Source organism: Cyanistes caeruleus, chromosome 2 (assembly GCF_971803275.1).
Source record: "Cyanistes caeruleus chromosome 2, bCyaCae1.hap1.1, whole genome shotgun sequence".
NCBI lineage: Eukaryota > Metazoa > Chordata > Aves > Passeriformes > Paridae > Cyanistes > Cyanistes caeruleus.
Window position 1 is genome coordinate 62,951,771 of NC_141702.1, and position 121,896 is coordinate 63,073,666.

Below are 121,896 nucleotides of genomic sequence, written 5' to 3' on the forward strand. Positions count from 1 at the left end.
CACATAGGCAGGAGCATAACCACACCATTGCAGTGCTACCATTAAAATGCAAACAAGATGTTTCCAGCTGTAATCAGTAAATAAATTCACCAGCAATATAGAAAAAAAAAAAAAGAGAAAAAGAAACTAACAAAAAAATCAGCTTTCTTATTCTCATCTTTGTTACATTTAGCAAGGTAGTTAAGGTCCATTTTCATGTGGTAAAACTATCAGATGTGTCTAATTAACATTCTTACTGAAAGTATGATTCAATATATCTTGAAAACAACGTCTTAAGTTGATAGAACACCTATTGGTAAATCAAAAAATTACAGGCGTGTAAATGAGCACTGAAGCTGTTCCTTTTGCTACACTTCCAATACAATCAGCTATATCTGTGTCATTTCTTTAAAAGGTCTATGTAATAGATACACCAACTGCAATGCCATAAACCTCTGTGAGTGACCCATTTTAGCTCTTTGCTGTCCTTACTATTACAAGGTTTTCATAGTTGCCTTCCACATCATTGTCTTCCACATCTGTCATTTATTTGCAAATTACTATACTACGTCCTCCCCAGTCTTCAAAAATTTCTTAATAGACTGAAAAGAGACAATTTACTAAAACCTCCTCACAGTCATGTTTTGTGGCTCACTGATCATGGTGTTTTCCCTCTTCCAGGCTCTCTGACTAGTCCATGCCTTTCTTAAAGCTCAGGTGTGGAAACTGTGCTCAATTTGCAGCCCCACCAACACCAAGGAGGATCATTTCAAACCTGCTGCACACCAGGGATCTGGTTAATGAAAACAAGGTAGCAGTAGGGCATGTAGGCTCATATTCACATGTGATACTCCTCACAGCCTTTCAGAGGAAACTGCTACCCAACCAGATAGTCCTACTTTATATTTGGGCACCTGATTATTCCTAACCAGGATTTCTCCCTTATGGGGTAAAGGGAATTTCTTTCTGGAGAAAGCATCAGGGCCAAAGTCTGTCAGTTTGCCACGAGTTGTCCACATGGAATGGGCACAGAAAACAGAACAAAAACAGGTGGAGTCATGTATAAGGTTTACTCTGTTCTTTGTGAACTTTTCATTGGGATCTACTGCCAATATCATCAAAAATGAGAAGCTATAAACTACCACAGACATGTATCAGGGATTAGGCAGGCACATAATGAGGTAGGATTTGGCCAAAAAGTCTAAATTAAAATGCAAAGTTGTTCATCAAAAATTAAGAAACCTAGTCTTTCCACATTCCAAGAGTTAACCAGAGACTATTTATGGATCATTTATAAAATGATATTTGCCTTGGTAAATTCACTCTTATTGGGGATCACATGCACAACTTGAAGTCAAGACTTACACAAGAGGTAATGGCAAAGTAGCTCCTTTATATGAACTTCATATGCTAACGATTTGCCATAGAAAAGTTAAAATATACCCATTAAACAAGAAACATTTACTTAAAGATGTTTAATGAACATGGCTCTCTGATAACATTTTCAAATGTATCCACACCACAAATACAAAAAAAGGAAGAAAACTATGTTATTTTTAAAAGATCAAACAAAATCAGCATCAGTTTAATTAGACACAAACTATGATAATTTCCACCAAGAAATGCAAGAGCTAATAGTTCTGAGGCACAAACCCATTCATTCTCTATTTCATTTCCTAAGAATGGACCTAGGATGATCTGGCTAAACCTCTCCTGGTCAGTGCTGGGACAGCTTGCCCACAAAAACAGTTTCTTCTTCACCATCACTGTGACGCAGTAGTACTGCTCCCACTGGGTGAAAGGACTTCCTTAAACATAACAGTGTCTAAGGCTTTTCTGAAACCTACTGAACTTTTGGCTTCTCCTGATGCCTCAAGTCTGGAATCACCAAGATGTGGGCACCACACTGAGCATAATTTTTTCCATGGCAATTGCCACAGATTTGTGTGGAAATAACTGCACGAAGCAGTGATTGGCTAGCCCACTAACAGCTGCACCTGCAAAAACCCAATTTGTTTTCATAACCATGGTAACCACATATGCATGGAATCACTTTTATTTTTTTAACAAGGCTTGTAAGGGTGTTTTGTGGAGGGAAGCCCTCCCTATGTAGCGATACATCTAACCAGACTGGCAAACAGGAGATCATCCAAAACCTGCACTATTCATAATGAGTTAGACATTGCCACTCAAAGGCAGTGGTGACCAAGCTTTATCAATCCCAACCAAAAACTTACTTTTGTCAAACATTTCTGTATGCAAGCAAACTTAATAAAAGGTGCCAAAGCAGAGGTGAACAAAACCAGTGTTCCCTGTTTAAAGGGGTGGTACTGCAGCTGTGGAAACTTTCCTTACTTTCCATGCCGATTTGTCTCATCTCCAAGCTCATTGGTAAGCTCGAACAAGTTGCCGATCTAACCAAACCGATGCATGTCCAAGTGATAATTTGCATGTGCAGCTAAGGGTGCACAACCTGCATGGAGTTTCACGTTCACTCATGCACAAACCTAATTTGGAACAAAAATAATTAAAAATTAAACTTTTTATTGCAGTCAGTGGCCACCAAGCTTTTAAGTGGCAATTCATTGAGTTCCTATTTAGTTTTATGGGCCTGCCAACATTTCCTTTGCACTTAGTTATGCTAGGGTTCTGAGCACGATGGCAAACACATGATGGCTTTCTCAGCAAGCCCTGTGCTCTGCAGAGATTTCTACTACCTGTTATTTACTGACTGGTTTCAAAATGCAGTCTCCTGTAACCCAAACTAAGATGTGGTTATTATACCCATCATCCCAAAATATGCAGAAATAAAATATTTTGCCATCAGTTCAGAATCTTTATAAGTTTGATTGCTTAAATAAGTTAAAAAAGTTTAAATAAGTTGTTTAGAAATATTTGTCTGTGTAAAAGCAAAACTGGTTGTCCCAAAGCATCTGCCTGCTATATCCCCTTCATTTGGTTAATACACATACAGCGGTCCTGACATTTCTGGAGCACAATGAGAGAATTTTTAGTAGAAAAAAAACCACTTTATGTCTATGCAATTTCAAAGAACCCTTTTAACCTATCAATTGTAAGGCATTTCACAAGTACATGCTAAACTTCACAACTCTCCTAAGAAGAAGCAGCTCAAAGGAGGAAGAAAATCAATTCATGCAAGCAACACTGATGGACAATTCTTTCTGATGATGGTCGGTGTCTGAAACGATTGATGGCAATTACTGACACTGTTAGCTCAGTGATCTCATAATGAGGAAATTCAGAGAAGTTGTTTCTGGGAAGGAAATGACTGAGCTCTTGTCAAAAGTGTGCATCCAAGCTTTGCACATACAAAAGAACTGCAAGAGGGACAGCTGCCACTAAGCTGGGAAAGAAATCCATGCAAGAAGAGATTTCAGCAAGCATCCCATGTTTGCCCAAAATTTGTTGGTACACTCTACAGTCGCTGGTAGTAACCAGCCCTATGCCTGCCTACAAAGAGGTCTTTGTAGAAGATCTGTTTCCATATTAGAAAAAAAATATTCATCATGCTTTCACTTTATTGGTTACTTAAACATTCATTTAAAACTTCAAGCTAAAACCTATTTTTTAAGTAATTACAATCAGAGCTTCTTTTCAAAAAGGCATTCTAGAAAATGAATGTCCAATATATATGTGCAACAGATGGAATTAAACATTACTGCTTGCTACTCAGGTGCACCTTCTTTGGCCATTCCAAAGAATTGCTTTTAGAATGCTTTAGAATTCTAAAAATCTGATGTAAGTAACTTCTCTGTTGTTCATTTAGTTAAAAAAGACACGTGTATTGACATTTTTCCTTTAAAGAGTCTTATAAAGTAGATATTCTTATAAGAAAAAAAAAATAATATAATTCAATAAATTTATAAATTCCTATTTATAAATAGAACCATATGTATGGTCACCCTTTAAAATTTTGCCAGCTGCCTCAGATAACTAACTTAATCACAGTATTTATAAATTGTAAATAGTCCCTGTAGTAAGTTGGAGCTATTTAAGAAACACTGCAACTAGGCAGAGATCCAAAGCATACTGATTTGTGTGGGATCCTTTCAACTGAATTTCAGAGAGTTTGCATTGGGCCCTTATTGCATTAGCTCTTTTCCCAAGATAAAGTTTTCAAGTTTCAAACATAGCTCCAAAAGCCTCTTTCCCTGTTCTTTTCCTTTTCCTGCCTGTGTTTAAAACCTGACCTCTACTGAAAATCACTGAGTGCACCATATAAAAATCTGTGGTTATCTCAGTGCATTAATTAGTCAAGCTCCCTGAAGGCTTGTGAATGGGCAGGACAAGATTCCTGGCAGCACCTGATACTGCTCCAGGTGCAGACAGTGCAGTAGCTTCACCATTACTGGAAGGTGTTCCCAACAAAAGTTACAGCAAGGTTCTGGTGTGATAGCATGTTCTGATAGGCAATCCCAGTGGGAGCCAAGCTCTGCAGCTTTGTGTCATAGTGAGCCAATTTATTACTTAACACACAGAAGGAAAGCAAAAGGCAGAACAAACTGTGTATTTACTATTTCCCATTTTCAGGGCTGGAGAAGAGGAAGACACAGCCAGTAGCACTTGATGACAAAGGGTAATATTCTGGCCCTGGATATTCTGGGCAAAACCTACTCTGCTCACAGCTCTCACTGCAAAGTGAACTGTTGCAGTTCCCACAAAGTATATTTAATTTGGTCATGGAGCCCGCTGACCTTGCTACCAGTGAGAAAAACAACAGTGCTGTCAGTCATGCTTCAGGCAAGTAAAACAACTAACACATTCCCAGTTCCTCAATATGTCCCAGTTTGGGCACACTTACACATACCCGCACACACTTCAACATAGCCTGAACCAATACCATTAAAAGTTCACAAGTCGGTACGTAGTAAATATGGGTATATAAATATATTTATACACATGCACGCATATGCACATAAAATTTTTTGGATAGTTAACTGTGCTGCTGTAAGTATGGAAATACATATTCATTCCCCCTTTTCACCATTTACACACACACACAAAAAATTGCTTTTAGAGAACAAAAAATCTGAAAAAGTAAATACTGTTTATTTTTATTACCATGTCCCTCCTGACAATCACACTGTTTCAGCTTTTGCCTGTTCTTTTAAGTATCTGGACTAAAATAAAAAAAAAGAAGATTATAAATACTGGATTTATTTGGCCAGAAGAATAAAATGGCTCCTCAAAGCATAAAAATCAAATAATGAAATAGATATTATATTTAAGTTTAACCCTCTATTTAACCCTCTGCAGACTATTAATCTAATGAGTGTTTGTGAGAACCACCAGAGAGAGGGAAATCAATAGTGTGACTTTGCAGGGCTATTACTGGCTAAGCTGCAGCTGCAGGGGACACATCAGAAATCATCATGGAGAAAATTCCCCACGGATGTCCCTTCTCACCAAAAAGTGAAGTCATGGTGCTAGAAGCCTACAATTCCTATAGAAGTCATGGAGAGAACAAACTTGGCCTCATCTGTACACACCAGCCAGAAATGCCCTGCACAGACTGCATTTGGAGTCAACACTTAGAATCCTTTGGAGGCACCCTGAGATTTCAGCAATTGCAGCAGGCCAGGAGGAGGGCAGTCAAATTCTGATCTTTGCTAGATTTCTGTGCCAAATCCATATTTGTTTTGTGAGGATGGGTATGTGTTGATTGTGGTCTTCAGATTCTCCACAAATCACCAAATACCTGAATCTGGAGCTTCACATATCATCTGATCCTCTTATTCGACCTCAGTCAACCCCATTTTTATCTTTCTCCTAATCCCAGAAAAGAGATTATCATATTCCCTGAGACTCTCAAGTATCTCTGAGTCAGAGAAAACACAGATTTCACTACAACAGTCCTGAAACCTAAGACTTGTGAAGTTTTATATGAATTCAAAGTTTGTTCCACAGAGAAATACCAAATAGCACAGAAGCTGAAAATTGCTTCTCTTGGGAAAATGTGGGAAAACACTCATGCTGACATGCTTTGCATACTTCATCCTCAGGCATACCGGTTTCACACAATTTTAATTCATGGTCATCTAGGGAAGGGGAACAAATTGGGATTTACTGCTGCCTGTGGGCTGTGCTCAATTTGTTGGCACTGGTGGTGGTGGCCAGACACACAGTTTAGTTAAAGTTATCAGGTCTCCGCACTTCCTGACCCCAAAAAAAAAAAACCTAATTAAGGAAAACTATTGATTTTTTTTTGTGGTGCCAGCCAATCAGAACCAGACTCCAACACATAGGTAGGAGCAGTTGCCTATGCCCAGCTCCTTTCCAAAAATCTGCTCTTTCAAGGGGCCTCCTAAGCTTTATGGATCTCATATTTCAGATGAGAGCTTTTAAATTCTGCAAATTACTGTTTATTGATGAAAAAGGGTGCAGACTGGGAAAAAAAAAGGAAAGAAAAGAGTGTGTTGTTCCAAAACACGCACCTTGAGAAACTTACATTGCTTAACTGACATCTTATTTTGCACTGTGGTGGCATAACAAATGCTGACACAACATCTGAGAAAGAAGGCAGCACAGTAAGGCAAGCACAAAGATGGACTTAGGGAAGGAAATATACTTCATGTCAGATTAGGCACCTGATGGCAAATTTCATGTTGTGTAGCTGGTCAAGCTGTTTCAGATGGCTTACACAATTGATATAAAGCTATTTATTTATATTTGTATCAATGGATAATTCATGGTAGGTCTCTTGAATAATTTATTTTAAGAGCTCTTTAATATTCTTTAGCATTTTATTTGCCTCCTATAATGGTGTTTAGACATATTAATCATTCAGAAGAAGATGAGGGTAAATTCTAAAAATTTCTTATCTCCCACAGCTTCAAAGTAACACTCTGCTGAAGAAATAAAGGTATATGAATGCCAGAAAAATGCTTTCCCCTTAAAATTTTCCCTTCCAGTACGACTTCTATGGTATTTGTACTCAGCACACAAGACTGGGAACATTTTGGACTCCTTTCAACTCTGCTGAGGCCAATACAGATGTTGAACGCAATATTTTTATTTTTTACTTTCTGTTCACTCAACACTAGGCATTGCCAAAATCTTCCTCTCTCCTTGTGCAATCTTTTTCATTAGTACAGAGAAATATGTAAAACGTTTTCAGCTGAAACATGCAGGAAGAAATGATAGCCAGTTTATGTGAGAATAACTGATGAAACTATTTATTAAATATTGCCAGCAAGGCACCAAGAGTAATTACACCCAGTTGTCTTCAATTCCTCTTTGCAAAGATGACATTTTCTCATTCCTGTTTCCATTTCTCATTCTCTTGTCACAGTCACTAGCAGTAAAAGAGACCAAGCTCCTATTCTTTCCAAAAAAAAAAAATAAATAAAGTGAACATGCATTTTGAGCGAGGATTTAGTAATCTGGAGTGAAGTCTAATTGATGACTTCTAGAGTGAATAAAATATCTGTTAAGGAGTTTCCAATTCAAATAGACATTCTGACTCAAACCACTTCTTTCCCTAGATACTATTCTAAACATGAGGGAGATAAAGGAACAGAGGAGTAGAAGAGGGAAAGAAGTATTTTTGACTACTACAACGTATTTACATATAAGGAGTTGCAAGAAATAGCACCAGTTGAAACCAAAGGACTTGAACTCTGCCACTCCATTACACAGACAGAAGCCTGAAAAATAAGGAGAAGAAAACCTTATTTTCTGAGAAAAAATATTTCAAGAAAGTAAGAAAAGCACACACTATAGTGGGGAATGTTTTTAAAGCCCTCTTTCAAATCTTCTTGGCAAATAAAGTTTTGTTTGGTTTGGTTAAAAGCAGTGTGGCTTATGCCTTTGGCATTCAAATTTACATTCTAATAAAAGTGTGCTTATAAACTTGAATAACCACACTGCACAGTCCCAAACACTGCACCCCTGAATCTAAAAGCTGCTACTGCCAACATACGTATTTTGCCCAGCTCTCTCCATCTGCAATCAATTACTTTCCTTACTAGAACCAACATTCCCAGTCTTTACAGCTTACTCACAATTACTAAACTGTAGTGCTGCTCTCCAATAATTGCAATTTTTTCATCATCTTTCCAAATCTGTATCAAATGCATTCGCTCTAATTATGGCTTTTCCATCAATTTGCAAAACTTTGCAAGATCATGCTGGATTCTGAGAATGAAGCTGAACTTTCTTCATTCCACTGAACATCCTCAACAAAGGGAGTTGCAGGCCAAGGTAACTCCTCATTTATACCTGTGCAGCCCTGTTGGCTTCAAATTATTCTTTCTGATACCCACACATAACTCAAATTCCAGTGCCTTATTATTGGTGAAGTTGACTGGAATGTATTAGACTGTTGACAATGCACAATGCACATGAAGAAATAGATTAATTACCTCTTTCTCCCTCACATCACACTAAAGGACAAGGTTTGTTGAATAAAAAAAGCTGCCACTTTCCATACCAATTTTCACACTCTGCATGCAATTTAAAGAGCTATTACACGTGACTCATGATTTTGTTGGCCCTATTGAAAGCAATAGTGCCGTTTTCCCTACTGCATCCTACTTCATCTGGAAAGCCCTAGGGGGTCCTGGGAAAAGTTGCTTTTACTTAGCCAAATCAGACAGAGAATAGAGAGTGAGCTGGTCATTGCTAACTCTAATTCCTTCAGATTCAGTCCAAGTGCTTCAGAGTGATAGAAGGTTTCTACAGTGTCAGAGCATAGTACAGTGCCTTTCAAAACCCATACAGAGAACAGAGAGAGAAAGAGAAGAAAATTCTGATAACCTTCAAGTAAGTGCCTTCGCACCACTGAGAATTTTTTTCAGGCTTAGATTTCATCATGAGAACTTACAAATGCCTTCCTAAGTGAAGTTCCAGCCGAAGAGACTGAACATCTGAAAGATTTATTTTCTGGTAGGCTCATGGATGGCAGAAAGCCTGCTGGTACCCAGAACTGATTTAATTAATTTCCAAATAAAGTAAAACAGACCCAAAAAATCACCCTGAAGAGATATCAGAACTTGTAACCAAAATAACACATCAGACAAGAATCAGTGGGAAGTGACATGAGCTACACTTGCCTAAGACTTCCTTCAGACTATGACAAATCCCTGAATGCTGGGCATATAAAGAAAGTCAACGGATTAACACTGGCAGAAGAAAATAAGGAATTGGGCCCAATACATAGGAAGGTGCTGGCATTTTTACAACATTTACTACTAATCCTGTAGGATGTCTGACTCTAAGTGACAGCATCTGGCATTATCATAAATGTCAGTTGCGTTATTGTTGCCACTTTCACCCCTAATCTTAGGGAAAGCAGAGCTGTTAAGATGTTGGAAAAGTGATAGAATATTTTATCCTGATGTTACGAACATATGATCACTTGTAGCACTCTGCTATCATGAAGGGGAAAAGAAGTGCTAAAGCTTCTGAGCTGCTCACATAGGATTCAGCAAATTGCCAGGTCGACAGGTATAAGTGGCAGAATGGGGGAAGAGGAGCTGTTGGCTAAACTGCTTTTAGTGCACCTGCTTCACTGGAGGTGGGGGGTGTGTGCACACATGGTAAATGGGGGACTTGGAGGGGCCTTTGAGACATTACACAATGTTGTAATGGGATACCAAGGAGTTATCTGCGTGTGCTGAATGAGTTGTAGGAATCATTCTAAAAATGCCTCACAAAACCTGGCTACCATGCCATTTTGGACTGTACTACATACATATGGATAGAGATAGACAGACAGACAGACAGATAGATAATCTGCACCCCTTTGGTTTAGAAAAAAAATATCTGAAGAATCTCCAAGACCCTGAAATCATAAGTGAGATTCTTTCAGTTATCCTTTTTATCTATGAAAAATAAAAAAATAATAATATCTCTGTAAAAACTACAGAGGAAGAGAGAAAACAATTGTGGCTAGTAGAAGAGTGTGGCAAACCTCAGGAATGGACCAAGATGTCCTACAGTGCTGATGAAACCTTTTAGCCAGACCAGCCATACTGAGGGAAGAACACACCAAACTAGTGACACATCCACCTTTATACCCAATGCCATCGTTCATTGCAGCATTACAAATCCCAGGTTTTTTCTGGGACCAGCATTAAGGATAACATACTCATCACCCCTTCACAGATTAAATGGAAATATTTTATTTATTTTTTTGTGAGTGAAAGACCAGTAATCTTTTATTTCTTTTACTCAGAAAGGCCTTTTCTCATTCTCATGTGCTCACATCCCAGGTAAAAGAGCTTTAACATTAAAAGCATAATGCCAGTAGCACACAGTCTTTAGAAAGAATAGCATTAGTCAGCTTCAGGAATTTCAAACTTCAGTTGATCTTTAAATTAATTTAAGCAAATATAGGAGTTGTAAAGTTAGTAAGAATATGCTCTTGACTGAGACTCTTTTGGATATCGCAGGCATTGGTTGTAAATTAACATTTTTTACATTCACCAAACATCCTGTTAAGGCTTCTTAAGATTAGGCAGTTCATGTTACAATCAACTTTGTTTTAAAAAAATAAAATCCTTCTTTGAACACCAACCTTTGCCCTGAGGCACATCTGCTGAGGAAGAGACAAAAACAGGTTACATCATCTTGTTAGTTTAAGATGAGGCCCTCAAAATATATATTGAAAACAGAATCTTAAGAAATCACTTATTTTTATTATTCCAGGAATACTGAGTTGGCAAGCTTGTCCTTGAACTTACAGTGCCAAAATTAATACAATTATACACAAAAGTCTTGTATTACACAAAATACAGTTTATATTTGCAAAATATTAATACTTGGCAGAAGGTCTTTCACCATGGAAGAATTTCAGCTTGCCTAACAAACAACTACACTTACTGAATAACCCCACAAACAAAAGAGGAGCGGTCCCTATCTGAAGTATTTACTAAGTGAACATGGAAAAAAACCCCTGAAGGTTGCTCTCCCACTTTCACCCAAGAAGAAACAGAGTTGGAAAGGCAGACGCAGCTCTCAGGGACACTTCAGTAATGGTTAGCACATTGTTGAATGCTTGGGTTCAGACAAATGTCTCAGCACCTTGCAGAAGTGCTCTTCTGAGTGCCACATGCTCTCTCTTCTGCCCTCCCAGCCCAACACAGCCATGGCAGAGCTCTCCCCACACAGAAGGTGAAGTGGAGGCTGGGGAACACCTCTGACCAACATACGAACACCTTCCAGTAGCACCCACAGCAGAGCTGCTGGGGATCAAGGGCTGATGTAACCCACCTTTGGTGAAAGTGAGACTTGACCTCTTGCTAGCCACTGCAAGGGACACAAAGGTGCATCTTCCCAGCATTTTGCCCTTCTGAATCCTCTTCCTTGCTCCTCCAGCTGGAAGTGCATGGATGGGCTGCTTCATCTGTCACCTGAGCTTGGGAAGTGTGAGCCTAAGGAAATCAGTGAGCAAGATGAAAGGGAGAGCATGGTCACTCATCTTGAAAGAACTCATTTCCCTTCCCAAATGCATCTTCCTCAGTTCATCCATCTTCCTGCCACTGCCCATTTTGAAGTGAGGTGCCTTTCCTTCCTTTTTCTTTCTCCCTATCACAGTCAAATTGTCTGGCTCTTTCATTCACCCTCTTCAAGCATAACATAGTGCTATGGACAGGCAATATTTCTTCAAGGGTGTAAAACACACTTCATTGTGCTGCAGGGATAAAAACACTCCTGCCAATGCACCTCCAGAGAGAGGGACACTTGCCTGTTGTATAGATTTCAGCTTTGGAGGAAGCTTATGGGAGATAGTAAAATAATTGCAGGTGAGAATTCCAGTATCAAAGACTTCTTCAGACCTGACTGGCTGATGCAAATCTTTGTATGGCATTCTCATGACCTTGGTATTATCTTGAAAAGAGAAACAGCCCATTATTCTTTATTCACCACTTCTTAGGACTCAATACAGAGAAGTGCCCAGGAAGTGTATCTCTGACTCCTCAGTCACCCACAGACAACTGTCAGTGCCCACTTGCACCAGTTTTCAACAACTCAGAATCTTAATGTCATTTTTATTTCCATGAAATCTTCACCATTTTCAGCTGTCCAAATATCATTGTTTCAATAAAATACTGGAACTGCAATGTTCCACAAGAGCCTTTTAAAACAACTGAATTATAAAGTATTACCCAAAGGGCATTTTTTTCCTCATTCAAATGGAATAATAACAAAATTAATCCCAGGAGGAAAAGTACATCTCAAGACAAGAGCTTTTACAGCAAATTTAATATGTCCAGTTGACATCCAGTCTTTAGTGAATTGAGTGAAAGCTGGTTCCTCAAAATAGATTCACTTTTCTTATGATTATGATGAAGAACTTTCTGTGTCATGTTAAATCATTGCCATGTAATGATAGTTAAACATGTAGTCATGATCATTACACGTGCCATGGAGCTTAAAATCTGAAAAATTCACTCATAAAAGCTTCAGAACTAGGTGGAATAAGTTAATTGGATAAATCCAAAAGACTGGAAAAGAAGACAGCCAAAATCATTTGGCTTCTTACCATAGTGTTGGTCGAGTTGGCTCCTTCATTCAGGCTCCTGCTTTCAGAGAAGCAGGGAGTGTTTAGGTTCACAGCCCAGATCTCTTGGCTGCCTGGTTGGTGTCAGTCTAGAGCTCAAACAGTGCAGCTTGCACTTGGGGTAAAGGGCTTTTAAAGATTACAGTGCTACCATACACACCCATAATTCTGATGGAAAATTAAATCTCTCTCTATGTTCCTGGGAGAGCAATCCAAAGGGCACAAAGATGTTATGAAGACACCTTTGTTTTTCCAAGGATCTTCAGACTGAGGTTTTCCATGAGAGTTAGGTGCTTGAAAATACTCATTTGTAAACCCTGGCAGAACCTCCAAAATACCTTCCTTCAACTTTAGGGTCATACACCCTGTGAAACTCCGGCCCTCAGTCACAGAGGTCAAACAGTGAAGCACCAAGTAGCTTGCCCAGATTTCTTAGCTACTTCTTCTAGAATAAGCACTTTATGATAACATCATTCTGCAAGATTGCCAGGTTGCTTTCTTGTATTCTCAGGATGTTTTGTCCAGGATTTCACTCAAACCATCTGCTCCTTCAACCTCATTTATTTTTATTTTGCACTATATGACATGTATTAAAAGAGAGATTAGAAGCCTGAAAACTTAGGGGGAAAGGCTGCTAAGTAAGGAGGTATTAAAATAAGGAATCACATCCCCACAAAAGTGCTCCAAATTAATCAAGGGATAGTTTCAGTAGAGCATGGTACTCAGCACTACCTAATTTCTGGTCCTACTTGATACTGATGGAAGCTTGTTATGCCATGCCTGTGTAATGACCCATGAGAAGTGAATATATTGCCTAAAACCACTTCTTACAGCGTATTTGTAGCTGTTGCTCAGCATGGCTAAGACAATAGCCACGACTTAATACCCTGGTTAGTGGCACATCTACACAGCCAGCTGACTGAATTATTGTTCAGAAATACTCTAACTAGCCTTCATTAAGAAGCAAAATAAAGCAGACTTTGTGGAAGTCAATTCAGTAATGGCTAGGTGCTTTCCATCAATGAGGTTATATTAAGCTGCAACCTGCAATAGAGATACAGTAATGAAAATGCTGGCAAAATGAAGCCACAAAAACTGAATCACCTGCATATCCTCAGAGTCAATTCTCTCCAAGCAAGGTTCAGACCACAGTAGGAAAGTAAATATAAAAGTTCCTGGAGCTTTCCTTCTGGCAGTTTTCCAGGGACGTTTCACCCACACACAGAGCCCCTGTGCAAGGGTTTCATCTAAATCTAGACCCTTTTGGCCTAAACAAGAATATATCAGTGTCTTTCACTCTCAGTCAGGCACTTTTCTCTTACAGCAAGACTCTTATAAGTCAGTAATCTCTCAGTCTGATACCTCAAAAATATCATATAGAGGTGCTTCTAAGAATTCTCTTCATGCTGCTTCACTTCTAGACAAACAGGCCATCCAAATGAGATTATTATACCAGGCATCTCATGCTAAGCAAGGTACTAGAGTTCCAGGTACTCCACTGGCTCCCTGCATGATGGAGCAGCTTGGCACTACTTGGAGTTTCAGAGAGTGGTACAATTCTCAGCTCGTTTCATCCAGGGTTTGCATGGTGATGGACAGTCAGGCTGTAAGCCTGGGAAGCAGGAAGGGAGCTTGTTTGCTCAGCCTGAATCTCTAGGGTATGCTCACTGCTGTTCTAATGTAAATGTTTATGAGGGATGCAATAAAATATTCAACTAAATGAATAATTGATATTTACTTTATAGTAATTCAGAACCTTGCTTGTTTGAATAAAATTCATTATTTACAATATTCTACTTAACTAGGAGTGATTTCTCTTTGTTCATGCCACTTACTAATTACTTGTTCCATCTGACACATTTTCCAGTCATATTGAGATGGTTATTGGATGTCAGTGTTTAAGGGCTAAGTATCCATTTTCCAGATATTCTCTAACTCTCTATGAAGAGAAGAGCTTCACAAACATATTTCTTGCACAGTGGATGATCTTTATCTCCAATCTTTGACATGCACAATCATTACAAAGATGTAGGTATAATAATAATTAAAGCTGAATGATGGGAAAAGATCCCCAAAGTGCTTTATCTAGCACACAGCTTGAATTCAATACACTATATCTGTCCTTATAACACCCATTATGCACAAATATTGAAATGAGAATTTCATTCAAAAAGTATGTGAATCCTCAAAACTGTATACCCAAAGTCCATCTTCCAGGAAAAAAAAATAAATTTGTTAAAGTCTTTAGTCATGCAATTAAAGAACAGAAACTGAACCTCATGATTAATGCAAGCCCTGAAAAGTGAGTAGCTAAAATTGACAGTCTACAAAAAGCACTCAGCTTGAAAATTATCCATCCAAAATACTCACAGCAAATTTACAAATTCCAAATACAGGTAATGCAAACAATTCATTTTTGTTCCAGTTAATTATGTAATCAGTTCAATTAGTACAGTCCAATCTCACACATCAATTCATGTTACATATCAACAGCCCTCTAACATGCCACTAAGCCCAGAGCACACTCATGTTTTGTGCATACTTAGGTAATTATGGAATGTGCAGTGAAGAAATAGAAAGAGATCCTTTCCCTGCTAAAAGCAGGGCTGCTCCAAGCAGCAGCTTTCACCACCTTTCTTTTATCACTGCAATGTGAGAAACACCCAGAAAAGAGGAGGAACACTGTATGTGGGCTGCTGCCAGAAGTTTCTCCATCAAATTACACTGTAAATCTGCAGGAGTAAAGAATGTTATAGCAGTGTTATAACAAACATGACATAACTCAGACAAAAAGCTTTTCACAAATTAAGTGCCAAGTGTCTCCTCCTTGAGACATAATCAATGCAATTGTGGAGTGGCTGAAAGGCAGGCTGCATGCATTTAGCCTCTTGAAGAATAGCTTTGAAGAGGGGTTCCCAATAATCATGTGGCTACCCTGCTTGCTAATTCTTATTGACAGATTAAAAACTGAGTATTTATGCTGGCAAAATATCAGTCACCCTTTCTGGCTGGTGCTTTACAGGTAAGCAGGAGGAGATTCCTATGATTTTGTAGTGTTATGCCAGTAAAATCAGTCAGGAAATACAAAGTGCCAGGTTGCAATTTATAAAGTTACTTCACCTCTGAGTGAACTCTGAAATTTTGCAGGGAGTTACTGGAGAGTTGGCATGCACAAGAAACAGTGGACTGAATTTCTGAGGGAAAAAAAACAACTCACTGATTATTTCAGAGATCATCTAGAGGAGGGACCTCAGATTAGAATCCAGCTTCCCTTCAAGCTGAACTGAATGTAAAAATCATGACAAGCATATCAACATTGAAGAAATTTTTGATTTTGATTCCACTATTGACTTTTCAATTTTCAAACTGCTATTTTTGTGGGTTAGTCTAGGTTACACTTGCATGTTATGTGTTCTCTCCCTGTGCTCTATATTTTTTATATATGGATTTTAATAGATATGTTATATGCAACTACATTTTGTCTACAATTTTGAAAAACAAAATTTCTATCACTAAGACCTACACCTTTTGTAGGCACAGAGGACCTAACACACAATGTTCCTTCTGAATTATTATATTATCCTTAAGACAGACATGGAAAACTTAATCAAATTCAGAAAAAAATAAACTGAAAAAAACCCCACATTAATTCCAATCCTTTACTCCCATCCTGTGCTGTTTTCCCTGCATACAGGGGAGCTTTAGGGTAAGATTGATAAGTATTTAGACATCTATGACTTAGGAGAATGAAGTACTGGTCTAAGTTAGTCATATAGAGTCTTCCACAATCCATTGGAAAAAAAAAAGGAACTTTTAAAGCATGAATCACCACCAAGAGTAATCATCCACACAAGCCAAATGAATTGCCTTCTGGGAATATCTCTTTTTCTCCACAAACTTCAAGAGAGTCAGGGTGTCTGCATTGCAAAAGTCTGTAATGAATACTACTGACTGGATTTCATTTTTAATTTAAAGAAAACAGAAGTCTTCAGGAAAAGTGTGTACCCACATATTTTGAGCTTCTGTCTAGCAGTTTAGCCTAAACAGAAAATCATGATGGACAATCTACGAAATGGTGAGAAATAATGCAAAAAAACAGATAGAATCACAGTGCCATGAATATTTTAATACGTGCGATAATGCGACTTCTTCAGGAGACCTCAGCTTCTGAACCAGGCAGTATCACACATTTTGTTCATATCTGCATTTGAACTTCAGCAAAGTCCAAAGAAAGCATTTCAGATTGAACACAACCCTACCCAAGGCTCTCAGGCAGCAAGGACTCTGCTCCCTGAGCAGAGTTAGGAACGACGTGTGATGTACTGACTGCAACCCCCATTCCCCACCTCCCTGAGCTGCTCAGGGGGAGGAGGTACAGCTGGGAAGGAGGGAGGGCTGGAGAGAAAGGTGTTTTTAGATTTATTTTACTTATTATCCTGTCCTGATTTTGTTAGTAAAAGATTAAATTAATATTCCAAAGCTGAGTCTTTTTTACCTGTGATGGTAAAAAAGTGAGTGATCTCTCTTGGACCTTATTTCAATTCATGAACCCCTTATTATATTTTGTCTCCCATGTCCACTTGTGGAGGGGAGTGGTAAAGTGCCTTTGGTGGGTGCCTGGTATCCAATCAGGGTCAACCCCCTGCAAGTGGGCCAGTAACTGGTGAAATTGGAGTAATTACTTGAAATAAAGTAATTTACTCCAGCCATCAGGGTTCTCATATCAATGCAGGCCCAGAAATGAGGAAAGAGGCATTTCACCATTCTTTTTCAAGGAGGATGTATGTCCTCCTAGGCAGCAGTACAAGGGGAGGCCACAAGGCTCAGAACACATACGAACATTGCTCTCTAGAAACATTAAAGAGCTTTCCACCTGCCAAACATAAAAGACACCAGCTACACTATGCAATGTTCTTTTCAAGTCAAAGTGCCTGAAGCTTCTCTGTGTCTGTTTTCAGACCCATTAGATCAAGGTCCAATTGATTTTGGTTGCTTCTTTAAATCCTTGACTTCTTAAATGTCCAAGTATTGTCTTTTTACTGCTGCATTTTGTAGTGCGGTATCCTTCAGGGAGGCTTGACATGGATTGCTCCAGCCCGCAGTTAAAAGGGGCAGCAGTACCAGGGATTGTGTGACCCTGCTATCTTCAAAAACCACCTTTCCTCAAACTGTAAACAAGAGCTTGCTGAGGATTTATTAGTGCATGCGGAGAGTAAACAAAAGCCTACAAGGATCGTGTCAGATTACACTACCTGCGAGTGGTGGTTTGCAAGGCTCTCTGAAGGAACCTACTGCATTTGTGAATTATTGCAAGCCTGGCAACATCACACAATGATGAGAGCTTAAGAGGATACTGGGTAATAACTTGACAAATCATTCTCCATCCTCTGCAGATATAACATGCTTAGTGATATCTGAATTTTCACATTGCATCACTTTAAAATGGCTAGTTGTAAACATGACTAAAACTAAAAGGATTAACATTCCTTAGATATTTCACCCAAATCAGCTACTCCAAAGGAGGCATTTAGCCCAAGCATTTCTCATGTCTTCAACTTTCCTCTGTGACACAACACTCAGAAAAAACGAAAGGTACTTTTCAAAATTTGTCAGTGAATTTAGTGCTTGTGGAAATGAAGGATTTATAACCCTAACTAGAGCCAAACACAGTGCATTGGAGAAAATTACGTCCACAGAAGCCAGCATAAAAGTTCTTCATCTCTAACTTGAAACATCCTAAATTCCTGGTCCTTCCTCAAATTAACATTATTGGCTTAAAAATTGTGAAAATAGTGCTCACAAAACAGTCATGTCTTGCTTACACTTGGTGAATGCTCAGTGAAGAAGGAACTAGCTTTCTTTTTAAACACACCTTCTGAATTAAGGTGTGCCCCGTAGATCACCTTTCACACAGACATGTATATTTGTTCATTTGCTTTCTCAAGTAAGAGGTACCAAAAATGAAATTCATGTTAGGAAACATGTAAAGGGCTTGCCCTAAAAATACCAAAGAATCCCCTCTCATGCTTCCCCAGAACTGGAGCTGACCTGAATAGAATAATTTCAGCCTGTTTTCTGGGAAATGCCTTAAACTGTGCCCCATAGTGGGATATTGACATAACCTATGTCTGCTCTGTGGACTCCAGGAGCAAATCCCAGTTTTGGTAACCGTCATTCCCCTCCCCACAAAGACTCACATATCCTGGTTCCCATGTAGAAATACCACCCCAAAAAAGAATATGCCAAAGTGAATGGCATTGGCTTCCACTGGGAAATGAAGATGGATACTGGTGGATAGGGAAATGAGAACTAGAGAATCAAATGCTATTTATTTATGGATCAAAAGACCAGCATTAAAAAATTCCATGTATTCATACTATGTTTCCTTGAGTTCCAGATACCCATAAATCTAAGGAAAATGTTAAACATTTAGTCCATTTCTATTGCTGCTGACAGGGAATCCATTTAGAAACCCTTCTTAATTTTATAAAAATCTGTATGCAATAAAGGAACATTATCAGACAGAGAAAAAAGGTGCAGAAAAAAAATTCTTAGAGTAATTTTTTCCCACATTTCCTTTACCTTTGGATAATGAGCATGCTATCCAAACACCTGACTGTAAAAGCAGCCAATACTGTGATCCAGACATAATAGTGATGAGCAGCTAATCAGAAACCGCCCAAAAATAAATCCTTCACAGTATTCTTTATCCTTAAAAGCCTGTCTTGGCACCAGTTTGACTCTGTGAAATGTCCATCTTCATACTTTACTAGGAACTTTTCTCATATTTTCTCATATGAATGTGCCTGAAAAAAAAAAAGAAAACATAAGAGGTAATAATCTTTGTTTTTCAGGGAACTGCTGCAACCTTCCTTAGAGCTGTTCTTCTCAGAAAACTGAGGGGGAAACAGGAAACTTCCCACTGGCATAGGCACTTGTATGGTGTGAGGGACTCCAGGAGCCAAGTCAGCTGCCCCACTGGCAACACAGGGTGCCAGGATCCTGGGTACAGGAAAGGTTGATGGAAAAGAGGAGGGAGAATTGAGGCAGGGAAAGGAAGGTGTCCCTAGAGAGGGCTGCCTAGTGAGATCTTAAAGTCCTTCTGTCAATATTTGCCATGGTCTGAGGAAGAAACAGGCTGCTCTACTTTGTGGTATCTGTAGTGCCTTGCCATGCGCTCCACCTATTCAGTGCAAGGTCTCAGAGGAGGGAGAAGGCAGGACACTCCTCCCAAAACTCCTAAAGAGAGACCCTATTACATTATCTTACCTTTGCCTGTGCTCTCAGCAGTGGCACCAGCCCTTCTGTGCCCACCTCCACTCAGCTCCACAGCTCACCCCAAGATGAGGTGTCCATCACAAGCCAGGTGGGTCTCCAGCCACAGGTGTGACACATCTGCCAGAGCCCCTGCAGCCAAGTTTGCCCCTCACTCTGAATTTGGCCATATTGTCTACTCAGTTCATGCTTTTGGACTGTGACAGATCACTGACTCACCTCCTGAGGATCTCTTGGATGACCAGTATTTTTTGGAGGCATGTGAGACTGCTCCACGTGTCTGCTCCAGAACAATTGGAGGAGACTAATGTATTTTCATTGGTGAGAGAGCCAGGCAAGTGTCTATGTATCAGATGTAAAATGATATTGAAATAACAAAGCATTTACTTAAATTCACATTGTTCAAACAAAAGGCAACCTCACCTATTTTCCTTCTTCAGATAAGATATTGACAGGTCCAGTTTTTTATTCAGTTCACTTGAGACTTTAACATAACAACCAAACCTGATGCTGTTAAATTCCCAGAAATCATTTTTATGTGGCCAAAGAAAGATGTGGACACTAGAGATTTTAAGAAAACACAGCGGTGTTTATTTGATTTTCTTGTTACATAAATGGATTTTATGTACTGGAAAAGTAACTAATCTTGATAGATGTGCATGTGGTAATACAGCTGATGGTTACTGAAGCCAGACAATGTGAGCTTTCTCTTTCCAAGCTTCTTATTGAGGAACTGTGCTAATACTTAAGTAAATAAAATGACAAAAAGAAAGGAGATAAAAACACAGAGCTGATTAAGATCAAATTAAAAATAAATCAACAGCAAGTACTACTGAAATGCAACTCCAGCAGCTACAGCAGTGTCAGAGCATAATGCAAATGAAGAAAAATGCATTGATCTCTAGACACAAACACAACAATCGTTTCTTCATATACATCACTTGGGCATTTTAAAAGACATTTGTTTGGAATGTCTAAATTGATTCAGCTCATGAGATCATTTCACAGCAATCTTCAAAAAAATGGTAAAGCTTATCAAAGTAGTTGATGGATTACACTTCCCCACATACAATAGGACAGTATGAAATATCCTTCTCTACTTTGTCATCCTAAGCTTCAAAAATAATAATTCTCTGTGTGTATCATTTGGATGTCTATCCAGAGCAAATCACTTCTTTCCCCACATTTTTTTAAATCTGCTTTTTATTCCAACACTGAAAACCAGCAATTTATTTTAACTCTAGAAGTATGCAGGGTGCTACATCTAGAAAGCAAGAAAACACAACGTGGAGCCAAGTGTCCAGCACAACTCAAAAGGTACAAATTAAAAAAAAAAAAAAAAAAAAAAAAGTTTGCAAACTTCTAGTTATGTACCTTTCTTAAAGCATCTCAGTAGTTCCATGAAAGTCACATTGAAAGTTATCCTTTTAAATCTGTTCTCTTAAACTTCAGCCCTCACTGAGCATTAAGTCAACTTGCTTAGGCAGAGACAGCTGCCACACAGACATTAATGTTGGCTCATCTCCCGTCCTGATATTGTGACTCTAACATTGCTTAAGACACTTGGGTTATCTCCTATTCCTCTTGGAAAATGCATTGGAAACTTGAAGTTCCATCTCTGTGTTACCAGAGATGCTCCTTTAATAATAGAAATTAGAGACTGAAATAGAATCTTAAGTCATTTTATCCTGCAGAAAAATATTGCAATAGCTCAGGCCTCTTAAAGAGTACTGCAAATGTCAGCAACAAGCATAAATGCAACCACTTTTCTTGAATACCTGACCATTTTCTACACTTCCTTATATATTATTTTAAACAACGAGTACAGCTGCAGCAGCTAAATTAAATTTTATTGAAAGAGTGCACTTAAGAGGATGGGCAACAACATATACGGGCACAAAAATAAATGACAGGTTTGTTTCTCCTTCTGTGTTTGTAATGAAAGACATTAAAAGCAAAGCTGGAAGCAGAAGAAAGATGGGAAGATTCAATGATGATCAACAAAGGGTAACTATTAGAAGAGTGGAGAAAGTAGCAAAATAGTCATGATAACAGGAAGAGTGGTAGCAATTCCAATAATAGAACTGGTTTGTCAAGGACAGGCCACATGATGAGAGCACCATCCTGTTCACCCTGCTGCAGCACAGCCAAAGTGCTCACAGTTCATGTAGCTGCAGGACTGGTTTCACAGGTTAACACAGTTCTGGATACAGGTAACACAGTCAGACAGCTGGTGAGGGAGAGCTGTGGGCAGGCTGCTTCCTGAAGTCCTGTGGCCACAGACACGTTCAGCTCATGGCCTATGAGGTATCTGAAGCCTACTGAGATGGTGTGATAGCCCACCTTCCCTGCTACAGGAACAAAGTACATGGGCTACCTGACCACAGGGGTGGAAACCTCTTTCATGTACTGTTTTCTTACTTCTGCATGCCAGTAGATCTATGTCAATCATGTATTTACTTTTATAAGTATAGAATAATATAATTTATATAATAATATAATATAATATAAATAATATATATTTACTTTTAGTATAGAATAATGCAGAAGAAATTATCACTCTTCTCAGCCGTGATACGGCTTTCCTCCTTAGTGATCTCATGAAACACAATGCTTTGGTTTTTCAGTATTTACACTGCAGTGCAGCACCATCAAGTCGGAAGGCAGATCCAGTACTTGCTCTGCAGATAAAATCACAAAATATATTATTGTAGCAGAGACACCCAAATTTATATAAACCTGCCAACTAGGGCTTCCCCAGATGCTTTTAAAACCATAAGCATAAGATCTCTAAAACCAAAAATGAAAAGTTAAAAGTTTCAACCTTCATAAACAGCAGAATGCTTTGATCAGATCTCATTTGTGATTGTGATAATTATATAGGAAAATATGTCAGTGCAAATGTTTGAAAAACAAAGGACATCAAAGCACCTAAGAAGTCCTGTTTAGTTATTTGCTTTAGAAGTGTCCTTGACAATATTCCTGTTGGTAACAGCCTATCTCTCAAATGGCTAACTAAACATCTGAAATAATTATAACAGAACCATAGCCAAGCTACAGCACAAATTTCAAAATGATTGAATTCAAAGCAAACAGCATTACAGGAAGCAAACAAAAAACCCTGCTGTTTCATTACACACAATTTGATTAACCACTAGTTCAAATCATGATATGGATAGTCATTATATCATAACTTGCCAAAAAATGCAACTATTGAAGGAAATGGAAAGGAAAAGTTAGTCTGAAGCATGTTACCTGCTAATCAGAAATAATTTTTAAAGATTTAGTGATCCAAATCTTTCATCTGTTTCATAGCTTCTTCATCCTATATTCATAGCATTCAGAAAAAGTCAGTTTAAGTAGCATCAATATGCCATCAGGGAGGAAGGTATATTATATCCAATAAGGGCATGAACCAGTTGAGAGTGAGAGAAGGCGATAAAACTGATAGGTGGGTGGTTTGAAATAGTTTTTGCCTACAAGAGGGTGAGAATCACTGCTGGTTGGGTACTTTCAAGGGAGAGCACAGAAGAAATGAGACCGATTATACAATTACTCTAATATTATGCAACTCAGAAAAGGTCAAAATGTAATCATAACAAGAGGGATGCCTTATCTGGCTTGCCATTTAAATATTGCATTTTCCATTTAAATATTGCATGTTTGTCATGCAGCAGTGTGGGCAAGTGAGATGAGAAGCTGTTTCTTTCACTGGACGACCTGTATGCAACCTGGACTCCCTGCTTTGCCATTATATGACTGAGAAGGCAGTGTTAACTTTGGCTTTCAGTCTGTGACACTTTGGGAAACACAGTTGGCAGAAGAGTGATGTTTTTCTTGAAGGGATTATTTCTTTGGGTTGTTTTTTTTTTTTTTTTCCCTGTGGCTGGTCAAATTAAATTAAGTTGTTTTGCTGAAGGAAAGGGAATTATTTATTATTATTCTCTGCTCTTAAAGTTGGTTAGCTCTGCAGCATATGCAAATCTAATAGGGAGAATAGAAAAGAATGACTTTAATTCTTTAGGGTGGATGATGATGAGTAATTCCTGTCTTTAAAGATGCCTCAGTGAACCACCCATGGGCAGTTTCTTCTGGTACATGTTAAGTATGACAGAAGACCTCAGAAAAATCAAAAAGCTGAATTTACCATGACAATTTAGGGTAGGAATTCTGTTTGTACTTTTGGCTAGCAAATAAATTTCTACATACACAGAGTCATGAAATCATAGAGAGTTAAGGGGTTGGAAGGGACTTTAAAGACAACCTAGTCCCAACCCACCTGCCATGTGTATGAATACCTCTCTCTGGACCAGGTTGCCTTATCCAACCTAGCTTTGAACACTGACAGGGTTGGAGCATCCACAGCTTTCCTGGGCAACCTCTTCCAGGGTCTCCCCACCCTCACAGTAAAAAATATTTTCCTAATACCCAACCTAACCTTCTCCTCTTTGTCTCCTCTGCTAGTCACTGGTCTCCATGTGGACAATGACCCCTTGAGCACAATTCTTTGTGTGCAGCCATCCAGCCAGTTCTTTATCCATCGAGCAGTCCATCCATCAAATCCCTGTCTCTCCAACCTGGAGACAAGGATGCAGGTGTGGGACAGTCTCAAGCACTTTGCCTAAGTCCAGTTAGACAATGTTAGTTGCTCTGCCCATATTCACCAATGTTGTAGCCTCATCATAGAAGGTGACCAAATTTGATTTCCCCTTTCTAAAGCCATCTGTTCAGCTGTTAAAAATCAGCTCTTTGTTCTCCATGTGCCTGACTGGTCTTTAGTTCCTCAGGTCTTCTGTTTTCCCCTTTTTAAAAATGGGGGTTATATTTCCCTTTTTCCAGTCATCAGGGACATCACCTGACTGCCATGATTTTTCAAAAATCATGGATAGCAGCTCAGCAACTTGATCCCTCCAGACCTACAAATGAATCTCATGGAGTACCACAGACGTGTGCACATTCATGTTCCTTAGATGGTCTCAAATCTGATCCTCTCCTACAGCGGATTTAGAGTTTTCATTCCCCGCATTTGCCTTTCTCAATTTGGGCAGCGTGGCTGGAGCACGTGCTGTTGAAGACTGAGGAACAGAAGTCATTGGGAACCTCCCCCTTCTCTTTGTCCAGGTTAGACAGGTCTCCCATTTCCCTATGGAGAGGGCCCACATTATCCTTAGTCTTTCCCTTGCTGGCAACATATCTATAAAAGCCCTTCCTGTTATCCTCAGTATCACAGGCCAGACCCAATACTGTCTGGGCTTTGGCTTCCCTAATCTTGCTCCTGTCTTCCCATACAATTTCCCTGTATTCCTCTCAGTCCAACTGTCCTTGTTTCCACCTCCTGAAAGCTTCTTTTTCACTCTCAGTTTGCTCACCAGCTAATTGTCCATCTGTGGAGGTCTCCTGGCATTTTTTCCCAATTTCCCCCTTGTTGGGATCCACTGTCCGTGATCTTGGAGGAGGTGATCCTTGAATATCAGCCTTATCCTTGGGCCCCTCTGCCTTCCATGTTTCCATCTCATCACCCTCCACTGAGCAGGTATTTGAAGAGGCCAAACCCTGCTCTCCTGAATTCCAGAGAGCTCGCTGCTTTCCCTGCTCACAGCCCTGAGGACCTCAAACTCCACCGTCTCATGGTCACTGCAGCCAAGGCTGCCTTGGAACACTGCATTCCCCACCAGCTCCTCCCTGTTAGTGAGGTCCAGTATGGCACCTCTTCTTGATGGCTCCTCAATCACTTGTGTAAGGAAGTTGTCACTGACACATTCCAAGAACCTCCAGGATTGCTTTTGCTCTGCCGTGTTCTCCTTCCAGCAGATACCCGGTTAGTTGGAATGCTCCAAAAGGACCTGCTTTACTATTATTTGTCCTTTTTAAGAACAGTAATGATTACCTTTCATTCTACCCATTTACACCTAAAGTGTTGCTTCACATGACACCAAAAATAAACTAAAAGCAACAAAGAAATCCACAAAACCTAATACAAATCAGGCAAACTGAAGTGATGTGGTCTGTGTAGGAACTTTTAGAGAAAAGCTTTACAAGGACAGGACCTGTAAGCTAAGCACTAGCACTTCCTCCCTGGCCACAGCCTTGGAGCATTCTCCAACATGTGCAGAGCCAGGGTTATGCTCCAGGTGTCTGCCCTGCTATTCTGAGTAGCAGTCTCATCTACTCCCCATTGCAAGAGCCAGCCATTTCTCGTTCCCTTCTTTCTCTTCCATGTTAACTCTTACTCCTAATACTTTCAGTTGCTTAAAAAAGCCAGAAACCAATCAGAGACATTATCTGAGGTTCATCCATAACATATTTAGGAGAAATTACCTTTGGTTGGGCTGTACATAATGCTGTGTCAGGGCTGTACGTGTTCCTCTGCCTTTTGTCTGGGTAGAGGCTGCCTACACACACCCAGACTGCAGTGATTCCTCAGACCTAAAAAAGAAATATATATATATATGCAGATCCACAGAGAAAGATGGAATTTCTGTAGCAAAAAAGCAGCAAGGTTTGAGGTGATGAGATTAATGTTTTCACTTTTATAGTGAGGCCAACAAAGAGGTACTGAGGAGGGATAGAATAAATTCCAAGGGACATTATCAAAAGGTGAAATTACCTTAGTATCTGATGTGATATCATAATTCACACCTGGAGGAGAAGGTTAGTAAAACCATTGGCAAGTATTTGAGAAAGCCCTGTAAACACTGCTTAAAGTCAATGTTCCTTTAAGCAGATGTATATCTAATTGCAGAATCAGAGTCTGCTCTGTTTGTATAACCGTGAAGAACTTCAATGACTTTCCAAAGGACTTCAGTTTATTATGATTGAACTCATAAGTTTAAATGTTTTTTAAACAAATGGCTTTAGCATAAGTATGTTTTTGTCCAAGCAGAGGCTTGCTTTTAGCTTCCGGTCTTTCACTGTTTTCTTAAGTATGAAGACATCAGGTCAGATTTATCAGATAAGAATAAAATTAACAAAACCAATACTTGGGGTGCCAAGTACAAGGCTTTCAGGCAATGGGATTGCAAGTTAATAATTAATCACCCATTTGTTAGCCATACTTAAACAAAACTTCTTGCAGTTTAAGTCAGGAATATGAAGATTAGGCCCTCAGCCACAAAACAGAATAGCAACAAGAAATTTGTATCTATATCAAGAATTTATATCTACTGTTACCACAAACCCTTTCTCTCAATCTAAGGCTGAAATTTGTTCTCATAGAACACCTTAGAAAAGAAAAATATATTACAAAATATCTCTGTTCATGGACAATGTGTCAACATGCCTTCTGAATACATGTCAATGTGTGATATTACTGACGGACAAAAAAGGAAAAATTGTACCATAATTAGAGGGGAAAAAATATGCTAAAAATGAGTTGCTAACCAAATTCTTTAATATTTAAAATAATGAATTATAATTCTCCAGATCTAAAGGTAAATAAGAAAAGCAATATTCTTATATATAGAAATAGAATTTTTTTATAAAGAAAGTGGAGGAAACCTTAATAAGCTACAATGTCCATCCTACTGTTCAAAAATATTAAAGTTTGTACAATATTAATACAAAATAATTTCATGGCAAAAAAAAAAATTCTATAATAATATCATTAGGCACTGTTAAGAATTATTAATGAAAATTAGCTTACAAAACATGGCTTCAGTTTATAAGGAAAACATTGACTTTGACAAATTAGCTCACACATAATGAGCTTGCTGGCCCTGATAGTGATTATTCGGTATTTGCTTTGAAATTAACACAGAGGGGTAAAGAGAAGCTGCTCCTGGACTAGTACCAGTGCCACCAGTATAGCTGCAACAATCACAGAGACTTTTCAAGAGAGACAGATGGAATTAAAAGTGATGTTGGATGAGATGGCATGAGTAAAATTTCACCAACTTTTTAGTAATCCTTTTAGTAATCTTCTCATCTAAATTAAAACCTTAATAACATCAGCTTCCATTGAAGGCATGTTTGAGACCAGTTCTCCTTTGTCAGCTCTTCTTCCCAATCCATTACCTAAAAACCTACAAGCAGTGCTACCCAACATCTGCATACAAAACAAGACCCACTGCAGTTCCCTGTATGAAAAGCTGGTCATAATATACCTCACGTACATAGAATCAAAATAATTTCAGCTGGAAAAGTCCTCTAAGATCAGACCAAGTGCATTGGGCATCAAAGTCTAACCGCTAAGCCAGCATCACCAAGTCCACCACTAAACCATGGCCCCCAGCACCACATTTAGACGTCTTACCTACCATACCTACAGGGATGGTGACTCAACAGTTTCCCTGGGCAGCATCTTCCCTGACAACCCTGTCAATGAGGAAGTTTTTCCTAATATCCAATCCAAGCCTCCTCTGGAACAAGTGGAGGCCATTTCCTTGTCCTATCACTTGTTACCTGGGAGAAGAGGCTGACCCCCACCTGGCTACACCCTCCTTTCAGAGAGTTGAAGAGAAGCCTCCTTTCCTCCAGGCTAAACACCCCCAGCTCCCTCAGCTGCTCCTCACAGGACTTGTTCTCCAGACACTTCACCAGCTTCGTTTTTCTGTGACCCGTTTGAAGTCTTTCCCACTGAAGGAGCTGTGTGTGAACTATGAATGTTTTAATCACTGCTCAGCATCTCAGGTCCCACCCTCGTCTCCTTGCCTTCCCTGCCTCAGGCAAGCAGTCAGTTTTCAAGAAAGCCATTCAAATACCAATCAGAGACAACTTCATTTAGTTAAGGTTCTCCTCCATTTGTTGTTCACATTCAAAGTGAGATATTATCTGTGGTGAGATGTAAACTCTGGACAATTGATAAAATATGATTAAATGCTTAACAAATAGCCTCACTCGTGTTGTCCAGTTTGTACGATAAAATCTTAATTCTGTGAAAGTAATTGCTTCTGAGATTTTCAAGTAGGCAATATGCTGCCCAAACAGTGCTGTTCAGTCACAAATTCTGAGGCTACTGAAGTGAGAAGCACACAGTGTAGACAGAAATTAAAGCCTACTTATGATGAAGAGTCTGTGTTCTTTTCTTAAACTCCAGGTTTTTTTTGTGATGAGGGGAGAAATCTGTTCATAACAGCTACCCTTTTGTGGGTTTGTATTTTTAGAAGTTGTTGTGGTCTTGTGATTAACAGCAAGGAATGGCCACAGGGTAATTGTAATATGTTAATGAAACCCCACACTCTGCACAATTTCCTTGAAGATTCTTTTTATAGATTTCACATTGGGGAGGAAATGAACCATAAAAAAATGTGCTACATAGAAAATGATAAATCATTTACCACTTACTTACTTTTTTTCCCTTGCCGTATCACTCTCCAGCTTATTAAAACATTTAATTTATTCACTTGTCCTCCCTGTGTGTAACTTTTATGGATTTTGCTTTCTCAGGTAAAATCTGCAGGCATTTCCATACTTAAGCAACCACATTCTGTCATCTAAATGACTTAATAAAATTCTTTTCAAAATTGCTTCATGTGTGCAACACTCCTTAATTTATCTCGTTTGTTGTCAGGAATTGGAACTCTATGTGAACAATTTAGGAACCTTTTCTCTGGGTATCTAGTTTTAGTTACTTGAGCTTGAAAATTTTGGCAAGAGTTCATCACCTGGAATAATGAATCCCTGAATAAAGGACAATTTGTCACTGTGGGAAGAATGCCAAAAAGTATATAAATCCTCTAGGTTTTCTACCAGCAGTAAATGCCTACACTTCTAGAACTGGTGATTCTATTTAAACATCTATAAATATGGCCAAGTAATTATTTGTTTTTAGACATCTTGAAGAAAAAATTTAAGGTAGACTCAGTAATCCCCTTGAGGGGGCTGGACGCTGATACAGACACATTAGTTCATAGCACAGAAGCATCATTTGACTGGTGCCTTTCCTGTGTTCACGGCCTTTATTTCATGGTGATTCACTGATGGTTTTTGATTGCATATATCATGCACCAAGCTGATATCATCAATAAACTTCTTTCATTAAATGGACAGTAATGAAATACCATAATTAAAGCAAAGTGGAAGTCCTCTTAAACTGAACAAAAGCTATGGAGTGTAGTATCCTGGAAAAGGAAATAGTCAGTCACTTCTTGCATTGTTGGTACTCCCACAGGATCAAGTGATATTGCAATGCTTTCACTGTAGTGTTATGTACCCAATTAATTGTTTTCAAAATACCGTGGACTCTGATATCTCTCTTACGAATAAGCACAATGAGCTTTTTTCCAGGCAAGCCATGTCCTGGACTTTACTTGCAATGTAAATGCAAGTGCAGAGAACATAAATAGCCTAGTAAGAACCTGAGACTGTCCCTTTAAATTAATTCAAATTAGCAGCCTAATATTTTACTTAATTAGTGCTTTATTAAATTATTCTTTGAGATATTGAAGGTATTAGTCTACCCTCTGACTCTGCAAGTTTCAATACTCAGTGATGTCAGTAAGGTATGGACATAAAGTGGAACTTGTTATTTCTCATGTCTTCCCAGGCTTTCCCAGCATCTCCTGCACCTTCTTTGGTATGCACCATAGACCACATGTTGGTATAAGAACCAACATCTCATTTTGGTGATAGCGTGGTGTTTAATAAACTAACATCTGCTAGAAAACAATGATGCAAAATCCAGTTTTGAAACCTACTGACTTCTGAGGTAGGTTCCTAGATGACTTACATGCCTATGTAAATTTAATTTTCTATTTTTTGTTACCTCCCTCGCTAGCTTGCTCAGCCTGTTCGCTCATATTCTGTACCTTCTTTCTTTCATCAGCTTGCTCAGTGTGCTAGGCAGTAAGCTGTTTGTCATAGGGTACCTGTCATTTCTTATATATCTGTAGAATGCCTCAGCTCTGCCAGGGATTACAGATGGTACTGCAATGTAAGTGTTATAACTCATAGGCATGTAAAAATAAAATCTGGTACATCTGTGTTACATATAATGATGTTTTATTTTCTTTACATGCTCATTATATTCTAACTAAATATGTCAAAAATTAAGTGAACAGTTCTCAAATCTGCAAGGATTATATCAAGGGATGTGATAAAATCATTAAAGGGTACAGAATTCACTTCATGGAAGTCAAAATACTTAAGTGCCAGTGGATATTTCAACTACGCTGTGAATTATTCCACAAAATAAGTCAAATATTTATATACGGAAACTGCTTCTGCCGCTATTAACTAATTATCACATTTCCCCCTACTCCACCCATAATTCTTGATTATATGCCAGTTCACCATCTCTGTTTATCACCCCTTCTCTGTCTTCTTGCCATGCTCCACTAGAATCTCTTCCTTCTTTCCAGCTCAGAAGACCTTGTTTAAACTAGATTGAAGGAACTTCCTCTCAAAAATTCGGAGCTACCGGCTCCAGAAATTATAACTAGAACACTGGGGGAACTTCTTCTAATATGATGCAATCTTTTAGATGGTTTACTAGATTATAGACCATATAGACCAGGACACTTCTCTCTCTATTGTATGATATTTAGGCAAGCCATTTTATCTCCACTTTAAATTCACAGTTTTGATTAAATACTTTGAGTTCTCAGGATGATAAACATTATAAGATAGCTAATTTCCTTTGGGGTGCTTACCACTTCATGGCTTAGTATGTAAAAATAACCAAGCTAGAGCCTGTCATTATATTCTGCTTTTCTCATGTCCCTTGCTTTCAATACTTCTATTAGCCTAGAAATGCGTAGATTTTTTTTCTCATTTACAACATATTAGAGTAAATATTGATCTCTTAGGGGTTGAAATCCCTTTTCTCCTTCACTATGTATAGCAGAGCCTCTCTGTTTCCAGGTTACGAACCTCAGCTGTCTAAAGGGGGATAAAATTAATTTTGGCCTCTGTGGATAGCCAATCCTATTGTGACAGGTGTAATCTTTGTAACATGTCCCAGCTCAGCACAAGAGACAGTCACTTAAGAATTGTTCAGGTCCTGGCTTGTTTCACTTTATACCCTGACCAAGGAACAGGTAAGTAAAGATGCAGTGGTCTGTCACCCCAGACCATCTCAGCTTTTGCTGTATTTCATGACATTAACATGAAACGTCTACTATCCTAATGATCCTTGTTTGGGTTTTCTAGGGAGAGCTTTAGTTATTATTCCAACAACCAAGGGAAAAAAAGTAAAGATTATACCAGTCATGATTTGACACTTGAAGCAGATGTACTCCAGAGGAGGACTAGAACACATTAAGTGCTCTCCTATAATTTCTGATATCCATGGTGGCTGTCACCCACTAGCTGAAGCTCATAAAAATTTATCAGCACTTGACAGTGCACTTGGAAAGACTGAATTCTCTAGAAATATGCTTCACTGAGGAAACACAGGAAAGTTGGATTGCTTACAATGAAGTGATTGAAATGACTGCCAAGAAAAATGCATGCAGGTTTCATTATAACTATTAATCTAATAGGTTCACATTGTATTCTCTATTTAAATCAAAAACATATCTACAATTTCCCACATTTACACTACTATTAGCTTTAGTAGAAGAAAGGAAAAAACAGATGAGGCGTCAGGCTTGAGACTGCAAGCACTGTGTGTAACCTAGAAGCAACTGAGGCCATTTTCTTCAACACAAAACAGAAATGGAAACAATCAAAACCTTCTACACCACTCCAGCCAATTTGCTCTCCAGCTGTACTCAGTGTCTCTTCCAAACACTGGTGCACACAGGCAGTCAACCACTGGATTTCCACCCCCATAATCCCCATTTTACCATTCTTTGTCTGATTTTCTCTCTACAAAACTAAAGGAAAGATTGGAGCTGACAACCTGGTGCCGGACAACAAAATCACTTCCAGCCCATCTCTGATGTGACTGTCCAAAACACAAGAAAATAGGAGTGGAAGGGTATACATGCAACAGTTTGTCCAGAACAGCAGTCATGGGCTACTATATTAAAAATGTCTTTATGCCTATCATCTAGACTAGTCCATAAAATATCTGTATTTTATGCCACACCTATGGCAGCTACCAAAACTGTGCTGCAATAAACTTCAGTTATTTCATAAAAAGGCAAGGAACACAAATATATTGTGCCACAAAATTAAGAGTTTCTTCCCAGGATCTGGCAGCAAGGAATTGTTCAAATAAAATTTCAACAAAATGCCAGGAAGCACATGATGTCCCATGGTACAAGAAAAGGTTTTAAAAATACCACTGAGGCAGTCAATCTCAGCCACAGGAAAAACACTTCCTGACCCCAAATCTGGTCACTGGTTTAATCCTGAGTGTGTGAGCAATATACACCAATCAGACATGTATAAATTTAATGCCACTAAAAGTACTTTATACATCTCTACCTCCATTGCCCAAAGGCAGGTGAAAAAAAGAACTCCCATTATGGATCAAAGAAGGAAAATTCTGTCTAGCCCTAAAAGTAATCACTGGGAGCCCTGAAGCATGGGATTAATATAATATAAATACAGTATATACAATATATATTACACCACCTTTTAAATTCAAACCTCTATTAACTATCTTGTCACAGATATTAAGCAAATTAAAGACTTAGCAAGTGTATTCAGTCACAGAATATTATCAATGCATTCCTGGAAAGAACTTCAGAAATTCTACTCTACAAAATAGCACTGTAACTTATGCTTTTAACCTGACACACTGGAGTATAGAAGATTGCTTCATAAACCTATCATCCAGTGCAAGTTATTCATTAAGTTCCCATTCTCAAGGAGGTGTTAAGGCACAGAAAAATGTGGCTGATAGAAAGTTACTATTTCCCGGAAATATGACAAGTATTTTACTTTTGGAGATTTTGACTGAGGTTCTGTCAGGTCTCTGGTATGCAGTAGTGATTCTTCAGTGTCAGATGCATCTTTGAGAATCTCATAATCTAAATTTCAATGCTTTTGGCAATATACGTTTTAATAAAGTCATGAGTCATAACTCTTTCAGCATCCAAAATATTCAGTATCCAGAATTATGCAGTGTCTGTATTTCTGTGGTTTACCAGTTTCTAAAAGTTGCAGGGACAGGGACAGCCGGAACTAGAATCAGCCTAGATAAGATAATGCCAGCAGAAATCCAACTGGTGCTTTTCAAACATGTTTGTAATGGCTGTGGAGACAGAACTTTTCTGCCTGCTTGAGCAGGCAGCCACTTATGGCAAAGCAGCTTAAGGTTTTGATAATGAGTTATTGAGGTAGGACTGAGACCCATTTGCCAGTCAGATCATCTTTTGCTGTCATTTCTTGGCTTATGGTCAGCCTGGTCCAATAGTTAAAGATTTCCAGTAGGGAACCAGACTCTGGCAGTCTGCAAGTCTCTACTAGACCTATTAATCACTCTGATTTTCAGTTGACCTCTGGGCCATTTTTAGTAACAGAGGCATAGGTCTAGTTAGTGAGACTTTTATTCCCAAAGGAGTCATATTTTCCTGTACACTCTTTTAATTTATGTAAGTTGCCCAGGTACCAACAGGATGATCAGTATAGCAGATCTGAAAGAAACAGTTAAGGAGCCCTGAGTAATTGAATGGTTTTGCTTAAATCTTTATTAAAAAATACCTACCACAACAGACAATTCTACAGCAGCAAGCAACACAGAATCTCTTTTATCAGATCTCCTTATCACATACAGTTCAGCATCTATTTTGAAAGGCTTTAAACACAGAACTAACTAAAAGCAATATTTAACAGAGAGTTATTTTCTATGTCACTGTAAATCATTGTTCAGCTTTATGCACTGAAATGGTGGAGCTGTTCTGAGTCTGTTATTTCCTTCTGTTTGCATTCCTACAGTAAAGAATAGATGGAAGAGAACAAAGAGGGCATCTGACAAATATGACAACCCAAATATTATAGCCAAGAAGGAAAGACGTAAGGAAGACAGAAAGAAAAAGAAATGGCAAGGCTATGCCAATAGTTGAGGAGTTTTTTGCAGGCTATATCACAAGGTAATTGGCTGTGATGTGAATTATGCTTCCCAAGCCAAATGTGAGAGTGCTTAACAGACGCAGAGGTCAATTATCTCTTAGTAGAGCCTGCTCAGAGAAAGAGGCTACTGCAATTAGAATGCACTATTAAAAATGGTTAGCCATTTTACTATTTTAAATCACTACCCTTCTCAAAAAGCTGTGCACAGTAATTCCTGTCATTGTATGCCTCACAGAATACTCTGTCCTTGGAAGAAAAAAAATCACTAAAATTATTATTCCTCTGAATTTCTTCTGCTATGTGCCTTGAAACTCTGAGGTTATTCAAATAAAGAAACCAGAAATTTATTTCTAACTACTGAATATTGCTCATTTCTAAGTACTATATATATTTACCTTGCCAATAAAGGGAAATTTAGAGATAAACAGCACTTAGGGAAAAATAGGTTGTAATTTGCAAATATGATCCAAATTCTCAGTGTTGACAGTCTGTAAAGGTGTTGTAAATTACAGGGCAGTCAGACCCAAATTAGGACTCTGTTTCACTTCTTTTCACCTATAGTATGACTAGACTTTGAAATCATATTTGCACTTACATCTTTTTGAGGCACTCTCTCATTTTTGTGGCCTTTATTAACAAAAGTAAATCTTTTTGTTACAAACTATGAAATATGAACTCTCTTCAGGGTCATATCAGGTTTTCATTCAGGACAGAAGTAGACATAATACCGGCAAAAAAACTGTCCCAAAAGATATCTGATATAAAAATAGATGTAGTTTTCTTATGATAATGCATTTACTTAAAGGAAATTATATTTTTCAAGATGTTTGATTCCAGCCTCTCTACAAAGGACCTTCGGACAGAGAAGTTCAAGCCATACTATGGTGAGTGAAAAACAAGGTGGGGCTCTGCCACCAAAAAAAAAAAAAAAAAAAAAAAAAAAAAAAAAAAAAAGTTATATCAAGCTCTGAAACTGTTGCTTCACATATATAAAATGTAGCCTCTCACCAAGAAATTAGTACAATAAAACCAAGAGCTGTAGTAAACAATAGAAATACAATGAGCAACACAAGGAGCAAAGAGCCCCTTTCCCAACTGACACCAATAAACCACAAAGTTTTGTTTACTATGAACATTCTCAGCAAGGCTGAATATGGCATTTCTTTAGCTATCACTCAAGAAATCTCTTTGTTTGAGAGCTGCTAGTAGAAACAGGAAACGATTATTCAAAATCATCAACACAAACCTGAAAATACATCCTCTCCAATGAGAAGAAATCTACCCAGCAAATAAACCCTTCTTCATTTTCTAAGTAAAATCAGTTGAGAGGCATAATTTCTCTGAAAAGGGCTCTGTTTTCCTTCCTTCAAAATAAAAAAGTTGCTTAAGCTCTACTTCCATTTCAAAACTCTATTATCTTGTGTACATTTTTGTTTGTTTTCGTTGCTATGTTCCTCTCCTGAGAGATTAGTTTCACTGATCTGTAAAGAATTTCATAACAGCAAAATCTGTTCTTTTACACAAAATTTCAAAAATGGTAGCATTGAGCTTAAATTTTCCACAGCCCATCCCAATTTAGGATATTGAATATGCACTTGTTAGAGTGCTGCAGCATGCACAAACAGTCTTACAGGCACAATTATCTCTGACGCATGTATGACTGCACAAATACTTCATTCCTTAGCAAAACTGTTATTCTTACAGAGTTTTAAAAATTTACTTTGAAGGACACTAATTGTCCTCATTTGGTTTGGAGCGGGGGATGGGGGGGTCCTTTCTGGAAAGATGTTATTTTGAAGATTGTTTGGTTCTATTCTAAGGAAAAGGTAAAATCATACAACTAGAAGAAACCACCTAAACTTGTGGTAGAACTTCAGATGCTGAACATGTTCCTCAAAATCCTCTTATTCAGACATTTATACTGGGAATTGTACTAGTTGCTTGATTGCTTGCTTGCTGAGCTAGCCAGGCCTTTGTCATAATTTAAGAATTTTATGTAGCTTCCTGTAAGTGTTCAACCAGGCCTTATAAACAAAGAAAAACATATTCAAAAACTAGAAAACATTACATGTGAGTCCAGGTTCCAGTATCGACATCCCAGCCACCCTCTGGAACATCAGTTAACCAACTAGTGCAGAACCCTTTAAAACTTCTGGGAAGTTTGAGCAGACTGGGGTATTTTTCTGGTTCAGACATCTGTAGAAGAACCATTTTCTACTTTAATGGTTGATGTCATCAGATGCTTTACACACAACCACTTCTTCTGAATACTAGCAGAGAGGTCAAAAGGGTCACAAGTTTTCTTTTTCCCAGCACAGCTTAATGGCTGTTCAGGACTAACATTTTAATAATGGTTAGCTCTGAGAACAATGCAAAACACTATATATTTTTTCTCTATCTTCTGCATTTTTAATTTGCTTTGCAGAATAAGTCGGTAAATGACCCAAGCAGGACTCAAGGGTATTATCCTGACCTGCAGAGGCCATGTTTATCCCAGTAGCAAAGTATATGCATACAATCTAAGTTAGAGTTTTCTCCTCCAGTTCCAAAAAAGAGGTTACATTTGTCAGACAGTCTTGTTAGACACCAACAGGACTGACTGCAAGGGCTTGGAAGAAAACAGCAAATGGATAAAGATATCTCCTGCAGGGGCAAATGATTCTATTGAAGAGTCAGAAGGACTCTTAAAATCCTTGATGTCTGTATGTCATACTCTTGCAAGAATACACTGGATACACATGGGTTTATGGTTTATATACAAGGATACACTTAAGGTTTAGACATCCGAATCTTAATCTTTCTATCCACGGCTGCTGTGTAATCCAAATTTTCATAATTCCTTGGTGTATTGCAATCCCTTGCAACATGACACAATTTGAGAGTCTTCTACCAAAAGGTTATACATAGTTGAGAGGAACAGTCCACATGCTCAGAATCACATATCACAGAGAATATACAGCTCATGTTGTTCTCACTCTCTGATGGGCACAGTCAAATCCAAGGTTTCAGAACCCGTTATAGATACTCACCTGCATGAGTATCCCTGTTTACAGCCCTGTCCTTATTATTCCAGAGCAAAGAAACTGTTAGCCTTGAGAGAGGAACATGTTTCTTGAACACAGGGAACTAGTACATGAAGCTGAAGTTCATGTCTGGAAGAGATCAGGACACGATACAACCTCAGCTGTACCAGCACAAACAGCTAAACTTACTTTTTGAATTACCTTCCCACCTGTGTATTTTGAGGTCTGTGTCTCACTGATTTGGTAAAGGATCAGGGAAAACAAAGAGAAAATACCTCTTAACACATATTCTTCCTAGTCTGGGAACTCATTAGAATACTCTGGAAGATTCCCTGAGAGCCTCAGGGAAGGTAGGTGGAAATTTAGTAACACTGAATATACTAGTTCTAATAATTGTACTCAAGAGGTATTTCTCACAACTGAAGTTGTAACATATTATTGGTTTTTTAGTTTGTCTGCTTTGGGAGGATACGGGGGTTTCTATTTTTGAAGTGCTAGCTGACCACATAGTGTACAATGAAAGTAGTTGAGTTTGCTAATTTGAAATGACTCCTAAAGACTTTAATATTCCTTGCACTATAGCAACGCAGAAAGTCATTCCTATTTAATTAGTTAGGCCAAAGTATTTGCAAAACAATTAAGAATGTAATTTAATTTTGGTGTTTGGTAAACATCCAGGGATTCATTCATTCTGAACTTATGACCTACATGTTGAGTTTACTTTGCGAAGTATCGTTAAACCAGTCAGTTAGAACTCACAATTAAAATGCGTGACATGGCAAACCTAATAAGTATATATTACAAATTAGAAATATGTGTTAGAAATTTTCTTTTTAAAAAGTCTTCATAGCTTGGAAAATGAACCGTGGGGTCAAATCAAAATGGTGTCAGTGGGGAAGTCCCTTTGGAACATCTCCATGAAGCCTGAGGCATTTAGCCTTTTAAGAAATTATTTTCCAAGTTGCCTCCTCATTCCAATGGAAGGACTACTTCAGTGTACAGGTTCCAGCAGGGCATTGTGCCTACACAAGCAGCTCCCACCAGGGCAGATATAGGCAGTGATAGCATTACAGTGTGCTACAGTCAGCCTGTTCCTGTGGGGGAATAACATGAAAATTCAGGTGACAATTGACAATTCATCCTGAACACACAGCAGCAGCCATGTCTGAATTATTATTCAACATGCCCACATTATTAAACAAAAAAAGCTGTAGAAGGACACCACATTTACTCTTACAAGGATTAGGGAATGCCAGTACTAAGACTGTCTATCCAGTCTTCATTATCCCCTTTTGTATATGTAGCATGATTGTCTTCACTCATGTTCACACACTTTCCTCCCCATGAGACTTCTCCTGGCACAGTATCTAAATGGGTGATTATTCAAATTTTCATTTCATCTTCCTTATTGGTTATTTGAACTTATTTAATGCCGATCAAAACCTCCAGTGATTATAAAATTATTCACCCCTTCCAATTCCTCATTAGGTTACTCACAGTCACTTCTAAATCCTTCTCAAGCACCAATCTTTACAGTCTCCTGAAGGGAAAAATGAGTATTAAGAGTCCATCTTAGAGAAGAAGAAAAAGGGGAGTAAATCCAAAATTGTCAGAATTGTCCATTAGTTTTCTGTGCCTAACATCATGTATTTTACAGTTATTTATATACTCAAATTATAGTTCTACTTAACTTGAAATGTAACTGAGTGCTGAACAAGAGGCTTCTTCTCTGCCTGCAATTCCTAACCTTGTTCACTCTTCTTTTCCCGCCTTCTGCAGTTCAATGAGACAGACTACTAAAGGAAGGGCATCACTCTGAGCACAGCAAAAAGGCACAAATCAAACTTGAACTTCTCAAATCCCGTTCTCTACCCTCAGTGAAGTCAGAAATTTCAGTGACAGACCAGCTACGAGCATTAAAAATCTAAATTATACTAATGACTGCAATAAAAGTTACACTTTGAAAACAAAATAAAGTTTCAACAGGCTATCAAGTTTAAAACAGTTCTGATACTAAAGAATCATATAATGGTTTATATCACATTAGCAACCAGGGGAGCCTCCTACACAATATCAAGATGCTCATTCAAAACATTAAATATCTGGAGCTGCTGAACAAAGACATGTAATAATTTTTACTAAATGGCTGGAACTATATTATTGTCCCAATTTATAAACAGATAATATATTTTTACTCATAAAACTCTCATAATGAACATTCCTGAAGCACAAACTGAAAGCAGTTTCCTGGGTGGGTATTTCTGAGAAAAAGGTAACTGCGATCCTGGATTTATAAAGGCATGTCCTGAAAGGCATTCCCTGTTAGATTTCAGCAGCTGCAGGGAGAAAGAGGAGCTCATGTCTTTAAAAGTGTGCATGGACCTGGCTGCAGTGGGAGTCATGCCCCAAACTCTGCTGGAGGGTTGGGTGCTCCAAGCCAGGCAGGCTGTGGTGCTGGGTCCCAATTCTGCTTGCAGATGTCAGTGTGTGCCCGTCCTGCCCAGGCCTGGCTCCCCACAGCTTGAACCCTGAGATTTCCCTAAGCAGAAACTGCCAGGCATCTAACACATATCAAATTCATGCCTGTTTTCTGTGATATAGCCAGACATCCACCAGGGACAAGGCTGAAACCACCAAACCCATTTTACAAGTGACCTAAGCCAGAATCCAGCTCTCCAGAGGCAAAAGGCTAGTAAATTAACCTAGTGTGTCACCTAACCCTTCACTATTGATTAGTAATTATTCTTTTCAAATGAAACAAGGACATAGGACATAAGGTCATCTACAGTATATCCTGAGAAAAGCCAATGTTTCCCTACATCCTTCCATCAATCACTGTTGAGCACTGACTTGAAAGAAAAGGTTCTCATTGAAATACAATTAAAAAAGTAATTTAACTCAGTCTGCATAAACCAAGAAGAGCTTGAGGATGTGAACTAGATCTGAGATAGGCATGACAGGCATGAGTATGGTCAATTTTTCTTCAATCTGAAGAAGCCATTGGAAAATTTAATAGAATAAGTGGTCAGTGAGTAAATAAAACAACCTGAGACCAGTGGTCCTAGTGATGCCAGCTTAGTGACACTCAAAATTCTTCCATACTGGCTCCCTTTGGCTACACTTACCTCCCTCCTCCCTTTGATCATTCTATTCCTTTGTATCTCTTCCTACCTCTAATTAACTGCTAATTAATTGATTGAAAAACATGCTGCTCATACAAACACACCCACTGAATTATTTTATTACCTAAAAATAACCCCCACTCTACCTTTTTTTTGAACTAGAAATGTTTCAGATAAAGGAACCATTGAGAAAATAAATATATCTATATCCTTTTTGGATATAGCACTTGTAAACTTGAGGTAACCAGTGATCCTATAGTGTCCTCTGTAATAACCAATGCTGTATTCTCCTGAAGGTTGACTTAGAGCACGGATCCATCTGTTCCATTTTATAGGTCTATAGGCTAAGTTCTGAATCCCAGAAACCCCTCCTTAATCTGACTCCAAGATATGTTCTATGTTTTGAAGCTGAGACTTGCAATGAGCTTTACTTCAGTCAAGATCTCAGGTCAAAGCTGCAATTTCAGACATCAGAAATTTGTTTTCTTTTCAACCTACCATAAACACAAACTTTTCTGCAGCAGCATAAATTCTGTGGCACAAATTCTGAGCAGACAGAAACATCATAGTCTTTAAAACATTATTTCTGCAAGACACTTAATTGTTAGCATCCTCTAGGAATTAGTGTTACTGCTTTATTAAAAAAAAAAGAAAAAAGAATGGGAGTCAGTTGTAAGTCTCCACACTGCTTTCCCAAGATTTTGAACAGTTCTGCCTCAGTTTAAAAGAAAATATATGATTAGTTTACAATTTCTTCCATGATTTCAGAAGACATATGAGATTCTCGTACCTAAGTTACATGATCACATATGTAGCATGGGAAATACAGAACACAGTGTTCTTGATATATTAACACCGTAAGTTTACAGTAACAATTACAGCACAAAGAGCAAAATTTAAATTTTGGTTATATCCTGTCAGTCAGGATATTTCTAAGGTAGTAAAACTTGTTTGCTGTTTCATGGCAAGTTTATGATTCTAATATCTTAAATATGTATGAAGTGTACTTTATCTGAATTCATGTTTGACATATAAAAATAACAGAATCTAAATTTCAGCATTTTGCCTAAGGCCACAATATGAAACTATTTTAGAGCTAAGATTATCATACTGTTCAGTTTGGTGGCATTTGGGTTTTATTATTATTATTGTTATTATTATTACTTTTTTCTATAGTAGAAATCTCAAAACAGGTATTAACCTTACATGCTATATGTGCTGGATCCAATTCTCAGAGCCAGCTCGGACTGTTGCTAGAAAGCAAGCTAAGAACTGACCTAAAAGGAAAGACTGGTCTGAAGGGTAGCCAGGCTCCTATCTAATGTGCAAGAAGAGAGGAGTGTATCACTCCTGAGGCTGAAAGCAGCAGAAAGAGAGCAAAGCCTCCCACCACAGCAGTCTGCTTGACTCAAGCCAGAACAGCCTCATTTTTATATCCTTTAATGCACTCCTTATGCAGCTTTATATCACCTTTGAATGTATTCCTCTTTCTAATCCCAAGTATCACAACTTTTTATTCCAGTGAATGCTAAGGAAGATCCATGTCATGCACCTTTCTCTAGATATCCCAATCCTGTGCTCCACAGCTCCTAAGTAGCATTTCCTATGTAGATCTCATGTCTATACACATCATCTTTTGTCTATACACATGGACCATCCTAATCAACTGATTCTGCCAACTACTAATTTATTTTTTGTATCTTTTCAGCTACATCTTCTCTACTGCTGCAATAGAAGGTATTTCTTTATTCTTCTAAAGGCTCTTCATTGCCATCCTTGGTTCTGAATGCTTCGCCCAAGGTTCCACTCAAGTTTGGAAGGAGTTTTCATAAAAACCCAGAAAGTCTGCTCTTATACCAGCTCATCTTAAAAACATTTTTCACCCTCCAAATAGATTTTGAGGAACTAGTTTGTTGCTATGCTGAAAATATAATTCTCAGCGTTATTGTATCATTCCTTTCTTGTCTTCTCTCACTTCATCTTTCTGAATACACCTGTTGCCCTTGTTTTTATTTGGATTGTGCACTGTGTGTGTGACAGGCAGCTTTTCCAATATACATCAACATATATAAGATAAAATGATGTTGGCAACTTTTCCAACCCGTTTCTGAGACTGATCAAAATGTAGGACATACCATATTTCTCTTCACTTTTGCCTGTTTCCACAATCAGATGTTAATGTATTGCATCTTTTAGATTCTGACCAAGATAATGTAGAATTAAAGCACCCTTCCCTCACAGTTTATTCATTTTTAAGCTTTAAAAGTTTGCCTGATTTCCTCCAATACTATTGAGCAATGCAAAATTTATCACATAATTTCTTACAGAAAATATTTAGGCCAAGAGTTTTGGTGTCCTGAAGATAAACATTTGAGTGCTTTCCCAGCTTAGTGTGGGACCTCCTTCCTCTGGCATTTGTCCAATATGTTTTGGAAAGATCCTTTCAGTTTCTCTGCTCACTGAAGCTGGAGCAATCCTAACATTTTTCTCAGTTCAGACCTCAAGAGTTTTTTCATTACCATGATCCCACATTCACATTTAAAGTGTTGATTTGTGCTTCTCCTGTAAAGTGTTAAAATTTCTGTTTTTCTTGGTGACAACATTTGTAGTGAGCTATACCTCTTCAGTAGTTTCTAACAAGAGAGGAAAAAACTGGGCACTATGGTATCAGGAAGTTGGATACTGCAGACGACAGAGGATCCATTTATTCAAATATTATTCCCAACATTTTTAATAGTCTTTCTAACATTTTCACATTACTTGAAAACTGATATTAAATATTTATATTTCATCCTAGTGCTAAGAACTCTTTGAGAATAAACACATGATCCTGTGCAAAAAGGGTTTGGTAATAAAATAGGGTTAACAGACAGGAAATGCTTTGGCAGTGGATGAAACCGGATTGCTGCTCTTTGTTGCTCTAAAAGAATGACTGAACAACATAAATTTGATTGTGACTCCCTGCAACTCCTAATGAACAGGTATAAAGATTGTAAATAATGAAAAGAACAATTAACTGTGTCTAAGAGTTTAAGCAGACAGTGGACATGAGCAAATTGAAACTAGACAGTTACTTCAAACTGAGGCCAAAATATTAGCAGAATAATATGAAGACCTCTTTACTGTTTACACTAATGCTTTCTTTGAGCAAACAGATGTTCTAGAATTGTAAATCAAATACATTTCATGAATGCTAACATCCTCTGGAAAATAATGAGCTTGCTAGAGTTGGATTACAAAGAAGTTTACTTCTTTAAAAAGGAATTTTGTAGCTAGCAGATTAACTAAATCCAAAAGTTCCCTATTCTGACATATTTCTAAATTTTTTAGAAATTAAAACCAATATTATTCATATAAAAATGTCAGTGCCCAAGTATTTAAAATTACCTTCTTTAATAATTCTTTTTTAAAATATGCACATCTGAACTAGAATTACAATGGCTTTAACCGTATGGATTAACATCGTACAAGAGACCACAATTATGTCAAAGCAGCTATTTTACTCTGGTAAGCACAAATTAGATATTTTTGAATGTGCAAGTCAAGTAAACAATCTGTCATTCAGATCTTCATGCTTTTCAATGGCAGATTTTTTCCCCCTCTGGCACTTGTTTCAATGTATCACCCACCAGGAAAGGACATTATTCTGGAAAGTTCAGCGAAAAAAGTATTAAAATGTAACCACAAAAAATTTTTCAAGTGGCATTAAGGATCTGATTTAAACCCACAAAAGCAATGAAATCTAAGTTTAAGTCAATTATGATTGATATATGTCCCTTAACATATGGTAGATACTACTTGCTGCACATGCAGGAAGTTATTAGAACCATTAAACAATACAGTTTGCATGATGACAGCCAGATCAAGAAGCACTGTCAATTAAAAAAAATTTTAAATTAGTATTAATATATTGCTATATTAATATATTTTATATTAACATGGTAATATATTGATAATAAAATTGTTAATTAATTAAAAATTAAACTCTAAAAAAACACATAGATAAATAAAAAAATTACAGGAGATAATTCAGGACAGGGATGCAATTAAAAGTCCAGGTGATTATGTAAACCTTGGTGGTTCACTTGTCCAACTGTCAGTCACATGGTAGCAAGATGAAGGGTCCCTGCAAAGAACCATAACTTCCCTCCTGGCTGTCCACACAAGTCCTGCAAACTCAAACACAGACCTGTGTAGAGAGGTGACTTTCTGTATAGAAATGGCAGTCAGTGCTAATCCTGCTAAAGTTACTGGGAGCTGCAGGTGGTTAAAACTTTTATATATAAGAGTCTGACCTCTGAAAATTTTGTTTGCGGATATTACCATTTGGTCATTGTGAAAACTGATACTTAGTATAAAGGTGTTCATGTTGCTTTAAAAATAGAAACAGGTGAAGAGAAGCCTGAAATTTAGAGCTTGTGTTTTAGAAAACCCTTAAATAACAAGATGAGAGTCTCTTCAAAGAGTTCCAGAAGAGAGAGAAATAGAGGAAAAAACAGAGGGAAGAAAAGAGGGAAGGAACTACCTCTTGGAAGCAATATGTTTCTGGTACTTAGCTTGTTTTGCAGGAGGTACAGATCATTAACACACACTCAGAATGAAGCTGCTAGGAAAGCAGATTTTGAGTGAATGTTGGTGAGGTCGGCAAATCAGTTGAATTCTGCAAGGCAAGCACGTTCACTACCTCCTGCAGTCAGAGGGGCTGTGGTTTAGAAAACATTTTTTTTGCTGTGAGACCCAGAGTTGTTCACACAGAGAGACCAAAGCTCCCCTGATAGCTCCTGTCTAGAAGCCATCCAGCCACATTAACGTAACAGCAGGCTCCAGCTAATGCAATGATCTAACATCTCTGGCAGTGGAGCTTCAGTGAGATTAGGACAGCTTTATTTCTACCTGCCCACGTAGAGGTAACAACTAAGACAGGAAATACAAATTCTTTTCCATATTTTGATACATAAAACTATTGCAACTTTGATAAAAGACTGTCCCCTCGCAACATCACTCTCTTCCCTGTCCCTTTTTTCCTTGATTTTTACTACTTAAATTGCAATTTTTTCAGTACATCTTCTACTATGGCACCTAAAACTGTGCTAAAACAATGGACAGATGTTAATTTCCGCATTTAGGCTCAATAGGAAGAGACCAATGACTTGTGGTATAAATGGTAAGAACATGCTCTAATTCTTTCCTGGCACATTCCATCCAACAGTATGGAACATCTTGCCATGAACTGACACTCATACAGAAATTGTCTCCACCCTGGAGTAGGACACACAACAGTTACAAAACTTCCCCAAGGTCATTGTGAACTCTCTGTCAAAATAAGAATAGAACACACATGATTGCCAGTTTTTACTTTAGCTATATAATGATGATTTCCCTGACACACAATATCTCTTTATGCATATGTCCTTAGTAATAAAAAATAGGGAAAAGAAATACATCAGATATATGTGATGCAGTCTGTAAGCAGAACTCTCTCTAAACAATATGTCTTTCAAATTTTTCCATGAGGCATCAACATCTCTTTAAGGACTTTATCATCATTACTGACACATAATCATTCCTTGCAGGTGGAAAACATTGTGCTGAGAGATAATTGGGATAGTTATTGGATATGACTCCTCACTGGTTTTAAGGCAGTATGAAGGCATGATTGCATTCTGCTCAAAGAAAAGAATTAATATTCTCTGCATTCATGTCAGATTGAGTGATTTATGGGTATTGTAAGTACTGCATTAGATTATAAGGTCTAACATTATCTGATAGGATGCAATGCAAACTTAAAATATGGATGCTTTCCCTTATGAGAGAGAAAAGCCCGTTTTGGCTGTTGGAGTCACATTTGCTATTGGTTTATCTGGGTGGGGTAATCTGATCTCAACTTATGTGGAAGAAACTGTCATCTCACATTGCCACACTCATTGTAAAGGCAACAATTTTGAAAAGCCTTCCCAAATAAGTGGACATATAAATGAAAAAATTCTGGTTTCTGTAAATGAGCAGTTTGCTGACTCATTTGTGACCAATACCTCACTCTTAGGAATCCTGTTTCTTGTGGACAGCTTGGGAGGAAAAACGGCTAAGAAAACTCTGGTTCCTCAAATAAGAGTTTGGGCTTGAGAGTGTGTGGGAGAAAAAGGGGGCAGTTGGAGGAAGACACTTCTTTATCCTACAAGATCTTTTAGGGGGAAGTCCCTGCTCAGGTACTTGTAGAAGAGGAAAATCCCCTACCCAGAACAAGAAAAATAATTTCTTTATTTATAAGAAACCTCTAAGGAAGCATTAATTTTGTTGATTCTTTGTTCTCCAGGACAATATTCACACATGTTATGTGTGGAGGTTCAGCTGTTTCTTTCAATTCCAATTGTGTCACACCTGAAGAAGATAAAACAGGTAAAAATACATGCACTATGTGAACAGCAGGTGTGTGATGCCAAGTAAATGAGGACAAGTGTGTTTCTGTAACAAAGCTAATATTCTGTTTTTAATTCAAAACTGGTCTGACCCATAGCCCACTGGAATCAATGCAAGCTTCCGCATTAACTTCAGAGGGTTTTGGACCAAGGCCACTATCATTCCTGTTGTTAGGGCTCATTGTTTAATTTTAGCAAAATAAAACTCCTTAATTTCCTTTTTTAGAATAAAAAAAATTACAAGATCAAATGTCAGTTGTGTCTTTTTTTTTTTATGAAAAGCTTCTTCACTGGATACTTTGTCAACAGAATTGTGGCATATTTTTAAGATCTCATTCAATGAAAAGGGATATTTGAAATTAACAGCCCCAAAATTTACATGTCATACTATGGAAGGTTCCTGGGATGGGGGGAGGAGAAAAAGGAACCAGACATAATTTTATTGCCTAGGAAGAACTTTGGCTATTGTTCTTTGCTGCTTTCATGGGATATAATGTCACTACATTATATAATATATAATATAATGTCACTACATGCTATTCTAAAGGCATATCCAGTCACTGGTTCATATACAGAATTCCCACTGAAGTCAGAAGCATGCAACTCCATGGCAGGATATGGCTGTAAGGACAGTGAATTTTATAATGTAACAAATCAGATGACTGCCAAGTCATCACTAAGCCAGGGGATGACACCACTGGAGCAGAATCTCCTGTGAAAAAAATAAGAAAAACATGAAGATACAAGACACCAAGTCCAGATCTCCCCATTGCTTCACAGCCAGAGAAAATCAGGTGCAATTTTTGTAACCTTCTCACTCTTCCAGTCATCTTCAAAAGCTGAAGAGGTGAAAGCAAGCTCTTCCACTATGCACGCAAAACATCTTTGATGCCAAAATTTCAGTTCCATTTTCCCCGGCCCACACCAAAGCTTGCTGCCAAGACGTCATGCCATATCTGCTCTATTTTACAGATATCTGACAAAGAAAACCACATGGACCTTTGAAAGACAAAAGAGACATAGAGTTTTTTACTTGTTTGGAGTTATTTTTTGGGGTTTTTTTTATTACAGTCAGCACTTTATTGCTGGATCATTATTACCTCCAAAAGTCTGGTTTAATGGTAGCAGTTACCATCTCAGCCTAATTCTCAAGTGATCTGCCACCTGACTCACTGAAATTAAAGTTGTGTCCACCTATATATTTTCAGTTTTTAATACATGTAGTCCTTTACCATGAAATGTAGGGCAGCTATCAAGAAATAAGTCCAGAAGAAACATTCTGTTATTGGAGGGCAAAACTCAGCCAGCCACACCTTGAACACAGGGAATATTACAGGGTGTCCCAAACACTGCCCATGGCCATGAATATGACTGCCTTCCTAAGTGTCCCCAAACAAAATATGTTGATTTAAGACACCATTATCATGGATATGATTTCTCCAAACGTTCAGTCTTACAGCTATTTTCAATTTTTCATTATTATATTGTGCCTGAGGTGATTCTTAGAAAGAAATCCTGATGGAAATGATTTTGTCAGTTTTATGAGGAATGGAAGAACGAAGGATATAGTCTCATTGTAAAAATAAAAAAAGGTGGTAACACAGCTCCTGCAAAAATGTCTGATTCTGAGATGTGAAATTTAGCATGGGTCTCTTGTGCTTAGTTTTAGGGGAAAAAATAGATTGAGTCATAATAAACAAGAGAAAAATCATTCTTGTGCATGCTTGGTAGACAAGTAGCCTGAGGAAGAGTGTTTGTGATATCACCCATGATAAGGGAGAAAGTGGATACCATGTCATATTGGTTCTCGGCAAATCGGGATTTTGTCCCCCTTTCTGCCTCTGGCCTCATGGGTGACGCTGAGAAAATCACTTTTTTCTACTTTGACTCTGCTTCCCAACTTTAAAATCAGGAAAACATATACTTAACATTTTTTTTCTTCTTTTTTTCCTGTCTTTCCTTCTTTTCTATGCTCTCTCAGACCCCTCAATTAAAGATTCAGAAAAGAGCTAGATAGTGTTGATGACATTATTATTATTATTATTATTATTATTATTATTATTATTATTATTATTATTATTATTATTATTATTATTATCCTAAACTAATGTGAGAATAAACCAGAAATTATGACTCTACAACTTTTTTAACACAAAATTATCCAGTACTCAGTCTGGCACAAAATTGTTCTGTATAAGCTGACAGAGAAACAACAAGGTAATAAGGCTACTTTTCTTAAAGCAGAGATTGATTTAGGTTACTTCATCCTTATGAATTGCAGTTTGTACGTCCTTTATGTTTTCTCTAGTGAGATTACATAGCTCCAGGAAACACAGAGGGTTGGCAACACTGAAAAAAAATCAAACACAACATTTGAAGTCAAGTTTTTCAAATAGTTGTTGGCTTCATTTTATGTGTATTAAAAAAAAATACTCAGTTGAAATTTTAGGAGATAAAATGTTGCTCCATTTAGGACTCCATCTGCATATGTGTGTGTGCATATGTGGACACATGTGTGTACCTATATACTTTAATTAATGTTTGGTTCTCTAACACATTTTAGAAGAAATAAAAAAGAATAAAATCCGGCCTCTCAGCTTCTTTAATTGACAATATCTCATTAAGCTGAAGGATTCATTTTATTCCAAATGCATGGCAAAAGGCAAGTCCAAAAGTTTACTCAGAGCCAAGGGCAAAAGGAGAGTGCATTTTTCAAGAAACATGGCTGTACAAAACTTGCAAAGTTTATGGAATCTCTCTGGTTTGTATTGCGTTACGAGATTTGACAGAGAAGTATTGTTTCCAGAAGTGTAACTTCTTAATGTGTTTCCCAGAATTCTGAAAATATTGTATGTAGGCAGTAGTGGTCTCAGGGTCACCTGAATCCTGCTGGAATAAACTTTCTTATACATGGATAGAAGTGGGTAATGATATACAAAGATATACTCTTTTTTTTCAATAGATTCTTAAGAATTACTCAAAGCTGTTGAGATACCAAGGATGTTTTTAGCACAGGAGAAGTATACTTTAAAAGCTTTTGTGTTGAGCAAAACTTTCTACTTTGTCGTTTATTACTATTTAGCAGACACAACACCCTTCTTCCCCTGCCTCTTCATTTCAGTAAAGGCCTCACTGGTAGCATTCAAATGAGGTCTGAATTTCTAATACAAACTAACTTGATCCAGAAGTCTCTTCTCAAGTAAATCATCCTGATCATTAGTACAGCTTCATAAGGTATTTCCATGGATGTAAAGCACACACGACAAATATTTTAAACCACTGCTCTCCTGTACTGGCCATGTGCAACCAATTGATTGCTTTTTTTCTTTTTTTTTTTTTAATAATTAGTTCTTTCTTTTTTTTTAATAATCTGTGAGCTGTAAAGCACTTATCATGGCTGCCACCCAGACTTTCTAATAACATTAAAACAAAGCAAAACAAAAGAGCCCTCAAATATTGACTCAGTAATCTATCTCCCTCCCTCAAGGAAAGCTCGCCTGCCATAAAATTCCAATCAGTTGCACACACACAATTATGAAAATATGGGCCTCAAAACTTCATTCAAAAGCCTGATTACACTAAATATAGATCAACACGTAATTTCTCCTTCCTTTCTATTTTTAAATCATGTTTTTGACAAACGTTGAAATTATAATGAATGGTTTAGATTGTTTTTCTTTCTTTTTTTTGCACTGGAGGGTTTGTGGAGGGTTTCATGGGTTTAATAGCTATGTATTCTTTATTGCTCCTTTAAAATACTAATAAAAGTGATGAAAAGGCATGAAAAATCATCACTGATTGCATAGGAATTCACTTAAAATACGATCTTTCCTTTGCTCAGTTATCATCTGTGGTGGTGTTTCCTTACAGAAATGGTAAAGGGCTAAAAGTTCTTAATAAAAAACACATGCTTTTCTTTACCCCACCACCACACACTTGAATGTATTCCCCTGAGGAAAACTACACCAGGCTAACCACTGCAAGGCAGCCTTATGGTAAATGGGATCCTTTTTTAAAAATGTATTCCCAGAAGACTCCGTTTAATACACTGTTTCTGAGAATACCTCTGTGAGATTGTCTTTTCCCTTTGATAGTCTTGCTCTTTGTATTTCGAAGCAAACTCAGCCAGCTAAAGGCAGGAACATAAAACACCATTTTGAGACAATTAAGCACCAAAGACCAGTATTTCTGACCCAAACCTTAAAATACAGCAACACTGAGAAGCTCTTATCACACTTACGGCGAGGTCTCAGATATAATGGACCTTCTAGTTAAAAAGTTAAAAATGGGTTGTTATGGGGTTTTTGTTATTTATGTTTTGAAAGTTGAAGTTCATATGAGAAAATATCCCACCCATATAAAATGGGAATTACTGTGGACTCAGCAGACAGACTTGTCTTGGAAGAAAAAAAATTTAAGCCAGATCTTTCCATTTGAAAATGGCGTGTTGGGGTCTGTCAGTGATAATTGATTCCACATAAAACAGCTTCACTTCCTTGTTCAGGAGCGGTGACATAGCCTTGCACATTAAGGGGGGCAGAGGGGGAGAAAAAGATCTTAATTCAAAGTCAGAAAGAGAGCCTAGAACAAGCATTTGACCTTGCTCTGAGAGGAAAAAATAGTAAGAGCTAAATGAAATTTAAAAAAAAAAAAAAAATTATTGGAGAAATGAGAGTATCAGATCAGCTGGGTTTCTGGCAAATCTGCTTTCCAGAATGGTTAAAGGGACAAAATGCCTTACAATACACTCCCCCATTGTCCACCATGCAAGTAGCTTCAAAAGCACACCAGGAAGGGACTTCTTCATGATGGTGGTAGGTACAAGGAAGGTTACTGGGTTAGGAAGAGGCTCCTTTTCTTTGTAATTTCTCTCTCAGACAGTGAGAGGTTAAAATGGTTAAGCAGTTTTCCTTCACTCTGTATAATGGCTCATTCCTACAAGCAATAAAATGAAGGAATTACTTGTAAGGGCAGAAATGTCATTATTTTTGCACTCATCCTGACCCCAGCATCTAAAAATACAAAATGCTGGAATTTGTGGAGCAGGTGACATTTTAAAAAAGGGCCCAGGGAAGTCTAATAGTGTAAAGGCTAAATGTACTTAGGAGGTAGAGGAACAGAAATAGAGAGATAGCTCTGCTTCTGACCTAGGCCTAACAAGATTGGCCACATAATTCATTTCAATGACTCCTTGTCTGTGCAGTTTACCTCTGGGTTTAGACAGAAACATTTCTCTTTAGCATAATGGATCACAGTGTCAAGTTGCCTACCTTCTGCCTCAGAATGGGGTTAATTTTAGCCTGATCCTCATGTTGAACACACAAGGAATATATATGACTCATCAACCTTTGCCAAAAGCATAAGATACATTTCTGAAACTCAAAGGCTATCTGCTGTTTGAAAAGGTTTGGCTGCCTTGTATTAATTGAACTGAGCTTCCTTTAGGTCTACAGCAGCCCTACAGAAGCTACATAAGAAGGTTTATAAAATTTCTAAAACACTGGATCACAGTTCTGAAATCCCTTTTTCTTCTTCTTCTTCTTCTTCTTTTATTCTTCCTAACAGCCTCACCATATACCCAGCCAAAATCAAGTACTTAATTCTGCTTCCACAGAGATACTGCATTATTTCTAGTGTATTAGCTAGTATTTATCTTGCAGGCTCACATCTCTGAGCATGCTACAGCCTGGAGAATCATGCATTTGAGCAGGTGTTAAAGAATTAATGGAATGGTAAGCAAAAGATCTTTTTACTCCTCTTGACTGGAAGGCAGACATGGCTAAATACTGAATCACATGAGTAAAATTTCAAGGAGCTTATGAGAAGTCCAGTAAGGATGGCCATGTAGTTAGAGACAAATTAAGACATTTTTCTGTATTTCCCTTAGCTTATTCTGTTATAATCAACAAATACCTGCTAATACTGACTGCTCTCCACTCTAATTTCCAACTCTTATGTGCAGTCAGGCCACCTACAAAGGCATAAGCGAAGTATTCAAAGGGCAGAATAGCACAATCTTAGTAAGGGAATTTTAAGCACTTCCTGTCTCAGAAGACCTAGACTTTTTTTTTCTTTTTTTCACATTACTTTTTCAGAGCAGATTTGACCTAAGGCTAAAATCCCTGCTACACAGCAGGTCATAACAAAAAAACTCACGGGTTTCACCACAGTCAGGCTTTCACTAAAGGACCCTGTAGCTCACTTTGCTGCTGAAAACCAGAACTGAGTCCAAAGAGCAGATATGTCAAGCAACCTGGTGTCATTTCTTAAGAGGCATCTCTTTACCTGCCACAGGAGCAGCAGTTTTGCAGCAGGAAAGATGCAGCTCCCTGTGAACGTGATCCTGTATTTCACACGGGCTATTCTCCTTCCCCAAAGCATAATGACTCATCAGATTTAGCCAGGAGCCCTACCCAAAAGCTTCAGTCACTCATCGCTTTGCCATTTACTGCTATATTTACCTTGCCCCCCCTTACACAAATGTTTTTCCCTGTGCCCATCTTCCCAGCAGAGAAACCAGGCAGACCAATGCTGGGTGCTGCAGCTTTGGCAATGTGCTTATCTTGCAGTGTCTTTCTTGCTACTTTCTTGCTACTACTGAAGTATTTTCCTGCTTCAGAGAATATCAAACCCCATCTCTTCTTCTCTAGCCCCACAGGGACAAGCCTTTAGTCAAAGCATGGCCACTGCTTGCAGTCAGAGCCAGCTCCCATCAAGGGCAACACCAGCTTTTTGCCACCTAGCCCCTCCATGCCAGCTGCAGTGGGAGACACTGTCACTGCATTGATAATTCTTTTCAGAAGAAAAAGTCAACTCTTCTGAGATGCTGAGAGCCTCCTGTTATAAACTGGCATAGTTCCATTAAATTTATGCTGAGTTACACCATTTGCAACCATAAGTCTATCCTCTTGTGTACATGAATTATGAAGCAAATTTTAGTTACAGTATCCCATGCTGCTCCTCAAGTAATAAACCATATAGTATTCCCAGTCTCCTTAGATGCATGTTTAGTAACACCTTATAATGGATTTTATAGTTTCCCTACCTTCACTAATTTCATTAACTTAATGGTCAATGTCTTTATGCTTATTGGAAAACCTCAGGTTAAAAATGGTTGTTACAGAGCAACAGAACTACAAAAGAAAATCATAGTACTTGACTAGAATACAACTGGCAAAAATAAAGAGGTCCTTGTTCATTCTTTAGTTATAGTTTTTAAGCAGAGCACATAATCAAGCTCCAGATTTTGGATGCATATGAAATGTGAACCCTAATCTAAAATGAAAAGTAACCTCCATTATAATGGGATGGAACAAAAACCATAGCTCCAAACACTCCTAAAATTTGGGGGTTTCTAAATCTGTATTTGAAATTTATGGCTTGTGCCTACTCAAATAAACTTCTATTTAAAACCATATTTCAATAAACTTCTATTTTGTGGTTTGAGCCTATTTAAGTAAGCCCTTTAAAATTGAGTTCTATTTATAGTCCCAAAATTTATTTACAGTATAATTTTTTATGATTTTAGGATTAGTTATATCTTTATGTAAATAAGAAACTTTGTTCAGAAGATATTTCTCCGTTCTTCATCCATGACCATAATCTAAGGGATGCAGCAGAAATGGTTGCATCATGTGTTTGTTATTAAAAAATAAATCACTTATTGGCAGTGCTTCACAATAAGAACATAGAAGAAAGATGAACATGAGAGGGTGAGAAGATTTTAGTTCCTCTTATTCCCATAATTTCTTTCTTTTCTTCTTGTCTTTGACTATTGCTAAAATATATTATCTTTTTACAGTGTTAAAAAGCATCACCCAAAATGAAATTATTACCTTTATTTTTTTAAATATTCTTTCTGCCAGACCATTCTTTTTAGATGCCATTCTTTATTATCCACTGCCATCAATGTTTGCCTTTTCTCTTCTTTCTTTCTTCATCTCTTTTCTTTCATTTTTCCCAAGTCTCTGGCAGTCTTTTTCCTTCTGTTAGCACCCCTTTTCTCCTGTTTGGGACCAAAAAATGATGGTGAATGCAGGTGATCCTCAGAGATCAAAAGTGTGACTGTGCTAGAGTCACCTTGCAGTATTAGGGCTTTTACAGCTTCCTTCTTATCTCCCCATTAGCACTTGAACTATACCTCTTTTTCATAAGGCTCCAGGCTCTCTCTCAGGAGAGATGAGCAAAGAAATAGATGACAGTTGCCACTTCTAGGTTTTCCAAAAGTTGGCAATCAAAGTGAGAAGTCATGAATCTACAGTACTGCTGCAATATCATTTTCTGTAGACCTAAGACATAAATTGTCATATGATTCCTTTAGGCTCCCTTACCTCATATGCTATGTTTTTGTTTTAACAAAGAAAAAGGTCCATCCTTTTTTCCATTTCAGCTGAGGAGATATGACAAAAGGCAGAGTTTTCATGAACTAATTACAGTCCTTTGGAAATTACCTTTTGTGCTAGGAAAATATTTTTTTTCCTACTGATGAGAGAGTAAGCAGTATGAATAAAAAGTACTATTTAAAGAAAGAGTACAGTTACATAACCTTTCCACAAAATTCAGACAATTTTTTAGCTCCACTTTGCAAGAAGTATGCTACTTCCGCAGAATTATACACACAATAATCTATAAAAAGATTTCTATGCAGAAAAAAATAATGGTTTTTTTCTTTCTTTTTCCTTTGGAAGAGAGTATTGCCTTATGTTAGTGCACATTCACCATTCAACAAAGCCATCACATTTTGCCATACTCTAGCAGCAGAACATGCCTGCATACACTATTGTGTCCCTAGCTTGAAAATCAAGGAGAAATGCGTGCACACACTTAATGACAGACTCCAGCCCCTCAGGCTGCAGGTTCACAGTCATCATAAGCTGATATGGGGCCCAACTATCACCAACACAAAGCTCTAGGTCTGAAGGCCGCTGCCTACACTGGAAAAGTGTGTTAATTATTTCATTTTTTTGTTGCTGATGTCGTCTAGAAGGACAGTGAGTAGTCCTCCCAGTTCGGCATGGCATTTACCAGTACCACTGACAGAAATTTGGTTGGAACACAACCAAATTTGGTGACATTTAAAGAAGGTATGTACATACCAAGAGGGGTCATGTAAGTTAAAGTGTAAGTTAAATTATTTTACAAGCAAGCTCTACACAAGAAAGCATTTACTACAAACTGTGTCTGCAGTGTATTCCGCACTTAGGGGTAGTGCCAAAAAGCAAAGGCAAGAGCCAATACCCAGATAGAATAAGAACAGGGTTGAGGATTTTTCTGCTGCTAAAAACTGTATGCAAAAGTGTTACCTATTCTTCAGTGTTCAACCAGTGCGTGAGGGAACCCCACACGTAGTTTGTAAGCATAAAGGTGTAGCTCAGGCTTTCAGGTTCCCTCAGCAAACTCAACTAGCATGGGAAACAGACCAAGATGCGTATGGTACCCTAAAGGCATGAATTATTCATGTCATTCATTTTACCTGCTATCCCCTAGAACCCCTGAGTGAGCATTTCCTTTTCAAGCTGTATGTAAAATGCATTGAGAAAGACACAGTTATTTGGATGGAGGTACAAGATTTGCATCTGTATTAGAAATATTCTTCCCCTCTCTCTCTCCCTCTCTCTCTCCCTCTCTCTCTCTCTCTCCCTCTCTCTCTCCCTCTCTCTCTCTCTCTCCCTCTCTCTCTCTCTCTCTCTCTCCCCCCCAATGAAGTGCAACTGAGTCATTATTTCTCATTTTAACAGAAAACAGCAGGGAAATTTTTATATAAGAAAAACCAAACATCATGTGAATCATGCACAAAATCTTTTATTTTTCCAGGAAGGGTAGAACCCTGAAAATAACTGTTAACAAATAGTGGCATACTACTTTTGGTGCCTTTCTACCAGCCAGGAAAAAAAAAAAGCAGCAACAACAAATAAAAAAAATCACAAAGAAGCTCCATGGTTTATCAACTATGCCACTGAGTCTCTTGGCCATCACCGTAAATCTCTTCAAATTCTTGCTCCTGTTTTGATGGAAAACATTCAGTTCTATAATAACAGTACTTAGATAACCTGTACTTGACCTGTCTTTGGATAGTGATGATTTTCCATACAAGATGTTTTACTGTGATAACACAGTGATTCAGACACTCTATCTTAAGGCAGCTGGTGTACAAGTGCTAGGCTCTGGAAATTTTTTTTCTCCTCTGCTATTTGAATGTAAGCTGCGTGCTGAAGGCCTTTCATGCCAGGCACATTTTCAAAGTATTCTCCCAGTTAATGCATTTCCATTAGAATTCCACTGTTTTTTATTTCAAGAACACAGCACTGCACCCATGGGAACTGAGCTTTTCAGGTGTTAAAGAGGATTTGTTATAAAGAAAGTGATTATAATAGGATTTAATGTAATTGAAAGTCAAGGTACAGTAGCCATACACAGTATCAGAGACAGCATTAAACTTGTTTTGTGAGTGAAGGAGTTTTGCTAAGTAAAACCTGGGGCCACAATGAATAAACCAGGGTGGAAGACCTCCTGCTGCTGTGCTCCGTTCATTAGCCAGTGCTGTCCTGACTGCTTTGCTCCCCAGAGAGACAGGGCAAGCAGCAGAGCTGAACTACCAGAGGCTTGTAACAGCATGAAAAAAGCTTTCGGAAATAGCAGAGGCAGCTCCCACGGATTCAGCCCATCCACCAAGTCCCCATCCTGCAGGTTGTCACCAGCTCTGGAAGAAGTGTTTCCAGCCACAACCCCAGGTAGGTCGCACAGACGACCTGGCATTGCAAGGCAATGCTTTTGTGCACTGTTGCACAGGACCAATGTGAAACTAATTTGACTCTTCCACAAATTCACTGAATTCCTCTGTACCATCTACCCTGCTGGCAATCAAAGGAGTTGTCAAAACTCTCTGGAAGAACCCTGTTCCCCTTAATTGCTTTCCTTGCATCCTTGAAATCCTGTGGACAGATGGGCTTACAGTATCTCACATATTTAAATAACCCTTAGTATCAAATAATTGCCATTCTTCAGAATTTTCATCTTCTTTCTTCTTATCATAGCTTGCACTCTTTACTTTTGGCTTCATTCCTGCTCTCTCTCTCCATTTTCCAGAGGATCTTGCTTACCTCAAACAGCATTTTGAACTTCGCCATTTAATCATAATTTGTTTTCTCTTTCTTCCTGCTTTCTTTTTAGCTGCTTCTATGAGTGCTACAATGTCCTTAGATAACTTCTTTCTCGATTGGATGTGGGTAGTAGAAGTCACTGCTATTATCTTTTATAATACTTCTTCCCTTTTTGCTGTTCTTCAACATTATGCATTCAGTAACTTCTCCAGATCAGAGGGCAGAAATTTAGACTCGCTAGTATTTGGACACTTTTATAACCCTAGCTGACTTGGTCAGAATGCTTTTCATTTAAAAGACAAAAAAGTCTCTTTCAATAAAAATGTCCTTTCAAGGAAAGAAAAATACTTAAGAAAGTAATAAGAAAGAATATACTTTACAATGTTTTTCACAGCAAAGAGAATTGTTCCAGAAAGAAATCAGTTCAGATGAGACCAATCCCAACTAGTCTGAGGCTTTACCCAAGCTATTGCTTCAGTTTTCACTTTTCACAGGAATTCTCAAACAAAAAGCCTGACATTTTTCTTTCAGATTTCCCAGAGATGTAATAGGCATTTAGAGGTCACGATAAACGTAGGTGACTGCACGCATCTGCCCTTAGAAAAACAGTGACAGCTCTGTATTTTGGGTCTTTCATGAATCTGGTTCTTCACATTGAAGATGTTTAGAAAAATGAAGCATTTCCATGCACTACAGCAAGCGTAATTTTCTCACAAGCTGTTTCCGAACTGACGTAGAATGTATGCTTGAATTTGAATCAACCACAAATCAAACAACTTGGGGGTTGCTGCATGTATGCATGTATGAACATCACAATCATCATCATACACCACTCCTTTGCTTGTTGCCAGCCCTGAAACGCAGGGCCCTCACTGGTGTTGTATGGCAGCAATTGCAACAGCATGAGCAGCAACCAGACAGCTCCAGTTTTAAGATGGTTTGCTTTTCATGCCTCTCCCCTTCCACAGCTCAAAAGACGCATGAGTGCTGAGAGCGGACGCTCTGCTGTGAACAGGCATCAACCAAGGAAAGCAGGTTCTCATTTCAGAAAGGAAACACGTGATGTACCATCACCTGAGGAGGTGGAAGGTGTTGGGTCAGAGGAGAGAGGGGTGGCTGTTTTATTTTCAAGGCTTCCTTGTTTCTTGTCTTGCAATTCCACTTTAACATTCTCCTAGATGCAGCACGAAACTGGAAAGCCCAGGTTCATCATTCCCAGCCTTCTCTTATTGTGATTACCGTCCAGGCAGCATCTGCAGTTCTGAACCATCTCTTTTATTCCATTTCCCAAATGTGCAGTGACCATGCACTCCAACCATTCCTCATACACAGAAGAAAGAAAGCTCTTTGCACTATTATTTCCTTTATTTCTGCCACTTCACCTCTGTTTTTTGAGACAGGAATTGTATTTTGAGACAGGATTTGTGTTTTTTCCTTCTGAGAAGAAAGAAAAAAAAAAACAACAATAGAGAAAGTTCATGGCCACAAAAGTGAAATGTCACCAATAATTAGTTAAGAACACCAACCCAAGAAACCAGTTTAGAACATACACAGACACACGCACACATGCACTAAACAATTAGTGTTTCAAGCTTAAAATTCAGGACCTTTGATGAAAATGTGCAGTGGTGAAAGGATCAATTTCTGATGATGTTCTTGAAGGGCAGAAAGAAAGATAATAACTTTGATGCCGGCTCTTTGTTTAAATGACTATTGTTTGTAGTTAGCTGCTATTTAATCTCCACTACAGAGAGGAACCACTACACAGCTAAACTCTCTTCTAATGAGATCATTATTTTCTTACACTCTTCAGAATGAATGTCATTTTACATAGCAAAACTACAGAGGCAGCGTTTTAGAACACTGCTACCTTTTATCTAACCAGCATAAGAGGCACTTGAGAAAAGGACAAGGAGGGTCAAGAAGAAAATGTAAGCGGCAGAGCTTCTTTGCCTGGCAGGCAAGGGAAGGACAAAGGAAGAGGTCCATGATAACAAGACTGACCGTCATTATCAGTGGAGAGGGGTCCAAGCTGCAAAGTTTCATAAATACTTACAGGAGGTCTGGCCCAGTATATTAAAGGGATTTGTCTGGATTTAATACCAACCTTCGGAGTTTAGTCACATTTTTAACTACCGCTAAATATTGTTTAAGACTTTGACATTTGCCAATTATTATCCAGCTTGGAAAGCTTCCAGGAAGCTTAGCAGAGTCAGAAATCTCGCTGCTTTTGCGTACTGCCCCTTTAAAGAGAGAAGTCTCTCCCTCCCAGACAAAGGGGACATGCATGCGATATGTGCCATTTTGCATTTCATTTTAGCTGCGGACTCGGGGATGGGAGCCGGTGTATTCTGCTAGAGCGGTTTCAAACCCTGCTGCCCGCCCTGCCCCGGGGCCAGATGTTGCCTGCCTTCCCCCGGAGCTCCGGCAGCACAACCCAAACAGGCGCCCGTGCCCCGGCCGCTGCTGAGGGCTGAAACAGCTGAAATCAAGGGCGGCTCTGCACTAACACGGCGGATCGCTGTTCCGGACATGGGATCCTCGGAGCAGGGAGGCAGCGGGAGAGGGAGGGTGCGCACTGGTGGAGGCAGTCACGTTTCAAATTGCTGTGGGTCGCTGCTTTGGTGCCTGCCACTCGGATCGGTCGAGCAGGGCATTCATATTCATGGGGCTGACACTCTACCTGTGCCCCTCTGCCTTGTTAATAAATGAATGGAGGATTCTGAACAGGAATTTGCAGGCCAAGTAGCTGCCTAGAGCCGGCTAATCACAAAAAGTAGTCCCAGGGAGCAGGTAGAATTTATACTGCCAGCCTTGAGCATTCGGAATCGTGAAACTGGCCCAAGGAATCGTGAGAGCTACTTAAAAATCATGTGATTTTAATAAACAATTCGCATGGGAATGCTTTTATTTGCTTTTGGATTTTACAGATTCCCAGGATCATGTTTATAAACTTTTAGCCAGAATTCAAGGCCCTGAAGGCTCTTGTTAAAAAGGGAAAGAGAGAAAGATCTGCATCCCCCTCAAAACACTCCCCCCTCCGCAATCCCAGGAAGGAGCCACATGACAACAAAAGATGTGATCAGAAATCCTACCACTTGTCACATTTTTAAAGTCACCAGAGCAAACAATCCTTTAACCTCTTTCTCCCCCTCTCCCCATGATCCTCTTTAAAAACGTGGAACTTTTTGCATTTGTCCCTTCAGTTGCTTCATTTGCTCCCCCTGCGTTTCTCTAAATCTCGAACAAGTCATCTCTCCTGCCCTTTGTTTATGGGAGAGCGCGTCGGAGAAGCGAAAGAATGAATGTTGCACTCATCAGAGGAGGGGTGCTCGGCATTTATAACGTGAATGGGTGAAAATGAAGGAGAATGGGTGAAAATGAAGGTGAATGGGTGAAAATGAGCGCCTCTGGCCGCAGTTGTGGCCCCGCTGTTGGGCGGCCGGGCCGCAGCAGGCCCACAGGCGGGCGGGCGGCGGGGAAAGGAAGGGGCCTGTGAGGAGTTCGCAGTGTCAGAGCGCTCAGGCGTGTGCAGACATGCCAGTCCGGGCCTGCGCTTCTTGGGTTTTGTTTGTTGTTTGTTTTAACAGCTGCTAATAATTATATTAGCCCGTTACAGAAGTACTTCTGGGAAATGGGGATCTTTGAAAGCACCGAAGTGATAGGAGGAAGATGCCTCTTCCCTCCCCCCACTCCCCTTCACCATGTTAGTGTTCAGATACAAACAGCATTCCTGCCTCATTCCCCTCTGAAGTTAAAAAGACTTAAATTCTTTACAAGGAAGGTCATCCTTTCGTAGCCAAAGCCCTGTTTGCTTTTGCCTTTCCACTTGCTTTCAAATGAAACAAAAAACAACCCTGAGAGTGCACAGCAACCCACTTCACCAACTCAGAAATAAAGCAAAACAAGCTGGGGGGGAGGGGGCGGGGGGCTGAGGCAGGGAAAGACTGTGTTTCAATTTATTGATGTGTGTGTGTGTGTCTGTGTGTCTGTGTGTGTGTCTGTGTGTCTGTGTGTCTGTGTGCGCACTCAGCACAGCACACTTGCCAGCAGCTCTTCCACAAACGCTGTGCAGTGTTGCCAGCGTGACCCGATGGTGAGTTAGAAAGCTCTGGGCACTCGGGCAGCAGTCACACAGTGTTCAGGACCTCGGTGTGCTCGCTCAAAGGAACACTGTCAACTGCCTTTAATAGTGTTAAATATAATTTATCGATTCTCCATTGTTTGTAATAATAACCTCCCTGAAGCTTGAGAGTAATGTTTTCTTTTCCCCTGCAGATTTTGTCCTGTCAAACATTTATTTTTTTTTCGTGGTGTTGCTAATAGACCTTGAAATTAACATCGCATTTATGTTTAGGATCTATACCACGATTGTTTGTGCTGGTGCGCTGCACTCATCCATCAGCAGCGCAAAATAGGAGAAGGAAGATGCATCTGAGCCCCTTACCACCCTGGGAAAAAATGGGTCAAATTCTGCCCTTAGACGTAGGTACAGAACTCTCATTAAGGTTGGGGAGGCTGGCTGCATATGTGTCACTGAGGCAGAATTTGGCTCGGTGCTTACTAGCCAACTGGTGAAGCTAGAGGGGGCACAAAATGTTGGGGGGGTGTTTTGATGTGTCCCATTTAAACATTGGTTGTTGGGGATTTTGTTATCGTTCTGTGACATCAGGTATGTTTAACCTGAAGAAAAGTATCTCTAATTACTTATGAAATTAAAATAAGCCTTAAAGTGAATTAAATTGGAGTCTAAATCCTTTGAATAGTCGCCTAAGAAAAATTACCAAGCTCCAAGTAAAATTGTAAGACTGGCTTAGTCAGGCTTGCTTGTGTTTAATAAAATGGCAGTTATTCCACTTTACATTAGCAATTAGCATTAAAAGAATTTATAATTTATTTTTAACTTTTTTCCCTACTTAAACAAAACTTCAATAAAAGTTATGCTGCTACTAAAAGTACATTGAGTGAGAACCTCTGTAAAACAGTTTCAGGGTCCCATTAGCAAGCAGGAATCAGGAAATATTTAAGGGCCCCTTGTTATACCTGCTAGTATCTCTTTCTTTCCCAGGGAAAATGAGAAATGAGCTGGAATGTAAACAGGGGGGAGGAGGAGAATAAGAAATGCACCAGAGTGCATTTGGGATAACCAAATCCTATGGCTTTGCACAAGACCTCTGACAACTAGGGAGGGGGTTTCTACTGCTTGTAGAGAGCTGATGATGCATGGAAGGCTGACACTGCAAAACAGCCGGCACAGGGGGAAGGGAGCAGGGGGAAGGAGTAGTGTATATATAGCTTTTCACCTTTTGGTCTCTCTTCAATTCACTCTCTGCGCATGTTTTGAAATTACTCAGTGCAACACAACCTGAAGAAACAATCACACTTGCAAAACCTGTGTGCATCTAGAAATTGCCAGAAATTCATCTTTATGTAGGGCTCACATACAGGAAATAAAAGCTGGGTGATTTATGGCATTTTATTGCATTTCTTGGCCATTGCTAATGTTTTCTTCATTGAGAAATGGCAAAAGCTGCAATTTGGATTTTTATTGTGCCGTTCACCAGCCTTCACCCCAGCCCCTTTCCCTCTTTTTCCTTTCCTGGGTGAACTTGCTTTGAGTTTAGGAGATGAAAGTTTATGGAGGCAGATGAGTGTCAAGGGGACTGAATCCAAACAGAGAGCCAGTAAGCATGTTGCCAGATTTTTATCTACCCTCACTGAAAATACAGTATCCAGAAAAAGATGAGTGATTATAAAGGAGAGTGACTTAGCCTCTAACTTACACAAAAATTCTTGGACGGGTTTCTGGTTTTCTTTTTTAAACAAACAAAACAATGTTTCCTGGTTGGCAGTTCCCAAAGTCTTTCCCTTTTTTTCCCATTTTTTGGCACATTGCTGAAAGGTCATGCTGATGTATTTCCAAAACATGCTCATTGAGTACAGCTTTGCAAAAAATAAGAGCCCCTTTCTTTAAAGCCTGATCCTCCTCTCATTTAAAGCAGGAGACAATATTTCAGCTGTTTGCTGGGATACAGGAGTAGAGCCTAATCAGAGAGTCAAACTCACTGTACAGTTAAATATAGACTGAGTAGCGCCAGCTAACTCCTAACGCTGCTGACACCATTATACAATCCTGTTTACCATTGCTGGTGTCTGCCAGACTGTAATGGCTCAGGCTAACAATGCTTGTGCTACTTTTCACCCTCAAGTAAAGATTTCTGACAATGAGGCAAGGGCTAAATCAGCTGTTTCCCATGTTAAAATACTCTAGTGATAATTCCTTCAAAAAGCCCTTGTTCCCCATGCACTTGGAGGAAGGAACTTAAAACCCAGTGTGCTTTATTCCTGGGATGAGCCACATTCCACCAAGATGTTGCCAGATGAAAACCCTTTCAAAGACTGCACTGTCCATATGCTCAACGGGCTGCAGTTTTAAACTGTTGAGTGTGTGGAAGCACCATGCATTAGAATGCATACAGTCAGGGCTGCTTAAACTAAAGGTGCACAAGCACACTCTGCGTGCTGCTTCCAAACATTTGAGTTTGTTTGCAGGAATACTGTCTTGTAATGTGTGCACATGTACGTAGGTACACGTGTGCATGTGTGTGTGTGTGTGTGTGTGTGTGTGTGGCTGTCGTTGTTTATTTGGCTTAGGCAAGCAGGCAGGAGGATGGGTAAATGGACAAAGAGCTTAACTAGAACTCAAGGAACTTACACTCTGTTCTTGGCACAGCATCAGATTTCCTGCATGACCTTGTATAAGTGACTTATTCTGTCGTGAGCCTCCATCGTCCTTGCCTGTAAGAACTTTCCTTCCTTCCAGTACTGTTATATGGTTAAAATCCATTAATGAACCATGCAAGAATTGGCCAGGGGGGCAGAGAGAAGGGGTTGGTGTTAAAGGAAAACTTTCTTGATGCTTGACTTAAAGGATCTCACTCCTTCCAGGTTCATTCTTCAGCTTTAACTGAAGAATAAATAACATTATCAGTATGCACTGCTGTGTCGTAGTAGTGCTCAGAGACAATAGTCATAAATTTGGAATCTGTTATGCTGGGTTATGTGCAAGCAAAGGACCAAAGTATGATGTATTTAGCTTCAAAATTATCATCAGAAGGATTTTCATAATCAAAGTCAGCATTGCAGGTCTTTGTGTCCAGCATTTGTTTTTCTAGAATTTTCATATTTTAGGGAGCACAGTGTGAACTCACTGAACTCACAAACACTGAAAGTTTCAAGTACTACTCTGATACAAAGCCTGCTGCTCTCTCCTTTAGTTGTTTTCAGTAAGAAGTGAAATCTTGCTGGCTTCTGGATAGCGCTTTTGTCTAAGGAGTTAAAGCAAACACCAGTGTGTTGCCTTTAAACTCCAGTCCTGATCCCAATGAGTTTGCAGAGGGCTGAGAGGCTTTGAAAAGAAAGGCAGGTTTTTTGTCACCTTTGACACGCAAACATCCCGGCAAGTTACCTTGTTGTTTATTTCCACTGTACAACCCCGAACACACTGCTTTCAGGGTGCTTACCTTCCATAGCATGACCTTTCAAGCAAATATATCCCTTCAAACTTTGGAATTCAGCAAGGTAGAATTAAAATCATTGACCTTTCATTCTCCTTTCCTCTTAGTCCACCTCCCTCTCATATGCTTTCCCTTTAATAACCAAGAAACACATCTGCAGTTTCTGCTGTAAACACTGCAAAAAGCATTAAGGTTTTTAAGGTAACCTTGGAAAAATCCAAATTAGAAAATATACTGCAGGGACCCACATTTAACCTCCAAGTTATTTCACAGCATAGCTGACAGCTTGCATTCTTCAGAACTTTGTATTGTTTGCTTTTTTTCTTTCCCTCCCTCTCTGTAAGCAACAGGACAAAGGAAAAAACAGACACACCCCCCAAAAAACATAGGATTTTTTTTTCTCCATGTATTATATATAAAATACACATGAAGAACCAGTTCCTTTTCTGGTCACTGAACCTAAAAGAGACACATTTCTTGCAATATTAGAATAACTGTCAAATCAACAACAACAAAAAGCCTGGGTTCTTTTAGAAGAAGTTGTATAGCTTATTACTTGATGATTTAGATCTTCAGCTTCCTCCCCTCTAGTCAGGGCCACTCAGCCAAGAAACAATCTTCTCTGTTCAAGTCATCAAGGCACTGTCATAATTTCCTAACCCTGCTAGTGCCATCACCTTGGATCATCCTGCAAAGAAGGGAGCCAAAATCAGTTTGGGGAGCAGAGCAGGCACAGCAGCACAGAGGCAGTCATTCAGGATGGAAGGCATCTGCTCAGGCTCACTGAGAGAGCAAAAGAAAGAGAAAGATGCTGCAAAGGCAAGAGGTGGGGTTCTGTTTTTCTCAGAAACGTGCTGCCCTGTAGGACTGTGCCTTTTATTTTTGGCACAAATTGCTGTAGCAAATTATATAGTTTATCAGATGTGGTTTGTTAGGCTCAGTAAAGAAACCACTGCAAGGACTTGTTTTCCTTGTTGTCTGCACCCGATTATGAGATCGGCACAAATCAGATTCCTGATGTTGCACAGGAACAAGGTTGAAACTCCATGGGCCTTGTTTTTCTTGTAACCAAATTAAGCGTGATTGGGTTACAAACCAATTGAGCTCAGTTGGGTTGATTCCCTCTCTGACTTTACACAAAAAGTACTCTGCCTGTTCACCTCGATGCTCAGGGATTTACTGGTGGATAGGAAGCTACGTGCCAATTTCAGTCATTGCACAAGCTCACGCAGGTCCTCTTCAAACAGCTGAGAGGGAGTGAGGTGCTCTTGCTTCAGAGTTACATTTGGTCACTTAACTAAGTGTGAGAACCCACAGACTGCAGGATCAAACCCTGCAAGCCCCTGTTTTCTTCTCAAGAGCCCCGACCAGCCCTAAAGGATTATAAACATGAATTAAAGGAGGTGCAGAAGGGATTTCAGAGTACATTAATAATCAGAGTTTAGCTACAGAAACTAGGGAGCAAATACACATTTTACTCAGTTCTCCAGGCTACTGGAAAAATAACCTTAAAGTAAAAAGGTGGGCAGTGAGGCGATTAACACCACCACTTAAATCCACTTGCATCTAGAGCCACAAGCAGTGCCTGTCCCACACCACTAAGGCACTGTCACTACTGAAACCTGTGTGCCCCCATGCCAGTGGTCCCTGATGAGCAGATCTACTCAGCAGTGAGTAGCTGGTGCCAAAGGTAAAAAGGAACAAGAGGTAGAAGATAGGCCAAATAAAAATTCCTCTGCCACCCATCTGTTTTCAGGGGAAGAGAGAAAATATTTCATTTTCTACCTGTAAAGAAAAATGGATTCATGTCACATCCTTCCTTGATTATCCCCAGCATTATGCAATTCAATAGATTTGCTGTCTTGATTAGACAGGCAGAATAGAATTTTAATTGTGAGGCTCTGGAAGGCAAAATGGAGAGATTTGTATGAAAAAACTGGGAGGCAGCAACATTATTGGAAGGCTGAGCTTTTTATAGTCAGTCTTTCTGCTTCATTCGACCATCTGCCTTTACTTGTGCTCTGCTGCTTGGGGTTGAGAAGTTGCTGGCTTTAAAAATGAGCCACAAAGTTTAACCAGATAAATAAATGTGTGCAAGATCTCTCCCTACTTGAAGAACAGCCTTCAGCATTCCAGCTACATATGCTGACAAAAAGAATGTTTTAATTTTAGCATTGTTTTTACTGTTTATCAAACAGAAATTATGCATGTAGTTGCTTGCACAAGTCACAGTTAAAAGAAAGTCCCTTTCATAAAGGCCTGAGAAATGCAGACTGACAAAACTATTTTACTGGGGGGCAAACAGAGAACTTATGATTTATTTTTTTAGACAAATCGTTATAGGTATATTGGTAGGAAGGGGAGTTGGCTGGCCTAGGCTAGTGTTTGCAGGTCAGGGAGAAGGTAGGAGTGTCTGAGTCAGAAGCCAATGCTAATTTAAGGAATCTGGGGCTTTGTTCATGTCAGAAATCAGAGCTGCACTCAGTCCAGAACCAGGTGAAAGCAAATGTGGAGCTTCTGATACTTTAATTCTACATCATTGCTGAAATGTGCCAGTCATATTTACTGCCTAAGCAGGTGGGCAGTAAAGCCAGAAATTTGGGTAGACAAAACAGTTTGAGTGATATGAGGTAGTCTCCACTACAGGGATTCAAGTCATTTTGGGACATTAGTTGTAAACAGTGATTTTCTGAGATATAATTTTCTCCCTGTCTTTTTAATCAGAAAAACACAGTTCCACAAGTTCATACATGGATTGTCCAGAACCCAAATAAACAAATCCCAGCGCAAGTAATCCATACTGAGTTCTGCAGGGTACGTGATTTAACTCACTATGAGCAGACTCTTAACAGTTCGGTGATATACTTTCTCTTCATGAAAAAATCTAAAAGCATGTTGGGTTTGTTCCAACAGGAAAAACAATTTCAACCATAAACAATTTCAAAGGGCTGGGAATAGGTTCCCTGCCCAGATCTAAGCTTCTCCATAGGTGAAATAAATATGAAAATGCCTTGAAATAAACTGTTGCTACTAAGCAAGAAATTTGTATTACTTGATTGGAGTGTCAGTATTTTGTTCTAGACTATAAAAGCGACCTAGAGGTCCTAGTGTCCAGTTAGTCTAAACATCTAAAACCTCTGGAAGTTTAAAGCTTCTGATCTCACAAATTATGCTGGAACTCTCTTAAGATTACTCAACATATGGAGATTTCAGGAATTTCTGCCCTCTTGACGGAAATATTTGCGTACAGCACGTTGTTACCTCTCTTGGCTGTGGTCCTGGCAGTACAGCTGGGGTTGCCTGGCACTCAAGCACTGTCCAGTAACACCCTTGTTTCGGCTACCATTTCACCCCACCCCTGCAGTGACCTCTGGGGAAACGCTTGCACTGTTTTCGCACAAACTCTGCTTGGCGTCATTTCTGCATCTGCACAGGAGGTGCAGCCTCTACTTGTAATGTCACCTTTTCTAGACCATTTTTCACTTTTGGAGGTTTGCAACTATGCAGACTCTTGTGAGAGGTAAGAACCTGTACCATCACCTACTGATTGGTATTTTAGGAGGAAACAGGAACACTTTGTTTTTTTACAGAAGTCAGCTTATCTATCACATTTTACTTAAAATGTTTTTCCTGATCTCAAGGAATAAAGTGTTCATTCAAGGACTGTGCTCATACTTCACGTGGAGTTTTCTTTACTGCTAGGAGTGTTACAGTAAGGAGGGAGAAAGCAAACTTATAGCAAAAAAAGTAAAGAAGTAGCCAGAGAAATTAAACTAAACAGCCTTTAAACGTTGCCAGAACAGTTGTAAATATCATTTTAAGGCAGGCATAACAGACAATTAGGGACTGACTCAAGGAAATACTTAAGATGTGTCCTTATACAGCAAAGCACTTAAGTACCTGATTATATTCAGTCTTGCCTTTTACCTCCGCAATTATTTATACACGTTGCTAAACGTGATTCTGACCAAGAAAAGCTCGTCTGAATTTAAGACACTTTACTGAGAAAATCAAGATAATATTTCAACTGATTAACCAGAGTTAAGGGCTTCTCCTTCTCAGAGAAATGAAGGACATGCTGATACAACCAAATTCCACAAAAACTGAAAATGCTTGCTGCCATCTCTGGAAAATGGTTCCTTTTCTTAGGGATCTCAAATGGAGCTCTCATGCCTGCTGTCAGGCACCTGCATATGGAAATGTTGTTATTGCCGTGTTAAACTCTAATCAGTTGCTATTACTGTAGGGGTTAAGCAAGCTAGTTTGGAATTTGAACCTGCACAAACAAATCCCATGCACGGAGCAATGGGCCATCTACAGCAACAAAGAAAATGTATGGTCCAGCTGTTCCAAGGCCTCTCCTTTCTGTGCCTCACAGAATCAGTACTGCTGTGCTTAATGATAACACATTTATCAACCTACACAGAAATACGTGTTAATTTTAAAATGTATCAAGTGTAAGAGAGAGAGAAAAGGAGAAAAGCATTGCTGCAACCTTCTGTTTGTGGACCCTCCGAATTCCCATTCTAAACACGAGCCTAACATCATTCATGGAAATACCAGCTCAGCACTGTTGAACAGCAGTCTGTTTCTTTATATTTATTTTTCCCCCTCATATTTTCTTCCATTAAAGTTTTGCAATGTACACAAACAAACTGCAATGAAAAAAAAAAAAAAAAAAAGACAAAAATGGAACGCATAAAAAGGCAGGCAATAGAAATGACCTTTGCCACTCCTTTGACAGTATTTTGCACATTTCTCTGCTAGTGGCTAAGGTTTTTTTTTTTACACTTTCAGGCAACCGTAGATGATAACATGAATAAAATTGTATGGTGTCTCATGAATTTAACAGAAACATTTTAGAGGCAATAATTGCTCTTTCTGGAGTGTACTTCAATTTAGAGATGGAATTCTTCCTGTGATTTATGTAGCAGTATATTTTATACCATTTAAGGTATGCTTTTAAAACTGCCTCCTCACATACACACCTATTTGAAATGTACACACACTCCTTCATACACACAGTCACACAAATATAAATACACAAATCCATAGATATAATGCACATACATAAAATGTGAGTAAATCTAGGTATGAAGGCAGGTATTTGTGTTTCTACAAACGCAGAAATTTCAAATTATTCTATCCCTAGCCACAATAAATTATAAGCAAATATGACAGTCAATGCTTTCCAGGAGTAGAGGTCAGGGGCAAATTTAGGGTCTTTTTTGGAATCACTACAAACTTCTGATTAGCAGAAATAACCAGATGCTGATTGCTTTGTGGTTTCTCTTCCTTTCAATACATGCCCAAGCAGAAGATATTCTGTGTGTGATGAAATGCTAAGGAGACAGAAACATGGCATCTACTTGTCTTCAGGATTGTCATATCCCACAAAGAGGGTAGCAGCCCATTGTATTAGTTATAGTACAGACTGCAACAAACAGATTTATGCAGCTGATGAGCCCATTCTTTCCATCTGCCAAAACACTCTCTCTGCCTGCTACGCATGGTGCAGACAGCGCTGTGTGTTTACTGCTGCTCTCCACCAAAGTAACCATGTGAACATGCTAATGCCAGTGACCCAATCACACTCTGCTATGCCTGGCTTAGTAACCTGGGGACTAGAAGCCAGGAACTTTATTCCTTTTTTCTTCCACTTGCTGCTTTTCCGTTTTTCCTATCCCACAAATTTGACAAAGATTTCACAAATTTTCCCACTCTACAGTGAAAGGAAACCAGCCTTGTGTAAATATTTCCACATGCAAGTGAGGCTGTCCCATTGCACCCTAGTTTTCAGATGGGGCAGTCAGCCAGGACCTAATACTTTGTGTATCCAAGTCTCTGGATGGCCATTTCCCCAGCTGCTAAATTACAGCCAGAAGACTCAAGCCTAAAGGACAGACACTATTTGTAGTCCCCTGTACTGGAGAAGAGCAGCACCAGATTGTGATTGTCCCTGGAGCAGCCTTCACACCCTGGCATCCCGTATCCCTCATAATCTGGCTGACTAGTGGGCTAATGATCTAGCTTGAAACCTTTCCTCCACTGCAAAGACACATAATTAGCAACAAGAGGTGCAGTAGCTGGAATGGAGGGGCAGAAGACAAAGAGCAGCAGAGTATCCCAGTGCCTCAGACATACTCCTTACTTCATTTTCAGGAAGACAGAGAAGTAAACTCGTGTCTGCTAAGTGAGCTATGGAGCCAGTTTTCTTTAACTTAAGAACTAATTCTGCTAGCCTTTTTCACATTCACTATTCTTTCAAAAATATTCCCATTTAAGTTGGGTACCTGTAGAAGAAGTAACTGTTTAGCATGAGAATGATGGGCCAAGGCCCCCTACAACCTAGGCATAAAGGACTGGGGCTTTTTCATTTCTTTCTTCTCCTCCATGTGTCCTTCTGTGAGTCCCTCCCTGGAAATGGAAATGGTGTATTGTAATGCAGATTTCCTGCAGAATCTCACAGATCACTCTCTGCAGGGATTTCACTCTTCAGCTGAAATACTTTTCAGCCATGGTATTGTTCATTTATTCAACAGCTTTATTTTTAAACATGGAATACTATAATTGTGCATTACTAATTCCTTTTAAAAGTATTATAGTGTTTATTTTTTGATTGAGGCTTGAGGGCTCAAGATCATTTAGCTGAGTTTTGTTGGTGTCTTTTTTATTCCATTATTTATGAATTTAAAATACACTATGAAAGGATTAAAAGTAAAGTAAAAGACCTCAAAACCCCACAAGTCTTGTTTTCCTTACTTCAGTCCCAGCACCCAGTCTGTTTTCTCTTTCATGCTTTCCACAGAGAACCATTTTCTTTAACGTAATCACTGGCTGATTGACTCTTGCCTCTGTTTTCACTTTGCTCCTATTTTTGGAGGTCACAGAAACAGCAAAGGTTTCATTTAACTTCTCATTAGAGACCACACTTCGGCCCCAAAGCACTCAAGAGCCCAGAGCAAGGCAGAGAACCACCATCCACCTCAGCCCAGAGCTGAGGTATAAGACTACAACAGGGAAGTGGGAAAACTCTTTGTCCTGCCCTGAATTCAACCCTGTGAGCAGCTCTGGCCTCTGCCCTGGTGCTGCAGTGACCAGCAGATGGGTCATCTTCAGCAGTGCAGTGGCATCTCCTTTATTATGGTTTCAAAAAGTCAGATGAGCCAAAAGGAGTGACAGGATGTGGAAGGGCCTCTCTGCCCAGCAGGTAAAGGGAAGGTCTCTGCCCTAATACCACTAGTGCAGCTGGTAAAGAGGGAAAATTTTCTGGGCAGACATCTAAGCTTTTGTTGTGCAGCTGCTTCAGAGAGATTAATCCAATTTTTGTGGAGAAAGGGGAAGACTGACCCACAGAAAACAAAATCCCTGTGGAGGAAGGCGGGGGGAAGGGTGGCATTCACTTAGCTTCCCCCACCACTGCAAACAAACTTTTGGTCTGAGACTACTCATCACCTCACAGAATCACTGAATTGTTAGGGTTGGAAGGGACCTCTGGAGATCATCTCCCTTTGCCTTCACTGTGGCAACACTTCATCAGTGGGAGAATACATTTGTCCTGGGCTTGTGCTTACTGTGGCAATCCATAGTAGAGCCTGGAGAAATCAGTCTGTCTTTAGTTCAAGCTTGCTGGCAGTACCAGGCAGGATGGGTCAGAGGATCTAAAGAAAATAAGCCCTGAACTACACTGTTTGGTGATCAGTTATTAATTCTTTTTTTCAAAAATAAGCAGGAAGGTTTGTCCTTGCAATGATGACTGCAGCACACAAAATTTGCAGACTGGCTCATGAAAAAAATCCTGAAGCATTAAAGTGATGTTCAAGAAGTTGTTTGCACCTTACTGTGCAGAGCAAAGTTTGAGATCTGTAGACATTAGTAGGTCTCAAACATGCTTAACTAGCGAAGACTTCATCCCACTGAAAGCAAAGTACGGGATTCGGAGTTTTGCTGAATCGGAGCCTCCATAAACCTGTGTTGGTGTGGAAGTAATGACCACAGGTATGTTTTTATATCTCCAAAGTAAAAAATATCACAAATTGAAAAGAACTATTTAGACTTAACAGGAATATTTGCTATGGGCTAACAGCAGTTACCTTTACACACTGATCTCTGCCTTAATTTATCTATATATACCAAGCTCTGCCTTCAAATGTGCATGGGCAGTTTCCACTGATGCATGTAAGCATAAATTATTTAATAAAGAATAATTGATTTAGAATTGTAAAAAATCAGCAGCCTAGCAGAGAAAAGGGACAGCAGTAGACAGATACATTTTAAGTACTAATGACTCTGCCTTATGAGAGTAGCTTTACCCGGTGTATAATGTATGAGTGGTAAAATAGGTCAAACCCTGGAAGCATCCACATCTTTGAAATCATTATGAATACAATGGTTTTACTGCATCAACAATTGCATAAGAGTTCCAAAGCAAAGGCGCATGTGGAATGCAAAACATAATGAAAATCCTTGCTCCTGTTTTGCAGATTAGAGAGCTACTACAGATTTTGGATCCTTTCCCAATTTTAATACAGCTACCTTCCTGTGGCCAGTGCTTCAACGTTTTCATTTCTGTGTGTGACAGGAATTTGCTCCTTTGTTCTTTTTGTACAGTTCATAAGATTTCAATTGTTTGTGGTACACAAAATTTGGCATATTAGCAATGATAGTAATTTTTATTCAAAGAAGAGTTTGGCCATCCCGTTTGTATTCTGCTAGAGCTCGCAGGGATGGGGGAGGGCTTCATCCCATGACATCCCATCCCCCACAAACAGGGGAAGCTAGTTCACTGCCTACCTACCACTGCAGCTAAAGTTATGTCAGTGCCAGGTAATGAAAAGGCTTTGTTACTTAACAGGCAAATAATAGAGAGCCTTTGTGCAGGGATAATTACAGTGGTTTGGGTATTCCTGGATTAACTCTTGGGATGAACGTTCATCTCAGTAAATCACTAATAAATACACATTAGCACCAAGTCTCTCTCTATTTCGTACTCTTGTCATCTTGGTCATACTACTCACAGGTTTATCTGGGGCTGATTATGAAGTATGGGCTTCGATGCCCTTTGCCTATCCTTGCTGTATGACGGTAACATAACAATCAGATCTTCCTGGATTTCACCTCCATCAATCCGTCTTCTGATAAAGCAGCAACAAGGTTGCATAGCTTGCTGGCTGCTGGGAAGAGTAACTGGCAAATATTTACACAGCATTTCAAAGAAGCAGGGCCTGACTCATTGCAGCATTACTTCAGTTTTGACATCAGTATTAACCATGAAAATTCATGTCACTATCATCTGAACAAAACAAAACAGCTGCTGAGAAGCAAGCCCGTAAAGGACCATGTGCAATTGCTGTTCTCCTTGCACTATTTCTTACCTGATATTTTTGCTGAGTTACCATTTGTTTGAGCCAGCTCACCATACAAGTCTGTGTGGGGTTTCTGAGGACAAGGGAAGGGATGCAGGGCATTGGTGGATACTGGGGATGCCTGGACAAAGGAGCAGGAATCACCTTTGCCTGGCTGGGCCTCTTGCTAATGTGAAAACAGTCCAGGTCAAAGACTGGTTTCAATGGAAAGAAGTGTTGAGATCATATAAGGAGCCTTAACTACTGATCACAAAGATGTGCTGCATGCTTCATAAATGATGTTTGTGGAAATCGACAAAAACCCAACACTTGGCTGTACATGCAGCCCCTTATTTCATAGGATGACCCATAGATACAGGCAGTAACATTCTGCCCAGTACTGTTACCCTGGACTTGAGGTCTGACTGAAGAGTTCCTGGTGAAAATTAGAAGGTACAAGGTCTAAATATTTATCTTATACTTACAAACAGTATTATTTAAAGTAAATTAGGCTACCTGACAGCCACTTTTAGTCATAGGGATACAAAATAGCACTCTTTGAAGGAAAAGTAAGACACAAAAGTTTATAGAGGGAAATGAAAAGTGGGAAAGTACTGCTATTATTATGGAATAAGAGTGCTGCAAAATTGCAATGAAAATTGGAAATCCATAATTTTATTGCCAAACCTGGTTTTGCCTACAATAATAGTCCTGAACAGTGGAGATGGAAAAAAAGACCCATTAGGTCATTTTTCCTGTCTTCTTGTTAATTAAGAGTGTCTCCTTGCAAGGATTTTGACTGTTTTGTTCATTTTAAAAATAACTAAAGCAATGAGGGTTCAACTCGTTCCCTTGGGAGACCATTCAGCAGACTAACAGACCTCACTGTTATGAAATTTTTCCTCATTATCAGCATGGATTTTTCTTTGTTCACTTTCATCCCTTTATTTCTAGTTATACTTAGTTGGACTATTTCTGTATTACATCAAATTCCATCACTTCTTTTCACATACATATTTCTTTCCCAAGGCAGATATTGGACTAAATCTGAGCTCCAGTGAAGAAACTGGATGTAAACTCAGAGTAGCGATTGGCTATAATAGGTCCTATTTTTACTACATATATTGAGCACACAAAGAGAATTGCCTTTAAATTCTGAATGGGAAATCTGAAAATCAATTTTTTTCTTTGGGGAATCTTTTTTTTTTCCCCCAAGTATATGGCTGCCTGCTTCTCAAATCCACTTAAGCACTTAAAAAGCAGCTTACAGACACCAGATTCTTCCCCTCCAAGAAAACTGAACTGACATGCCGGAGCTGCAAATCACATAGTAGTTCACATTTAAAGGGAAGGAATGTCTTTTATTTACTGCAGGACCAGTACCAGGCATATCTTCGCTCAAATAGTTAGCTAAGGGTGAATGTGTTCTCTGCAAAAGGTCACAACAGGATATGTACTACTTAAGTCTCAATTATGCTCTATTTATACCTCCCTCTGAAATTTTTCCTAATTGGGAGATTCAGGGAATTTTTCTCCATCTAGCTATATTTTGGATATTTCAGTGTCCCTGGGAGAAGGCTTTTGTAGAAGAGTCAATTAAATATCATCAGTGATGATGTGAAGTAGAAAGTGTAGCAATAGAAAACTGTGTAGGCACAGTTTTATAAATATAACAATTAAATAATATTGTTAACATATATTATGCATGTTGCCCCTCTTTATTTTCACCCACCCATTCTCAGATATCTAATACCTTTAGCATTCAATCATCTGTAAAGAAAACAAAAGTTTTATTGAAAATTATTTTTCTTTTACCTCAGGAAACAGCGAGGAAAACACATAAATAAAAATACAAATTTTCAAACCAGTGTTAAGCAGAGAGAATGTGCAAACAAACTGCCAGCAAACAAATGAATAAACACATTTCAGAAGCTTAACATTAACTTTAAATTGAGCTAATGAAATTATAAAGACGTTTCCTGCTGTTTCTGTGAGAGATTTATCCTTTTCTTTGAAACATATTCTCCATAAAAGCATATCGGTCTCGCCATGACACCTTCTTTTAAGCTGACAACTATTCTCAAGTGGGAAAAGTAAAAAATAGGACAAAATATTCATGCCTGTGGCCAGACTCCTAAGACCAGGTACTCATAGTTTGGGTAGGAAGGAACCTTAATGACCATCTAATTCCAATCCCCTGCCATGGCCAGGAACACCCTCCACTAGATGAGGTTGTTCACAGCCCCATCCAGCCTGTCCTTGAACACTTGCAGGGATGGGGCACCCACAGCTTCTCTGGACAAGCTGTTCCAGTGCCTCACTATCCTCTGAGTGAGGAATTTCTTTATAACATCTAATTGAAATCTCTCCTCTTTTAGTTTAAAACTTTCCCTTGTCCTGTCACTATCTGCCTGTGTAAAGAGTCATTCTCCTCTATTTTACAATCCCTCTTTAAGTACTGGAGGGCTGCAGTGAGGTCCCCCCAGAGCCTTCTGCAGTGCTTCTGGTTAGTAAGCCATTGTTCTTTCTATGTTGCCAGCTTTCAGTGGGGGGATAACTGTCAAAATACATTTCTAGATCTTTGCTTCCTGTTTCTGGCTAGCTCCTCCCTTCTTTAATGTTTTGCAGTTCATATAAAATGAAACACTGATGATTTGTAAACTACAAGTCCTTGTGAAAATAAAGACTGTCCCATGTTCTTGTGAAAATAAATTCATTCTGCTCAACTTTCCCTACGTTATACACATTCTGGGATGACAGATTACTCCACTGTGAAGCCTCTGGGTCTAGTCAGCTGCATGGCAGTGAAAAGAATGTGTGGATTACAGGTGGTAAAAAATCAAAGTGAAAATAAAGAAATGGTTAAAACTACATTAAAGCACATGTGTGTATGTCAAGAGATAAAAAGCTCAATGCATTCTGGAGAATGATACAGTGCACCTGTGAATTTCCTAGGCTTGCTGTGTATATGGCAGACCCTTGAAATTAGCCGGTGTGAAAAATGTGCTTGTGGTTTCATTTCCTCTGCAAGGTTTTGAGTTAGAGTTTTGTCTTGTGGTTTTGCCTTCTGAGGGTGTTTGTTGTTTTTTCCCTCTTTAACCAATGAAAAATGCAAGGGAAAGAAATTTACCAGTTCAAGCCCTCAAAGACTAGGTTTACTATCCTCTGTACACATTCTCACCCTGTGTTTGTCACCATTTCCTAGCTCTGTCTATTACTGCACAAATCAATCTGCTTTATCATTCTCTCCTGAGAGCATGGTGCACAGTCTGGGATCTGTTTTAAAATATGTTTAAGTATTATATACACACATTCAGGTTTTGTCAGTTTATTTTCAAAAAAGCAAGTTCAAGGAACTGAAGGTGGTAAAATTCATGGTAGTCTTTAGATCTAGATACACCCTCTTCAGTTTTGGGCTACAGAGAAGGAAAGCTCTGTCACTCATTAACTCAGTGCTTGGTGTCCTAAATGACAGTGGGAGGCAGGGTGCTCTCAGTGCCTGCAAGGGTTGCTCTCAATGTAAAGCATTCCATTCTTCAAGAGCCAAACAATGTGCAGCACTTTTTTCAGACACGGGACTCAGGAAAAAAAAAAAGTCCCAGATACTGCAGCTCAGACTGCGCTGAAGTTTTACCTTTCTCTTGCTCTTGTGTGATTGAGAGTAGGGAGCTTTAGAGTATGTGCTTAGAGGCATGTTTTCCCTGGTATTTGGAGGTCCCCAGTATTCCTTTGGACCTTTGAGGAATCCTTACATCCAAAGATGTGTTGTGGTTGAGACTGCTGAAACTGGAAAATGTGGGAGGACTCCCTGGGACCTTGATTCTCTCCAGCCTGCAGCACAGAAAACTTAGGTGACTTCCTAGCTCTCAGGGAGATTACTTTGAAACTGCATGAAACAGGTCTTTCCACAAAACAATTTCCACAGTCAAAAGTTGGTGATATTAGTCCATAAATCAAACTTGTATTTCATTCATTCCCTCCACTCCACTTTTCTCCTTGAAGATATTCAAGCAAGCCCAGGTTTTCTTACTGCAAACAGTAAATACCAGCCATTGACTTCTAAATTAATTTGAGATGTCTGTTTGCTTGCGGTTGTACCGGGGGATGAAAGGAAAGTTGTTGTGATCATCAGATCCTCTGATTATGGAAATACAGTCAAGTCAAATACTTAGATTTGCTTCTGGTAAGCACTAATGTTTTCGAGAAGTCCTACAGATAGGCTTGGCAGTCTTCCTTCCACTCCAGAAAGGATTTTGTGTCATCAGTTACACCCTAAAACACAGAGGCTCGTAGGAGCAATGCAAACTGACCTTTGCAATAATGCTGCTGATGCAAGGCAGCAGTATATATAGATTTATATAATGTCTTGATCAAATCTATACCAGTACGACTATAGTCTCAGCTTTTCAACAGTAGATTAAGACAGTAATAACAGAAATAATTAAGTTCATAAAACACTACAGTATGTTCTTAGCAAGATTCTAACAAAATCTGGTGAAATACCCAAGATACCCAAAGAGACCAGTCTTTTTTTTTTAGTTTTGGACAAACTAGCAGGTTAGGTGGCTTGAATTTACTGGAAGTCTTGTCTTATTACTTACCTAACCTGCCCTTCCTCCCAGCATCGCTCACTGTAGGGCAGCTCCAGCAAAAGTACCTGTCGTTCCCAGTGCAAACTAGTAGAGACAAGTTCACAGCAGGTTCCTGGACACTGTTTTGTCTAAAGCTACTCAGCCATTCCATGCAGCAAAGCAGCTACTGTCTTAGAACTCCTGCTTTTGCTGTGACCAGAAGGGCTGCACTGCTGTTAGCAATGGGGAGGGATAGCAACAATTTTCAGGAAAAAGAAAAAAAAAGAAAGAAAAAAAAAAATAGGAAAACCTTTATGAAGGCAAGGGCATGGAAGTGACAGTTCAAACCAAGCAGCTCCAAAGTGCTATTACTAATTTCAGAATCCTCTAAAAGTGTGAATAAAAGCATGAATTCAAATTAATTAATTGTCTTTTAAAGTCGCTGAGGTAGCACTCTGACTATTACCTGTGCTTTTAGAGTGCATCTCAAATGTGTCATTCAGGCTTCTGAAGACAAGAAAGATACGAATGAATCACCTTGTTACAAATTAATCAACCTGGGATTAGAGCTAAAAATTTCAAAAGCACCTTAAAATGACTTAGAAATCTAATTCCCATTTTCAGAATTGACTTAGGCAGTTACATCCTGACTCTAGTCAAAAGTCAATGGGAAGATAACTCCTAAATCACTCTAATACATCCAGCAACGTTACTCACTCCTGTATGTAACACAACACCAAGTGCCTCCATAGTCCCATTTGCCCTTCAGTGGGCATCCCAGGCTTCTGCTTTTTCATCCCTGATTTCAGTCCACATTTACCATATGTTGTGCCTTCATTTTCATTAAACATTTTGAAAGATGGAGGTTTCAAACAGTGAACTACTCATTCATTCATCTTTCCACACAGAAACCTAGCATCAGTAAAACATCAATTTCAGACATTATTTTAAACTAATGAGGAAGCAATACTTTTCCTGACATTGACAGCAAAAATCCATCTACTCATTTGTATGTTTTACAAGACGATACAGCAAGTACTGCTGTCACATCTCAGACTAAGAGTATATTTTGGTCTCCTTCCAGCTACACACCTTTTTCATAAGTTAATGGTCAATCATAGGATGGACAAACTTTCATTTGAGTCCTAAGGAAATAAAGCAATTGTTGAACTATCTGGTTGGTAGTGCTATTTCACTGAGAGACTACAATGAAGTCCCTTTTTATCCTTGGGGCACTGGAAATATCTTTTTATTTCTCCATCTCTGTCCCCTTCCACCATGTCTGTTTTGTCCACTGTATCTGCAACATTATGTTGGGAGCACTTTTGTCACAAATGTCTGATTCTACTATGGCAAACTATTTTATGGTTTTATAAAAAACAAACCAAGGAATATGCACGTCTAGATTAGACCTATTCAGAGGCATATACAAACATATCTTGCTCTCTGGTACAAAAAAGATGAACTTGCCAGTGCTAGTGAGTGACCAGTTAGAAAAAAGAATTAAGATATGGCAGAGAGGCAGTGAACAAAAGCAAAAGCCACATTCAGATCTGAAGGAAAATTATATTCACAGTAAGTCAGCAGTCACCCTGGCTTTCAGCTCTTTTTATGATTTCTCTTCCCAGCCCCCACTCACCTCCTGCTTTTTTATTGCTTACTTTTTAGTTCTTTTGCCCAAGACTCTGTATTTTTCACTCTTTTGTCATCTTCCCTAGACAAAAGTCCTTCCCCAAGGACTTGGGGAAAAGGATCAGGGAAAGGGAAATTCCTATCCTGACATGTATTTCTTCAGTGACCTTGACAAAGTCACCTAATTTATTGTTTCCCTTACTGTAACAAAATGGACAGCAATGAAAATGAAGTCTTTTTCTGACAGTCACAACCGCTTTGTGATCCAGTGCTGTCGTCTGAGCCTGCTCTGAAACCCCAGACTAAGTTAGCACAGGCTGGAGCTGTAATTGTTATCAGTAATGCCTCGCCTCTCCCCTAGACACACTTTCTGTGGCGGTCAATACCTGTTCAGCAGCCGGTCATGGTGGGAGAATAGCAATCACCAGAATAAATGCTATGCCCTTTCTCCCAAGCCTGTTGCATCTCAATAAACTTCGCAGTGTCTCCAGCAAAGGGGGAATTCAAAAGGGTGGTCCCAAATCGGGACTCTGAAGGGCTTTGCATTCAGAATAAGACACTATGGGAGTATCATGATGACAGCTGCACTTACATCACTGAAAATAATTATTCTGATCCATGAACACAAGCTAAGCCGTAAGAATGGTCTTGTAAGCAAGGTCGGTTTTAATAGAAACATAAGTATTACGCATTACAGTCTATTATAAATTGGTTGTAATTTTCTCCTGACACTCTGTGAATTAAACTAGTTAGGATACAAAAAAAAACAAAAAACAACAAATGCCACAAAGCAGAAAGCAAGCTCAGTGTCTGAAGGTTAATGATTGCTCATGAAAGCTACAGAAATAAATTATCTGCCTAGGGACACTGTCACATGATCGGCACAAAAGCTGCAACAGCCGAAAATGTTTATGTAGAGAAAAAAAACACTGTCAGCATCACAGCGCCCTTCCCCCACCGCCGGAGCAGAGTCCCGAGCCAAACAGCTGCTCCTGACTGCTTACATTAAACTAATTTGTGCTGCAACATTGCAGCTGCTTAATTTTTAGACTGAACTTTATCACCAAGAAGTGTTACAATAACAAGTGATCCAGCCCTATCTCTGAAGAAATAGCAAGTTCCTCAAAAACAAAGGCAGCTTAAGGTGCAAAAATTCAAGAAAGAAGTAAGAAGACAATGACCAAAACAGTATTTTAAATCTTAATGACCTACTCTTGCTTTTACTAGGAAAGGGCTTAAGAAATGGGTTTGCTTCTAAATTAATAGGGGGAGTCAGACTATGTCCCTAGGTGGACAGGGGTTGTTCCATCCCAACATCGGGGACCAGTGACCGAGATCCATGGCACAGGCTTACGGAGCACCGAGGTGGAGGCAAGGTGAGGTGCTGGGGCTTCAGAGGGTCTCCCAACCTTGCCAGCTGGCCTCCCCTGCACCTGGTGCTGTGAGACTGCACTGCAGAGCCCCACTCACTATTTGCACCCCCTTCCCTGCAGCCTTGCCCCTTCTCTTCCCCATGTTCCCACTGGGTTGGGGTTCGGTGTCCTGTAGCGCTGCTTGCCCATCTTTTTGGCCTCAGATTCACGGATATCTCCTTAAAACATTAATGGCACTCAACATGTAAAAAGAAAAAGTTTTTGCTTTTTTTTAAAAAAGGGGAAAAAACCCAGGCTCATTCCTATCCCAGCAGCTTGAAAGCGCTGACCTCCCCCTCACCCCTCCCGCTGCCTCCCCCCACCCCAATCCGAAAAAATGCATCCGAAGGCACTGGCACTGGAGGAAGTGTTTACAGAGAGTGGTGCGCCTTGGGTAACGCAAGTGCTGCTCTTACAAAATGTCACATGTTGTTCCTCCCCTTTTCCTCTGAATTATTTTTCCTCTGTTAACATGCAGAGCTTCGTCTTTTACTGAAACAGACACTGACCTGAACTGGTGGTGATTCCTGCCAAATATGCAGGCACTGTTTTGCTACATTTTGGAATTCGGTGAAGTCCATGTGTCAGGCATTTGCTTGCGCTCAGGAAACGCCAGTGCTCAGACCAAAGGCCTCCCCGCCCCCTCCCACCCCCAGTGCTTGGAATGCACAGAAACTTTTCAGTTTTTAATTAGTTTTAATATGATTAATGTTTTTAGCTGCCTATCTTGTTACATCCGGTATACTTGTTAAGGAAAAAAAAAAAAAAAAAAAAGAGAAAAAAAAGGACCATTTAAATATACTGGTCTTAATTATTAAGAAAACAAATGGAGATGGGGAAAAGAAAACCCACAACCCACCGAGAGAGCAATTATACAGTTAAACAAAAAGCTGTAGTTGCTCGCAGTGGTAACCGGGTTGCAGATAGAGTGTTGTTTGCCTGCGTGCCTCTCTGCGCCTGGGGAGGAGGAGAGGCACAGGGAATTGCTAATGCGAAAACAGGGGTGCTCCAACACTACACCCCACCTTTCCCAACCTTCCAAAGACCAGCTAGGAGGGGGAGGAGACGCTAATGAAATGATGGATCCTTTCTGTACAATTTAAAAGCATAAAATAAATACAGAATCCCTTGGGGGGAAAGGGGGAGGGGTCTTTGGTTTTTATCAAAATAACATTAGTCAGACTTTTACCCAACAGCAGGAGCTGATGGTATCTGGAGTCCATTTTATTGCACCCCAAATGTGTAAGAATAGGGGTGACTGGATAAACAGGCCCCAGGGGTTTCTCACTGCTATTCATGGAGCAAAGCTGCAAATGGAAAAAAATACTTTAAGAAGAAAAAATTGAGGTAAAGGAAAGAATAGCAAAGTCCCTTGCACCCTTACCAGATCTTCCTCTCAAGTTTGGCCTTTAAACCTTTAAAACTTTATGGATATCTTAAAAGAACACCTCTGAAGGAAAAAACCCAGCTACAAAACTGGAACTCATCTGTACAATGCAGAAGAGCTGTGTGAGAGAATTGCAGCTGAGGTAAAGAAAAAAGAAGGAAAGACGGTTAAGGAATGTTTGGATCAGGAGTTTTAGGGAAAACAGGGGTATTGGAAAAGGAGGCTACATCAGGTCCAGAGGATCTATGGCAGAATACAGAAGTATGAGAACACAAAAGGAGGAATCAAAAGGAAGCAGCGGCACACTGGGAGGAATATATGTAGAGATTTACTTATCAAATAGTGCTCTCTTAAGTGAAGAAGCTTAAATATGCAGTAGGACTAAAAGCAAATATGGGGATTCAAGGATAGGTTGCAAAAAAATGCTGAATTTTCTCTCTCTGAAATTTCAGTCAAGAGTATCTTTACAGATTATAAAACAAAACAAAATAAAAATAACCCCCCCCCAAAAAAAACCCCAAAAACACACAAATCTGTTAAAAGCGGTCCCAGTTATAAAGCTCACAGTGAGCACAATCTCCTTGTACAGTGCCAGCAGGGTGAGGAAAGGCATTACCCCAGGCAAAGGTGAGAGGTCCCCCTCCTCCAGCCAGGTATGCCCACAGGGTAACTCTGCACTCTTTTGCCCACCTACGTGCCAGGTGCCTCAGCCAATGCATTATTCCAGTGAAAACACTGGTGGTATCTCTGCCACCCTAATTCTCTCCTAATTCCTAAAGATATTCCTAGCCAAATCCAGGTGAAACTATGCATGTATCTACAAAAAGATTTGGTTTCACTGAATAAATATTCTGCAATATTCTTCAGGAAAATCCCAGTCCAGAATAATATTCATGAGAACAGTGAATACTCAGCCAGGTCCACACAGCCTGAGCACACACAGACATTTATGTGATTCACTTATGATTATCCTGACTGACCTCTAATTCATTCCTTTACCCTTCTTCCTCCAGATGCATTTGCACACTGACAAACCATTTTCTTTTCAAATCAATCGGCCAGGAGAAATGTTTCTCCATCTGCAGAAATTCCTACGCTCACCATCCAATAAATTTACCCAGCTGTCTCTGTAGAGTGACATGGCAAGATAGCACATTCAGTAAAAGCTATGTGAGAAATTAACTGTGTAAAAAAATATCTTTATCAAGGATCTTTGACCTCTGAACATTAATCCTGCTCTCTGGGATTTATTTTAATATATTAGGGTAAAAAGAAGTTCCAAAAATCTTTGATTTTCTACATCCACAAATTACTTCTAAGGACAAAGGCAGGCAATGTATACATATACATATCTACACACACACACACATATGTATACACACACACACACACACACACACACACATATATATATATATATATACCAGAGAAATTGTATATTAATAAAAATCATAACTTGAAGCCAGAAATTTTTCCAGCCTTGTAAAGTAGTAAAGGTAACTGAAAGGAGAAACCCTTTCTTTCCCAAGAGATTCTTGTGATTGCATTTAGCTCTTAAAACTTCTTGAAATATCAAATTTCAAACTCACAATATTTTAAAGTTATTTTTTATGGCTGCCTCAAAGGCTTTGGATAGATATACAGGTGGAAAGTACCAGAGTTTACAAGCAAAAAGTAAATTTTTTTCCCCAACTTTTTAAATATAACTTCTTTGAAAATATTTTTTCTGTTGGCACAATACATGCATCATATTTCATGTACAAAGTGCAAAGGTATAGGGTACTGTTCATACCAGCAAGAGATAAGTCACTATATTTTAATCATTAACAATGTGGCTGTCCCAAATTCACACTGAAAAAAACACCTATCATGATATAATGTGTTCTCTTTATGTACGTATACAACAAATATACAACTGTACTCTTCACTGCCTAATTTTTCCATTTAGATACTACACAAGGTGTACCACATTTATTTTAATTTCTAGCAGGAATATATGAATTCTTTTTCTAACCATAACACAGGCTGAAGGAGTTAATAAGGTATGCATTAATTTCTGTTTCAGAGCATTAATGCCCATAGTTACAATACTCACATGCATGTTTATCACAACACATTATTGGTCTGTTATTTTTTAAAAGACAAAATAGGAACTAATGTATATGAAGCACTTAAATTGTAAACCTCTTGTTTTATACAGCACTGAATTTCAGCAATAAATTTTGTGTTCAAGCTACTTCAAAATGTTTAGGGATAAGGAGGTATTAGGATTTTGACCAGCTCTTGGCTTTTGTTCTTTTTCTCTTCAAAGAAAAAAGTATTAAAGAATAAAATTCTCAACACCTAACCCTTTGAGACAGATGAAGCCTTTCAGTTACAGCTGTCTCTCTAGCAGAAACAGATTTGCTTAATAGTTATAGATATTTCCTGGGTCATTTCTGCAACATATGACTTTGCTTGTTCCATCACTACCTCCCTACCTAAGTCCATTCCCTGAGACAGACCATATGGAACAATTGGAGTTCTAGCCAACCTATTCACATTGCAGTAGAGATGCTTAGGTCCAGATTATTCCCTCTGCATTTCTGGATTATTCCCTCTGCATTTTCTGCACTTCATCTAAGTTTATTTTCACAAGCTCCCAAATCACTCAGCTCTTGCATCTGTTGTCTATAGTCAATGGAGAAAGACAAATTGTTTCAATGTACAGCCCAGCCCACATAAACCAGACTTAAAGTCCTTCTAAATTTGCCCATCTCTCTCCCTTGACTGCCGAGAGAATGAAAAAAAACCTAAGCTTTGGTCTCTGGCAACTTAGTTAAGCACCTAAATTTACATAGATCTAATCTTTGCCTCTAAGAAAATTTCATTGGAAAGAAACCTTTGATGAAAAATGGAAATGAGCTTTGATGAGAATGTTATTGTGATTTTGGTCCTTTTATCTAGATCAGCCCTAATTAAAACAAATAACTTCATCTTTAGTCAGAAGCTCTGTGCTTTCAGCAACAGGATGTCATAGGACTTCCTTAAGAACCCACTTCAATAAATCAAGCAGCCATGAGAAGCTCTGTTTTGAGAACTCAAGGTATTGCTTGTTGGAGGAACATTTCCATCCACCAGTCAGAAGGTAAAAAGGAGTTGCAAGGTGAAGATCTGACATAAATAGGCCCGTTTGCCTTCTCAGCAGGAAAAACACAGATGAGGGGCCACGTGCGGCAGCAGTTTTCTGACTAGCCAGAAGTAGGCAAGGAGCCCAACAAGCACTGTCCACCAAGGACTATCACTTCTCCCTTCACCAAGCACGTTATTTTATGTGTATATTGGAGTCAAGGGATTTCTAAACTGATGCTTAAAATACCCCTGTAGAAGGTGCACTGAAGTATAGCACCCAACAGTGTCCTCCGAGACGATCCAAGAAGGAAGAAAAAGCACCTCAGGGCAAGCATTTTCACATGTGCTTTGTGCTAGGGTGCTTCAGCTGGGTGAAGCATGTAAAGCCACGCCTGAAAGCATTTCTGTTGAAAACACCATTTACCCATACTCCATCAATAACCTACAGCTACAAAAAGGAAAATGAGACATGCTTGGACAGCTGGCAAGATTGTCAGAGATGTGCCATCGATTCTGGAGCACCCAGAATCATCTGGAGCCCCACATCATTGCCTCTGCCGTTGACAAAATACCTCTTCCTAGCAGTCTTTCACAGAGCATTATTAACTGCCCAAGTAATGCAGTGAAGCAGGCAGTGGCTTTCACTAGTTAGAAAAGATAAGGGTCCAAATGGATTGTGCCCCCAAAATGGTCCCAGCAAGCCCAGAAACCTCGGAGACAGCAAATGACCAAAACTGAAGGAGAGATGATACTGGATGTGATTTCTGAGATAGTTTTATGTTAATTCCCCTTGCCATTCTGAATGTAGTAATTGAAAATTACTAATTGCAGAGATGAACTGTCAGATATTTTCAAAGGGTTTTTTCATCACAGAAGATCGTGGTTTCTATAGAAAGACAGCCTTAGACACATGAAAATTTCTTTGCTAAAGGGGACCTCTTATTCAAAAGGGAGGGGAAGATTCAAAATGGGGAGGGGGGATGTTTTAAGAATGCCAAATATTTCTCATATATTTGAGATTTTAATACCCTAAAATATAATTTTAGAATCATCTCAAGACAGAAAACCCCCCACATTTTTTATTTCTTAAATAAATTGCTACAGGTTTGGGGCCATAATGAGAACATGGATCATAAACAACAAAGTGAAAATAAGAGATCACTCTCCTTGTCTAAAAATCCAGCAAATCACAAAGAATCTTTAAAACAGAGTACAAAAAGAGGAAATTAACTTCAGAACAGTCTCACACTGAATCTAATCACTGTTGCAACTAGTTGTTAAGAAGAAAGGGATCATTAATTGCTTTTTACTAATTTCTCTGCTAACATTTTTGACCAAAAGCTGCAGCTGATGCTCAAAATATTTCTGAGAACAATATCTAAAACATCAAAAGTGTTAAACCTTGAAAGGATCCCTTTTTATGCTTTATCAATTAAATTAGAAAGCACCTATATGTCCTAGGACTGTGATAAAACAAATCATATATTTGAAGATTAGAGTGAAGATTAGAGTGGGTTAGAAGCTACCTGGCAAAATGTCATATTTTTTCAGAAATGTTGACTCATCAAAACTGAAGTTAAACAATTTCAGTTTTGTTATAAAAAAAGGAAATTTTGGCAACTCTCCCAACTCAAAGATCCTACAGCAAAAAAAAAAAAAATGCTTGAAGATCTGATTCCATGTTTTGTTTTATTGTTAAAAAACTTTTTATTAGAGTTTTTAATTAGCATATATTATATGAAGTTCTTAAAACTGTGCTATTAAAACTTTACTGCTATTGATTTTGGCACAAGCTCATTTACATTCAGGTCTATCTAGTTCAATATAATACATGACTTAAAAAGAGAATTTCAGAAAGAGGTCTGTGCCTTTAGAAGACATAATTTGCAAAAACAAAATGTAATGTACAGAGCTGACCACAGACAATGTGAAAGCCTCAGTAGAATTTAGAGAAATAAAGTGCTTTTCAACCTAGAAAAATTCACCTGAGCCTGAAGTCCCATTTTCCAGCTCTGTTCAATCCCTCACCTCCAGCCCCATTCTTTACCTGTCTTGTTGTATGCTCACACTTCTCCAAAATATGTATACTGAGAAAAGAATCTGCACAAGCTGTTACTGCTGAGCAACTAGGAATTGTTTTAGGAACTAGGAAAGGTATTAGGAACATTAGGAAAGGTCTGTCTATGGGCACTTGGAGCCTACATGTGCCTCACACCAGCCTTGATTATAAAACTTTGTCAAACTCCCTCAGAAATCAGGAGCACTGGCCATGGAAATGTTTTTTAATATGTCAGGCTAGACACTAAGAAAAGCAGAAATAATAAAAAAACACCTAGATTTGCATTAAGTATGCTTTGAAAAAAATAGTGGCTTACTTCCTTCATTCTCTACAATTTCACAACTTTCTAAACAAAATATGAAACATATTCCAAATAAACCTGGAATAAATTATTTTTCCTTTGGGCCAGAACTTTTCATAAGCAGCACCTTCCTCTAAGACTAAACTGCTGATACAGTGATGCAACTTAGAACAAAATATTCTGTTTTGCAAGGGCAGTAGAAACTGGCCTTCACCATGAATTGCCACCATCACTAATGAAAGTGGCTAGCTGGATGGCTAAGGAGACCTCTCATCAGGGAATGTTAATGGAGAGGAATCAACCTTATATGCAATAAGTGAACAATCAGGTAATGGAGTCAAGGAACCATATAGGCAAGGTGGAAAATAAATGCCAGGGACTTGAGAAATCTAATCAATGCCTGATTAAGCTAATTGAAGCCTGGCCACTGAAAATTAATGATTCAGAAAATTGCTCCCAGAACAGAAAAAAGCAAAGATTGCTGGATCTCACATAAGAGACAGAAGGTTCAAATGTGAAAGCAGTTATCAGGAGATTAATACACGGTATCCAGGGTACATAAAAGTTTGCTATCTCACCCTTTGCTACATTAGGTGTATTGCTTCCCTGCTGCTTTTCCCAGCCCAAGCACCCACCAAGGCTCTGAAGTCCACTAGTTTGATTTTTTTAAAGTGTGAGAATAAAGGGAACACTAAAGCTGAAAAGAGGGAGAAGTGTTCTAATTACTCCAGAATGTCTTCCTTTCCAACTTCACTGAAAACAAAGGGCTTGTGTTCAAACTGAAAAATATAAAGTAGCAATGTTAAAAATAACCATGGCAGGAAATGCAAAAGACAATTTATCACAAGCTTAGGTACAATTGCACTAATCCTAATCATCAGTGTTTTCAACTAAAGGATCCTTTAGAAACCCTTATTGAACCAGTGGGCTTTCTGTTTTGTTCCTATAATCTGTGTATTCCTGGATATCTGTGGATAACTGCTGGGATCTGTAAGAGGTCATTTAAAAAATTCTTTAAAAAGCAGGCCTCATATCAGAACACTTGCACTTATTACACAAAAGCCTTCACCTCTACAATGAATTTCCCAGGGTACTGGATTTTGAAACCATTAAGTTGTAAAAATATTCACAATTGTACCTTTCAATATTTAGTGCTTTCTTAGGCCAAGAGATCCCAAACCAAATTCTTGTGGTTTCCATGGAGTTCTGCTAAGCCATGAAAACTAGGTTGTGGATTGTCCATAGGAGCATATCAAACAGCACTGTAATTCCTCCATTAAAAATCTGATGAGAAAAAAGTGCATGTCTAGTACTCATCTTGAATTTCTTATGAATTTTTCTATCATCTCTACCTCATTACTCATTTCAGATGCTGTCTTCATTGGACTCACAAATTTAAAAGCCATCTATGACAAAACTGAAGGTGTTGCAACAGTCCTTTGGCATAAAATGATTTAGGGATTTATCTGATTTTATCCTGCCATTGTAGCAATTTTGCTGCCAGCTTTGTTAGTTCCACTTGAAGTTTGTCCACATTTCCTCAACCTTAATTAAATTAATTTGGAGCATATTTATAATTTAATACATCATTGGTCTTCCATTTTCCAAATGATTAATAAATAGACCAACTTCCACCCATAAATTGGAATCTGAGATACTCCAAAGGTTATTTTTTTTCCCCTGAGGAAAATGAACTTTTTTTTTTCCTTCTGCTTTGTACTTTTTTATCCACAGAGGATGCTACTTTCTCAGAGTATTACTCTGCTCAGAATATCAAAGATACTAAAGTGTTACTATGCCTAACTCAGACATGCCCTGATGCCTAATGGCATACTTGCATGCAATTAATATGCAGCTAAAGAGATTCCCAAAGCTGGCTGAATGTGACACCGCTAAGCAGTGAAACAGAGGAAATGGGTGGGGTTTAGGCATCAATTCAGCTGAAGCAGGCATTCTGCCAGGCACTGTAAATCCTATCAGAACAAAGGGAACAAAAAATTCACTCCTTGGTATCTCAGAAATCCACCAATTTTAACAGTTATTTTGAATACAGAGAATGTAAGATCAAATCTATCTTCTGCACTGATTCGGAAGGAATACTTGAATCTCAGTCTTCTATCTCCTCTCACCACCTTTCTAGGGAAATTCCATTCTTTTGTTTCTTTAGCTGTCACTTCGAGAAGTATCAGTGATTATGTACAGAAATATATTTTAACAACTGGCATTCATTCATCTACTGTACCATTTATACATTTAAGGAACTAGTGAGGTGCAATAATCCTTTACAAAATTTGTGTCATTTTTTCCCTACCATATCATCAAACTCTGTATTTCTGAGATTTTTTTATAGCTTCTGTATTTTTAATCATCCTATCAGCTAAGTTTCCAGGAACTGAAGTAAGTCTTACTGCTCTGTAATTCTCCAGGTTATTATGCAGGCTTTTTATAAATATAATGTTTGCTACCTTCCAATGCAATTGCTGACTTAAGTAAGAGAATGTGTATTTCAGTTAGGAGCTATTTTACTCTTCAGTTCATTAACATGTCTATTTATGCTCCATCCAGCTTGATGCTGTCCTTAACCCATTGCTTTGCTGGCTTTGGGCTCTTCAGCAGCTGAGTAGGAAGAACTTCCAAGTCTCCATTACAATAAAGATGAAATTCCTTGACTTGACAGTTGTCAAAACCCCATCTCTTGAAAGGAGCTCTTTCCTTCAGGATCTGCCCTGCCTTAATCTATCAGCTACCAGTGCTATCCAGTTTGGGTCAATGTTTGTCATGGAAATGGAACACATACATGGAAATAGAACTCACACATAAAAATAGTGTGGGCATTCCTCCTCACTTGCAGCAAGATCTGCCATGTCCCTAACATCTTTTGAACAGAGTGGCCCTACACTGAAAACAAAATAGGAGAGAGAACTAAACCAGCCTTCCCTCCACAGCAGGCACAGTACTGTACCCTGCAGAAGCAGAGCTCAAAGGTTGTTGGAGTAGCTTTGGAAAGGCTCTCCCCTCCTTTTGCATCTGTCTGGTTGCATTCATTTCCTCAAAGTTACTGCCCTGAATCAGAATACCTTCTTAATTACCAGTGCATCAAATTTCTCTTATTTATCTGTCTGACCTTTAATGTTGATTTAGGAGGACACCAGGTCAAAAGCCAACTAAACGTACCGTTCCAAAATAATTAAGGAAAGCACTGTATGCTGAGCTGCTATCAACTCCTTTCTCCAGACTGTGCAATGCTCTTTTGCCTTCTGCCAAGTGCTGTTGCACAAGAAACCTTTTTCTGAACATACTGGTCATTTCAAGTAAATCAAATAGACTTTGTAACATTCTTATAAAAATCTGTCTGCTTTACTTCCTAAGTATGGGAGTCTTCCCTAGCTGGTGTAAGACTACTGAATTTTACCATGAAAGGCCCTCTTCCAGATCAAGTCCTACATCAGCCAGCCCTTTATAAAGACAAGCATCATTCCACAATGCCATCACAAGCTTTATTACAAAAGGACCAAAGGAATCTCACCCTGTTACTACCCTAATACACATTTATTTCATAAAATCTTCAGTCTTAAATGTTCCTGAAATTATCTCAGCATCAAGAATCAAGTTCTTAAGTGTTCACAAACAGAAAGCATAAAAGGGCAGCAAATATGATTGAATTAAAATTTAGTATGGAATTCAAATTGGTGCATATATTTGATTGTGGGTTTTTTTTCACAGTTCAGTCAATTTTAGTCAGATTTTTCATTTATTTAGCAATTTACAGAGAAGTGCACACTTCCAGGTACTTGCTGGGTACAGCACAGTAAGATGTTTACATGAAATTTTAAAAGAAAACTTTAAAAACTGGAAAAGGACATATATTAAAAAAAAAAAAGTGAGAATTATTTCTGTTCACTACACTCAAAAATCAAACTGTGATTTGTGTATTGAATTAAGTAGTGAATACATACATAAATTCTATGTCATATAAAAAAAAGGATGCATTTGTTTCATTTAAATTAATTTCTTGTAATCTTTATCCACAACTACACTGATTGAAGTGGACAAGAATAAGTTGCAGCTGGAGATCAGGTGTTAAAAGACAAACCCACTGAAAAGCATAAATTTATTATATATCTACACTTTTATTCCATGCAACAATTGCAAAATGCCACTCAGGAAATGCCATCTCTGAGCTGGCTGATAAGATCATTTCCTTATCTCTTTTTTAGCTCTTGTCATTCCTCCTTGCCATACCAGTCACAAAAAATAGGCCAAGAGGGGGTGGGGATAAGTAACATTTAATAAATCTACTAAAAAAAGGCAAATATGTGTGTGTGTGTGTGTGCGTGTGTGTATGCTTTAAGAACATACATCTGACTATTTTTTTACCTATCTGTGCTGACATGTAAAAAAACAATATTTGTATTTATCTGTAAACAGGTGAATAGTTAAAATGAGTCAGCTTTGCAAGCAGCCTACATGACACTTCTGATAAGAGTTTCAGGAATCTATTGGTATCTACAGAAGAACTGAAATATAAATATTAAATAATTACTAAGAATGTATTCCACCTGAGCCAGTAAATGATAACTTTCCAATCTGAATTCATCTTCTCACAACAAAGACTCTCTGATTCTCTTAACAATTTCATGGTGTGTCCCAATGTTACCACAAGCCTTGAGAGATAAGGATTTTCCTCTGTTAAGAAAATCAAGTTATTAAATTGGTCAAAGATTACTCTAACAGAAATGTATTCAAATCTTCTTTATTAATTACCATAGGAATTTAGTTTGAGAGTCAGATATAAAATTTTATTCAGCTTTCACAGATAAAATATATTATGTACAAAAATTCCTGGGATTTTAATTTAGTAAAACCCCAACAGTACTTAACCGAGCAAGTTATTCTCAGTACAGAGAGGAGCTCTGCAGGACTGATTCATTCTTTTACAGTGCATTAGTTTAATCACCTAGGAAATTTCTAACAGACGATGAAATCTAAACAGGAGCAGGAACTCCTCAGTTATCTTTGGATGAACATATTTAGTTTCACATTCTACCCTAGCACCGAGCAAAACAAAACAATTGAAATACACTTCAGTTTCATCCACGCAATTTATTTGACTTTTGTTGGATTTAAAAAGCCAGAACCAGATATTGTATCTTAATGCTGCAGTTAAGTTCAGGTTCTCCTGTTAATAACTCTCTTGAAATAGAAGCCAATGGGATTCTTTTGTTTTACTATTTTTTGACATACAGTAATTGCAATAACATAGTAAAATTTGTTTAGAATAGACAAATGAGTCAATCTAATGATTACAACAAATTATAGAGCAGCCTTCTGTTATGCCCTATACCCTTTTAAAAATAATTTGTTGTATTATACAGTCTCCCAATTATCAAGCAATAATCCAAAGAGACTCTCAAGATATAGTGACATATTGTTAACAGCTCAAACAGAAGTGAACTCTAATGAGCAGTCAAAATCAACAAACAAAAGAATAAAATCCTATTTTCCCTATACAAAGAATACTTCTCACTGGTGAGAAGAAACTGGATCAGGCCCAAGCTGCATAAAAATAAAAAACATAAAAATAAAAACAGCTGATAAGAAAATATGATAACCCAAGTTAATAAAGTGCATTAAAGAAGAATGAATGTTCAATGTCATCTTGACTATTCCCACTTTTTCAATGTCTCTAAGAGATGTAAATGTATTTTGTTCTATAAAATCCCATATTTTAATAGATCATGCCAATGATTGTATAAAAACTTAATCTTCTTGGTTAATGTTTTTCATTCCCTGATTTTTTTGTGTGTTTCTGCTTTGTAATAGTAGAATTGTTCATAACCAAAGATCTCAGTCATTAAAAAGAATATAACATGCACTATCTAATTTTAAGACTTGTGTGTGAGAAATATGTAACTGGGTGCTAACATACAGGAGCATACCGAGAGGAGCCGACATGCGCCCAAATTCAACTTACAAAAAAAGTTTTGTGGTTTAAAGTTCAGAAAGTTCTGTATCTCCTACACCTTCCTTCCCATTCTACATGATGCTGATTGTGTCAGAAGAGACACAGTCAAGCGTCCTCCCACCTACTCATCAGATGGCTGTGCCATCAAGGGATCATGGTTTTCACTGGAGAGAGGATCTTCCCTGCACACATGGGAGGTGAGGAAAACGCTTTCCCATCTGATTGCATGAAGTCACTTGGAAAGGAGATCTCAGTCCAGAGAAAGTAGAAATTAGGCTAACATGTGGAAGACAGGTATTTTGTTGCCTTAATTCCCAGGTCCAGTATATTTTCATTTATCGTTCTCTGCAACTTTGCAAATTTGAATCCAATGTTGCTTTTAATTGTTGACAAGGAAAGCTTTGCCATCAGCTCATTATGCAAATCAACCAGCAACTGTTAGTTATAAGGTTAGATGAGTTCCTTCCCCTCATAAAATCAAATAATCTCTGCATGCAAAATACAGACAGGTCTCACCTATTCTATCCTTCTTGATCTCTGTGCATTTAATCTTCCTGCACGTGGAAAGGTCTGAATTAAGGACACAAAAGTACCAATTAACATAGTAAAGAATCAATGAAACATTTATTAAGGTGATCTGTGAGAAAAACAAGAAAGTTGTTAACCTATTTCAGTATATACAGTTTTCAGAAATGTCTTCCTAGATGACTGAAAAAGAAAATATTTGGTATGGAGTAGGTTCAAAATGGAACTTTCACATAGGAATATTACCCTGTAAAAAGGGAAGGAATAGAATATACTGCCACACATAATGTTACAGACACACTTCTAGTAAATAAACCTCCATCTGGAGCTCCACGTTTAGGAACTGGATACTGAACTTTGGAAGAATAAATTGCATTTACTTTTAAATATTTTCATAGACAATTTTCACACTGATATAAGAATTATGTAAACAGCTGCTAAAATAAATCCCCAGTATTTAGGTTGCAAGCTGTCTGGAGTACACACTGTCTTTAACTTTATGGTTGAGAGCACCCTGTGCTGTGCACCCTGTCACACAGCCCATCTTGTTGCCTGTTTCAACTGCAGCACTCAGTGGAAATGGGGATCTCAGTGCACAGGTCCTCAAAATGCTTACATACATTTTAAGATATTACACCTGCCAGAAGACCTTGCACATTAATTAAGCATATCAAAGTCCAAGAGAAATTCAGATTCCTATTGTACAGTCAGAGAAATGATGCTCCGGAGGCTAGTTAAATAATTAGGTCAAGGGTTCCTTGACCCATGTCACAAAATCATTTATCCAACCATAAATTCAGATAAGCTTTTGTATTGTGATTCTTGGTACAAATTGTGATGAGGAACAGAAGATACACTACTTCACTGTATCTGTGTACAATTTCTTTTCAGTGAAAGTCATATCCAAAGATTACCATCAGGAAATGAGTTCTGGGGGTGACCAGAGTTAGAGTCACAAAATACCTGCTTGACTCCTTAGCCAAACATTTAAAGCATAGTTTGAACATTCAGTGTTTAAAATACCCCCTTCTTCCACTGCTAAAGCTAGTAAGGTGCTATTGATTAGACATACAACCATTTAAATAGTGACCAACCATTCATTACTTGGTCATAAATGAATCGAGAAAGGCACTGTACTTACATCTCTCTCTCAGGAGTCCACATCAGTAAACAGCAGCACATGGAAGAACCATTCTGGATTCTCCTCTCCTTGATAGCAGTGGCAGTCCTTTCTGCTTCTTCACAGGTTTAATTCATGACCGTCTCTACTTCCAGACAAGGAGATCACATCTCCACCCTTCTTGATGGGATTTTCTCATTTTGTGAAATCTATGTAAATATTTCTGAGTAGAAACTGGAATGCCACATGTCCCATCCCCCCAGGTGAAGAAAATCCATTATTGGTCTCCCGGTGTTTGGGCTCTCACTTCAAGCATGCCACTGAAGATGAATGAAACGTGACAGTCACAGAGGGATTTATTTTAACAGCTCCACATCCAAGTTCCATGACAGACTCTAAGGAATGACTTAAAGAACTAAAATGAGGGTCAAGGCAGAGAGAAGCCTACAGAGAACGAACAGGAAATATCAAGCACGGGGATTTTGATGGCATTCACCCTATCCAAAAAATGACCCATAGTGTTTCTGTACCACTCAGATTCTTGGAAAGCCTGCCTGTATCATGTGAAGAACCCTCAGTAGCTGGTAACCCCACAGAGAGGTGTATTGCACTGCACCGATGTGTCAGCTCAGTCCCAAGACAGTGCAATCAAATTAATGTAGAACATTGATCTAGTTAATAAGTCCTGCCCTTCAGGAGGCAAATATCATATTAGCAGTGTTACAATGTGAGCATAAGACATTAATAAGGTTATACAATTTGGCAATCTCCACATTTCATCCCATTCTGAAGTTTACATGTGCTAAATCTTACCTGACGTACTTTTTCTTTTTTTTTTAATTTTAATACCCCTGACACTCCAGCAAGCACTCCCATCCCAGTGCCCACAAAACACTTTAAGAGCAAACACACTTTATTTTAAAGCCTTGGGACCTGACTTCAGGAAATTGTCTCAATCCAAATACACTTTGCTGAGTGTAAATTCAAAGCTTGGAGCAAGGCCCATCGGGTAATGAACCTCAGAGGCTATTAATCCACAACCTACAATTTGTAAATGTGCAGGATACTGACTCAGTAGAAAAAAATAATTTTAAACATCTGTGGTATTCTTTCAATTCCAGATTAATTACACTGCTCAGATTGTAATGTTAGCCAGAAATTTCAAGTCTCTCCACTGCTATGTAGAGAATGCTGTCGTTTCCTTTGTGTTTATCACTGCTCTGCTACAGTAGGAGGCTTCTTGCCCAACGCAAGCTTATATTCAGTTCTGTGTCCTACATTTATTCCACAGCTCACCTTGCCTGCCTTTTCTTTCTCTCTTTGTCTGAAGTCCTTCTGAAACTCTTTGTTACACGGCATTAATTATTATTATTACTACTTTTAAGACAAAGGCTGTGTACATACCCCCACATCACTCCATCAAAATGGTGATATAAATTAAAATCCAAACAGGCTGTTTAATCCTTTTGAGAAGCTAATAATTATTTTCAATCAGCAAAGACTATTCTGCCATTCCAAAGAATGATTAATGAGAGCAAATGTGTTTGTAATTTATTAGCAGCAGCTCGGGGTGTGGGGGGAACAACTTAGGAATGGCAGCCATAGCATCAACATCTGATGATGTGAAGGCACTTCTGTTGCATATTAGAAAGTCAAACACAAGGCTGCCTCTTTGGTGATTTATACTCTGCACAGTGATACCAAATGCCTGGGTTTTTTTTATTAATGGGTTTGCAGTTATTTTTTGTAGAACTGCCATGGGAAAAAAAGAAATCTGACTAGTATGTACCTCTTCCACAATACTCAGTCACCCATCAGTATTCGTCAACATATGCTTCTCAAGGAACAGAAGTATATCACAATAAAACAGGAGGGAAAAGGCAAACAAGCAGAAGGAAAGCAGAGGATTGACTGGATTGAGATAGGAGGAGCATTAAATCCCTCTATCATAGTACCTGGTGAAATAGCTTCATGTCCTGCACACAGTATAGTGTCTGAGAACTCTGTAGACCTGAATATGTAACTTCATCTCCACAACACCCTCGCAAGAAGTGAATATGTCCATGTCAAAAACAGGAAATTGAGAGATGGAAGGGCTGAAAATTCCTTAAATCACATTATTTTCTTACCTGTTCACTTAGTTGCCTAAATACTGCTAGAAACTTACTCTTGAAGTTAGACCACCCCCCCCCCAGAGGACTTCAACAATTAAGTGGGATTTTATGTACCTGGGCAACCCAGCTGACAGCAGCCGGACTCAGCTTTCATTTTGTTCTGGAAGTACCTTGCTTGAGTCAAGCACAGAGCTTTCCCCTGGTCTAAACTGCAATGAAACTTGGAAATTAGAAAAGCAATTCCTATGTCTAAATCACCAAAGCATCGCCTTTCTCAAACAAAGTAATAGATGCAGTATATCTAAAGGTACAAAAATCCAGCCTGAGGTGTTTCACACACATTTTACTTGCTATAGGGGCAAGAAGAATGTCTGCAAACGCAGAAAAGCCTCAAAATTCAAAACAACATTTTTGCATGCAAAAAGATCTCTGTGGGAATATTCAAGTTGATACTAAATAATCTCTGAATGGATAGCACACTCCTCCCAAACAAGTGACAGGACCAAGATAGAACTATCTGAAACCCCTATCTCTTGCCTCCCTCCCAGGAGGGTGTTTCTTTGATAGCTGGGATCAGTAGCAGCACCATCTGCCCTTTCTTTTGAAGTTGTGTCACTATGCAGGGAAAAAAAGCAAAACTGAAAGAACCAGAAGGAAAAATTAAGCACAGCATCTCTTTTCTCCCTTCTAGTAGTCCCAAAATCTTGTTTTTCTTCTTTGTCTTTACCTTTGTATTAATGTAGAAGAATGAGAGGGAAAACAATCATGACCCATTTTATAAATAAGCAATTATTCCTGCAATTTAGCGCTTGAGGGACCCCATCTGGAGCACTGTGTGTTGTTTGGGGTTCCCTAACAAAATGGATACTTAAAAACAGAAAAGTTTCATCACTCTGGTGAAGCATAGGACAAGAAGCTGAGGAAACTGGATTTGTTCAACCCAGATAAAAGGCATAAGGAGAGTCTAGTTTCTATTTTCAACTTCCTAAACAGGGTAAAAGAGACAGAGAGAAGACAGAGATAGCTTCTTCTCAGCAGTGCACAGCAAAAGGCCAAGAGGCAGTCCTCAAAACTTACATCACTGGAAACTGCAATGACATGCAAAAGGGAAAAAAAAACCAAAAAAAAAAACCAAAACATAAGAATAGGCAGAAAAAGGAACAAGCTCACAAAGAGGTCATGAGACTTCTCGGTAATATTCAAAGTTTTCCTGGACAAGATCCTAAACACTTTTACCAAATGTTAGCAGTGCTTTGAGCAGGAGAGGGGTGACCAGATAATTTCCAAAGATCCCCTCTATCCTACCTCAATCCATGACACTGCACATACTTTCTTATAATGTGATAATTAGGAAGAAGCAAGTTAGAAGTGATGCAGAAATAAGAAGGATATGACACACAGGATGACCTTCAGTACCCAACTTTACATCTGCATTTTGAGGAAGCAATGCCTTAGCTGATGAGCTGTTTTCCAACTTACGCAACAGTTCCTGCACAAAGGAGAAATGAATGACATAACACAAAGTTTTCTGAACAATCAGAAAAAATTAAGAAAAATAATTCCAAAGAAATTCCCCATGCAAATTTGGCAGTTTCTGTTCAAGGCAGATACAATCCACCATTGGCACTGAATGTGGCAGCATTACAGGAATAGTACCTTCCTAAGGGTGAACTAGTCTTGTAGCATTTTCCCAGGATGTTAGACACAGATACACTTTCTTCACATCAACTATCAAGTGGCATGCATGGCTTCTTGTTCCACTTCATTCTTACTTAACCAATGTATTGCAGTGAACAACACGAGCAAAAACCTTGGGGGGGGGATTTTTGTATGGCAAGCTATGAATCACAGTTTTTGGCCCTTCTTTTATAATCACAGGGTACTGGCCACAGCTGGAAGCAGAACACAGTTCTCCTCAGATCAACGGTCTGCTCTGATATGACAAATTCTGTGTTTTCATTCTGTTCCCTTTGATGTCTCTCTCTTCTCAAGCCTCATCTTGTTTTCATTCTATACATTGTATTTGGTGAATTAGACTACAAAGTCTTGCAGAAGACATTGGTTTGAACAAGACTTCAAAAAATGGCTTAGTGCATCTGGATACCTCCAGTTGACTGACACTTTAATATAGCTGGATTTTTCCAAAATGATGGACACCTGCTCTTTGAAAATCAGACTCTTAAGCTGTATGAAGATAAGCACCACAGAAGTGACGCACCTGAAACTAATAGACACTTCTGAAAAATCCAGTGCACTTACTGTGATTGATAGAGAACTGTGTGCATTTACTGCATCCTTTTAAGAAAGAGCCACATGTCTGGCTCAAGGGTAACAGCACCACCAGTTTCATATGCAACAACCTATAGTAGTGCACCACTATGTTAATCTATTCTGAATAAATGAGAAGAGTGCTAAATTTTTAATGAACAGTGTTTCCACCTGTCTCAAAATAATGAAAGAATGTAAAGCTGTTCTTAGAACTTTACAGACAACAAGAGTAACTAGATAGTATTGGCACCTATAACCTTGATCACACCATCACATTTTGTGCAGAAAGGGGAATTCTTTTTAATGAATGTATTCTTCCTAAAAGAAAATTATTCCTTGATGTTATACTACTCAGGGCTGCAGCATGAGGGAAAATAAATCTCTATCCCACAGATCATTCTGTACCCCACTGTTCTGTAAGAATACTTGGCTTCTATGGGCAAGGGACAAAGACCTACAAAACCAGTACATGGGCTCACTCTCACTTCCCACCTAAGAGAAAACCTCAGCCACAAAAACAAGTGAATGTCCAAAGAATTATCACTTGAAACTCTCCATCTTATAACATGAAGTTCTGGAATGCTTTTCCTACCTTGTTGCTGTTATGTTGGCAGGGAGATGACAGGGAATACAGAGGAAAGAACTCCATGCCCACCTTGGGCAAAAGCAGACCATCCTTTAACAAGCCTCTTGTTCTGCCTTATCATTTGAAGCAGCTTGTGTGCATTATGGATGAAATGGTATGTCTTTGCTAAAAGATAAAGTAGAGCATCCAGTCCATGACAGGACACTTGTATGTTTCTTCATCAAGTTAAAAATGGTGTCAAATTTCTTTTGTCTGTGTTTGAAATGCAGCTTCCTCCCCCAAGAACACTGATCATGTAACTCACACCAGATTGTGACACTAGGCTAGTGCAACTTACATTTATGAAGCAGAATGATTGTTCATCGTCCTTCTGCCTAATGAAATCAACAACATGAATAAATCCAATGCTAATGAAGAATACTATTTATCAGAGTATGGATTACAAAAAGATAGTGTTTCCAGTTGACTGAGTTGTGAGAAAAGAACTACCTTGCAGGTCAGCAGGTGGCCTGGGGCTGCTTAACTGATCCTGCAGAGCTGCTGTGGATGCTGAAGTTTGAGGACCTGCTGGCAGAACCAGCACTGCTCATACAATGTGGTTCTCTGGCTGCTGAACAGACCAGACAGAACTCTTCAGTTGTGAAATAAAAGTAAAGATCTTATTCTACATTCTCTAAATTCTTAACTGGACATACAGTGCAGTATTTCAGTGGTAGAAAAATAAAGTTATGAGGGGTCATACTGATTTGGTTCTATGTATCACTCAGAGCAGGTCTGTCCTGGTTTTTAAGAATACAAGAAGGAATGCAAATCAGCTTACCAGAGAGGTTAAAATTATATTATAAAAAAAAAAAAAATCACTATAAAAAGTGGGAATTAACAGAAAGCAAGGCAAGAGAATTAAATGGAGACTGATTTTAGTGAGTTATGTAGGGCATGTATAAGAAGAATCATTGAAATAAAAATGTGTAAAGGGCGTGGCAGTGCAAAATAATATGATGTAGGAATACTGAAAACCGAACCAGCAGAGACCTTGACAGAGGACATAAGAATGTCTGAGGATCTGAAATAGATTTTTACAATGGCCAGCATTAAAATAAGTAGATAATATGTCATAAAAAATGGTTTCAGTGTACTGGAGAATAAGAGAGAAAGATGGCGGTATAGCATCTGCCATCATCATGGTCAAACAATAAAGACAAAAATTAATCTAACTCAGTAAGAGCTTAGAATTCTATTGGTCTTAAAGGGTTGATACCTGAAAATATTCAGCAATCAAGTAAACAAGTCAGCACAAATAAGAAACACATGTTATCACATAAGGTGTTTATCAAAGAATGACTCCTATTTTTGCCTTACCTAAAAAAAAATAAACAAAAAAAAAAAAGAATAAGAAAGATCAAGGCACTACAGGGAGATGAATCTGGCTGTTATAAACAGACATTAAATCCTTTTTTCTCCCTCTCTTTTTTTTTTTTTTTTGCATTACTATGGGTGTGCAGTGGTTACACACTGATAAAAATCCCTCTTGTTTCAGCTGTCAGATTTTAAATATGAAAATTCAAGATATTCCTAGAGAGAAAAGTTATGCACATGTTTTATTTGATTCAGAATGGAGTACTCTGCACATCAATCAACTGTTCTAATAAATGAGAGATCAGACAAATTACATACAAGTAATTTCTATATTCAAAAATCTCCTTTACTGTGATGGCTGCCCTGGGAAAAACTGAATTCAACGTATATTTCATAAGATACTTGACTCTGACCACATAATTCCAGACAACTTGGATTATAGAGAACAACTCTTGCAACACTACCTAAAGCAGATGTGCTACCTTAGTTAAAAAGTACTAGTGGTACAGTTGAACTCTGAGGGTTAACTGTGGCTCAGTGCAGAACTAGAAGTCCACAATAATGATTAAATGCGACTGCAAATACATCAGTTAAAAATTCATTGTGAACAGAGCCTAGATAAAACTGTGGAGTCTTCCACAAAGGCAAAAGTGATAGGCAGGTTTATAAATAAAACAAAGACACATTGTTTTACAAAAAAATACTATGCCAACTTGAAGGGGGGGAGGTGGATGGAACCTAGCAGTTACACAAAGAGACTAGTGATGCACACTGCTGTCTTCTTAGAGCTTTTGTCAAACTATATTTTTCTTCAGCTTTAGACAGGACACATTACCTTTGAAATGTGCTGAATAGACTGTCTTAAAGAATCATAGGGAGCCTAGGTTCTAACAGGTTAGCATGGGTTAAAGCTGGTTGCACATGCTAACATCACACCTCTAAGTCTTTGTCTAGACAGAGCATTAGAATAGATAACTTGTTTGTAGGGTGTAAGTATACAGAATTAGATAACAAACTGTTCCAATAGTAGTAAACAAAATGTCAGTGTGCTGACAATGGATTTAAGAAGACAGAAGTAACAAGTTTGGCTCCTTGGGAACACCTGTTTAGCTCTCTGTTGCTTATTAATAACCTTAAAGTGTGCTGTCTGAATGTGGCTAAAAATATGTGCTAAATGGAAATTACAGGAATGCCTCATATAGTTAGTGAATGTGCCACAGCATTGAAGCACCGGCATTGACAGAGGTAAATGCCATCAAGAAATGCATCAGAAGGACTCCTGAGAGTTCATCCCCTTCACCATTAGCTGCCTTGCACATTCTTGTCCAGTGCTCACTGAGAAAGCACAGGCAATTTGCCCAAGCATCTGTGGAAAAGGTAAAGGGATTGTACACTAAGAACAGAGAAGAACAGAGGCACTGAGTGTAGCTGACCTGCAGGGAAGTTGCATTTATAGATTCAACCTTTCTCCAGCCTTTCTCACCAGACAATTTGTCAGTGCACCAAAGGAATGGATTCCTAAATTAGGTTAACTAACCTCATCTTGCCAATCCAAGCTTCCAGTCAAGGAAGTCTAGGTTTGAATGCTTACTTTCCTGAGAACTTTAATGGGCAGAAATGTTCATTGAAAAGCTTTTCTGGGGCAATAACCATAATCTGGCAATATCAATTCAACTAGTGCCCAATTTGCATGTAAAAGAAACTTTATCCATACAAAAATGCTGAGATGTTTTCAATTGCAAACACTATCATCTTGCTACTCAAATTTCTAAAACGTAATATTTCAATAAAGGCAACATCTAAACTCTGCCAGTCATATCTCAGGCACAGAATTAAACTAACCTGCTGTCAGACTGCCATCAGGATGATCTTTTCCCTGTTTCCCTGTGCTAATAGTTCACCAAAAGTCACACCATGCTCAGTCCATTTCCCTTGACCTCAGAATGGCAATTTTCCTTTTACTACAAATTTTGTGTTTTACTATTAAATCTCCTGAATCTTTCAATGTTTCTATTTAACTGACCAGTTTGGGTCCTGAGTAGTTTAACACCCACCCACCCCAGAACACATCATAACAACATACTCCCCCAGGTTTTCAAACCTCCATCTGTGAAAAGTACTAGAGTGGTGTTGCTGTAGCCATGGCATGTAATAGGGTGGTTACCTGTTAGTTCATTGTCCTGATGTCCTGCTGAAACAACGTGTGAGAAGAGGCATAAATGGATGGTGGAAGTTGATCATCAGGTTCTCATCTTTTGTCACTGAACAAAAAAAAAAAAAAAAGTAAAAACTAAATATATGTATATACCTGTTACAGCGCACAGGTACTTTCTCACCAGGTAAAAATATCCTGTGGGATTCTCTGTGGTTATAAGGTGGGCAGGAAGGCCCAGAAGACTGTTAAAATACAGAGGGAGTTTCCTCAAAATGATCCACACTTAGATATCTAGCTTATTAATTGCAGCATGTTTTATTTGACTGTACCTCCCTCTGATTCTAAAAATAGGACTGTCAGAAGGCATCGCTGTATCAGCCAGTTCCTCTTTGCAAGTTAATCTATTATACAAGAAAAGGACTTTACAAATGGCTACATTAAAGACATCTAATGAAGTCAAAGAAGCTGTTTTAAAACATATTCAAACAAAATCTAGTCAATGAGATTTGGCCTCTGAATTTCATGTTGTACTATTAGGTATGTAGAAATTGAGCTTTTCAGGGGAATGAATTCTTTAAATTAAGTGAAAAGTCAGACTATTTGAGCACCTCATTATATTCTGTATTGAAGATCTTTCTCATCCATATTATCCTATTAAGGATTGCAGTGATACCACAACTGTATTCACTGGTGTAATAAAAGGACACACACAGCAGTCAAACCAATGCTTTTGATACTTCTGTCCTTATTCAAGCTTGGTTCCTATTTATCTCAACAGAAATTTTGTCACAGCATATGGAATTAAGCCATGTGGTTTTAACCCAACAATATATTACAGCCTGCAAAAATGTAATTTTCTGGGCCTTACAAAATATCAAAGCTTCAGATCATTATTAATTACTTATGCATGCATATTATTCCTCCTTCCTACAGACAGATCTTCTTTGAAGCAGAATGGGTGCATTTCCTTCAGGCTATTCTGCCTTAAAAGGGTCAGCTTGAAAACGACATTTTTGTTACGCCTATCAAATGTGGTATCCACAACAGTGAAAATAACACTTAAGGCTACTGATACTGGAAGAAACAACAAAGAAATATATATCTCTGACATTTGATTATGTGCCCATCCTAAGTAAGCTCGTGTAGGCATGTTTTGCATGTTCAAGCTCTCATTTCTCCCTTTCTCAATGATCTCCTGCATCTTACCAATGAATTAAAACCTTCCATAATATTTTTAATAATACAGAGTATATTAGTGAAGTGAATTTAAGAGAACATGTGTATTTCTAACAAGAATATTTTAGGAGGATCCTTTTTAATAGTTCAGAATAAAAAGGCAAGTGGCCATAGGTAGATTTTACACTGGAGTTTTAGTGACAAAATATGGGCATATGTATTCCATTCTTAGCCATTAAATGGATGCCCATTGCATCTAATAGAAAATTTAATGCTCAGGAAATAAGGGTTTTCATGTAAAAACACAATCCTACTTTAATATAAGTAATTTTGAAATCTGATATTAATATCAGGGGGGGCAAGTGCAAACTGTTATTTTTTCAGGAAGCAGTTTAATTCATTGTGTTTTGGCAAATCTGATCCCAGTCTGTCACAAAGTACAACATTAACTTTGTTCAATTCAGAAAATCAAATTAACAGTTATTTCTTTGTGTTGCAGAAACAAACAATAATTCCTGGAATACCTTCCACAGCAGCACTGTCATGATATAGATATATAGATATATGTAATGGTCATTCTTCAAATTATAAGAAATTACATAAATTAATAATGCTTCTCTCTTATTTGGCTCTATAACCCATTTCCTTCACATTCTGCTTTTTCTCTCATACTCCTCACATTTTCTTTTCCTTCCATGCCCACCCTATCCTCTCCCATCATGACGTTCCCTCTTCCATGCCTCCTCTATTCACCCTGCCTTGCCTCCTGTGTGTTAAGCATCAACAGTGGCACCCTGTACACCAGACATTACAGCTCATCCTTCAGCCATGGCATCCAGAGCCTTTCCTTCACTGCCGATTTGCTTCCATAAACTGCAAAGCAGTGTGTGGGTCCAAGTGCCAATTTGGTTGTCTACACACTAGACTGGAGAATCTGAAAAACCTGCCATGGAACCTCTTGGAGGAATAATTTATCCACCACCCTGGGGTGCCTTGGTTTCAGAATTATGGCCACATGGATTACACATAGAACTGGGAGCCCAGAAACTCCTGAGTGCCAGTAGTCGCTTTAAGTAATGATTTTTAAAATGGATCCCGACAATTCATTAATCCTCTTTGTCTCAGATTATCCACAAAGATTGGTATAATAATGCTTTGCTCACCCTCCTCGCAGAATTTTGCAAAAAACATGCTAGAGTTTCATTTATTTCAAGGGGAATTATGCTTTTCCACCTGAAGGCAGAACTCAGCCCTTCTACTGTCAAGACATAAACCTCAAGTTTTATTATAGTCTTTAAGAGACACATGCAAAGTCAAAAGTTGAACAGAAGGCTGCTACTCTCATTAAGAAGAGATGTGACAGGAAAAAGCAAACAAGGAAAATGAAGAACAGTGTTCCCTTAAAATTAGGACAAATTTGGCTCCTAATATGGGTCCAGAATAGGAGATGGAGCAAGAAGATTCCTGCTCTCAAGGAAAAGTATGTTAAGTGCTGAAAACATTGACTACACTGTTCATGAGCACTTCATGATTACTTAATGACTGATTGCTCAGTAATGTTCACAAGGTCAGCAAAACCTTGAGTATCTGTCATCTGAATGCCACTTCCATGAATTTAAGTGAACAAAATTGCAGTAACTTTTAATATCTGACATTTTTAAAGACCATATCCTTTTATGATATAGCTTATTTATTTAAGCATAGTCAAAATGTAGCAAGGAAAAAACTATTCATACCAAAAATGCTGTTCCTAAATTGCATTTGAGTTACATGACATTACAATATAAATTATAACACAGAATCAGAGAATCATTTAGTTTGGAAAACACCTTCCTCACAACAGTATTAGAAAAATGAGTAATTAAAAATATCAAATATATAAGCATGAAATATACATTTTTATTGCTAAAACAAAGTGCTTATTATAGAAACAAATTATTAAGCTATACAGCGCTTCAGATTTTATTAACTAAATCTACAAACTAATTGAGTGCCTAACCCCAAGTTTAGGTGCCTCAGGTTATCATTTCAGCAGTACTGCAACACACAGACCATGCTTATATTTGAGTGCAGTGCAGGAGATCAACAGGTAGGCACACACTAGGCAGTGAGGCTGCTCACAGCCCTACCTCATGCCCACTCTCTGCTGGAAATCTCACATTCAGCATTTGGTGGGGGAGATTAGGAGGGTGCAGCAGGGTCAGGGCAAACATCTGTCAGGATTAGGTGTATTGCAAAATACATTCTGAAGTCTCCTCTCTGCCTGATTCATTGAAGGAAGTTGAACCTATTCTCCTCTTTCTCCAGGAACTGGTCAAATGTCAAAGCCATTCAGTGTTTTGAAAAAAAATCAGTCTCAATCTGTCCCACTACAGCTGCTTTGCTTTATACACTTCTTGGAACACACACATGAATCTGAGTCTCCCATATGACCACCTTAACTAGCAGGTTAGTTTCACAGGCTCCAATTCCCACCGAGGAAGAATGACTTCAGTAGTAGGTACTTGCTCAAAAATGTATTGTGGCTTCAGATATTGGAAATGTATGCTCATATATAGCTCCAAATCAGACCAAATACAAACATGGTCTGAATATTTGCCTGCTATTTTGCATAAAATAAAATAATAATAAAAAAATTCTCTATCCTAACATGTGACACACTGGATTTCAAGGGATTTCATATTGCTTCAATGAAAATCATATATGGAGTGAACTCCATTATCCCAGCATTGTGGAACTGGGGTCTAACCAAACTATGCACTGAACCAGAGAAGCAATCTCTTGGTCTGAGTACCAAAAAGCAGGGGGGAAGAAAAGGACAAAGAAGCACTAACCCAACCTTGAGCAAGCTAAGCATGGGCAATTAGTTCTTCACAAAATGGTAAAGAACTTGCATACAAAAAATGTAACAGCCAGTTTGGGAGCCACTTTAGGTATGGGTAAATATTCCCTGAGTACACCAACCCACCTCCAGAATTAACATTACTTCCTACCAGCCCCAGCTCAGCAAACTCCTGTGATTGGAACAGGAAGAGCTTATCTTGTGGTACACTGAACCATCTCCATCTTTAAAAGCTGACCACACAAGAACTTGTCAGCAGCCTTCCACTAGCAGTAATTTGGTTGTAGACACAAAAATTTAATCCAAGCTTGGCCTGAGTGACACAAACAATTTAGAGACAAAGGCTTAAGTTCTCTGCACTTAACCCATCCTAAGATAAAGGAATAAATGCACTCAAACCTTTGGCCAACATGGCCCAGTTCAAGAGTGTCTCCTAACACACGGGAAATCTTATGCTGTATGTACCAGGCAGCAACAGCGAGACATGCTCGTCTTCATGATCGATATTCCAGTGTTCATGGGACTGGGGATTGTTAACAGTAGTGTACGCATGTGTACCTGGTCATAAAAATTAAGTCATTCTCAAATGTCTGTTCTTTCCCTGCCAAGAGCATTGTAATTCACATAGAAATGACGTCTGCTCTAAGGTCACTTTCATGGAGAACATCATCTTGTGACCACCCTCACCTTAAATTTGGGCTTGTATACACATGGAGTTGTTCCTGATTAATTGTTCTTGATTAATGTCAGGTGTGGCCACTGCATTCACATGCGGCACTGCTCAGAAACAGCTCTGTCAACAAAACCTCATTCACAGCAGGAGCGCTAACGAGATCAGGAGGAATGGCCCCTGCCCAGGTGCTCTTGGGACAGACACTTCTTAAGCAATACAGTGCAAGACATTCCTCAGTCAACAGCTCCAGCCACATGACATCCTCAGAATATATACCTAACAGGATGTAAAGCACAGTCCCAGGTACTTTTAAAAGTTAGTGATGTAAATGGATGCTCTCAACTAAATATTCACTGTTCTGATAGACATGCCTGCCCCCACAGAACTGGGGGATCCATAGGAGTTAGTCTCAAACTTGTTCAAGCTTTGCTGACTTTGGCCAAGCAGCAAAGAAAGGGGCTTCAGCTGACTGCCTGAAATAGATGAGGCTGCACTTCCCTCAATACCAACCCCCAAACTCCTTTATTCCTCGGTAGCCACTGAATCTTGCAGACTCCTTCCTTCTTTGCTGTGGTTTTAAGCTCTCATTCTCGCTTGAATTATTTTCTATCCACATGCTTCTGATGCAAGACATCCTTCTTTCTCAGCAAGTTTTGGTTTGGTTTGGCTTCCCCTCCAAGTTGGTTCAATTATATATTATTATAGAGAGCCAAACCATTATTTCTCTAAGTGCCACAATTCAAAAGTACTTTCTTGAACAATTATTTACTGGTTTTGTTTCTGCTGAGCACCTACAGTCAGTTCTGTCAGTGAACAGAATTTAAAGAATAATTCCCACCAGAAGTTATTAAACCAATGTTACCTAAGTAGTTCAATTTTCTTATTTATATACACAAAACTAAAGTACTTATATTTTCTAATCAAGATAAAATATATTTTGATAGAGAATCGTATCTGCTGAAACTTTATTTTCCAGGTTTTATCTTAAATATTTCAGTTTTTATAATGATTCAAAACCTGAACATTTAGTTTTACAGCCATTAATAATCATAATAAAAAGACTGTAAATATAAACCAGTGTGATATTACCTACATTTTCTTCATTTTTTAAAATCTTATTTGCTAAGTTTTGAGTGTTAGCTGTTCTGGTTTCTAGGGAGGGGTGAGTGCAGATGGGGGTTTAACTGCCTGTTTATTTCATCTGGAAAATGATATGTCTGTTGTTAGATGTGGCTTTGGAATTCCCTTTTAACAGTATATCACTTGTTTTAGACCAGGTGTTGACTGGTCAAATTACAGGAACATGAAGTATAATTTGTACTTGTCACACAGGCAGCCTTTTCTTAAAGGCATTAAGTACTATCTTTTTCACCTGATTCAGTGAAAAGATATCTAAATGTGTGGTGGGTAGTTACACCCTCTCAATGTGCCTCCACCCACATCACCCTGTGGATGGTGCTTTGTTATCTCAGCGCTGGAATCATGCTGGACCCAGCTGGGAAAGAGGCAAAGAAAGTGATGTGGGAGGGGCAGAGCTCTTAGAAACCATTCCTGGTTTTGTAAATAGGAAAAAGCAATTTTAATTCAAGATGATGTAGTTTCCAAGTGATTAAGCCAGAGAGAAAGATGATTTATTTTTCCAGTGGAACTGGAAAAGGCATGGAGGGATTCACTAATGCACTCATGGGTCTAAACTGCGAGACAGAGAAGCTAACACTATATTCCTAAAATCTCAGGCTAAGTTTATCGTTAGCCACTGATTTGACATTATAAGCACAAATAAGTCCATCGAAAGAGTTGTTACTGAGGCCCCTTTATTTCCAATTCGAGCATTTTGGGGAAAATTCAGATTAAATTTAGTCCAATCCCCTGAATTGAACGTGTGTTGCCCCAGGCATTTACAAGTTGTTCAAGGGCTGCATTACAGGCTTGGACCCTCACCAGCTGCCAAAGTGGTTTTGGTGTGCAAGCAGAGCAAAGCTTCTGATTTAGTTTCTCTGAAACGAAACAAAATTTAGTTAACTCATACCAAAAACATTTTGCAGACTAAACCAGAGCTCTCTAAGTAGAGACAATTGGGGAAATAACTTCAAAACCGCATTGCTGCTCCAACCTGAAATGCCATGCACAGCCTCAGGCACCTGAAGAAAACATCTTGATTTTCTTAAAGTAGTCAAGTGCCAAGAGTACCCACTTACTGTTTACCTTACAAAACAAAAACATAACATTAAGATACATAACAATGGTCAATTAATTATTATTTCTTTTAAGCCATACACAATAAAAAAATATTGAAGTCTCATCTATTCTTTCTAATGTCTCGTATGATAAATTACTGAATTAGAGCTCCTAAGCTGTGTTTAGAACAGGGAATGGGAAGCCAAATATTCAGGCCAAAAGCTACAGAAGGTCTAAGGCACCAAGCAGCTGTGTAGATGGCCAGCTCACATTGAAATAACTCAAACACAGTGAGGTGCCTAAATAACATTGTGCCTCCTGTCTCCTTCTCCACCAAATAAAATAGGGCAAATAATCTTTAGATTTCTGGGGTTAGATTAATAGATCTTTGCTCAGACAGTTATATAATAATTTTACACTTCAAATGCAAAAACAACTGAGAGATTTTCAGACTGTAGATAAACTAATAATACACTGCACTTTTAGTTTGTTATTCAAGGGATGTTACACAAAGAGAGATTGATTTTGCAGCTATTGCACTTGAGCAGCTCCTATTTGGGGCAATGGGTGCTTGTGTGGGAAGAACTGCTGTGGAAGCAGTCCCCATAATGCACTTATTGACAAGATTAATCCTTAGTTTTCCTTCAAAGTGATTTCAAGCTGCATCACCATCTCAGTGATCTTAGATGGTTTCTGTGTATTTTCCCATTTGGTTTTTGCAAGAAGTTTTAAAAAGTTATATGGCAAAAGCTTGATTAAAAAGAAAATAAAATCCCTAAATTGGGTCATATGTAGGACATTTCTCTTGGTAATCTCTCTGTATTATAGAACAGTCTCACAATTTAAATAGAAGTCAACCCAATTTACAAAATTGGATTGGACAAAACACTAGAGAACATGTTACAGTATAGGGAGTCATCATGCATACACAGTGCAGATGCACTGCTGAATGACCTAACTTGCCCATTTGCATCTCTAATTTCTATGATATAATCTCCATTCCACATTGCAATTATTAGAGAAAGAAATTAATTTCTTGGTTTCAAGGAAGTTGGTAGAGGAATAGAGGGGTATAGAGAGGAAATCGAATTTTGCAGAGCCATGATTCCAAAAATAATTCAGAAAGGAAAAATCCTGTGGAAGAAGAGGTTACAAAGTTAGGGAAAAGAATTGACATTTAGCATGCTGTTAAAACTCTGCATTGCTAGAATAGTGGCAACAAAGTCGCTCCTTGTTTCTATTGCATTCCAGCTGTTTTGTTCTTTTCCACTATTCTTTGCCATTTGTTTTTATATTTACTGTTCCATACACCAATTAAGAATTCTTAGCAGGTCTTCCGAGCAGTAGAAATTTAAATTAGATTACAAAAAGAACCTCAAAAGCAGAATGAGATTTTAAATGGATCATTGAAACTAACTGCAAAATTCTTTTATCGGAAGGGGGGAAGGTAATATTTTTTAAGAGCGCCTTAAAATTAATCCAAAATGAGTGTCACTTATTTTAAGCATGTCAAATTTGGAAGGTCTGCTCTGAGGTTAATGTGAAAGTGAATGTAAAAATATTTTAAGCTTCTTATTTGCCAAACTAGAATACCATGAAATGAAAACTTTAGGAAACCATGGTGGTATCTACAGTCCCAGCCATATAGTAAGTATAATGCCCTAAAGTATATTCTATTGAGGGAACTGAATTGGGGTGCAAGTTGTTCAGGGTAAGAGCTGCTGCTTCTCCTTCTGCCACATGGAATAGTGACAAAGGCATCCACATTTCTTAAAGGAATCTGCAGTTCTGCCATAGAGTTACTCTGTGTTGTATAAACTGGCAAAATAGGTGGTTCAGTCTTTCCCCCACAATACTGAGCTCCCATCTTTGCCTCCTGCCCCAAGCTGGCATGATGGTCATATGTTGGCCAGAATCACAGCTCATCTTGCCACATTTAAACCCGTTATTTTTCACTAGCAAAAGCCAACAAGCAAGGCAACCTTCAAAAATTGCAGTGTGTGCTCTTTGGGACGCAGTGGCCTTGTCTGCACCAGAGTTTTTTTCTGTAGTCTCTGAGGACTGACAATGCTGGTCTAACCCCATCAGCATCAGGGATGCTCAGTGCACAGCTGCAGATGGAGGTCCCTAGACAATGACTGATTCAACTCCATCCACATTGCCAAAGGTTAAACAGGAGCTGTGCCCCACCCATTACCAGCGCTTCACAGCCAGTGAATTAAAAAAATAGTAAATAAAAAATTAAAAGGAAAAAAAGAAACAAACACCCACACCAAATCCCCTTAAGGAAGAAAGTGTGTCCCTTCCTGTGAAAGGCCTCAATTTCAAAGAATCTCTGCTCTTGGGTGCTGCACCACTTCCCACACACTGTCACAAGTCTCTAGTACTTAGTGCCATTCCATTCTGGCACCAGGTGATCTCAAATCCTTTCTTTTTTCTAGGTCACTTTCCATTCCTCACACCTATGAAGAAGAGTTTAATAAAGGTGAATCACCCAAAGCTAGGTGATCTCTGTGCACAGTTTTGGCTTGTTCCCTGGGCCCAGCCAAGGGACTCACCATGAAGGACCACCACTCTCCTCCAGGCTGACATTTCCCAGCTTTTGGGGACAAGACAAGCCTGCTCCAAATTGCAAAATGTGCACAGCCACCTGTCCCACCAGGCACAGCAGCAAAGGGCACTTGGGCAGGTGCTGCTAGCTGAGGTGGTGTCCAGAGAGAGGAGGGCAATGCACTTTGAGGATTGAGGAGTTGTTGAGGTTGTTTTGTGAGGCCTGAGAAGAGGCACCAAGGACGGGCAAGGCTGGGGTGAGGCAGCTGGAAGGCCCTGGAGTGTCAGGCAGAGAGGAGCTCTGGAGGTTAAGGGAAGCCCAGGCTCATACACCTGATAGATCTGGTGTCTGAGCTCTCCTGCAGGCAAAACAGAAACCTGAGGAATTTTCCTAAGGGACAAGGTGGCAGCTGCTGTTCAATCAGTACCAAATTTAGTCACACAAGCATGGGATCATGGGGTTAAAAGTGAAACCTCAGCAAGCCCCAAACTGGGGTGTGGGTATGTAGATGCATCATTGCTGAGGAAACCTCATTTCTCTATCTTTTTTTCTTCAGCTCCTGAGTGGCTGAGAGAACTGCTTCTGCAGAGACTGCTGCTTGTACAAAACACAGCATTCTACTGAAACAGATTTAGTTTATAAAGTAGCTCCCCATCCCAGCAGCACTGCAGACCTGAAAGTCACCTGTACAGAACACAGAAAAAACAACATTCATAGCAACAAAATCTTTTGGGTCAACAAACAAAAGTTTGTGAAAAGAAAGAAGGCTTTGATGTCAGTTCTTTGGATTTCGAGCAATTTTGTGAAGTGGCAATAGGGAACCAGAGGATGTTACTTAAACAGTGCAAAGGCTTTGAATAAAGAGTGTTCACAAAAGGCTACTAAGGAAAGTCAGTTGTCAGGAGGAGAAGAGTGGGTAACACCCTGCCAGTCATGGATACAAATCCAGTTAGGGGATAGCACGCAGGGGCAGAGCAGGAATAATTGCTTGGTTCTCTTCACAGCATTTAAGTAGTGGGGTGCCTCTAGGATCAATACAAACAGTGGCATTGTTTAATGTACTTATTGAGGTCCTACTAGAAAAGCTGGATTCGTAAGAGCAGTGGGCAAGACAAGGCTGATGAGGCACCTTGGTAAGCCTTGACAACACTAACTGAGTAATGCAGCAGCAAAGGGAATGCAATGTAGATGAGTGTGCAGCAATGCACCTTGGAAGGCATGATTTAAACTACTTGTATACACAGATGGGCTCTGAATTAATTGTAACCTTTCAACAATAAGATTGAGGCATCAGCATGGACAGCTTAATGAAGATGTCTGCTCAGTGTGCTGCAGTGGTCAAACCCAGAAAATAAGCTGTAATAAAAAAAAAAAATGGATGACAGAAGATATTGTAACATGATTATATAAAAAACACTCATAGAAAATTTCAGTTATCCAGCCTCAGAGGGATGTAGAAGAGAAGCCTGCCTAGAGAAAAGATCAAATGAACTTGCAGAGGTCAGTCATGCCAAGTGCTGCTTATATCCTGAGTTACTGACTGCAGTACATCCTAGAATCTCAGCACCTCAACTGAGCAGATTGATGACTTTTAAAGAAAGAGTACATGAAAGTTTGTTCAATGAAGGACAGAATTGATGTGGCACATGGCATACTTATGTACCTGGTTCATAATAAGGAAACATGTAAAAAGACATAGTCTCTCAATGCAGCCTGTAACTAATCTATAGAAAACTGGTCATAAACTGTTACTGCGGTAAATAGCTTTTTTTACCACCAAAACCAAGCAGACTTAAACATACATAAAAAAGGAAAGAAAACACAGCCTCTCTGCTCATGTAAATAGAGTCAGTCCATTAACTGTTGTAATCAGTCAAACTGATTATACAAGCCACAGAGGTATTATTTTATCAGTTGTACAGAAAATAAAAATGACAAGAGTCTTCAATTTCCAGTGTTCAACAGTCGACAGGGTTAAGATACAAATCCCTCAGATTTATGTCTCCACCAGTGATGATATAGCTGGCGAGTTGCTTTATATTAAAGTTTTGTCCTCTCAGTTGTACAGTCATGAGGGAATCCTTCAGGTATTGTTGAATGCCAGGTGCATCACAAGTTCTCTAGAAGACATTAATGTTGGCATTGCTAGTTAGGCAGATACTGAACTTAGTGTACCAGCAGCTTTTCCTGTGCTATGAATACCTGTCTTCAGGCAAAATACACGTAACTGAAGTTCAGATGTCCTTTTAGCTATTTGTTCTTTCTGAAATCAAGCTCCCTTGAGCTGTGCCAAAAAAAAAAAAAAAATTTTGCAAGGGATTGCTAGCCATATTACATGAGAAGCAATATGACAGTTTAAAATAGCATTAATCAGAGCTATAGATCGAATTTAAGTCAGTATTTGTCACAGAACATTTTGTTTTATTATGCAAGACCTAATATAATAATAGTAATGATAATCATCATCATCATCATCCTAAGCATTCAACTAGCCTGGAGAATTTATACATGAAAGACGATGAAAGAAATGTTTAAAACATTGCAAACTGTCAGGAGCTTTGCCCTTAAATGGGAAGACTTACAGAAAATCTGTAAATGAAAATACAGAGTGGTGGATATTTGTCAAACTCTTGGAGGAGTAAAAGCAATATGCACATGCCCATTAGTAGTAATAGTAGTAGTCGTAGTAATAATCCGCTTCCTAACCTGGCATGGGAATGGTGGGTGGAGGGAGGAGGACTGGAAATACACTGAAGTACAAGTGTAGCTCAGCCTTCGCCCTTGGATAAATATTTTTCTTAAGACCTTGGAGACAACTTTAGATGGATGCAAGAGTCCTAACACATATTCATGCTTTTGCTGAACATCTTCCATACCAGAGCATGGTATCTTCCATACCAGAGCAAATTATATGATGTTTGGTTTATCGTGTATGAGCATGATAGTGAGGGAAGTTGCTGGATTTAACATTTTCTAAATGAATGGTTATTGGGGTGTCAGAGTCTGGAGGGAAGAAGGAGGCAGTGGATGTGGTTATGCAAAGAAGTTGTCAAAGAACTTTGCTGTGATTGATAGTATGTTGCTGGACTGCTGCCATTCACCCTGTGAGAGATTCGGTGGGGGGTGTTGCACGTAGCTGCAGGAAATGGGCTATTTGGAAGGAAAATTGCAGTGATCTTCCTGGACTAGAACTATGAGGATTGAAAGTTTGCAGGGATAATTCATCCTGGAGCAGAAAGGAAGCAAGAGCCTCCAAAGAGTCTTGCAGAGGTAATTGGTAAGAGGCACTGGGAGTGGAATATTTAGGACACAGGGAAGGCAGAGAAGAGAGGGGAGAATTTTGTCCCGTTGCTTGGGTGGGACTGAACACAAGGTTATTGGAAGGGTTACCTTACAGATAAGATTGCAAATGCCAGAGTGGATCCTGCCTACACTGAAATCAGTGATGGTAATGACTATTTCTACTGACATTTAAGGTGGCCTGAGCCCCTCTTATGATCTGAAATAAATGCAGAAAACTAGGATAGCTGTAAAATGCTTTGATGTCAAATATCTGTGGCCACAGTAGTGATTCTTAGGCATTAACCAAAAAGATCTCTGCTAGGCATTTTCAATGAGAAAGGTACTATTTTTTTCCACTTTACAGAGAGATAAACTGAGGTCTATGTAGGACTTTCAGAAGGAGAAAGGAATTTGGGTGCTTAAGTCTGATTTTAATTACACTGCTGGAGCTGGGAGAGAGGAGAGAACAAATACCCTGGCTCCTGGCCTTTTGATGAGACCACTGCACAGCTATTAAAGGACTTGTTTTCCTTTCTGATTACATTTGACCATTTAAATCCATTTAAGCTTCTACTCTAAAAGGAAAAGAGTGCATGCTCAATTCTGGAGTAATTAGGTAATGTTGGTATTATGCTCTGAAGCTGTGAAGTGCTAATTTATGTAAAAGGCAAGTAGTAGTATTATTAGTGCTTGAGTATGATATCATCAGGCTGATGCATAAGAACAGCAAAGTGTGAAAAATTACATTCATCTGCTGTGCCTTCCTAAAAACAACTGAAACCAAAAATAATCAGTTGAAAAAAAAAAATTGATGGTGTAGTTTGCAAGACATATCTCATCAAGATATGTCTGATCAGAAAACAGGGTATGTGTTTTCAGATAAGGGGCTACCAAACTTGAGTTTTGAGTAGTTTTAGGAAATATAAACTATATTGAATATTTACAATTCTTTGTTTGCATTTCATTATTTTTCAGGGGTTTGACTGACTTACTGTACATATTTCAGAGCAAAACATATGAGAATCGAGTCTGTCGTTTCCAAATTCTAGGGCCCACGAAACAGCTACTTACACAAATGGAAACAACATTTGCTGGTGCCAACCAAAATGAAAGGCTGAAGGAAAGCAGGAAGTAATCCACACAGAAAGTGTGTAACTAATCTTGAGAGGGACAGCAGCAAGGCTCCTCTGCAGCAAGCATTCAGGAAGGGAGAAGCACAGATAGGCATCTTCTACACTGAGAATGGCTTGTCTGAGTGAGATTAACCCTTGCCACAGAAAACAAAGATAGCCTATCAGTGTTCCAGAGAACAGACAATGTGAAGTGCTGGATTGAGATGAGGCCAAATCTGAAATATAAAGCCTCAAAATACAGCTCTGCAGTAAAAAGGTTCTCAACTAAAGAAAGGCAGTGAAAATCCACTGATATGACAGGTCAGACTGGAATGATTCCCAGATTCTTCATCGTTGTAAAAAAATGAACCACTGGAGAAGGTGTATGCAAAGTAAGTTGCCTAAAATGACAAACAAGATGAGAAGGTTTATTGCTTACAAATTCTCCTGAACCCACAGCATATTTCTTAAGGCCTGGAATGGATGGTGCTGCCATTTCCACACAGTACACACATTATAATTATTTAATTTAGGAGAAGAACATAATCAAATCAAAGGAGAAAAATGTAACTGAAACTGCAACTGTCTGCTGACAATGTATGAGACGTGACACCAACACCACAGCTGCTTGTAACCCTTTATCATCAGAAGGAGGACTAAACTACTCCCCTATTTCTTTAAATAAAAATTTGAAGTGGCAAAGTTGCTGGAGAAGCTTTAATGGCTATAGTGATTATATGGAACAACTACTTTCCTACACACTACAACACCATTTTTGCACACATTTGTTTGCTCTACGTGGAACTCTTGCAGTCCCATGAAAGTATTTCTCATGTGATTTAGAGAGATTCTGCTGTATATGATACCATTAGGTCCAATAAGTACATCCAAAGTACGTGCTTACCCATATCTAAATTGGTGTTCAGCATTACAACAGAATATTTCTCTTATATAATAACCATTATGTTAATTTTACTAACGTTTTCTTCAAGTCAGAAATACTGAAATTGCAAAGACTCAATCTGGACTTAATCAATGGAATAATATAATTATATTTTTAATTGGGTATTATTAAATTCCAGGCCAGACACTCACACTGATCAGTGTCTCAAGTGGACTGTTGTGCTCTAAAGATGTGATCACCTGAAAATCCAGTCCCAAGTACTGACAGTTCTTCGCTCTAAGTTGTGTCAATTCAATCAGTTGGAGGTCTGAAAAAATAAGATTTTGTCAATCTTACTCATACTGAGAAGAATCTTACTTCCTGCATAGCCTCACCCAGTTAAAATAGAATGTTTGTATGCAGATACAAGAGAGTAGGGTACTGTGTAAAGTGATCTGCCCAAAAAACGTGATTGTTAATCATGTGTATAAATGTACCTGTATTGAGCCCTATATTTGTAATAATTTTTTTTTTAGCATTCCAGTTCATTCTAATAATAAGTTTCAATTATTCAGTGGACTTTAAATAAATTACTTGTCAACTACCCATTCAATTAATTACAGAATGTATGTAACAAATGCTTTAGGTGTACTCATCCAGGTCTAATACATACTTAGATGTATGCACACTGCTTTCTAATAATTTTTAATTAAATAAAGCATCTCATTCTACTTTAAAAAAAAAATTGAGTTTTCCTTGACCCAAACAAGTAGTATTAGTACATGGCTTGGTCTCCAAATGAAAAAGATATTTGTTCACACAGCCTAGCCCTGGTGACCGCTTTCCACCTCTGTAGTCTATTTGAAGCTTGTGTTATTCAGTTTACTACAGAAGCTGCCACTGCTTTGTCAAAAGCACCTGAATGTTTCCTTTTGTTATTCCTGGTTCCCACTGATACCAAAACATAAAAGTAGTGAAATGGTCTGTGTTGGAGATCTGTGTGACAAAGTATAAATGGAATCCACTATTTCCTTATCTGTGTGTTTATCTTAGTGTATTTACATCCTCTTGTGCCTATGTATGTATTAAGAAATAATGTTCTTAATAAGTTTTTCCATTTTTGCAGAGTTACTTTTTCAAAAAAGATACCTCACAGTGAAATTACACTTAAGGAATACTCTCAGTTGTGACTACACAAGTTTGAAAGACTGCACAAGGAGGACATATAAGGGTAAAAAAATGGAGTTTTCCATGCCTCCCAAGACATTCTCACATTAATAAGATCATGCAGATAAAGGGTGCAAAGTCACATTCGTTATTATCAAAATAAAATATACTGGCACATTACTCGATCCATCTAACAAAACACAAAAAAATGTGGGTGGGAAGAGAGTAGCACAATTTGCATAGCCTGTGTTCCTTAGTTTTGACCAGC

General features: G+C 38.7%; 5 long non-coding RNA genes across 5 annotated transcripts; 1 reads left to right on the forward strand and 4 right to left on the reverse strand.

Moving 5' to 3' along the window:
* Positions 1–20,348: 20,348 nt before the first annotated feature.
* On the reverse strand, positions 20,349–28,357 carry LOC111926777 (uncharacterized). The gene is made up of 4 exons (XR_002863169.2): positions 28,205–28,357; positions 26,099–26,206; positions 22,307–22,461; positions 20,349–20,524 (listed from the first exon to the last, which is right to left on the reverse strand). It is a non-coding gene; the product is annotated as an uncharacterized LOC111926777 (long non-coding RNA).
* Positions 28,358–55,185: 26,828 nt separating this feature from the next.
* LOC147654862 (uncharacterized) lies at positions 55,186–83,411 on the reverse strand. Its single transcript, XR_015283290.1, has 2 exons — positions 83,327–83,411; positions 55,186–55,247 (listed from the first exon to the last, which is right to left on the reverse strand). It is a non-coding gene; the product is annotated as an uncharacterized LOC147654862 (long non-coding RNA).
* On the reverse strand, positions 57,024–60,475 carry LOC147654863 (uncharacterized). The gene is made up of 2 exons (XR_015283289.1): positions 60,398–60,475; positions 57,024–59,778 (listed from the first exon to the last, which is right to left on the reverse strand). It is a non-coding gene; the product is annotated as an uncharacterized LOC147654863 (long non-coding RNA).
* An 11,001-nt stretch (positions 83,412–94,412) lies between the features above and the next one.
* Positions 94,413–110,467, reverse strand: LOC111926778 (uncharacterized). Its single transcript, XR_002863171.2, has 4 exons — positions 110,248–110,467; positions 105,774–105,870; positions 97,307–97,605; positions 94,413–96,210 (listed from the first exon to the last, which is right to left on the reverse strand). It is a non-coding gene; the product is annotated as an uncharacterized LOC111926778 (long non-coding RNA).
* Positions 110,468–110,545: 78 nt separating this feature from the next.
* LOC147654864 (uncharacterized) lies at positions 110,546–121,206 on the forward strand. Its single transcript, XR_015283291.1, has 2 exons — positions 110,546–110,758; positions 119,442–121,206. It is a non-coding gene; the product is annotated as an uncharacterized LOC147654864 (long non-coding RNA).
* Positions 121,207–121,896: the final 690 nt, after the last annotated feature.